This window comes from Vipera berus, assembly GCF_964194415.1.
Source record: "Vipera berus genome assembly, chromosome: Z".
In the NCBI taxonomy this organism is placed as follows: Eukaryota; Metazoa; Chordata; class Lepidosauria; order Squamata; family Viperidae; genus Vipera; species Vipera berus.
Window position 1 is genome coordinate 20108475 of NC_138205.1, and position 140858 is coordinate 20249332.

The 140858-nt window shown below is 42.7% G+C and overlaps 4 protein-coding genes across 6 annotated transcripts; all 4 read left to right on the forward strand.

Moving 5' to 3' along the window:
• The first annotated feature begins 3229 nt into the window (after positions 1–3229).
• LOC308677528 (sodium-dependent neutral amino acid transporter B(0)AT2-like) lies at positions 3230–51421 on the forward strand. 2 transcript variants are annotated; one of them, XM_081344005.1, is made up of 13 exons: positions 3230–3331; positions 14371–14512; positions 20640–20671; positions 22719–22876; positions 24789–24915; positions 38452–38633; positions 39546–39656; positions 41324–41565; positions 44892–45075; positions 45811–46012; positions 50010–50169; positions 50347–50509; positions 50995–51421. In XM_081344005.1, exons 3-13 carry the CDS (start codon positions 20668–20670, stop codon positions 51259–51261), a joined length of 1800 nt encoding a protein of 599 aa, XP_081200131.1. In that variant the 5' UTR covers positions 3230–3331; positions 14371–14512; positions 20640–20667; the 3' UTR covers positions 51262–51421. The 2 variants fall into 2 exon arrangements, with proteins under 2 accessions (XP_081200131.1, XP_081200130.1); XM_081344004.1 differs by lacking the exons at positions 3230–3331; positions 14371–14512; positions 20640–20671 and adding an exon at positions 20902–21431.
• Positions 51422–60532: 9111 nt separating this feature from the next.
• On the forward strand, positions 60533–78716 carry LOC308679137 (apoptosis regulator BAX-like). Of its 2 annotated transcripts, none has more exons than XM_081346417.1 (6): positions 60533–60659; positions 68973–69021; positions 69985–70152; positions 73919–74054; positions 74168–74272; positions 76362–78716. In XM_081346417.1, the coding sequence occupies exons 1-6, from the start codon at positions 60602–60604 to the stop codon at positions 76461–76463; spliced, it is 618 nt and encodes a 205-aa protein (XP_081202543.1). In that variant the 5' UTR covers positions 60533–60601; the 3' UTR covers positions 76464–78716. The 2 variants fall into 2 exon arrangements, with proteins under 2 accessions (XP_081202543.1, XP_081202544.1); XM_081346418.1 differs by lacking the exon at positions 60533–60659 and adding an exon at positions 66989–67060.
• A 6806-nt stretch (positions 78717–85522) lies between these two features.
• LOC308678689 (uncharacterized protein) lies at positions 85523–111502 on the forward strand (the record flags this gene model as incomplete). The annotated part of the gene is made up of 6 exons (XM_081345926.1): positions 85523–85586; positions 88958–89012; positions 92942–93136; positions 100819–100951; positions 108924–109016; positions 111359–111502. The coding sequence occupies 6 exons, from the start codon at positions 85523–85525 to the stop codon at positions 111500–111502; spliced, it is 684 nt and encodes a 227-aa protein (XP_081202052.1).
• A 9780-nt stretch (positions 111503–121282) lies between these two features.
• LOC308677193 (ferritin, higher subunit-like) lies at positions 121283–127109 on the forward strand. Its single transcript, XM_081343375.1, has 4 exons — positions 121283–121684; positions 122953–123099; positions 125085–125210; positions 126791–127109. The coding sequence occupies exons 1-4, from the start codon at positions 121583–121585 to the stop codon at positions 126950–126952; spliced, it is 537 nt and encodes a 178-aa protein (XP_081199501.1). The 5' UTR covers positions 121283–121582; the 3' UTR covers positions 126953–127109.
• The last annotated feature ends 13749 nt before the right edge of the window (positions 127110–140858 follow it).

The window sequence follows — 140858 nt, forward strand, 5'->3', positions numbered from 1 at the left end:
TTTTTTCAGTGCCATTGTAACTTTGAATGGTCACTAAATGAATGGTTGTAAGTCAAGGACTACCTGTAGCATATTGGATTGATTCTCTCTTGGCTGACAGAAGCACAATCTGCTACATATAGAATAAAGATAACAGGCAAAATGAGTGAGTGAAGTCACTGGATTCAGAGTGGCAAGACCTGCGTTTTCAATCCATCCTCAGTCATTGGGGTGACTTTGGATTCAACATGGCCTACTCATAGGGCTGGTGTACAAAATAGACACCAGATGTTAGCAGAATACATAAAGCTTTCCCCTCAAATTCTTTTCCCATGCTAAAAAGGGATAAAAAGATCTGCACTCTTCCACATTTCCACATTCCAGGTTCACAAATTCATGCCTCATTTAACCTCTTAGCAGGACAGAGAGAGGAATTACAGCTCCCCACCCAGGCAAAAGATTGCATAATCTCTCCTGAATCATAAGGGAATTTACTTGGTTTACAATGCACTGTAACGTTAATCATAAAATGTTTTACTGATTTTATTGTATTTATTGGTGCACTCCCAGCTTGGTGGGTTTCTTGCAGACGTTTCATCACCAACTTAGGTAACTTAATCAGTGCATCATCAGTGATTTTATTGTATATATTTTTAATTTGATTGTTGTGAGCTGCCCAGAATTGTTAAGAGTCAGGTGGCATACAAGTTTAATATTTTTTTTATTTAATTTATTAGTGACAAGATAGATGCTAACAATAATATGTTACAAATTAGAAAAGTTCTCTTTAATCTGTGATTCTTATGTCCAACAGCTCAGGAACTGGGCCACCCATTTTGTAATCATGGTTTTCATTTAGCTACAATTGGCTGTATTCATTATTCTGCTATGATAGACTTCCTACTTTATATACTTTCTTTTTGCAATGATCAAGCTTTTGCGACACATTAACCTAAATATTGTGTCAGGTACAAGAAATCAGGAACCAGGGTTGTTCAAATGAGTACAGGTTTAATCCATGCTAGCTCACTACAAGAATCTGAGCTACTAACAGTCAAAGCAAATTGGCAGTAGATAAGAACCAATGGCATTCAAGGTGGGCTGGACATAAATCTCTTGTGGGCATGAAGGGTTTCCAAACTAATGATGCATTTGACCCCTCCCTGTGGCTTAGCCTGGTCATTTCCAGTATATTGTTAACTATGGCTCAGTTGGGTTGTGTGTACCTAGTTAACTCAGTTAATTTTATAAATGTTCTATTACCAAGAAGTTTGCCTTGTAAACCTAATTCTCTTTATAAGGAGATTTGGGGGGAAAAATTCCTTTCAGGCTTCCTAATGTTCTATTAAAATATATGAATAAAATAATTTTCCTTAATAGTGATGCTACCACAATACATACAATGGCAATTGCATTCCACTGACAGTTTCATACTAGGAAGTGCTGTTCTTTCACTTCATTTCTTTCAAAATAGTATATTTCTTTTCCTCTTTCTTTATTCCTTCCTCTTTCTCATTTTCTTTAATCATGTCCACCTGTTTAAAAAAAAGGTCCAATAAAACAGATACTTGTAGTTGAATGAATTACCTGATTGTGCAGAGGCCGTTAAATACAGTGGTACCTTGGTACTCAACTGCTTTGAAACTCATTGAATTTGGCACTCAATGCATTTTGACATGAAAATTTTGTTCTGGTACTCATCCTTTGTTTGGTACTCAATGCACAAGCTAGAACTTGTTGGTGTCAGCTACCTTGTGATTCACTACATATTTTATGAGAAAAATTTCTTTGTACTCACCATTTTTGCTACTCATCGTGCCTCCTGGAATCAATTTAACAATACCAAGGTACCACTGTATGACCCTTAAAAAATATTGAGACTTCCTTACCTACTGTAACCAACCAAATATGTACTGAATTTCTCATTTATAGCTGACAATGATCATTGAAACAGAGATGATTTAGACTGCAATAGATACTGCCGCTAGGTGGTAGCAAAAAGTTATCTTTATCTCATTGCTGCCCTCTAGTGTTTGTCACATTGTTTGCAGCCCAGATCTGGTAGTGTCAAATTGTCGGCCTGCAGGCCAGATGCATCATAGCTGCACCCACCCTGTTGCCGGCAATGGCAAAAAAGTCACAATATGTCACATGACCTTGCGAGTTTGACACCCTGCCCTAATCTGAAGGACTCCAAGTGGGAGAAGATTGCCAGAGGTTCTCTTAGGTGCAACCACATTTACCCAGAATGAATATAGGAAGGACAGCGGCATAAAAGATGACGACATCCCCGCCATGCTTTTTATCCGATTCACATGTTGTGCTAACCATGGCTAATGAACCAGGTACAGGTTGTCCTCAACTTACAACAATGCACTTAGTGACTGTTCGAAGTTACAACGGGAGTGAAAAAAGTGACTTTTGACCATTTTTCACACTTACAATCGTTGCAGCACCCCGATGGTCACATGATCAAAATTCAGACTCATGGCAACTAACCCACGTTTATGACAGTTGCCGTGTCCCAGACTCATAGGATTCCCCTTTTGCCACCTTCTGACAAGCAACAGTCAGATTCATTTTAAACAACAGCGTTACCATTTGAACAACTGCAGCCGTTTGCTTAACAAGTGTGACAAGAAAAGTCATAAAATAGGGTGAAGCTCCCTTAGCAACTGTCTCGCTTAGCGACAGAAAGCTCGGGCTCAGTTGCCATCGTCAGTGGAAGGCCACCTGTGCACTCTACTCTAAGGGAGGGGGGGATGGCTCAGTGGGTTAGGACGCTGAGCTTGTCGATCAGAAGGTCGACAGTTTGGTGGGTCGAATCCCAAGTGCCGTGTAACAGAGTGAGCGCCTGTTACTCGTCCCAGCTTCTGCCAACCTAGCAGTTCGAAAGCACGTAAAAAGGCAAGTAGAAAAATAGGGACCACTACGGTGGGAAGGTAACAGCGTTCCGTGTGCCTTTGGCATCTAGTCATGCCAGCCACATGACCACGGAGACGTCCTCGGACAAGCGCTGGTGAGCAAGCGAGCAACGTCCCGTGGCGGAAGCCCTTTCTATATACTCACTCTCCCCCCCAATGAAAACTTCAAATTTAGAACCCGGATCGCCTTCCCCCCCCCCACCGCCTCGCCTTTAAAAAAAACACAGGAGCAACATTGATATGACCAGGAAAGGACGCGCCTCCCCATAACGCGAGGCGGGTGCGGCGATTGGGCCTGGTTCCGCCTCGCCCCTTCCCGCCCTGAGGGCTGGCTGATGCAACGTGGCCACGCTTGCAAATAGCCCGCAAGCCAGGATTTGGGCTCCTCGTGCCACGGTAGAGCCGATACGTCGGGATGCAAAAGAACGGTAAGGAGGGCAGAATCAGGGCAAGGTGGGCAGAAGATCCGCGGGGCACACGAGGGAGAAGCAGCGCCGGATCCCGTCGCTGGGGCGGCGGCGGCAGGATTCGAAAGCAGCGAAGGGCTGCAAAGATTAAAAGCGCCTTTCCTTTTCCAGCCCAGCCGGGTGGGCGCGCCAGTATCTCTTTATTGCCGATTTGCTTCCCCTGTTGGAGTTCGGTCTGCTACCTGTCGAAAATGGCTGATGAGAGCTGCAAAGAGAAGAAAACGAATAACGACCCAGGGGTGCCGAGGCAAAGGGCGTTCTGCATAGCTCCCGATTTAGGGGAAAAAAGGGGCGGAGGGGAGGGGGCTCTTATGGCGTAAAATGTCTGGCAGGAGAGGGATTGCAGTATGAACGTATTAAACGGTGTGTACCGTCTAGGCTTTTCGTTCGACTCGGGGTTAAAAGCGTGTTTTATTTATACAATTTCAATGCTAGCTTTCTGCCGATGGAACCCCTTGACACAGGCACTGAAATTCACTTGTTAGAATTCTTCATGGAATAATTAAATCCACAACATCCCATCTGTTTTGGTGCAGAGGTGATCCAGGATGTTAGGCTTTCTGAAGGAATGCTTAAGGAAGGAATAGTTGCTATACCTGTTTTGACACTTGCAGGTTTATTAGTATAGCATTTGGAATTTTGGGGCTGCAAAATTTGCCAACTGCAAATGTTCTCCCCCACCCCCCAACTTCTGAAGGCATACAGAATAAGAGATTGATCTGTCAAACAGTCTTGCCTAAGGTGAAGTGAACTGTTGGCTTTAGGTAGCAGATGGTGGGGAGATCCTTGGGGTTCACAAATTCCGGTGATCTTCGACTTGGGATCACAATTCAGCCAAAAACATCGGTTGCTAAGCAAGACAGTGAAGTGAGTTTTGTCCCATTTTATGACTTTTCTTGCCACAGTATTTAAGTGAATCACTGCAGTTAAGTTAGTAACATGGTTAAGTAAAACTGGCTTCCCTGTCGACTTTGTTTGTCAAAAGGTCATCGCATGTCTCAGGGACACTGCAACCGTCATAAATTTAAACCTTTTGCTAAGCATCCAAAGTTTGATCACACAGCAGTTGTGTGAAAAAGAGTCATAAGTCACATTTTTCAGTGCTGTTGTAACTTTGGTCACTAAATGGATGGTTGTAAGTCAAGGACTTACCTGAATGCATGTGAAGTTGAGGTAAGGTTCGCTCACCTGGACTGAAATGTCCGTTATTGCTGGTGATAAATTTAGTGTACATGATGAAACCAGGATCAAGAAATGCTTTAACTTAAAATGAATTCTATCACCGTTCATCCATGAGAAAAAGCTTTGGGATTGGATTTTTTAAAAAAAATATCCTGGTTTTTTTAGTGACCACTTCAGTGCTTGGGCATCACTAAAATAGAACCTTAGTTAGCCTTCTCAAGTGACAACTCATATAAACACACACCCTGGACATCCTCCACATCTACACCCCGGCCACCGCATCGCATTGGCTCTGTATTAGGAATTGTGCCTTGATATAGGAATTCTCAAATTATGGGTCAGAAAGATTGTCTTTTTATTTTTAAACCCAATTAATTTTGTGCAGATAAAAGAAAAAAACTGCTCTAGGTTTTGCCCCTACCTCTGCAAGTTCTCAGTTGGCAGTTGTACTGTGAAGCTTCAAAACCCCTGTGATATATTAAAACTATTAAAATTTATTTTTAATTTCTCTGTGTGTATATGTATATGTGTGTGTGTGTGTGTGTGTGTGTGTGTGTGTGTATATACTGGTATGTATATGTATATAGAGATATTTCCTGCCAGAACAATCATTGGAGCGGCTGGCTTTCAGAATTTGTGGGTGCTCCTTTAAGATTTTAAGAAGAGATTGGATAGACATTTGCCAGGAATGATAGAGTCTCCAGCTTGGGCAGCAGGTTGGACTATGTCAGGGGTAGGCAACCTCGGCTCTTTTATGACTCGTGGACTTCAACTCCCAGAATTCCTGAGCTGGCTCAGGAATTCTGGAAGTTGAAGTCCACGAGTCATAAAAGAGCCGAGGTTGCCTACCCCTGGACTAGGTAGACCGCCCTGAGTCCTTCGGGAGAAGGGCGGTATACAAATATAATAAATAAAATAAATAAATAAATAAATAGACCTCCAAGGTTCCTTCCAACTCTCTTATTTTGTATTCTACATATTAATAGGTTGGCCTGTAAATATATCCCATACATTATTATAGTACCTATGTGTAGCAGTGGAGCTATATTTGGAATTGGGTGCAAACAATGGTGCTTGGGTGGGAGAATCTAAGTTTGTCAGCCCTTATAAAGGGGATAAGGCTTTGATTGCAATGCCATGTTCACCACCTTGCAGTTTTCAATCATATGTCACAGATTCCCATAGTTTCAAGGATGTGCTGAACCAAGCATGGAAAGATTATCAACAGGTCAAACCAGATGTGTATTAATCTGTGAAAGAAATCTGTTAGTTAGTTTGCCCCACAAGGCAAACTTGTGGGGCTAAGTTTGGATTGTTCCTTCGATGGCAAAGGAATTAATTTACTGTACAGATTTTTCCCTGTCACAAAACTATTAACCACTTGTTTAATGCTAACAGCTGCCAAATATACTTCCTACCTAAAATATGCTATTGAAATGGGGGGCGGAAATCTGGAATAATTTGCTATGGACTTAGCCAGATGGAAATTTGTGTCTAAGGTTGCATTCTCATGATATAACAAATCTTGGTTAGCTTTAACCTTAGAAAAATGAGGTAAGAAATTGATTCAGTTAATCATAGGGACATGTGTTGTGCAAATACAGCCTGGGATATTAGTATATGTGCTTGTGCATGTGTGAGGGAGAAAGTCTGGGAAATAAATGTATGTGGCTAAAGGCAGAGATCAGTTTCCCATGGACTCAACAGTATTTAGACACAAGCAATTGTAGTGTGTGGTTTGGGGTTAAGGGTGGAGTAGTTTTTATTCCAAAGGAGTAACAGATGTGCCCATGATGGTGATAAGAATTTAGGAGGAATTTTTTCCATAGTAAAAAAGCAAATTAGTTTGGAGACACTTCCATTGACAACCCTGGCAAAGGACTCATTCCAGAGTATGCTGTAATAAAACTCAAGCCCAGTCAGGAATTCCCTTGAAGCATCTGTTTCAACAGCGTTATGGTTATGCCACATTCTTATTCATGATGAACATCTGTCTCCTCTGGTGATGTAGTTAGACCCTGGACGTGAGCTCTCAGTAACTGCCTTTGCATAACATAAACAGGTTCCTTGGCTTAGTTTATAGGAGTTTTCAAACTAGGTTAGTTTACCATGAGAACTTGACGGAATTCCATGAGAAACTAAGGGTACAAATAGTTCACTCCAGGGCAGCAAATTTTCTATCACTACTAGAGCTTTGCCTCTTGATCAGGCTTTAGAAATGTTGGCCTTAACCAACAGGTGCTATGGCCTGAAAAAATTTGAAAACCCTGATTTAATTGGTTGAAATCATATGGCACATTAAAACATAACTAAGCATATTGGTTGGGTTTGCACAACAGCCTGCCGATTGAATGTATTCTTGCCTTTTGTATAGGAGCTATGTGTAAACATATAGTGCTACTTCCTCCTTGTCTTTCCCCATAACAATTCTGAGGAAGGTTGGGTTTATTCATTTATTTAGAAAAGTGACCGCTTTTATGACTGCTAATCTTAAGTAAATGCACTTGAGTGGGAATTCAGTCAATATAAAACAACACAGAGTTAGGTTAGGTTAAAAAAAAACCTACTGGCCTGAAATGATTCAGTTACAAAATATCTGAAAGAAGGTCAAAATAACCCAGTTGCTATGTAGTTACTGAACAAAGTTTTTAGGTGCAAACTTTCCCCCATGCCACATAACTGCATTTTTTTGGGAAACATTTCTGGGGTTTCATATATACAGTGTCCTTGTTTACATGTGTCACTAATTTATTTATGGTTGCATACTCTGGACCACAAAGAGATTAATAACCACATTTTAGGTGTGTGTGTGTGGGAACCCTGCTTGTGAGATCAGTTCCTATACAAGGCATTGAGTAAACGATAAAAAAATAAGTTGAATAAACTACATTTCAGTTAACCCTGGGAAATGTTGTTACTTGCGAAGTCGTGTCCGACCCATCACAACCCTATGGACAACGTTCCTCCAGGCCTTCCTGTCCTCTACCATCTTCTGAAGTCCCTTTAAGCTCACGCCTACTGCTTCAGTGACTCCATCCAGCCACCTCATTCTCTGTCGTCCCCTTCTTCTATTGCCCTCAACCTTTCCCAGCATTAGGCTCTTCTCCAGTGAGTCCTTCCTTCTCATTAGGTGGCCAAAGTATATCATATAAATACAGACCAGACTGTTTTTTCCCAATCCTGTCAGTATGCTGAGCATGCAGTTCCCGGTATTCTGTGAACTCCAGCTGTTGTGTTAATTCCATAAATTATGGTTTGTTATATCATATGTTGGTTAGTATTCTCCCTCAAGTCAGACTAATTTGCTAATGAGTCCATAAATGAGTCTGATTCCACAATATGAATTCTTCTTAGGCTTTCTTTTTCCTTCCCTAACTCCAAGAATTTTGGATGGCTTTTCATCTATGTTCTGATCTAGTCCAGGGCTTTTCAACTTTTTCACCCATTGTGCCACTTTTAGGATATGGCAACATCCGAGTACCACCAGTCGCTAGCAAGGTGTCAAAAACTTGATGACAAAAAAAAGGAAAAAAGTGATGAAGTTTGGTAGTCCTCGACTTACAACAGTTTGCTTAGTGACTGTTCGAAGTTACAATGGCACTGAAAAAAGTGCCCCCCAAGCCACAGCCGAGCAAGACACCTGCCTGCCCGCCCAACGGTGCTCTTCCTCCTGATCCTGACGCTTCCGCTGAGCCCTGACAGCCCTGCAGCTCCAGGCATCTCTCACTCAGGTTTGTGCGGTGCTGCCTCTGGTTCAGCTCATTCCCCTTCCCCGCTACCACTTTTCGAGGATGGTCGTGTACCACCTGCCAGGTGCCAGTGTACCAGAGGTGGTACCCGTACCACTGGTTGAAAAGCCCTGACCTAGATAACTGAGAATCTCCATAGACACGTGGGTTGAGAAGGTAGTGCCTTTTTAAAGGTTGTGCTGCCTGATCTAGTCAACCTCTGCTTAGTTTTTCCAGGCTTATCCAAGTCCACCTACTGTGGCACAGACCAAGAGGTCTGGTCAAAGGTACTCAGTCAGTAGCAAACCTGAAGATAATTGCCTGTAAAGTTAAGTTGAGCTAACAGTTAGCTGGTAAAGGAAATAAACTTCAGATAGTACTCACATCACAACCATTTGTTTAGTGACTGTTCAAAGTTACAGCCACACTGAAAAATGTGATTTATGGCCAGTCCTCACATTTGCAACTGTTGCAGCATCTCCCGGTCACGTAATCAAAATTCAGGTGCTTAGTGACCATCATGTATTTCCAATGTTTATATTACATTCCAGGGTTATGTGATCACCATCTGTGATCTTCCCAGATGGTTCCTGAGAAACTAAGTCAGTGGGAGAAGCTGAATTGCTTAATGATCAGGTGATTTACTTAACATCTGCAGTGATTTGTTTAACATCCACAGCAAAAAAAAGGTTTTAAAATTAGGCGTAATGCACTTAACAGCCCACCTTGCTTAGCAATGGAAATTTTGGTCTCAGTTGTGGCTGAAAGTCGAGGATTATCTGCATGTTTCAAAAGGCTTTGCTTAGTTTCAGCCAAGGTGCCTGGACAATCTGTCACCTAATTCTAGAAAATTAGGAGTAGCTGATAAAACTTATGCCTTTTTAATAAAATTTGTTAGTTGGAAAAGGGGCCATCAAAATCCTTCTACTTTTTGACATTATAGAGCAGGGGTGCCCAACCCCCAGTCCGTAGACCAGTACCGGGCTGCGGCATGCCAACAGTCAGTCCACACAAACAAGCAAAGCCCCATCCGTGGGATGCAGGCAGCACACAAAACCAAGCACACCCCGATCCATGGAAAAACCTTTCTCCACGGAAACGGTCCCTGGTGCCCCAAAAGTTGTGGACCTCTCTGTTACTGAGCAAAAGCTCCTGCAGCGTCTGCTGCTAAGCAATCTCTACACCAAATTAAATGGGGCTTCTTGCATTGTGCACCTAGAATTATAGTCTTAGTTGCCTAGTGACCACATCTGTGAAAGTAGGAGGAAAACAAAAGCGATTACGAGAAAGGCCAATCAAAAATTTAAAAGCACTTGAATTTAAAGTACCTTTTTGTGCTTTTCATAATTGTCAAGTTTTTAATATTAGCAATAATAAAATGAACTTGTATCTTTGGTTTTTAACTTGTCTGCCACCCAGGGTCATTTGATTGTGAGATGGGCAGCTATATAAATATGGTGAATAAATAAATTTAGAAGGGGAACAGGAGCAAGGGGAGAGCAATCTGAATTTCTAGTAGTCTCCTAATCTAAGAGAGAAGGTTTAAGTGGCAAATTGATGGCTTGTGTCACTTTCTTTTTAATGAGTTCTTCTAAAGTGACTGAGGGCTTCGGTGCCAAGGCTTGTAGGTCACATTGTAATAATGATTCGAAACTGGGCACAAGAAGGTGGGTGGTACAGAGATTTTGGAACTGGCTGTGGAGACTAGGACTTTGTGCCATTTCAGATTAGAGACTGTCGACATACAGTTTGCTGCAGAAATATATGGGCTTCATTAGATTGAATTCCAAACTCTGGGGCTGGCTGTGTGTAGCACCTTGAACTAGGCTGCCAAGGCATTAACTGGTATTTCACCGAATACCAGTTAATACCACCTGCTACCTTTGCATTAAGACTTTCCTCTCCTACCCCGTCAATTTCCAGCATTCCATATCTGAGCTGCAAAAATCCAGATGACCATTAGATGGCAGCTAAGGGATAATTTTACTACCTCTACTGGTCATCTGAAATTTTGCAGTCCAGATACGACACGTGATCTAGGTCACTTTCCATTGCAGTCCCAGAGAAGAACTTTGAGCCAACAACTCCATTAACTGTTTGTTCATCCACATTTTTTTTCTTTGGAGAAAACAAGCACGGAAGTAAGTTCCAAGGCGCTGCGAGGACTACAGCCGCCAGCGGTGCATCCTCGATTGTGTCGTTTTTCTGTACATGACTGGATTTGCGTGAAAAAAACTCAGCCACAAGCTGGCTGACTGCATTTCGCCCTTGTACGTTGTGTGCACTTGACCCACGTGATCACTCTGTCGTTCACTATCAGGATAACAATAGGAAGGAAGGAAGGAAGGAAGGAAGGAAAGAAGGAAGGAAGGAAGGAAGGAAGGAAGGAAGACAGTTATTTGGAGCAACCAGGGGCCCACGTGTAATACCTGCCTGCCTTCTCTTTAAAGTAGTGGTACTCTGTTTAAAGTAGATGTGTGGATTTCAACTCCCAGAATATTCTAGCCAGCATTGCTAGCTGTCATATTCTGGGAGTTGAAATCCATATAACTTAAAACGGCTCAAGGTTGGGAAACATTGCTTTAAAGAGTTATCCGCACATTGTGGGGCAAAGACGCAGCTGCTTTAAAGGGTTGGGGAGAGGCATTGTATCTATGTGGTTGTCTGCCTTCTCAAACTGGAGCTCAGGGAAGGAGGAAGCCAGCCTACTGAGGGAAGCCCCATTTTCACGAGCAAAAGAAGTAAACAAAGAGAAGTGGTGGGCACACACAACACATTTGAGTTAAAAAAAAGGAATAAACCATGTCACGATGATTGTGCAGAGCGAGACATTATGGATCACCATAAGAGAGATATAATTTTAACAAGGATATCCTTGGTATTGGCGCCTTCATACATAATCAATGTATCAATCTAAAATATTTGAGTGGAATCCAATTAAAGGTTTATCTGGCCAAGGTTTGTTTAAATTATATGAAATAATATCCACCAAATCTGGAATCTCTCCATTTATAAAAATCATTGGATATATTGAGCTTGGGCTGTTGCGAAAAGGATATATATTCCTGAAAAAAGATTATATGCCAGACATTAAACATTACATAAAAGGTTATAGACAAAACTAGACACTATGATTTCACTGGGTCCAGATATAATTTACTGTCCAAAAATTGAATCATAATGATGAAATTAAAAAATGTGATTTGCATACCTCACCATACCTTTTTATTAATGTAATTTCATTATACTCTATTTATTTCGGGGAGATTGAGTTATTTCCTGCAAGCTAGTTTTTCTGCATACGCTGGAAACCTTTGCACTACTAAAGATACAAGGACCGCTGCATCCACTAATATGCAATTAAGTTATCTTACTCAATTGCTTCGGATGGTTGTTTATGCAGTGATATGCAGGTAATCCTTGAATTACAATCATTTGTTTAGTGACCATTCGAAGAAGTTACAACAGTATTGAAAAAAGTGACTTGTGACAGTGTTTCACACTTAAACAGCTATTGCAATATCCCTGTAATCACATGATCAAAATTTGGAGGCCTGGCACTTGCATATATAAATGACAATAGCCGTGGCCTGGGGTCATGTGATCACCTTTTGCGATTTTCTGACAAGCAGAGTCAATGGGGAAGCCAGATTCACTTAACAACGGTGTTACTAACTTAGCAACTGCTGTGATTCACTTAACAACTGTGGCAAGAAAGGTCGTAAAATTGGGCAATACTCACTTAACGGTCTTGCTTAGCAATGGAAATTTTCAGCAGGATTACCTATACTTTCTGTTATAATTCACCTGGAAGAAGACAGCCATTTGTAGGTAGTGGATTGTGTTTGAAGTGTTGGCCACAGTGCGTGGTTCTCTCACCAAAGGTCTACCGTGGAGAGTTGTTTTCTGTTACAAAATGGCTCCAAAACATCCATTTACTGAAAGCCAATGGGTGACCATCTCATCCATGCTGCCCCATTTCAGGCATGGTAGGTGCAAGAGAGGAAGGGCTGATGGTCGTTTTCCACGTTTGTGCACATCACTATCTCATAGGCCAGAGGTCCCCAACCTTTTGGGCACCAGGGACCAGTTCCGTGGAGAGATGTACTGCCTGCATCCCGCGGATGGGGCTTTGCTTGTTTCTGCGGCCCGGTGCTGGTCCACAGACTCGGGGTTGGGGACCCCTGTCATAAGCTATACATGGCCTGAATAGTTCACGGTTTCAGACAGGTCCTATAATTGTTTAATTTCCAATGTCTTTTTCTCAAAAGTGGTATTCTTCCTGGAATGAAATTGCTTTAAAACACTTTTGGTAGTCTATAGTTATGTTTTACTCCTTGGCATATTGTTTTTTTATTGTTTACTAAGTATCTGAAGATTTTAATTAAGGTTAATAATATAATCAGAAAAGAATCAGGAAATGTATAGAAAAAGCAAGTTGTACATAAAAAAGTTTAGAAGCACAATGAAACTAACAAAATATTAAATTGAAATGACATTAATACTAAATATTTTGTTTTGAAAATTGGAATCGGTGTTAAAATAAATCAAATGACAATCAAATCATTGTACAATAATTTACAATAAATCCAGTATAAATGGATTTATAAATTACAACTCAAAGAAGAAAAATAATACGTTCTACAGTATGGAAAATTTTTAACAATTTAGCAAATCACCAAAATTAATGTTTATAGATTAGATGTTATATTTTTATATTAGAAGGAACCCTGAAACTCAGTTAAATTCAATAACAAATTTGTTTTCTAAAGTCACTTTGACATTGTTGCATAATTCCATAACTTAATTTGCCATTTTTCTATAGGAGAAACTATTCATGCTTTTAGTAAGAAAGGGTATTCTAGCATATGATCCCATATATAGTACTATACAAACTCAGTTCAGTATACCGTATATTGTAGGAACATAAGGTTTAATATTTTATAAAAAAATAGCAGACGGAAAGGAAAAATCCATCTTTAACTTCTATTTCATTCTATTATAAATTCTTTTCCAGAATGGTGGAATTGCCTTACAACACTGTTACCAAATGTGGAAGAATGATCCAACATGACTATTGCATTTCTAACTCTTTTTAGAAAAATAAGTGTAATGCTAATAATAAAGATTCTAGAATCTAGATGGTATTTCCAGTGTGGGATATCAATTGTTCTGTTAAACTTCTGCATCCGTTTGAACATATAGTCTAAACTTGTTCATTTTCTGAATCATACTTCAACAGAAACTTGTTGATCTGAGTTTTGTGCGATAGATTTCATATTATATGTTTTTTTTAATTGGTCAAACCTTACTTTGGAATTCCTTTGGGAATATTTATACATATTAAAACCACTGATTTGTCTCTTACCATTTTGAGAGAGAATCTCAGAGGACTTCATTTTTGTTTTATTAATAATTCTTGAAGTCTGTATAAATACACTCTCCATTGTTCAAGTATCTTTGTTCATCCTTCACAAAGTTAAATATTTAATATCAAAACAAGTAGTGATAAATCTGATTTTTTTCTGCATTCATCCCATACTTTTAGCATTCCACCTAATAATCCCTTATAGCTATATTCTTTTTTATTAGCATCAGATCAAACATATTTATAGAAACCATGGTCAGATTGTATCATTTTAAAATGATTGTTTCATTGAAATTGGAGAGAGTGTTGCTGTGTAGTTTTATGTCTCTTGTAAGGCTTTATTTTTTTTATTTTAATTCCATTTATATCCCGCCCTTCTCCGAAGACTCAGGGCGGCTTACAAGCTTATCAGTAGCCTTCATTCTATGTATATGCCTGCTTATTAGGGCTTTCACACACACCCCAAGCGGCATTATTACAAAGTCAGCTTAATTGCCCCCAACAATCTGGGTCCTCATTTTACCTACCTCGGAAGGATGGAAGGCTGAGTCAACCTTGAGCCTGGTGGGATGCGAACCTGCACTAATTGCAGGCAGCTGGTGTTACTTAAGGAGGCATTAGCCCACTGCTCCACCAAGGCTCTAGATGTTTTAATGGCAGGTATACAAATAAATGAATTTCTGGATGAGCACTATTAATTTAAATCTATTACCCTGTTTCAGAGGCCACTGCAGCACAAGGATTTAGTTTGTGAACTAAAAAAAAATCCAGAAGCTGCAAAAACCAAGGAAGTTGGACACACGGCTCTGAAGCACATTTACCCACTGCATTCTTGTGTGATCACATGAAAAGCCTGCTTCATAGGTAAGTTCACAGACCCTGTGTCCTCCTGAGTAAATGGGATTTAATTGGAACCAGGATTATCTTTGTAACCTTTTATAATAAGCAAAACAGAATCAAATGATCAATTAAGTAAACCCAGGATTGTTTGTTCTAACTGCTAGGGACTATTTTAGGCAAAGATAAATATTTCCACAGTCCTTTTAACAGTGCTCGTTTGAACTGGAAACCCTCAGAACTACAGTAAGCCTGAAATTTGGGCATTGCAACATACAAGATTATAGAGCTGTGATAGAGCACCTATGTTGCACACAAAGTTGCACACAGTTCCAATTCTTGACCTTTTTTTGACTGAAATGTCAGGAATCAAATATAGAAACTAATTAGAAATACCTCTGCACACGTTCATAGGTTGGCCTGCTTTTATTAAAAATAAAATACAGCTGAGGGGACTTCGACTAATATATCATCTAACATTCATCTACAGCAACTGCCGACCCACGGGCCGGTTGCATCATGCAGAGGCTTGCGCCCACCCCAGCTCCGGCAATGCAAAAAAAAGTCACGACACGTCATGTGACATAGCAAGTTTAACACTCGTGATCTATGGTTTCCTCTCGTTCCAAATGTCTTCTCATTCCAGATGCTTTATCTGTTCTGATAAAGTTCAGAAGACAGGGTTGGAGTCTGGAGTGATCTGCAAAATACTATAAATTGAAATCTTTTCGGTTCAGCATCAAACTATGATTGTCTTTCCCAGTGCTTTTTTTGAAAAAGAAAAAGGTGCCGGAACTCACACATGTCATACAACCTGCCTTGCCTACCCTACAAGGTTCCATCCAAAAAAGGTGCCAGAACTCCGTTCTGAGCGTTCTATGACAAAAAAAGCCCTGGTCTTTCCCTAGGCTTATCTGTCAGAGAGGCAATTAAATGTACCCTGGACACTTTTGCTTAGGGAACCAACTGCCAAATCACGTGAAAGCTCTTTCGTAATTGAGCACCCACCCAAACACACCAGTCTTGCTTCATAATTTGATGTAAGATAACTGCCTCGAAGAGCCGTCATTTATGTAATTTGCAGAGATAAAGATAGAAAAGTCTCTCCTAATTTGCAGGAGATTAAGGTTAGCAAACAAAGCTGTGGAATATTTGCTGAGGACAACTGGCACTTATAGTCTTGTTCCAGGACTGCCCCTTGGTGGCTGGCACCCATTGCTGCCTTTCATATCTGATTTTGGCTTCCCTTGTTCCATGAAGGTTAGATCAACCTCAGTTTGCTTATTGTGAGGAATAATTCAATTTTTGCATAGATGGTGGAACTGGGGAAAAAAGAGAGCAGAAAACAAAGGATCACCCCTGATACAAAGCCAGGCTTATTGTTGGAAGTAACTTTCCTCTCACACACACAAACGCACACAGAGATATGAACACATACACAATTTTGTTGTTGTTCAGTCAAGCATGTCTTGACTCTTTATGACCCCATGTACATCGCATGCTAGGCTCCCTGCCGTCCACTATCTCCTTGGATTTTCCCAAATTCATATTCATTGCGTGGATAACACTATCTAACCATCTCATCCTCTGCCATCTCCTTCTCCTTCAGTCTTTCCCCATATCAGGGTCTTTTCGATGAGTCCTCTCTTTTCATTAGGTGGCCAAAGTAACTGAGCTTCAGTTTCAGTATCTGTCCTTCCAAAGAATAGTCAGGGATTGACTGATAATGCTTAACTAAATAATCCTGATTTGTAAGGCTTTAGGGACTAATCTCAGCACCATGACTTGGGCTCCGGAAAGCATTTGAAGTATTGGTATTGTAAGGTCTTGCCTCAGCTAGTCCTCCCAAGAAAGCAAAACTCTGGAGACAGGTATCATCTAAAAAGGAACTTTTATTGAGAGCTAGTGATAGCAAGGAAGCAAAGCAAGATCTAGTATTTTCCCACACAAAACGTTACATTAAAGCATCCCTAACAGACCGCACCCCAACGGCCAAATGCCCGGTTTGATTTCATCCAATCCTCAGGTGTGAAATTGTTATGGGGACCAGAGTGATAAGCGTAGTTCCCAGACACCACTCTCAGGGTTTCGATTTTTCCTTGGCCTCTTGATCTCCTCCCTTCAGGGCAGAGATAAGACAGATGGCCCAGGGCACATTCCTTCTCCCGTTGACACCCCGCACCAGCCTTCCCCCTCCCAACAGCAGAACAACAAAGCATCCTCCTACCCCCTCTCGGCAGAATGGCAGATTCAAACACAGAAAGAAAAGCCCTATAATAAATGAGGGTCTGACAGGTATTGTATGGTCCTCTCTGGATATCCCATTTACCAATGGAGTAGTTGCATGCTGCACCGGCTGGAATTTCTCTGTCTTAAAAAGAACATCCCTGTAGACCATGTGACAACAGTTCAGTTATAAGATTATTAGGCCCAGGCCGTGTGCATATTCCTTTAGCACAGGGGTCTTCAAACTTGGCAACTTTAAGATTTGTGGACTTCAATTCCCAGAATTCCTTTCAACTCCCAGCATGGCTGACTGAGGCATTCTGGAAGTTGAAGTCCACAAGTCTTAAAGTTGCCAAGTTTGAAGACCTTTGCTTTAGCAGGAATGACATTTCATTCAGATTAGGCTACCTTCTTTATTCTCAAGCCGAAGAATCATCTGTCCAGAGCATCCATGTGTTTCAGACAGTACCCAGATTAAAAATGTCCAACTTACAGACAGCAGTCGGAAGTAGTAGTATGTGTGTTCACTGCCTTGAATTATTTATAAAGTAATAAACACAGGATAAAAATCTAATAAACAAACTTGTACTTGGGAATGGATCGCCTGTTTCTCAAAATGGTGGACAGCATTCTCCTTCTTCAAGGTGATGAACCACTGAAGCTGCACATTCGTGAACTGCTGAAGCCATCCATTTTTAATGTATAGTTTGCCAGTTCAAGGAAGGAGAACACTGTCTATTGTTTTTAGTAATAGTCCATTCTTAAATACGACATACATACAAATTTGAAAAAGACCTGGGGATGGATCTTGTTTTTAAACTGGAGAAATTCTGTACTGAAGATTCAGTTTCATTTTATTAGCCCTCATTCACTTCAGGCAATTGTGAGACACCTAGATAGCCCTTCCTGTTTTAGGGGAACGTATGCTGAGGAAGTTGACTACCATTTGCACACTGATTACATCAGGTACCTGCATGACCATCTCTTATATAGGAGCAAAACTAGAACTGTAGCACTCTATAGTGCAACCACTGTAAGGATGTAGTAACTTTCCACTTTCACTGTAACTTACTTCCCACTCACAGAGCGCCTCCACTAATACTCCATGATCAGTAATGTCAAAAGATCTACATGAATCTGTGTAATAGCACTTTCTGAGGAAGGAAGCAACCAAACCATTTCAGTGCTCCATTAGATCTGAAACCAAACTACAAAAGGTATCATTTGAGTCCCTGCATCACAATGTATGTTTGACATTGTCTTGTTCAGGAACCTATGGCTCTGGTGCATCCATAAACACAACAGACAAAACGCCACGATCCCAAATCCCTAATCTCTACCCACACTGACACGAAACACCATCAGTTCTATTGGAGCAATACAAGAATCATCAGCCATGCTACCACCCGCCACACTCGCAAGTATATCGAAGCCTGGCATTCCACAAGCAATTCCATCAACAGACACATTGACCCACAACCAGCCTATGAACCCCTCAGAATCCAAATCAATCACACAGCCAACCAGAGACAGCACTGACCCTCAGCCGATCCACGCAACCCTCCCCCAACCAGCACTTCATCTCCCAATGACCCTCACCCGATGTGACCTCCCCATCACAAGACCCACTACAAGACCTTCACTTGACACAACCCACACCTGACACATCACAAGACACTGACCTGATATGATCCTGACCTGACCTAACCTCACCATCACAAGTCCTACTGACCACATGAAGAACACCAACACTGACATTCCCTAAATTCTGCTGAGGATGTTTACCTAGCCTGGTAACTAAACATTCGGAAAACAACCTACAAGCTCGGGAGAACAAACCTCCACCCTCATCCTACACTCGAGCTACAGATATTCTCCACTATCACAAAGACAACAGTTTCTGTTAAGTTGTGATATATAATTTGAAAATAAAATGAGGATGATTTTTATCCTCAAATTGCTTTAAATGCTACTGTAATTGCACAGTGACAGAGATATCAGTCTCATTTTCAGCAGAGAAATTAGGGGTTAGGAAGAACACAAAAGGGAATTCCCAGGAGTCGGGTTGGAGGTGATAGGCGGCATTTTAGAATAGGTGGGGGATGTTTTAAGAATTTAAATTAGAATATGCAGAAGTGAGAAGAAGTGAGAAAGTTTTGTGTAGGATTATAAAGGAGAACAAGAAAGGAGTGAGAAGCAGCTATGTAAATCTCATTGTCAGATTGCTGATTATAAAAAAGGGGTTTGATGTCCCTTAATGAGATTTACATAGCTGCTTCTTGTTTCTTTTGTATCGTCTTCTATACTGTAAAAGACTGAAGAGGAAATAGATTCAGATAATTTATTCTCGTTAAAGTTTTTAGTTCTTATAACCAAAAATTAAATAGATGCAGTGTTTCTGAAAGTTACCAGTCTGTAGAAAACTTTTAACTTTTATTCAGTGTGGTAAATCTAGATTTTCCCTCAAGATAAATCTGCTCCCTGTCGCCCCCTGCCCCCCAAATGGAGAATTTGCTCACTCCTCCCCCCCCCCCAAATCCGGAGCTATTTCATGAGAACTAGCTTTTCTTTCCCAGCCACAAACCACCATTCTGTTTGTTTAGAGAGGGAGAAAAAAAAAGTTTCAAATTTACCAGGACATTTTGGAAAGCATCTAAATTATATGTGCTTATGTCAGTTTGAATAATTCTAGAAAACCACCATTAGGACAAGAAGAATGCACACTTTGAGGCGGCTTGAATCTCCCTGACCAAAATGGAAAAAAATGGGGTTTGAAAAGCACATTGTGCTGGGGAATGTTTGGCTCTAAAGAAGCATTTTTCTCTCTCGGTGGCAATGAATATTTATTAAGTTTCTGAACATGACACCAAAAGTAGTTCCAGAACAGGCAAGGACTTAATCTATCTCCCCTTCTGTTACTTTCCCTTCATTTTCAAGCAAAAATTGTTTCCTCCACCTCCCACTATTATTTCTCCTTCTCCTTCTCCCTCCTCCTCCTCCTCCTTCTTCCTCTTCTTCTCCTTCTTTATCCTCCTGCTTCTTCTCTTCCCCCCCTCTCTCGCACACACACACCATAATTCAGAAATGTAGTGCTCCACAGAATTTACTTTGGTATATCAATTAAAATTGTGCATGGGTCCTATCCTCAAGGTTATCAGCCAAAAGTATAAACGCACAAAAGAAGGGAAGGGAGATCAGTTCGACATTGCCAAAACAAACTGGTAAATTCTTTACAGAACATTCTATCCTGATGAGGCCAGGTTGAATTTTTTCAAAGACTATCCTCTTCAGACGTAGTTGCTGAGGCAATTATTGGTGCCTTGTAACCCTTTCTCCAGTACTATTATCAGTGGTAGTTTTACCTTGGAACAGAAAGTTTTACTTTTGGATTCGGAAAGCAGGTTCCCTTTGTGACCAGTGACCAAGCTGGTTTTCCATTTGCTGTTGCCATTTACTGGGAAGAAAAAGGCCCAATTTCCATTCTTCATCCTGCAAATTACATCCACACTGAGCTGAGGAAATGATCCTTAAACGTCTAACCTGGTTGAACCTACATTTTGAATTAGATGTCAGTCCCTGGTTTGGAGGCACCGCTAGTTTGTCCAGGCAATAAAAAGTAATATATAGAACAATGGTTCTCAAATTTGGCAACTTTAAGAGGTGTGGACTTCAACTCCCAGAATTCCCCAGCCAGTATGCTGGCTTGGAATTCTGGGAATTGAAGTCCACACATCTTAAAAATTGCCATGGTTAAGAAACACTGATACAAAGGGAGGAAGCATCTTGCAATTCTCTGAATTTGTGGAATGTTTCTGTTTTTCCAAATTGGGGTTTTAGAGCCAGGATTGTGCTCCTGAATTAATTTCAACAAATTGTTTTGGGTGGGTTGTCCATTCGTTTAACCTTTTTGTCACTGTTTGTTTTCTAGATTGGCTTCTTGAAGGACATCCTCCAGCATGTGTGTGTACATAAATCATATTATATCTGCAGTTCATTAAGCCAAATAAATAGTATTTTTCTCTCACTTAAAGTTCTGCTATTAATGAATGGTGTATACAGTGACCCAAAACACATTATGACTGAAGATAGATAAGTCCATTGAAATACCTGCTAAATGTATAATCAAAAACATCTTATGTTGTGCTAATACTACACATACACACACATATAACACAAATTTTTGAGAGATATTTAGGACACGCTAATGCCTCTGTAGTTGCATGACAGTGTGAGAGCAAAAAGCTGTTTGTGTATACTAAATACCTGATGTGTGAGCGTACATTTCCTAGCAAACAAGGGACTTATTGTCAATGTGCAAAGATTCCATACATTTAGAACCGTATACTTAAACTTTTTCTAGTACTACACTTGAAAAGAGTTCTAGATCGGGGATCTGCTGTGTACACTTCTAATCAAGCAGAGACTAGTATTGAGGTGTGTGAATTTGCAAAGAGCATAAGTTCCAGATCACAGCGTGTCCCTGTGTACACATTGGTGTGTTTGGGTCTCATACTGTCTCCCTTGATGGAGAAATCCAAAGCAGACTTAGAAATAGCTGGAGACCCTGAGGGTGAATCCCATCAAGATCTTCTGTCTGAGGAATCTGCTACTCGCCCTACCTGGGGATCAAAGGCTCAGTATATTCTTGCCCAGGTTGGCTTTTCTGTTGGACTCGGCAATGTCTGGCGTTTCCCCTACCTGTGTCATCAAAATGGTGGAGGTGAGTTGACTTGGGCAGTTCTGCCAAACTTGGGACTTGGATTCTACTGCAAGATTCTCCCCCTTTTTTCTAAGAAATTGTGGCTTCTCACATGTGACTCTGAAGTAGCAGCTTATAAAGCTGTTCTTTATCATTTGTGTATCTTTATCCTTTTACTACTGTATATGCACGTAATATCTAAAACTTACATACATAGTCCCCTGTAAATGGAAAAGGAATGATTTTCTGAATTAAAGTACACATTTGAGAAATAGCAAACAGATCCCTTTAGCAATTTGGCCGAAAGCACCAACTGAAGTGGTGCATTTATTCCAGAATACATTCTCTACCATTTAGATACTTATTTTTTCTGGCACCAAACAGTATTGTGTGAAGTTGATCCTTTTGAGAGTGAAGAAAATTATCTCCCTCTCTAAAACATTTGGAAATAATATTTTTAAACATTCTCCTTTTGATGGCAACAACCAATCTATCACACACGTGATCCATTTCATCAGGTTTAAAATGGTTCAACACTTTAAGGCAGTGGTCTCCAATTTTTCGGGCTGGGCGGCCTGATGGGGGAGGGGGAGGGAATGGTTCTGTGTGGGCGGCAAGCGCATGCATGCACAGCCCACTGCTCACACAGATGGAGCTTCAGGCACAAGTATTGCTTGCGCGACTCACTTCCGAACAGGCCAGGGCCCGGTAGTGGGCGGCGGCCCAGGAATTGGGGAGCCGTTCTTTAAGGGGTATAAATGTCTGGTTAAATAATCTTGCCAGGTGCTTAAGAAAAAAAAAGTAGCACAGAAAGACAACAGAGACATAAATGCAAGAGACCTTCAGAATGTGATCCATAAGCTATATTCGTCTCTTAAAGAGAAATGAAGGCCGGCAGCTTATTTAAAGTGGAAGATCCATTCTTTAGCAATCAAGGCCAAGATTTGGGGTTTGCTTAACCTGCTTACAGCCAGTTTGGTGTAGTGATTAAGACACTAATCTAGAAAGCAGGAGACCCTGAGTTCTAGTCCCACTTTAGGCACAAAGCCAGCTGGGTGACTCGGGTCATTCACTCTCGTGTCAACCCTGGGAAGAAATCAATGGCAAAAAAAAAAATCCTGCCAAGAAAATTGCAGGGATTTGTCCAGGCGCTCGCCGGGAGTCAAAAACTGACTTAAAAGGACACATACCAAAAAACCAAACTGGCACATCGTCTTTCCCCTTAGTTCAGCCTGATTCAGGAGACTCATTTGTGAAATAATTGCCATAGTGGCTGGAATCCCTAAAATATTGCCTTTTGCTGGACAGGTTCTTTTCTGCTGCTATACCTGCTCCTCCTCGTCGTCATTGGGATCCCTCTCTTCTTCCTGGAGCTGGCAGCTGGGCAGATTATCCGACAGGGCAGCATTGGCGTCTGGAAGCACATCAGCCCCCGCCTAGTAGGCATCGGCTTTGCAAGCTGTGTGGTGAGTGCCATGTCACTGTTCTTCTGAGTCTGATATTTGTTCATATGTCTTGAAAAAATGTGTGTCAGAAAAAAATATTAATTGGCTAATCTTTCCAGCAATCAAAAGGAACTTTTGATTCTTTTAACCTATTTATTTATGAAATTTGTTTGCTGCCCATCTTGCCAGCCTACAGCCTATATGTCTTCCCTTACCTGTGACCCCATTTTCTTTGTTACCTCCTGGGAGGAGACTTCGTAGCATGCGAAGCAGAACGACTAGATTCCCTAATAGCCTTATACCATATAGCCGGGGTGGCAAACCTATGGTACGCGTGCCACAGGTGGCACGCAGAGCCCTCTCTGTGGGCACGCGTCCCGGTGCCCCAGTCCTTCAGCTGGGTTTTATAAAACCTTTTCGCTTTAGGCCTCTGCCGCCATGTGCAAAAAAACCCAGTTTCAATCAATCAACTTCAACTTCTAGAGGGAAAAAAAAGGATCTCGCAAAGTTAGAATTGATTGATTGAACTTTTTAGTCCCACCCACTCTGCCGTTACCACCGCAGCCATGCCCACCCAATGGGCTACGCCCACCCAATGGGCCACGCCCCCCGGCACCTGGCGATACATAAGTGGGTTTTGGGTTGCAGTTTGGGCACTCTGTCTCTAAAAGGTTCGCCATCACTGCCATATAGTATTAATCTTGTTAACTCTTAAGACTCTTTTTTTCTGCTAACGTATTCTAAATGTATTTATATATGTGTGGGGGGGGTGTACATGTGTGTATGATGGACAAGTCAAAGCAGAGAGTTCTGACAAAATGTGATCCACTGGAGAAGGAAATGGCAACCCACTCCAGTATCTTTGCCATGAAAACCACATGGACAGTACCAAAAGGCAAAACGATATGACGCTGGAAGATGAGCCCCTCAGGTCGGAAGGCGTCCAATATGCTACTGGGGAAGAGCAGAGGGCTAGTACTAGTAGCGCCCGAAAGAATGAAGCGACTGGGCCAAAGCCGAAAGCACGCTCAGCTGCGGATGCATCATACATACATACATACATACATACATACATACATACATACATACATACTTTTGAGATCAGACTTCAGAATTTCATTTTTAAATGTGTGCCAGTGTGTTCATAGAAAAAAGTGACAATAAAGGTTATCTTATCTATTGGGCGGAAATGTTTACCCTCTGCCACCTACAAGCATACTCTTATGGTCTAAAAAAGAGACTACAAATAGTTCTCGACTTACAACTGGTTGCTTTGCAACAGTTCAAAATTACAGTGGCCACTCAACCTACTTCTGAAGTTGTAAAAGCCAGGAAGGCTCCCTGTGGTCATTTGAACACATTTTCGGTGTGCTCAGCAGTAAGCCTGCATTTAGAGCCATTTGCAGTGTCCCACGATCACACGACCACAATTTGCAAAGTTTTTTTTTTTTTGCTGAAATCTGACGTTTATTTCCAAATTCTAACAAAAAACAACCCATAGCAAGCAATGGGTTTGCTTTGCGACCGCTGCGTCTTCAAATGTTTTCGGATTGTGATTGTTTGTAATGTAACAGAAGGGAAAGAACGTATGACTGGTGAATTCTTTTATTAAAAATATTTAATATGAATTAATGAAAACATAGATGAAATCAAACCTAATTTAGTTTTTAGTTTGGACGACTCCCTACAGTTTGGAGTGTAATCCTCAACCTGGAAAAGCTTAGAATGGCCACTGCCTCAGTCTGAAAAAAAAGTTGCATGGTCTCTGTTTTGGAGAAAAGGAACATTTCAGAAGGAGTTTACCATGTTCTAAACACATTTCTTTTCAAACGTTTTTGACATCATCTGTAGTTTATGGTTTCTCTTCTTCAAAGCAATTGTATCCATGTCCAGGGACAATATGGAACACTGATTCATTTTGCTTTCTTTTTAGGTGTGTTCTTTTGTTGCCCTATATTATAATGTCATTATGGCATGGAGTCTTTTCTACTTGGGTAATTCTTTCCAGTTTCCCCTTCCGTGGAGTAGTTGCCCAGGAGCAGAAAATGAAACAGGTGCAGGTAAGTCAGAACACAGGAAACAATAGGCATTTGTGGCTTTTTTCGGTTTTTTTTTTTTTTTATAAAATTTTTTATTAATTTTATTATTTAAAAACATTGGACACAGTACCAGCGAGCTGACAAACCTTTTTGTCTACAATGTTTAAATATATATATATACATGTATATATGTACATCAAAAATACACTTAAATACACTTAGATTACAAATCGATAAAATACCACAATATTTAAAACAGTGAGTTAGTCTGTAAAACCTAATAGAGACCTTTCTTTTTATCCATCCAAAGATACAATTTGTTCCAAATTCTATAATAGTCTGATTGGTCTTTATTCTTTAATTCCAAAGTTAATTTGTCCATTTCAGCGCAATCCCAAATTTTCCTAATAACCTCTTTTTGTCCTGGGATCTCATTCTTTTTCCATTTTTGCGCAAATGATAATCTAGCTGCTGTGATAATATGGATCGTTAAGTATAGCACATCTTTAGGATATTTCTCTTTCGTGATTCCCAACAAGAAAAGTTCTGGACTAAACTCCAGATCTTGATTCAATATTTCTTTCAGCCAAATCCAAATCATTCTCCAAAATTTTTGTGTTTTACTGCAAGACCACCACGTGTGGAAGTATGTTCCTATCTCTTCAGAACACTTCCAACATTTGGGAGATGCTGTTGTGTACATTTTTGCTAAGCGAGCTGGGGGAAGATGCCATCGGTAAAACATTTTAAATAAATTTTCTTTATACGATGAGGCCAGTGTTATCCTTTTATTTCTATCCCAAATTGTTTGCCAAGTATCTAGGTCGATGTTATGTCCTAAATTGTTAGCCCAGGTCAACATGGGGTCTTTCACTTGCTCTTCAAACAGCTTATATCCCAAAAGTAATTTATAAAAATTCCTTATTTGTTTAGAGTCCGGTCCCAATAATATTTTGTCCAATGCTGTTTCAGAGGTATATATCCCCCATTCATTTTTATCCTTCCTAAATCTCGATTGGATTTGTAAGTAGGCCCACCAATCGAGTTTTATACCTTGTAATTCTAGTTCATTCCTAAGTTTCAATTCCCCCTCCTCATTCAGAATATCCTTGTATGAGATTATGTTACCCAAATCAAACAGATTTGGGTAAACTATCGCTTCAAGGGTGGATAGCCAGACCGGAATTTTGGTGTAATTGTGAGATCTAATTTTTTTCCAAGTATTAAGTAGCGCTTGCCTGATCCGATGTCTTTGAAAATGCGAGAAAAGACCTTGTTTCTCCGTCCATAGGAAAGCATGCCAGCCATATTGCAAATCGTGACCCTCTAAAGTTAATAGTCTTCTATTTCTCAAGATTACCCATTCTCTAATCCAGCTCAGGGCCGCGGCATGGTAATATAATTCCCAGTCTGGCAATCCAAAACCCCCATTTTCCTTCGTGTCCTGTAAATATTTCAATTTAATTCTTGGTTTTTTCCCCTGCCAAATAAAACTTAGTGATAATTTATCCAAATTTCGAAAAAATTTAGAGTCGAGTTGAATTGGGATATTCTGAAACAGAAACAGGATTTTAGGCAGAATATTCATCTTAATGACAGCGATTCTTCCCAATAATGAGAGTTTTAGGTTTCCCCATCTTTCCAGATCACCTTTTATTTGGTTCACTACATTATCATAATTATCCTTTTTGAGTGAAGTGCATCTAGCCGTAATGTTAATCCCTAGATATTTTATTTTCTTGACTATTTCTATATCCATGATTCCGGCCAGACTACCTTTTTGTTTATTGGTCATATTTTTAACAATCATCTTGGTCTTATTTCTATTTATTCGCAGTCCGGCAACCTCACCATATTTAGATAATTCTTCCAATAGCTTTGGTCCCGTCTGACATGGATCCTCCATAATAAAAACCAGATCGTCCGCGAAAGCTTGCAATTTAAAGGTTTCCTTTTTAATGGTTAATCCTTTTATCTTTGGGTCATTTCTTATAGTTCTCGTTAATACTTCAAGAGTCAATATAAAGAGCAATGGTGATAGGGGGCAGCCTTGCCGTGTTCCCTTTTGAATTTGAAACTTGCTAGATGCTTCCCCATTAATAATTATTTTTGCTTCCTGATTGTCATAAATTGCCCTAATTATATTTATGAATTTTTCACCCATATTCATAAAGCTAAGCTGTTGGCACAAAAAAGACCATTTAACGTTGTCAAATGCCTTTTGGGCGTCTAAGAAAAGTAATGCCATCTGTTGTTCGCTATGTAATTCATAGTACTCCAATGTATCTAATATTATTCTAATGTTGTGCTTAGTGTGTCTCTTAGTGAGAAAACCATTCTGATCTGCATGTATGAAATCATTCAGAAATCGTTTCAATCGTTCCGCTATAATTGATGTAAATATCTTGTAGTCCGAGTTAAGAAGTGATATGGGTCTGTAATTTTGGATTAATGTATGGTCCGTGTTATCTTTCGGGATAAGGGTTATGTTTGCCTCTAGCCAAGATTTAGGCGTCCTTGCGCCTTCTAATACTGCGTTAAATACCTCCACTAGGGGTTGAGCTAGGATATTTTGTAATTCTTTATAAATTTCTGATGGAAGACCGTCGGGTCCCGATGCTTTATTATTCTTTTGTGCATTAATAGCTTTTATCACCTCAGATAGTCGAATTTCCTCATTTAACATATTTCTGGTATCTTCTGTGACCTTGGGTAGTTTGGCTCTTTGAAAATATTCCTCCATTTTCTCCACACTTGCCTGACTATCTTCTTTGTATAAACGTTCATAAAATTCCTGGGCTATAATTTTTTTTTTTTCCTCCTGGTGGAATATTCTCCCTTCCTCATCTCGTAATTCGTGAATCCAGTTTTTCCCCTTTTGTTTTCCCAATTTATATGCTAGCCACCGGCCCGGTTTATTTGCATTTTCAAAAAAATTTTGTTTCGTGTTTCTCAATTGTTGGGCTAATTTCTCTTTGTCTAGAATGTTAAGTTTGTGTTTAATCAGATCCATAGATTGCTTGATATTCTCTTTTTGTGGATCTTGTTGGAGTATAACTTCTAAGCTCTTATATTCCTCTTCTAATCTTTCCCGTTGTTGTCTTTTCCCCTTATTTTTATATACCATATATGCCCTCGCTACCCCTCTCATCATTGCCTTAGCTGTATCCCAATTGTTTTGTACTGAGGTGTCTATAGCTTTATTTTCCTTAAAGAAAAAACTTAGTTCTCTCTCCATCTTAGATTTGAATTCGTCTTCTTTTAAAATTGCTCTTTGGAGCGTCCATCTGGGTATTTTTTTGGAGCCTTTCCAGATAAGTTTAATAGGATTATGATCTGCCCAAGTACCTGTCGCTATATGTACCTCGTCTATTTCTGAACTAATTTCTTTCGTCATCCATACCATGTCTATTCTAGACCATGAGCTATGTCGGTTGGAGTAATATGTATATTGTCTAGCCTTACGATTTCTTTCCCTCCAGACATCTTGGATATTTAGTTCCTCCGCCAAGTTGAGAAAAGATCTCGGTAGAGTTCTTCTCTTCTTTTTCCTAAGCGTCTTTCCCATATAATCCAAATTTGTATCTAGGATAGCATTAAAATCTCCTATTAAACAAATCTCCTCATAATCAATGCTACATATCTTATTGTGAAGTGTTTTGAAAAATTGTTCTTGGCTATGGTTTGGGGCATATATCTCTACCATCATGACCTTCCTGTGATTTATTATAACCTCAACTATCAGTATTCTACCCTCTTTATCGTTATAAATTTGTTTTGCAGTCAATTTTGGGTTTACATATAGTGCCACTCCTCTCTTTTTCTTGTGTCGGTCTAAGGAAACGAATAGGTTCCCTATTCTTGGTTGTACTAACAAATATTTTTGTTGTTCCTTTATATGGACTTCTTGTATTGCCACGATATCCAATTGTTGGTGAATAAGCCTATTAAAAAATTTCCGCCTTTTCACTGGCGAATTCAATCCATTAATATTCACAGACATAATACTACACTCACCTCCCTTCATCTTACTTATTTCTGGTTTTTGTGGATCTCGTGATTCGGGGCTCTCTCTCTTCCTTGTCTCTAGTTCCATGTTTCTCTGTTAACTCACCGGATTTGTTCCTTCTATCCTCTGTAGCTAAGATCTTCCCATCCATTGCCACACGTATTGTATCTCTTTCTCTTACCTCCCTTCCATCTTGATCTTCTAAATCTGCTTCCTCTTGGCTATGGAAGTGACGTTTATAGAAATCTTCTGCCTTCTCTATCGTGTCCAGTCTATGCCTTCTATCCTGCCACGTAACTAGAATACCCTCTGGAGTTAGCCATCTAAAGTTTACATTTTCTCTTATTAATTTAGATGTTAAAAATTGATAGCCGCGTCTCAGATCCCTCATCCTTTTAGGTATCTGTTTAAGGATGGTGATTGGTTGGCCCCGAAATTCTAATGGTTCCTCTCTAGATCTATGCAGAAGCTCATCCCGAATTGATTTTTTAACTAACCTTACATGTACTTCTTTTGGGAGGTTGTGCCTTCTCGCATAATTAGTTTGGACCCTGTATGTTTCATCAATTTCCGCCAGCATTTCCTCCTTCCCTACACCGAGTGCCTTTGCCATCAGTTCTGCCATCATGACCAACAGATCTTCCCCTCTTTTTTCTTGAACGTTTTGGAAGCGTAGATAATGAGCAGCCTTTTCTGCTTCCAGAAAAATAACTGTTGTTTCTAACTCCTTATTAGCCTGAAGGAGTGTTTCATTTAAATCATCTACTCTCTTTTCCTCTTTTTCCATTCTAGCTTCCATATCTTGAAGTCTTTGTTCATTTTTGACTAATTGTTGTTGAATCCCTTCAAATTTATCATCTATCGCTTGGATCTTCCCCTTTAATTCACCAGTGTCGTTTCTTATTTGGCCTATTTCTCTCTTCATCTCCTCGTGATTTTTGGCCATTGCCTCGTGTAGGTTTTGCAAAAGGGCATGTAAATCTTTAAAGGAATTCGAGTTAGATCTTTCCCTTTGCAGCATATCCTCTATAGATTTCTGATTGGAGGGACTTGAGGCCATCCCCTGTCCCTGTGCTGCCGCCTTTTTGCCAGCGCTAGGCTTAGTTGCTCCCGAAATGCTTGTCATGTTTCCCCAATTATAGCAGCGTTTTATCAATGTGTAATACCCTGAGTGTTATATAAACCTTTTAACTCTATGACAAAAGATATATAAAACAGTTACCACCAGATACTTATTACCAACTAAGCAATTTATATAATAGAATTCTATAGTATGAATATATTCAAAGTCACGTTCTTCTTCTTTTTTTTTTCCCCGTTTCCGGCGCAGAAATTGGCACCTTTTCCGTCTTCCTCTGCTGTCAAAGACCAGTAGGTGTCCCACTAAGCAAACCTCCAGTTACTAAATTGCTAAATCAAATGGCCGCCCGTGACAAGTAGAATAGAGTTTCAAAAGTTTCAAAAGTTCACGAATTCAAAATTTACCAGAATAGACCAGACTAGACCAAGCTGATCGCTTTCCACGCCCGACAATCCAGAGTTCAGTCTCTAAGGCTCCAAAGCTCAGACTTTGACCTGTTGTAGTTTATCTCCAGCTAAAATGCAGTCATATAGTCTTCGGCTTTCTTTCCCTTGCTGTTTTTGCCAAACGCCTCCCTCAAGACTTCTATCGCCGCTTATTCCCTCTCCATGAGGCACCCACTTCGAACCAGTACCTCTTTCACAAGCGCTTCCTATTTAATATTCGGATACACTCTCCGTCAGCTCCGCTCTACCGTTGTCCCGCTGCTTACGTGCTAGCTCCGTCCCTCTGTCAGATCTTCATGTCGGCCATTACTGGCCTCCTTCTCCCCGGTTCGCTCGCATCAGACTTTCTCCGGATCTTCAACACGAACCGCCGCTCATGAAGGTTCTCCGGGCTGCCTGCAACTTCGGATGTCCCTACAGGACCTCCTGAAGCTCCGAAAAGCCCCCGCGAACACTGGGTGAGAGGTTGTGCGTGGAGAGAGCTCCGTTCACACAGCCGCCCGCTCTGACAGTTGGCTCCGCCCCCGCTTTTTTTCGGTTTTGTGGCCTCTTTGTATCACAGAATTATGCTGCTTTTAACAAGGATTCCTGCACACAGTTCCCAACCATGAACGGTGTGGTGGAACAATGGTTTAACCAGCTCTTTCCCTCCCAACGTATGGCAAGTTTCAACTTCTCCTAAGGCTCTTTAAAATACTAATATCAAAATATCAGGAGTTGGTTGTGTGGTAGATAAACCCCAACTATGGTTTGATCATTATAGGTTGACTGTAACTCAGATGTATCTAGTCCATTGGCCAGATGTGGCCCTGGACAGCTAGTAATGCATTCCCACAAGCTTGTAATTTTTTTTACATTATTATGTGATTTATATACATTAATTATATTACATACTTTATATGTGGCCTAAGACAATTTCTCTTTATTCAGTGTGTGTAGCTAAAAGGTTGGACACCATGCTTTAGCTCAAAGGGAAAGCATATGTTTTTGACACAAAATTTCTAGATAGGCCTGAGAAAAAACACTTTTGAATCACAGAGAGCTGCTATAAAAAAGAGACAGACTCCTGGTCTGGTATAAGGTAGCCATATACAGTATAATCTTGCTAATCTACTATGAAAGAATATAGGAATGAAAAATTGTAAATAAACCAGTAGACTGAGCTGGGACACAGCAGTCTTTTGAATTCTTAAAAGATAATCAGGTATTAAAATTCGTCTCTTTAAAAGTTTATTCACCCAATTGCATGAAATGTCATCTCCTGGATGAAAGAAGGAGTTAAATAAGAATAGTTTCTACACTATATATCCTCCTTTACAAATTGTCTAAATAAATTAACAGTGATTCCCCAGAAGGACTGTGATACTTGGACTGCAAAAATCTAGGCAACCATTAGAATAATATTTCTCAATCATGGCAACTTTAAAATGAATGGACTTCAACTCTCAGAATATTCTCACCAACATGCTGGCTACAGGGAATTCTGGGAAATGAAGTTCACACTTGGCACTAGTCTAGTGAGAAACTGTATTACAGTATTGAAGATGCAAGTGACACAAAACTACAATTGCTGCCATCTAGTGGTCATGCAGATCTTTGTCGTTCAGATACATACAGTAAACACATTGCTATGTTATTCAGCACTCTTTTCCATGAACCAAGCTCTTTCAACAATGTTTAGTCATGAGCTGTTGTGTATTTACTAATTGTTATTACATTAAGTTAAACAGAAGTTACAGAGCTGAGGTAAAACCGCGGCAGCTTTTGACAGCTGTCAAAAGCTGCCGGGCGAAACCGCGCAAGCGCCAACCATTGACAGCTCAACACGCGCTACAGATGACAGCTCCGAGCTGTCAAAACCAAACGAACCCGATTGGCGGCGACCACGGCGCGGGAGCAGACTCACCCCGGATTGGTCGATCCGCCGGCAGCTGTCAGTATAAATAGATGTCATGTTCCCTTGTTCTTTGCCTGGTTCAGAATAAAAAGTTAAACTGTTAACTAGCTGTCTCGCCTGCTTCTTAGACAAAGCACTGGCGACGAGGATGGGATGCTGCTTGCTTAGCTGAAGTCACTACCTAAGGGGAGAAGAGATTTTTTCCCTTAGCTGAGCTGGTCACTTGCTGAAGTCACTGGAAGTCAAACTTCCATTCAACGCAAGCAGCGGCACCTCAATTACAGACAGCATGACGAACCACGGCCACATTCGAGAATTCGATACCCGCCACCCAGAAGGCTGGGAATCGCATCTGGGCCAGGTAGAAGGGTACCTGGTAGTTAAGAAGATCACAGATGACCGGGCCAAGGCGGCCGCCCTCCTCTGGCTCAGCGGCCCTGCTGTTTATGATGCCGCTGTGGGGATCTTCACCCCGGAGCCGGTCGCCACCATCTCCTATGCAGACCTCACTGAGGGGCTGAGTAAATACTTCATGCCCCTCAAGTCAGAACTCTACTGGAGAGTGAACTTCGCTCGGAAACTCCAGCTTCCTGACGAGCCAGCAAATGACTTCATAACCAGGGTCAGGCATGCCGCACGTCGGTGCCGGTTCCCGGATTTGGAAGACCGAATCCGGGACCAGATTGTCATAGGGCTCAAGGACGAACGGCTGAGGAAGAAGCTGATCGCCAAGCCTGAAATGACAATGACCGATGTGGCTAGAGAAGTCATCGCATACGAAGACTGCCACGGAGACGACCGACGGGTACCGGACAGCGGACCACGGGGGTCCGTGCACCAGGAAGACGGCAGGTTCAGCGGTTCTGAGGACGACGACGGTCCCACAGATATAGACGCGGTGCAACGGCGGTTCGAGAAACTGAGGATGCAACGCAACTACAAGGGGGGCCCTGCCAACAATCAGAGGGGGGCCAACTTCCCGACTAACAGGGCGAAGTGTGCCAGCTGCGGGGGAAGCCACCCTAGGGCAACGTGCCGGTTCCGCAGTGCCAAATGCCACGGGTGCGGGAAGACAGGCCACCTCAAAGCAGTGTGCCGCAGCCGGAGCCGGGAAAACCTGCACGACCTGGAGGTGACAGCCGAAGGTATGGCCCCATATACACTCAGAGCTAGGCACAGCCCCAGAACCCCAGTGTCCAATGTAAGGGGGAGGGCGGAGAAACATACAGTCCACAGCATTCTTAAGCCCAAAATCAAGGTGGACGTACGGATTCAGGGAATTCCCTGTGAGATGGAGGTGGACTCTGGGTCCTCCGTCTCACTAATTTCATGGCAAACGTACAGGGACATTTGTAACCGAAGTAGGAAAGGGCCCGCCCTTAGACCCACCAAACTCCGCCTAGCCGACTTCCAGAAAACGCCCATTAAACTCCGGGGAAAAGCTTCCGTCCCCGTAGAGTTCAAAAAATTTAAAGGATCCCTTCCTATTTTGGTGACCCAAGAAAACAGAATAAGCCTGCTAGGATTAGACTGGTTCGAGGCACTAGGAATAGCGTTGACAGGTGTCAACGCCATTCAGCTGTCAAAATTGGAATCCGTCTGCCGACAATTCGCGGACGTTTTTGACAGCTCACTAGGGAAATACACGGGACCGCCCGTATCACTTAAACTGAACCCAAATGTGGTGCCTGTCAGAATCAAGGCCAGAAGGGTTCCCTTCGCCTTGAGGGAAAAAATAGAAGCGGAGCTTGACAGATTAACAAACTTAGGGGTCCTCGAACCGGTAGAAGGGGCCGAGTGGGAGACTCCCATAGTGACCCCAGTTAAACCAAACGGCCAAATTAGATTATGTGCCGATTATAAAGCGACCCTCAACCTCGCTTTAAACGCACATGCCTACCCGGTCCCGGCTGTCAAAGACATCCTCGCGGCCATTAAGTCAGGCGCCATATTTGCCAAGTTAGACTTGGCGCAGGCGTATTTACAGTTGCCTGTCACCCCTGACACCGCTTTGGCTCAAACAATAGTCACCCACAAGGGAGCATTCAAAATTAACCGCCTTCAATTTGGCATCTCTGCAGCCCCGGGAATCTTCCAGGAAATCATGGAGAAAACACTTAAGGGAATTCCCGGGGTCTGCCCATATTTTGACGACGTCCTAATTGCAGGGGAATCAGAAAATGACCTGGCTGGCAAACTAACCAAGGTACTCCTAAGGTTCAGGAAGGCCGGTCTCAAATTAAAAAGAGACAAATGCTCCATCGGGGTGCCCTCAACAGAGTTCTTAGGGTTTAAAATAGACGCTAAGGGAATTCACCCCACGGACACAAAAATTAAAGCTATCAAAGCAGCACCGACCCCCAAAAACAAACAAGAACTTCAGGCTTTCTTAGGGTTAGTCAACTTTTACCACACCTTCCTACCGCATAAAGCCTCCATTGCAGAACCCTTACATAGATTATTAGACAAGGGCAAACCCTGGACGTGGACCCCTGAGCATGATAAAAGTTTTAACCTCCTAAAAAACTTACTCTCCAGCAACGCAACGATAGCCCTGTTTAACGATCAGCTGCCCGTATGTCTCGCCTGCGATGCCTCCCCGTACGGCATCGGAGCGGTCCTAAGCCATTTAACTAAAGAAGGAATACAGACCCCTGTAGCGTTCTATTCGAGAACGCTGTCAAAACCTGAGCGGAATTACGCTCAAATCGATAAAGAGGCTCTAGCTATAGTAGCCAGCGTAAAAAAATTTCATGATTACCTGTATGGCCGACCATTTACTATTTATACTGATCATAAGCCCCTGTTAGGACTCTTTACAGTAAACAGGCTAACACCACAAATATTGTCTCCCCGCATCCTAAGATGGTCTACATTTCTATCAGCCTATTCATACAAACTAGAATACAGACCAGGGAAAACCATGGGCCATGCAGACGGCCTGAGCAGACTGCCGCAACCAATTGTGGACCCAGACCCAGCACCAGCTGGAAGAATACTGGCTATCTCAGAGCTGCCAGAATGCCCCTTATCTGTCAAAGATATCTCCGCAGCTACCACGGCAGACAAAATCCTAGGCAGAGTCCTAGGCTATGTCACAACGGGCTGGCAATATTCACCCCGGGAACCACAATTCCAACCTTACTTCTTAAAACAAAAAGAATTATCCACCCATCAGGGATGTCTCTTATGGGGCAGCAGAGTAATCATCCCTGACAAACACAGACTTAAAGTACTAGAGAGCCTCCACGAAGGGCACCCGGGCACCGTCAAAATGAAGGCTCTGGCCAGGAGCTATGTTTGGTGGCCGGGTATAGACAAACACATTGAGGCACACGTAGCTGGCTGCTATTCCTGCCAGCTAGTTAGAGCAGCCCAGCCACAGGCGTCCATACATAGATGGGAAACGACAAAGTCACCTTGGTCTCGCATTCATATAGATTATGCAGGTTCCAGGGACAATCATTCCTAATTGTCGTAGACAGCTTTTCAAAATGGCTAGAAGTGGCGCCAGTAGCCAATACAACTTCCTCGGCCACTATACAAGTTTTAAGGGGATTATTCGCCACACATGGCCTCCCTGATGTTATAGTTTCCGATAACGGGCCCCAATTTACCTCCTACGAATTCCAGAGTTTCACAACGGCGAACTCTATTAGGCACACCACCTCGGCTCCCTTTCACCCATCGTCGAACGGCTTGGCAGAGGTGATGGTAAAATCAACCAAGGAGGCACTACGCAAGATCATCTCCGGCAACTGGCACCAAAGACTGGCACAATTTCTTCTCTCCCAACACACCACGCCTTGCACAACTACCGGAAAGTCCCCAGCAGAGCTTCGCTGGGGCAAAAGATTGACCACCAGACTGGACCGTCTCCACCCAGACAGATCCCCTCCAGACCCAGAACTGCCCCTCCATCATAGAACTCTCAACACTGGGCAAGCTGTCTGGGCTAGAAACTATGGGGGAGGGAACAAATGGACACAAGGGGTGGTCATCGAACAAACAGGCCCCTTGTCATACATCATTGACATTGGACAAAATATACATATCCGCAGACACATAGACCAATTACGCCAACGCAGTCCTCAAAATATAGGGGGAAGGGGTGACGACGAAATACCAACAGAAGCACCGGCGCAAAGACTGGCACGACAAGACTCCCCTGATCGGAACATACCATTTCAACACCCCACTCCAATCAACGCAGATCCAGCAGAGCCAAACCCCCCACCCCCGGAGCCAACCCAAGAAGCGCCAAGAGAACCAGAACATACTACCGAGGCTACCCCCCGGCGCTCCGAGAGATTAAGGAAACCTCCCACATACCTGAAAGACTATGAATGGGGAAAACCAAAAAAGAAACAGTTGGGGTAAAATCAACTCAATCAGAGGGAGGGGGAAGGGGTGTTGTGTATTTACTAATTGTTATTACATTAAGTTAAACAGAAGTTACAGAGCTGAGGTAAAACCGCGGCAGCTTTTGACAGCTGTCAAAAGCTGCCGGGCGAAACCGCGCAAGCGCCAACCATTGACAGCTCAACACGCGCTACAGATGACAGCTCCGAGCTGTCAAAACCAAACGAACCCGATTGGCGGCGACCACGGCGCGGGAGCAGACTCACCCCGGATTGGTCGATCCGCCGGCAGCTGTCAGTATAAATAGATGTCATGTTCCCTTGTTCTTTGCCTGGTTCAGAATAAAAAGTTAAACTGTTAACTAGCTGTCTCGCCTGCTTCTTAGACAAAGCATGAGCAAGTCCTATTTAAAAAAGATCTCCTGCAGTGTTATTTATGGGTTCTCTTTTATTATTACTATTTCATTATTACTAAGCTTTCCCTTCTTAAGGCAGCCAAACTATTACTCTGTAATAATAATATAGGCTACTGGCTTTCAACCTACAACTGCCGTACATTAAATAAATAAAATAAATTGTCTGTTTTGGGTACTTGGGAAGTGGGAGGAATTTAGTTTAATTGGGGGTTACTAGCTAGCTGCTGTCTGAAAAAGGAAGAAGACTTTACAATATTCCATATAATATTTTCTCTGCTTTCTTTATAACAAACTATATTTCCTTTGAAAGACATAAAAGTAGAAACTTTCACGCTTACAGGCATTAGAACAGGCATATACATAGAATGAAGGCTATTGCTAAGCACATTTGATTTGTGCTTAGATTGTAAGCCGCCCTGAGTCTTCGGAGAAGGGCGGGATATAAATGGGATTAAAATAAATAAATAAACAATTTATCATTAACACTTCTCAGTGATTCTGAAAAGCAGTAATAAGAGCAAACATTGGAAGAGAAATTTTGATTATAGTTGATTACTTTTGTGAAAACGTTCAGCATATTTTATCTGTTCACCCTGGAAAGCTGACACAGCACTTGAATTGTTTAGGGGGAAAATTGCAAGAACTTGAGACACATCGGAAGCTACCTTAGGCCAAATAGGCAGTTGGCCCATCCAGTGTCTTACACCCAAATAGTATCAGTCTTTGCAGATTTCCAGAGAAGAATCTTTCCCAACCCTACTTACTGTCAAGAGATATATTATAATATGAAATTTAGACTTTCCGCATGCAGAAAGACACTCTATGCCTGCAGTTTGGGAAAATACATTTAAATGCATCAAACTATAGAACATTTCAAGAGAAAACAGTTAGTGCTGGAACTGAAGACTGGAGGATACAAGCCTCAAAGTGGAAAAAAAACACTCATGGTCTTTTCTGAAAATGCTTCTGCGGTAATATATTTGGTTGGCCAGAGTTAGTGAAAGAAAAAAAAATGGCTGTGCAAATAAACCTGCCCTTTGCTCATACTTGCTGTACTGTGCTAAAATCAGTTTTGTAATATTTGCTCTTCTAAAATAACATGGAACTGCCATGAAATGAGGAAAAAAACTCATCCATTTGGGTAAGAAGCATTCTGGAAATCAGTATATTTTAGATGCACTCGACAAACATAAACTTTATCCACAATATTCCAAAATAAATGTTCTGTTTTTGTTATTACAGCATCATCAGAAAAAGAAAAGCTGGTCATTTACCCTAACCCTAACACGCAGACACACTCTTTTTTTTTCTCTCTCTCTTTCTTTCTCTTCTTCCCTTTCTCTCCAGTCATGGAGTCCGAATGCATGGACAGTTCTTCCACTATCTATTTCTGGAATCGAAAGGCCTTGCACATTACCAACTCCATAGAGGAGAGTGGGGGTCTTGACCCAGCCCTTACCGGCTGCCTCTTTGCTGCTTGGATGCTGGTTTGTCTCGCCATGATCAAAGGCATTAAATCATCAGGCAAGGTGGGTTGCGTCCACTCTTCTGTCTTTACACAAAAACATTCCGTCAGAGACTTCATACAGGTCGTCCTCAATTTACAACCGTAATTCAGCCCAGAATTGTGACCATTAGCCATGCTGCCAGTCCTTAACTGGGTCACCATGTGACCAGGCCTGATTTTACGATTTGATTTGTGACAGTTAAGTGTTCATTAAGTCAACGCAGTGGTCATGAAGTGAATCCATGGTTCGCGACGGGTGCAAACGAAGTAAATGCTGGTTTCCAGCAAAAAAAGCTGCAAATCATGATTATATGATCTCAGGACCCTGCAAACTGCTGTAAAGTAGACCAGTTGCCGAGCATCCAATATATGACCACATGATTACCAGGGGGTGGGGGGGATCAATGCTTCAAATCCAGGCTAGGTATCCTTGGGGAGGTCTGTTGTAATTTGAAATGGTCTCTAAATGATGGTGTAAGTCGAGGACAACCTGTAATTGACATCCCAGCCGTTACCTTGGATACAGTTGTCTTTTCCTCAGCCTAGCAGCCTCCAGATATGGTGGACCAAACTTTCATCTCCACAAGTTGATCTTTGGGCTGAGGAAATTTGCATATACTGTGGGATTTCAGGGACAATGGGAGTTGGGGAAGAGGAGGCAAAACAAGGGAAGCAAATAATTTGGATTATAGACTGAATGAGGGGAATTGTGCATTTTCAGCGTGGATTTTTAATGTTGTGCACTGCCCAGAGTCACTGTGTATTAAGTTGGGCAGCTATCTAAGTTTCATAAATAAATACATTTGTGGGAAAGAAGCTACAGAAACATGAAAGGCAAATGTTCCCCTTGTGTACCAATAACGTCTGCCAGCATGATTCTCAGCACGCCTTGATTTTTTCTATTCATTTCCATCATATCTTCCCTCCATCCCAGGTTTTGTATTTCAGTTCACTGTTCCCTTACGTGGTTCTCTTGTGCTTCCTTGTGCGTGCTTTGCTGCTAGAAGGGGCAGCTGATGGAATCAAGATCATGTTCACCCCTAAGGTAAGAGACTCCCGCTTTGGGCTCCATCCTGATTTTGAAGTATCGGTAGTCCTCAATTTACATTCATATTTGGGACCACAATTTCTGTGGTTTAGCAAAGTAGTTGTTAAGTGAGTCACACTTGATTTTATAACCTTTGTTGCCATGGATGTTAAGCCAATCACTGCAGTTGTGATTGGCTTATGGTCCGCGGCCCGGTACCAGGCTGTGGCCTGTTGGCCACTGGACTGTGGGAATAGCTGGCGAGCCCCCCACACACACTCGCCACTAGCAGGCGCTAGTGGCCCCATCTGCACATACGCGGAGGCGCTAGCAGCCTGTTTGCATGGGTGCCAGCAACCCATTTGCGTATGCTCCTCCCTTCCAGGCTGCCAAGCCGGAAAGGTTGGGGAGCTCTGTTTTAAGGGAATCACGGAATCCTTAAGTCAGTTGGCTTCCCCGTTGATATTGCTTGTCAGAGGTCAGCTGTGAAGGTTGCAAACGGTGATCAAATGACTTCTAGAACTGCTGTAAATACATACCGGTTGCAGCAGCAAGGACTAGTTGTAAGTCACTTTTTTCAGTGCCATTGCTATGCAGAAAAACAAAAGGAAGTCCAGAAAAGAAAACATCCCCCAAGGGATTCAACACCCATTCTAACCTAAGACCTCAGGACCGAGTCAGGGTTTAAAGGTTCACTTAAACAGTTCCAAGGTAAAGGTAAAGGTTCCCCCGCACATGCGTGCTAGTCGTTTCTGACTCTAGGGGCTGGTACTCATCTCCGTTTCAAAGCCGAAGAGCCAGCACTTGTCCAAGGATGTCTCCGTGGTCATGTGGCCGGCATGACTAGACGCCAAAGGCGCACGGAACGCTGTTACCTTCCCACCATAGTGGTCCCTATTTTTCTACTTGCATTTTTACGTGCTTTCGAACTGCTAGGTTGGCAGAAGCTGGGATGAGTAACAGGCGCTCACTCTGTTACGCAGCACTCGGAATTCGACCCGCCAAACTGCAGACCTTCTGATCAACAAGCTCAGCATCCTAACCCACTGAGCCACCGTGTCCCTCATCAGTTCCAAGGTGGTGGTCAAATAAACCTAGGTTGGGATGGTATTCTGTAGCGCAGGTCTCATATCAAGAGATGGATCCCATCAAATGACATTGTTTAATTGATGGGACTTGGAGTATGCTGGCTCTGTCAGGCTGTATGGAATGGGCAGAAATTATAAGAAATAGGTAATCCCTCAAAGATCCAGCCCCTATCCCTTATAGCAGTGTTTTTCAACCTTGGCACCTTGAAGATGCGTGGCCTTCAACTCTCGGAATTCCCCAGCCATCTGCCTTATAGGATTTTATAAATGATAACCAGCACCTTGAACTGCATTCAGAACTGCATTCAGAGGCCTACTGGCTTGCAGTGCACCTCACAAAGCAGAGGTATTACATGGGCCTGTCCATAACTGTCCATGCTGCCACATTCTGGACTATCTGTAGCTTCCAAATAGTCTTCAAGGACAATCCTGTGTGGAATGCACTGCAGTAGTGCAAGCGTGAGGTGGCCAAAGCATCTTGAGCTTTTTACGCCTTTCAGCAAACGAGAAAAGATCTAGCAGGGCCAGAGGTGCAGAAACGTGAAATGATGCCTTCTGTCCCTTTCTCACAATTTCTTATCTTTCTCCATCCCCAAGCTGTCCATTTGGGGAGATATGCAGGTCTGGCGTCAAGCTGCCACTCAGGTATTCTTTGCCCTGGGTCTGGGCTTCGGCACCATCATTGCTTACTCCAGCTACAATCCTCAGCATAACAACTGCCACATTGATGGGTTGCTTGTGTCTGGCATCAATTTCCTTACCTCGGTGCTGGCCACACTGGTGGTTTTTGCCGTGCTGGGTTTCCGAGCCAATATGTTGGCACACGACTGTGTTGCAAGGTTAGTGTCCGTCAGACTGTTGGTAAAAGGGCAACAAGTACGATCAAGAGCCCTGGTGGCGTAGTGGTTAGAATGCAGTATTGCAGGCTAATTCTGCTGACTGCCAGGAGTTCGATCCTGACCGGCTCAAGGTTGACTCAGCCTTCCATCCTTCCGAGGTCGGTGAAATGAGGACCCAGATTGTTGGGAGCAATAGGCTGACTCTGTAAACCGCTTAGAGAGGGCTGTAAAGCACTATGAAGCGGTATATAAGTCTTAAGTGCTATGGCTATTGCTATCATGAGTTCAAACAGTAAGTCCTACAAGAAAGGATTAAGTGGGGATATGATACCCCTTTTCAAGTACCGAAGGGGGATGTAACAGCAAAAGGTAGGTCCTAGGTTGGCTGGGCCACCTGGCTGCGCCTGTACCAGTCTCGTTCTTTGCTCCAAGAAAAATCTGTCATCGGCATCTTTCAGCCATCACTCCTCCTCGTGGCATCTACCTATCTTGCAGTTAAAATGACTCGACTGAATTTGTCCCCTTCGTGCTGCTTGTGAGGGAGGCAGGGCGCTTCACAGTTTGAGATGCCTGGATATTATTAGGTATTATTCCCAGTTATGCCTGGGAATAATTGGGTTGTTGTTGTTATCGTTGTTGTTGTTGTTGTTATTGTTATTGTTATTGTTGTTATTATTATTATTATTATTATTATTATCATCATCATCATCATCATCATCATCATTATGGTTCATTGCACAGTCAACCAGATGTTTAGACCATATTTGGCATTTTTATCCACCTATTGAAACTTCCCAAGGATTTGGGATAGGCTGATGGTGTTTGATGCTGTTAAAAAGGTATTGTTGCAGGATATACCTGTAAGATCTAAGCTGTTTTGAGTAAAGCTGTTTTTTGCAATGGACTGGATTTTTTAAAATTCCAATGGTGTTCAAGCACTGTTCCAGATGTTTGGGGATTGCACCCGAGGTGCCTATCACTATTGGTACTATCTTTGCTTCCTTTTGCCACAGTCATTCTACTTTTATTTGCAGATCTTTGTATTTTATGATTTTTCCCCCCAGTTCTTTCTGTTCCAGTTTCTGCCATGTCCACTCTTCAGACTTTTTTTTGTCATTCTTATCAACAATTGTCACATCTGGAGTGTTTACCCAACCTTCTTTTCTGGTTGAGTTCAAACGTCCCAGAGTACTTTAGCTTCTTCATTTTCTATTACATTGTCTATTTTGGGGTCCCCCCCAGGTCTTGTTTGCAGGCAAATGATATTTCTTGCAGATACTCCAATGTACTCTCATTGCTACTTTGTCATGCCATTGTTGGTAATCAGTCTGTGCAATCTTGCAGCAGCTAACTAGGTTGCTTACTGTTTCTTCAGCTTCTTTACAGAGGCAGCACTTCCTGTCTGTTGCTGTCTTCTCAATTCTGGTTTTGTATGCTTGTGTTCTTCAGGCTTGATCTTGTATAGCTAGAATTAGCCTCTCTGCCCAGTTCTTCAACTTTCCTGCTCTTAAGTCATTGCCAGGTCTTGTTATCTCCTTTGCCTGCTGTGTTTTTTGTCTACTGGCCATGTAATACTTTGCCGTTCAAAGTCTCTTTTCTATTCTTCATCTGGTCTTTCTTATAGGCCAGTTTGATCTTCGGTATTCATGGTGTACTAGCTGCAGTGTATCTTCTTCACTGTCCTTCAAATACTCTTGCCTTTTTCTCTTCTTCAGTTGTCTGGTGACAGTTGCTCCTAGCAAAGTAGTCAACATCACTGTGAGGATGAAGGGCACGATTCATTGTTATTGTTCTTCCTATCCAGAACTTTTAGTTCTGCTTGAGTCCAATCGATTATTACAGCTGTGTATCTGATGACTGGAGCTGCCCAGGTATTGATTGCCTTGATGGTATTTTCTCCTCTGAATTTAAGATCTTCACTCTCGTGATGTCTTCATGTCTAATCTTCTTCTTGACTCCAATGTGCTTGATGGTATCAGCTAACCAGATGTACTGATCTTCATCCAGATTCTTGGTGTTAATTCCATAGAGCTTCTTGATTCTTTCCTTTTTCACTATTTTTCCTTGCTGATGGTAAGAGTGACGCATGTGTTCAGTCCAAACTCCATTGCACCATCTTGACAGTTTATGCAAACTGTTGAGCAGCAATTCTATATCAGATGGTGTTTTTCCATACAGCTTCAAATCATCCATGTAAAGGAGGTGAGATAGCCTGGCAGATTATTATTATTATGGTTAAAGGTAAGGGTAAAGGTTCCCCTGCACATGCGTGCTAGTCGTTTCCGACTAGGGGCCGGTGCTCATCTCCGTTTCAAAGCCGAAGAGCAAGCGCTTGTCTGAGGACGTCTCCGTGGTCATGTGGCCGGCATGACTAGACGCCAAAGGCGCACGGAACGCTGTTACCTTCCCACCGTAGTGGTCCCTATTTTTCTACTTGCATTTTTACGTGCTTTCGAATGGCTAGGTTGGCAGAAGCTGGGATGAGTTACAGGCGCTCACTCTGCTACGTGGCACTCGGGATTTGACCCGCCAAACTGCCGACCTTCTGATCAACAAGCTCAGCGTCCTAACCCACTGAGCCACTGCGTCTCTTGTATTATTATGGTTACTTCTAACCATACTTTTTCATTCCTTATTGGACATTCCTTAATAGAGTCAGTGACTAGTCCATAAAACACATTAGTGTATGTTAATTGTTTATTGTATGTAAGCATATGGTCATAAAAATAGCACTTGGACCAGGGATCTTCAAACTTGACCCTTTTATGACTTTTATCACTTCTGGACTTCAACTCCCAGAATTCATCATCCAGCGTGCCTGGCTGAGGAATTCTAGGAGTTGAAGTCCACAAGTCATAAAAGGGCCAAGTTTGAAGACCCCTGACTTAGACTTATATACAGTACCGCTCCATAGTGCTTTACAGCCCTCTCTAAGCGGTTTTACAGAGTCAGCCTATTGCCCCCAACAATCTGGGTCCTCATTTTACCAACCTCGGAAGGACGGAAGGCTGAGTCAACGAGCCAGTCAGGATCGAACTCCTGGCTGTGGGCAGATTTAGCCTGCAATACTGCATTCTAACCACTCCACTACCAATTCACTTGCAACAGTTTAAGCTCTACCTGGAACCCTCCAGATGTGTTGGACATCAAATTCCAGTATTGTTACCCAACCTATTCTTGAAATTCCAATGTTGCCTCCGAGCCTTGGTTGCCCAACCTTTGTCTAATCGTGTCTTCCAGGTCACTGAGTTCAGGTTTTTATGTTCTGTTTGGGAGTTCAGATGTTTTCTAATCTTTCTACATGTGCTATATGTCTTGTTTGGCAGAAATGCAAGACTTTTGACCGAGCTAGTGAAGAATGGTTCCCTTTCAGCTGTACTTCCTGCAAACCTGTCTGAATTTTCACCTGCTCAATACAGCAGGTGGTATCAGGATGAATGGAATGAAACAAAGAAGCAATTGCAGGAGTGGAAACTTGGTGACTGTCGTGTAGAAGATGAAATGAATAAGGTGAATGGATGGGCAAGGGCTGGATTCACAAATCCAGCTAACTATAGATCATTCAAGAGCAGGCCAAACCGTTAACAAGGGTCTATAAAACCCAGTGGCTGAGTTCACCAAAGCCAAAATAGCAAGGTTATGGATTAGAATGATGTGTGTGGACCCAGTCAGGGGCTGAAATCCATCCCAAGAAGCAAACAGCTGCATTTGGGGTAAAAAGAAGTCAAGCTATTGAGCAGACGTGGCCCTGCATATATTATGACTTGCCAGTTAAAACATAACCTTTCGGCTTAGTGCAGTGTTTCTCAACCTTAGCAACTTTAAGATCTGTGCACTTCAACTCCCAGAATTCCACAGACACCCTATTGCAGGGGTCTTCAAACTTGGCCCTTTTATGACTTGTGGAATTCTGGGCGTTGAAGTCCACAAGACATAAAAGGACCAGGTTTGAAGACCCCTGCCCTATTGGCTGTCTTCTGGATGTGTAAGTAGGGGAATGCTGGCTGGGGAAGTCTTAAAATTGAAGTCCTCACATCTGGAAGAGATCCAGATTGGTGAAGACTCTGGCAGTGGTTTGCTCTCCAAGCTTGTTTCAGTAGAGTTTCTGAGCGTTTAGTTACCGAACTAGGTAACATCATCAGCAGGATTTGGGGAACGGCTCTATTAAAAGTTTTCCATCTGCTTTAACATTTGACATTTGCTACAGCTCCTACTGTCAATGTTTTTTCTCTCTTTCTCCCTCAGGGCGTGGAAGGGACAGGCCTGGCCTTCATCACCTTCACAGAAGCTATGACCCTGTTTCCAACAGCCCCTTTCTGGTCTATGATGTTTTTTTTTATGCTGCTCAATTTAGGGCTAAGCACCATGTTAGGGAACATGCAAGGAATCATCACTCCTTTACTGGACAACTTCCACAGTCTCAACCGTCGCCGGATGCTGTTCACAGGTACCAGAAATGGGCAGTCTGTCTTTCTTCACCTGGGGCAAGACCAGAATTCATGGCCGCATTAATATATAATATATATAATATACAGGTGAAACTCGAAAAATTAGAATCTCGTGCAAAAGTTCATTTATTTCAGTAATGCAACTTAAAAGGGGAAACTAATATATGAGATAGACTCATTACATGCAAAGCAAGATAGTTCAAGCCGTGATTTGTCATAATTGTGATGATTATGGCGTACAGCTCATGAAAACCCCAAATCCACAATCTCAGAAAATTAGAATATTGCGAAAAGCTGCAATATTCTAGGCTCAAAGTGTCCCACTCTAATCAGCTAATTAAGCCATAACACCTGCAAAGGGTTCCTGAGCCTTTCAATGGTCTCTCAGTCTGGTTCAGTAGGAAGACTGCTGACCTGACAGTTGTGCAGAAAATCATCATTGACACCCTCCATAAGGAGGGAAAGCCTCAAAAGGTAATTGCAAAAGAAGTTGGATGTTCCCCAAGTGCTGTATCAAAGCACATTAATAGAAAGTTATGTGGAAGGGAAGTGTGTGGAAGAAAAAGGTGCACAAGCAGCAGGGATGACCGCAGCCTGGAGAGGATTGTCAGGAAAAGGCCATTCAAAAGTGTTGGGGACTTTCACAAGGAGTGGATTGAGGCTGGAGTCAGTGCATCAAGAGCCACCACACACAGACGGATCCTGGACATAGGCTTCAAATGTCGTATTCCTCTTGTCAAGCCGCTCCTGAACAACAACGTCAGAAGCGTCTTACCTGGGCTAAAGAAAAACAGACCTGGTCTGTTGCTCAGTGGTCCAAAGTCCTCTTTTCTGATGAGAGCAACTTTTGCATCTCATTTGGAAACCAAGGACCCAGAGTCTGGAGGAAGAATGGAGAGGCACGCACTGCAAGATGCTTGAAGTCCAGTGTGAAGTTTCCACAGTCTCTGTTGATTTGGGGAGCCATGACATCTGCTGGAGTTGGTCCACTGTGCTTCATTAAGTCCAGGGTCAACGCAGCTGTCTACCAGGAGATTTTGGAGCACTTCATGCTTCCTTCTGCAGACGAGCTTTATGGGGATGCTGTCTTCATTTTCCAGCAGGACTTGGCACCTGCCCACACTGCCAAAAGCACCAAAACCTGGTTCAATGACCGTGGGATTACTGTGCTTGATTGGCCAGCAAACTCGCCTGACCTGAACCCCATAGAGAATCTATGGGGCATTGCCAAGAGAAAAATGAGAGATATGAGACCGAACAATGCAGAAGAGCTGAAGGCCCTTCTGCAATAGCGATTGAAGCATCCTGGTCTTCCATAACACCTCAGCAGTGCCACAGGCTGATAGCTTCCATGCCACGCCGCATTGAGGCAGTAATTGCTGCAAAAGGGGCCCAAACCAAGTACTGAGTACATATGCATGCTTATACTTTTCAGAGGTCCGATATTGTTCTATGTACACTCCTTGTTTTATTGATTGCATGTAATATTCTAATTTTCTGAGATTGTGGATTTGGGGTTTTCATGAGCTGTACGCCATAATCATCACAATTATGACAAATCACGGCTTGAACTATCTTGCTTTGCATGTAATGAGTATCTCATATATTAGTTTCCCCTTTTAAGTTACATTACTGAAATAAATGAATTTTTGCACGATATTCTAATTTTTTGAATTTCACCTGTATAATACAAGGGCTGGGATTTTAAATTGCCAGCGCTTTGGACTCTGCAAGGCCCCCTGGGTGATCTGCGGCGCACCGTGGAGGCAGTAGGTGGCCCTGCAGCCGGGGGGGGCGGAGCGGGGGCACGCAGGGCGGTTTTGGGGCACTTAGTATCTAAAAGGTTCGCCATCCCTGTGATAGGATTTCAGATTCCAGGAAGAAGAGGCTGCATTTAAAATGGGATGCCAATGGTGTTGATTGTTGATGGGGCCACTTCAGATGGCCGGGTCAGAATTTGGTTGCTACTACTTCCCAACGTCAAGAGTGCAGAGGAGAATGAATGCATTTTAAAATCAATCTGGTGCTCTGCTCTGCAAGACACCATAGAAGGTTGGTGCATCCACACCTACGCAGATCCCTGTTACTGAAGGAGCAAAAGATGACATGCAAATTCCACATCACAATGAAGCAAAAAACAAAGCCTTGTTCCTGTCAATGCTGCAAACATTGGATGTTTTTGCTTTGACAATATAAGAGGCGGCCTTTTCCTTTAAATTGTTTTGCTGTGAGAATTAGATGAAGCTGGAGGGAGGAGAATGCTACCCCGGTTGTTTTTAATAAGATAAGAAATGGCCCGTAATAGAACTGAAGCGAAGCTTTGCCTAACAAACTGATTGGAGAATGTGATTTATGACTGCTAATTTGGAGGTGGGAACTGTGCCAGATGTTAGGTGCTGAAGGGAAGGGAATTCAGATTTTGGCAACCATCCACGCCGTGCCGACGCTTTGTTCTCATTATTATAGGCTTTTTAGAATAAAACAATGCCTGAAGATTCTTTGAAGTGTTTCATTAGTTGGAACCATGACAGTTCCTTTTACAGCAAACGCTTCAAGTAGATTTCATATTAAATCCATGAAATTGGAATTTTCCCTTTAAAATATTTCAGGAAAAAGAACCATCATTTGGGGCTTTTTTTCCATTGTTAACATACAGGTAATCCTCAGGTTATGATCATATTTGGGATCAGAATTTCTGTTGCTAAGCAAGGCACTCCTTGTGAGTCGTACCCAATTTTAGGATCTTCCCCCCCCCCCCCACTATTTGTTAAGCAAATCACTGCGGTTCTTCAGTGAATCACACAGCTGTTAAGCAGATCTGACTTTGCTAGTCAGAAGGTGCGAGTAGGAAGGTTGCAAATGGCGATCCTGTGACCGTGGGACACCGCAGCTGTCATCAATGCATGCTGGTTGCCAAGTGCCCAAATTTGAATCATATGACTGTGGGGACGCTACCATGGTCGTAAGTAAAAGGAGGGCCGGTCATAAGGCACTTTTTTTCAAAGCTGTTGAAACTTCAAATAGTTGCTAAACAAATGTAAGTTAAGGATTGTCTGTACACAATTGCGGAGCTCCTAGTCTGGCCTCCAGTTCCATATGGACTGCTTCCATGTTTTGTGGGTCTTGGACAAGAGATCTCAAAGGGTCTTCTCCATTCCAGCTTATGGTGCCAGCAGCTGTCCCACACCTGGGCCTAAACCAGGGGTAGGCAACCTCGGCTCTTTTATGACTCATGGACTTCAACTCCCAGAATTCCTGAGCCAGCATGGCTCAGCTTGGAAACCTCTCCCTTTCCCCTCAGCATGGCTGGCTCAGGAATTCTGGGAGTTGAAGTCCATGAGTCATAAAAGAGCCGAGGTTGCCTACCTGTGGCCTAAACAAACAAGCAACTGCATCTTCTCCCTAAATGTCAACCTCATCCAGGTCTCATAGCTCTTTTGGACTGCAGTTCTTCTGCCATCATGCTGTAACAGCAGAGAAACGGCTGCAGAAGAGTGCAGCAAAGTAACTGAGCTCGGCCAACTTGCATTTTGCTCACATCTCTGTTTGAAACAGGGACCCCGATGGAGATATACTGGCTGTAGATATCTGATAGGCCAACCTTTTGAGCACCAGGGACCAGTGCACAGAGAAAAGTTTTTTCCACGGACCGGAGAGTGCGTGGTTTTGTGTGCTGCCTGCATCCCATCGATGGGGCTTTGCCTGTTTGTGCGGACCGGTTGCTGGCATGCCGCGGCCCAGGGGTTGGGGACCACTGTGATAGGCCATTAAAACAAGGGTTACATTCCTACATTACTCTGATCGAGATGGCACCTCCTATTTTTAAAAACGCTGCCACCTGTATCTTATGCTGCTCGTTGGCATCTAGAGGCCTCTGTTAGTCTTCTGATCAGGCCAAATAAAAATATCGATGGCATTTCTCATTGAGTGTATTGATCCAGAAGTTCTGACTGGTATCCATTCATGCCGCTGTGTTTTCTGTTTCTCTCCCTACAGTTGTGTGCTGTATTATTGGATTCCTGTTGGGCTTGGTTTTCGTTCAGGGATCAGGCAACTATTTTGTGACTATGTTTGACGACTATTCAGCCACTCTGCCCCTGCTTATTGTTGTAGCCAGCGAAGCTTTTGCCATAGCCTGGATCTATGGAGCGGACAGGTAATTCTCTTACTTTCCCTCCTAACTCTACCTGTTTCCAGATTGTTTGTGTCTTGGGAAGTTGAAGAAAGGTAGGTAGGGTTTAATCGTAATTTTTGCGTAACCTTTGCGCAAACAGTCTTGTTCCCGCCATCCAGCTATCTACTACTTTTGCCTCCCATGTTTTTCTTCCTGCAGGTTCTTGGATGACATAGAAAACATGCTGGGCTGGCGGCCGTGGAAAATCTACAGCTACATGTGGCGCTTTGTGAGTCTGGCAGCAATGTTGTGCCTGTTGCTAGCGAGTTTGGTATACTTGCTCATGAAGCGCCCCACTTACACCGCCTGGAACAGAGAAAAGGTAAGAATTTTATCTACTCTCGTTTTTCACGCATTGCAGTTGGCCTGCTTGTCTTGTTTGAAAAGAAAACAAAAGAATGAAATCTAGGGACATGTGTACATGTGGCATCTAGGCATGTGTGCCCGCTGCTTGTACAAATGGAGCTGTGGGCATGCACGCACCTGTCATTTCCACGGACCGCTTCCAAACGGCCCATGGCCCGGCACTCAGTCGCGGCCCAGGGGTTGGGGACCCCTTGATTTAAAGTGTTGGTTCACACAATACGTTTAGCCTTAACCCTGGGTTAGAATTTTTTAAAATGCAAGTGTTCAGATTGTTAAGCCCAAACAAATGCATCGTATTATGGCTTACCTCTGGAGCAGCATGTGGAGAAGAGCTTTTTTTCCCACTGAATTCTCTTCCTGAGGCAACCCGTGAATGTATAGAAGAGGCCTGATGTAAAAGTGAGAAGCATCTAAAATTTCCTCTCTCCCTTTCCTTTCCAGGCGGAGGAGGAGCAGCTGGAATACCCACCATGGGCCTTGGGCCTTCTCATTAGCCTGATTGTTGTGGCTGCTCTACCCATTCCAGTCATGTTTCTTAGACAGCTCTTTCTGGAAAGGTTTTCCCAACACAGCCACAACTCTGGCCAGATACCTGTACCCACCGAAGAGGAAGACAGGGTGCAAGAAAAAGAAAGTCCGGCTGATCTTGAACTCAATTCCCCAGGCAATGGTTACTTTCTTGTGCCAGCAGAAGAAGGGCAGGAATAGAATGGGTGATGTACAGGTAGTCCTCAACTTACAAACACAGTGGAGCCCAGAATTTTGGTCATAAGTCATTGCAGTCATAAGCCGAGGCACCAGGTGACCGAACTTGCTATTGCTTTTTTACAACAGTCATAAAGTGAGTCAGCCACAATTATTAAGTGAATCAGGGAGTCATTGTGCAAATCCAGCATTGCCAACAGGCATTTTTTGCCATTTTCTGCTGGAAAATGGCAAAAAATGCTGCAAATTGTGGTCATGTGACCACGGGACTCTCCAACTGGCTGTAAAAGCGAGCCAGTTGCTGAGCACCCAAAATGCAATCATGTGACCCCAGTAGGGTGCGGCAGTGCTCATGTCCGTTTCAAAGCCGAAGAGCCAGCGCTTGTCCAAGGACATCTCCGTGGTCATGTGGCCAGCATGACTAGACGCCAAAGGCGCACGGAACGCTGTTACCTTCCCACCATAGTGGTCCCTATTTTTCTACTTGCATTTTTTACGTGCTTTCGAACTGCTAGGTTGGCAGAAGCTGGGATGAGTAACAGGCACTCACTCTGTTACGCGGCACTTGGGATTCGACCTGCCAAACTGCCGACCTTCTGATCGACAAGCTCAGCGTCCTAACCCACTGAGCCACCGTGTCCCTAGCTTTTCTGAAGCCCCATCATAATTTTGAGCAGTGGTTAAGCAGCTATTTTGAAGTCCATCGTAACTCTGAATGGTTGTTAAGTGGCCAGTCGTTAAAACGAGAACTACCTGTATAAAATGTGCAATTCTCCACCCGATTGCTGCTGCATTTGCAGCCTTTGATAGCCTTAATAAGCAAAGAATATTTCTTTGGCCTCGCAGTTCTGTCCCTAGAACAAGAGGAAGGTTACTCGGGTCTAAAAGCAGAGACTCACAATAGTGACTTTAGAGGCTGACGCCAAGTCCAAGGCTTCTGGAGCTAAACCATCATGGCTCTTCCGCTGGAAGCTACAAGCTTCTTAATTTTCAACACTCATGCTTGTCCAAACCAATTCCACTCATAATAGTGGGGTGGAACCTGAGCGGCTATTGCAGGGGTAGGCCACCTTGGCCCTTTTATGACTCGTGGACTTCAACTCCCAGAATTCCTGAGCCAGCCATGCTGAGGGGAAAGAGAGAGGTTTCCAAGCGGAGCCATGCTGGCTCAGGAATTCTGGGAGTTGAAGTCCATGAGTCATAAAAGAGCTGAGGTTTGCCTACCCCTGGGCTATTGGTAGGAAGGGAATTCCAAGCAAAACAAAACCCAAGTATTTAATGCTAAGTGCTTATTTGTTACAGCCTGGTTACCCATTCCTAAGTGTATAGGATCTATATGATCACAGTGTACAGTATATTTTTTTAAGGTTAAGATGGGAGTGAGAGGGGGAAAATAATTTAAAATGGAAACTAGACTGCTTTAATGTTCTCACTTCAGCAGCGTGGTTCGCTAGTGCTTATTTTTAAACCAAGTAGGAAAAGCATGAGAAAAGGGTTTCCAGAATTCTTTTTTTAGCTCTTCTGTGGGTCATGTGACTAAGAGGAAACGGCTTAGATCAGCGGGCAACATTCCAAGCTACTGTCCAGATACCTCTCATAGAGATACATAGAGGGGATTTTTCTGACAATTTTTTTTTTAAATCCTGGCCTGATCTGGATCGTTTCAGATTTGACCTTTCTTTTATGGACAACTTCTCCCACACCAAATTTGGTCCTATTCTGCTGATGAACAGACCTATAAAGCCCCCGAGTCCCTTTACGTAATTTCTTTGCAGGATTCCTTTGGGCTGGAATCAAAGAATCAAAAAAGTAAATGGCAACACAGTCGGTGCTTTTAAAAATTAACAGGGCACTAAACAGTTGTAACTTCAAACATTATTGCAGGATTGAGCTCGGATAAATTAACCTGCCCGACATATCGGGGACTGCATCTCATTTTTTAAAAAATACAAAAGGAAGACTGCGTTATTATTCCGTTCTTTTTTAAAAAAGATCTACCCTTTGATAAGGAAAAAGGACAGAAAAGACATTTGGAAAATATAGCCCATCTTCCAGTTGGATAGTTTGTCATAAGAGCCTGCTTTTCCAATAAATGTGAATGAACGACACACAACGATTCCATATCATCTTGAAAGACACATGCTGGAGGACAGTAAAACTGTAAATGGAATGATAAAGGACCTGTGAATAAAATATATTTAAGTGGACTCTTTTCACTTTGGTGAGCCACCTTATAGTTTGACCAACTTTCAAAGAACCTTATTCTGTTCCCCATGAAGGCATCTTTATAACTGTTGGTCGGACAAACTCTTGACTGGAGAGCTACAGTTATTGGATTTCAAGGCACCACGTTCTGCAGTGAATTGTGGTGAAAGGAAATGAGGCCACCCAAAAACATGGTGGCTAAATACCATTAAAGTCAACATCAGCCAGAGCGCAGAACAACTGAAAGAAGCCATACAAGTTTGGAAAATGTAGAGACAGCTGGGAATTCCTGAGAATTGCCGGAGAGGATAGAGCAGATAGCATCCTCGTTGTGGTCATGCTCTGCAAAGAATGAATGAGATCCAGGAAGAAAAGGTGCATTTGACTCTGCTAGAGCATCTGTGTCTCACACTGTTGTGTGTTCCTCCCTATTCCCCCAAATCCATTTTAGACTAAGCTCCTCAAGAGCAAGGACCCACCCACTGACATCTGATGGCACCATGTTCTTTCATGTTCCTTTCATCTAAGCAGTGTTTCTCAACCTGGGCAGTGTTAAGAATTCTCCAGCCAGCCATGCTGATTGGGGACTCCTGGGAGTTGAAGTCCACACCTCTTAAAAGTTGTTGAGGTTGAGAAAGACTGTTTTAAAAACTTAACTGTTATACTGGTGACTGGGAGGGATACCTTCCTCAGTCTGGAGGATCTCTGGCTATGCAATGCGACCTCTTAGGCGGGTTGTCACAAATATTTAAAAATAATTGGAAAAGCAAAGTGGTCAAAACACATTGGAGGTTTTGCTCCTTGTTTAACCTGCATAAGGACTGCGTAAAGCAGTGGTGATGGTGCCGTTTGAAAACTAGTGATAACTAAAATACTGCTAGTGGTATGTTTATTCCTTGCATAACCCTAGGATCCCCTGGGGTTGGTGGATGGGTGGATCACAGTACCAACAAGAATGCGAACTGCAGTCTTACTTCAGTAAGATTCTACTTCAGTGAGAAATAAAGGGGAGGATGGACTTTTCCAGTACTTAGTCAGAGATTATAGCTCAAAGAGCTAAAAACTTTGGAGAAGTAGTCAATGGACTGCTTATTTTTATGATATTCTCTATGGGGAATTACTGGACTTTTTCAATAGTTCAATAAATGAACTGTATGTTGGCGTTTAAATTTTGTTTTGAGGACTTCCCTAATGCAGGGCAGAACAAAGCAAGTAATTAAAACTCCACTGTTCTGGTGATGGGTGTCAGTTTCTTGCGAGGGAACGGAACCTGAGGTCTACAAATGAGCCTTAAAGAAGAAAGCAAACCTCTAATTGTTTCCCCCTTTCTCTTCAATAAAAGGTGTTTAGCACAAATAGTTGCATTGTATTAAATTCTAGGGTGGGAAACTGATTTCTGTCTTGGTTCATTTAAACTTCTTTATCATGCGATAAAAGAAGTACAGTGGCAATGAAGATAAGTTCTCAGGTTCAAATTGGGGAAGTTTTCCTTGCTCAAATTAGGGCACTTCAAAACATAGATACAGCTGTCACGATTTATTTCATTTTGATTGGGCAGCTTAAGGACATCTCAGTCACTCTTTGTGCTATAGCTAGGGCTGTATAAAAAAACAACATTCCAAAATGTGAAATAGGTGGTTTCAAGGATTTTGGAATTCACCAATTCCTCATTCAAAATCAGATTTCATGAAATTTGTACCCCAAATGGTTCAAAATATAATATTTTCCGTATTGTGTCTGTTGCCTTGAAACTCAGTTGCCCAAGTTCAGCATGGAACTAACAAGAACTTGATCCCTGAATTTGAGAAAGACAATTTTACCTTTGCAAAGGGCTTTCTTTGCCCATTTGAAAGTATGAATCACCCAAAATTCAAATCACCAAGTAATATTTTCAATCTCTCATTGCAGCAGGCAGTGGTCCCATCGTATTTTAAGGTGGCCATAATTTTGCCTGTGCCGAAAAAAGTCCACAATTACAGACCTCAATGATTACTGTCCGGTTGCACTGACATCTATCATTATGTAATGCTTTGAGAAGCTGATAAATGACATTATTGTATCCAGGCTCCCACCAGGATTTGGCCCGCTTCAGTTTGCCTACTGACCAAATCGCTCTACAGAGGATGCTATTTCTTCTGTTCTCCATCTGAGCTTGGAGCAGTTAGAGGAAAGAAATACTCTTGTCTGTTTGTTGTTTGTCGAATTCAGTTCAGCATTCAACACAATCACTCCTCAGCATCTAGTAGATAAACCGGGCCCTTTAGGCTTAAACATTCTTTTGTGCAACTGGATTCTTGATTTTCTTACTAACAGGCCCCAGTATGTGCGAGCTGGAACAAACATTTCTAACACCATTTTCTTGAGCACAGGTTCTCCTTAGGGCTGCATCCTAAGTCCGCTGCTGCTCACCCTGTTGATCCATGACTGTTGTGCTAGGTTTGCCACCAACCCTACTGTGAAATTTGCAGATTATACAACAGTAGTGGGCCTTACTCAAGATGACAGTGAGGGTGCTTACCGCAAGGAGTTTGAGGGTTTGGTGAACTGGTGTACGGAAAACAGTCTAGTTTTAAACATTGGAAAAAACTGAAGAGATCATTGTCGATTTCAGAAAAGGCAGGCACAGCCACACTCCTCTGTGCATTAACGATTCACCTGTGGAGATGGTTACCGGCATCAAATTCCTGGGTGTGCAGTTAATAAATAGGCTGGCTTGGTCGCTAAACAGCGAGACACTAGTGAGCAGCGCCTGCATTTTCTGTGTCGCATGAGAAAAGCATGTTTTTCTTTCTACAGTGGGACGATTGAGAGCATCCTGTCATACAGCATCACAGTCTGGTTTGGAAGCATCACTGCTTCAGACAGGAAGGCGGTGCAGAGAGTGGTGACGATGGCCGAAAAGATTATTGGCAGTTCCCTCCCTTCCATCCAGGACATAGCACATAAACGTTGTTTGAGCAGGGTCCGCAAGATTGTCTGGGACACGACACATCCTCTTCACAATGTATTTTCTTTGTTACCTTCTGGGAGGAGGGGGCTCCGTGGTATCCGAAGCAGAACATCCAGATTCAGTCACAGTTTTGTTCCATACAGTATTAACCTGAACTCTAAAGCTTCCTCCTTCCATTATGTATTCAACATGGACAGTGATAAATATTTATATGTTACTTACAGTAATGGCCAAAATTGTGGAAATCTTTTGGGAAAAATGTATTTTTGAGGTTTGATGGCTAATAACACCACTTTTTTTGGAGTAGTACCATAAAATTATATATCAGTGGAAAGATAATTTAGTCAAGAATGTAATGCAACAAAGTTTGTTTAATTATCTGTACTGTATTCTATGAAAAGTTATAGCCAAATAACCAGAAAAAGGAAGCACAACTTGCTTAGGTTGATATCAGGTGGCTTTCCTTCATCTGATTGTAACCAATCAGGTGTCATCTTGTTTTGGCAATGAGATCACAGTAGGATTCAGTTATTGATGTCATGTATTGAAGCTGAGAGGAGGACATTTGTCAGTGTGTTATTTGATCGCTATCAAGTTGGTTGGGTTTTTTTTCTTTCATTTAGTGAGCTTGTAAAACATAATAAAATTAAAGTAATGGTGCAAAGAGTTGACTAGTTGCCCAGAAAGCGATGTAAAATAGTATTATTAAGTGAACAAGGCTACAGTTTTAAAGAAATTAGAAGAAAAAATGGTGGAAACTTAACCAAAGATGGTATTTCTACTGTACACTTTTTCCAAAAGGTTTCCACAATTTTGGCCACTGCTGTATATGTAAGGATGTAGGTCTATACATATGTTGTATATAGTATGTTTAAATGTGTGTTATGTATGCGTACACTTTGAGAACAAGCAGCTAAATTTCATTTTTAATGTGTGCCATTGTGCCCACAGTAAAAAATGACAATAAAGGTATCTCATCTTATCTATCTATCATCTATCTATCTATCTATCTATCTATCTATATCTAATTCAGGCAAAGCAAAAAGCATTTATTAAAGGATGGTCAAGTCTTTTTATGGGGTACAGAAACAAATGACAAGTGCATTTTAGATATGTGACACTCTAGAGCAGGGGTCCCCAACCTGAGGGCTGCGGCTCACTAACGGGCCGTGGCTTATTTCCAACCGGGCCACGTGAGTGGTGGGCGCTGGTGCTCACAGTCCTACTCACGCACAAATGAAGATGTGTGCGTGTGTACCTGCCGCTCACACAGAACCATCCTCTCTCCCCCGCGCTGAGCCACGAACCTTTAGAAAGCAAGTGATCAAACAATAAAAAAAACCTTTATACTTAAAAGTTTCAAGAAAGGTAAAACCCAGCTGGATTTATGGGTTACTCTTTTCTCAGCTGGATTTCTATTTTTCTTAAAACTATTCTGTGAGACTTGAAGAGAAAACATCAATTCTAGACAAACAGATACCAAAAGTGGTAAATGTATGGGTGTCAGGACCCACCCCAAACCACGTCTTAGGAAGACAAAAACTCTGGGAGTCAGTTCTAGTCCAAAAGGAATCTTTACTAGGACATGCTTGGTTGTGGGAATACAAGACAGGACTTGGTATTGTTTTACAAATTGAAATTTTATAAAGGGTACGCAGTTCAACCGCCCCTTCCCTCAACCCCATTTGGTCAGCCCCCATCCTTCTACTTCATGTCAACCCTTTCGTGGGGGGGGGGGAAGGAACTTTGAATCTTTATGGTTATTGCCTTCTTCCTCTCCCCCTCCCTTTTGATCCCCCTAGTTCAAAAGGTTTACTTGGTCTTTGAAATAATCTAAGGCAGGCTGAATCCACATATACTCCTCCTTCCTCGGGAGATGGCAGAATCCGTATGGGGGGGGATAATGTTTTAAACATACATTTATGAATGTGATATAAATGGATTCTGACAATGGGTTTCATTTCTCTTAGCTGAGTTTGTATCATTCTTAAAACTAGCAAGTGTATTCAGGAACTTTCAGAATAAGTTGTCTTGTTTAACATCAAAAACACAGGATTGTTGAATATCAAATGGCTTGGCTAAGAAGAGGGAAAAATGTTTTCCTGAAATGAACAAAAAAAAAGGTCTAAACTGCCATGTTAAAAGTACTAGTATCACCTTTAAAAAATGCTAATGCTGAAGCCTAAAATGTCAGGTAACTAACACATGATTTGAGTTCCACGTAGCTAAACTTACATCTCTGAGTATTTGAAAATGGTCAACATAAAATGGCAGTGCCTTAACAGGAGCTGATTTGACTGCATTTTCTGATCTTTTTTTTTTTTTTAAAAAAAAGACCAGCTGCCTATTCCAGTTGTGTAAACTCCTAATGCTGTATGCATGGAGGAAGAACGAAAACTGCATTTGATTTAATGTAATTGAAATTAAAACGTAGTTGATATGTACTGATAGAAGAAAATAGTTGTAGCTCAGGGTTGAACTTGTTCTCTGAGTTTGGTGGTTTTCTTGTAGATATTTCATTACCAAACTAGGTGACATCATCAGCACTATAAGAGAGTGGGGTTTGCATTGGTGTTGTTATACCTAGTACAGTAATGAAACATCTTCAAGCAACCACCAAGCTCAGAAATCACCACGAACCCCATAGTAGTTGATATGCCTCCATATGTTAGAATGTTTACTATCAATTTAAAACTACACAATTTTAATATTTGGAGAACTCTGCAAACTATTAAGAATCATCTAAAGCCCTAGAACCTTAGGGTGTATATCTTGGATAACACGGGATGCCCTAGTTAGGGTAACAAAGTATTCAACTTTAGGGTACCTAAAACTGAAAAAAGAGAATCTTTGGCTTTATCCGGTGCTTTATTATTTATTTATTTATTTATTTAACTTTTGAGTATTACTTCATTCTGATGGAGAAAAGTTATCTACGTGGTCGCTAAGGGCACATAATAGCACTTGATGGCACATAATAGCAATAGCACTTAGACTTACATACCTCTTTGCAGTGCATTACAGCCCTCTCTAAGCGGTTTACAGAATCAAATCTATTTTTTTTCCAAACGCTAAATAACTCGAGCAATTTGGCTGTCATTGCCATTTGTTTCTTTCTTATTAAATTCATATGCAACCCATTTCATTGTCTTCTGGGACTGCTTAGGATAGAATAAAAGCATAAGTATAAAAAAACATTTAAAAGCATTAAGATTAAAATTAGCAAGAGTTAAGTACAAGATTAGAAGGCGAATTTATGTTTTAAAAATAATCAATGTAGGGTAAAACAAAGTTTCCCATTCCTGCATTTGAAATTATACCCAGTTTTTTAATTATGTTTTATTATTGAATTATCCCCAGTTTCACTAAGGCTTCTCCCTGCCTTCTTTTTTTTTTTGTTCGTCGAAGAATTCTTAAAACTCAGCACTTCACGCAACCATTAAGCTACTAGTCCACTCTATTTCGACGGGGTGTACAGTAGCGTGCGAACCAAATTCCACGTGATTAGCTTTTTAGCGATCTTAGCGCAAGCCGGCACGTTTACGCAGAAGCAAATCCCAATTGAAGTTCATTTTGCTGCCCCCTACTGGCGGTGCCGGGGGAACCAAAGTCTGTCTTCGAACTGGGCGGGGTCACCTTGCCTCCTCCGCATCACACGATCCCTTACTTCGCATCGCACGATCGCTTTAACTTTCGCCCCTTCCTTGAGAGAGAGAGAGAAAGAGAGAGAGAAAAGAGCGACGGTAGCGAGGGTCACGTGACCCACGAAGCCCCGCCCCCGAGAGGGAAGATTTTGCCCTTATATATGCCTTGGCTACAAAACAAGTTCTGCGCATGAGCCGACGGAAGTTTGCGCGGTTACATTTCCCCCACCACCACCCCCCGCCCTCCCTCCACATTCCCTCCGGCTCTTTCAAGCCGGGCAACCAAGAAAAGAGGATGTCGCGGCTTCAGCCCGCCTCCCTCTCTCGGCTGCCCGCTGCTTCGTCGTCACGTGACCGGCAATGACCCTCTCCCATTCTCCGCGCTGCTTTTTTTTTTTCTTTCCTTTCCTTTCCTCCCTCCCGCCCCCCTCTCTCACTTTTTTTTCCCGCCTGTTCCCCCCCCTTTTGCCGGCCGCTGGATCACGTGACTCTATAAAAGCGGGTTGCCGCCTGGAGTCGGGGCACAGCTGAGTAGAGGGGAGCGATGGCGGCGGCAGCGGCGGGTCCCGGGAGAGAGCGGGAGCTCCCGCCTCGCAAGGAGGGTGAGCGTGGCCGGGGCTCGGGGAGCAAGGGAAGGCGGGGCACGGCAGCCGGGCGAGCGAGCCAGCCAGTTTGTCGGAGGCTGAACGCCAAGGCACGCGCGAGCTGCCTCTCCGAAGACGAGGGCATGCCCGGGCATGAAGATTTCCATGGCTCCCTTCGCCCTTTTTTTAGCCTGAGCGCCTTGATGCTGCTCCTCTCCAACCTAGCGCCTTCCCGAGGAGACCGACTCCCGACAGTCGCCGTCCCCACCCAGCCGGGTCCATTTGCCTCTGCTGGCTGAGGGTTGTAGACTTGCCGGGCTGAGGAAGGGCAGGGCCGTGGGGCATGTTTTGTTTTTTTGTCCGTGCGACAACCCTGCCAGGTAGGTTCAAGTGGCGGGCGAAACAACAAAAAAAAAACAAAAAAAACCCCCACCACTCGGCTGCCTTTTTGTAGCTTCTGTTGCTCTTCCTCCTCGAGAATCTTTGGGTCTGCTTTTCATTTATGGAGGCTTTTATCCTTGGAAGCAGTGCTTTTTTTGTAAAAGAAAAAGGTGCCGGAACCTGCTTTGCCTACCCTACAAGGTTCCATCCAAAAAAGGTGCTGGAACTCCGTTCTGAGCCTTCTATGAGAAAAAAAGCCCTGCTTGGAAGTGATGCCTTGCCTCGGGGTGACTAAATCAGTTCAGGATTTTTGAAACGACAATAGGGGTGTGTGTGAATCTTATCGTTGGCAGGAGAGTTTTATTTAGCGCTCCAAAGATGCCCAGCGGGATTCCGATGAGGATCATCTGGTCATTGATGATTTAGATTTCTAAAGCCGCCCGACTCCAGAGCAACTCTTGATTCAAATTAAAAACAAAACCACCGTACAGTCCCCCCACCCCACCCCACCCCATGGAGGATGACAAGGATGAAGAACTAGGAATAGATTGTACATCAATCTATTGTATGCAACGAAATTTCATTTTGATGTATGCCGATTGGTGTACATTCAAAGTGACAATAAAGTTATCATCATCATCAGGGACAAATCCAGATTATTGCAAGACTGAGGAAAAAAAGCCCCTTTCGGACCTCTGGGTGGGAGTGGGCAATGCCAAGGCAGATGTCAGGTGCTGCAACCCAGTTGGAAATGTTTGAAAAAGGTTCTTCGCATAGTCTTTTTCTTGTCAAGATTGTTGTAGTCGCTCGATTCCGAGTGGCTGGTGCGCAAAGGAATAGAATAAGCTCCCGAAAATCAAAGCCACGACAAAAGATTGAGAAACGTGAGATGGCGATGGGATGCCAGCATCGAATTAGAAACTGAAAATCTAGTATAAGGGCAGTGTCTTCAGGAAGTTAATTAAAATGTCACAAAATCAGCAGGGAAACTTTGGAATTCTTAACAAATGGAATGAGGGAAAGCAAAACAAATTGTACTGTAATGAAGCTGTGGAGTCAGGGGTTTCTAGATGAGGATTTTATACTGCTCAGCTTCCTGTTTCTTAAATGGAATATGCAAATGCTCCAAATGTATTCCAACTGTAATACATCCATTTTTTAAAACTGTTATTTGCGTCCCTCCCTCCCTCTCTCTCTCTCACACACACACACAGACATCCAGTAATAAAGAAAAAGATGGAGTAGCTGTGCAATGCTTTTTTAATAGTAATGGGACTTTGCTCTTGATAAGACTCTTGTCTCATAATCATAAGTTACATACATCCACATTCAGTTTTGCTTTTGGAGTGAAGATTTAATATGTTTAAAGGATGATAGATTTGATTTAAATCGCTAGTTGGGTTCTGTTAGTCATTACTTTCTTGTACTTTGACATAGAAATACATTTTTCAGCACTCTTTGATTCAGTTTCTGAAAAATGGAATTTCTATGGCATTTGATACACATCTTATCTGGAGATTCAAAAATTAGTCTCAAGTGATTCTGTATGGTGTGCTGTCTCAATAGGATTTAATTCCTACATTTTCTCTAGCAGAACTCAGAAATTTATTTTAAGAAACTGTGTACGCCCACCACTCCTTTCTCCCGTCCAAGTCTCTTCCATTTCTTCTCCCTCCATCTTTGTCTTCCCAGTTTTACAAAGAGATAAGAACTTAATGGTGTGTCTGGTCAAAGTGCCCTAACTGCAAGATCAATCAATTGGTTACCATTAACCAATATGCCCATAAAATAGAATTCAAAGTTCAAATGAATACATTGATGTGTTTGAATTAGATAAGATCTAAGATAAGATCTCAATAACATTTTAAAATGTGATCTAAATAAGTTCCTCACTTTTTTAAAAGAAAAACAATTTTATGCATCTTGATTGCCTATTAACATGGTTTGGTAATGTACTTTGGTAGTTCTGTTTAGATCTTATAGTCTAATACTTGAACTACATTTGTTTATTCCCACCTAACATTTCCAAATTTGAAAAAACGAGAAAAAATATTCTCCATTTTTAGGCAAAAATATCCTTTTGGTAGGCAGAAATCAAAACTAGCAAAATGAAATTATTTAACAATATTGAAGTTTATCTGAGCTACTAAATTTTAGAAATGTATCTAATAATTTGCCACTGTACTTTTTGACAATAAAATTCATTTCTTCAACAAAACTAATATATGAATTGGATTTGTTTTTCCCTAGCCATTATGATGCGTGTTGTAGTTCTTGCTATTGCCGTATGTGGCCCTTTGTGTATTTTTGTGTATTCTGTTTATTTTTATTATAACCTTTATTGGATTTGTTACTGGTTTGTTTTTATTGAGTTGTAATACTGTTAGCCACCCAGAATCTCTGTTGAGAGGTGGGCAGCCATACTAAATAAATGAATGGTCCTTGCTACAGATATTAGTGCTAATGTGTATGAAGCACCTAGTTATTTTTTTTTAAAAAAATGGCCATGCTTAATCAGGTTAAATAGCAATATTTCTAATTCATCATTTTTTGGCCACAACAGAAATCTAAAATTTCTTAGAAGCCAGAGGGAATGTTCCCTGGAGAATTCTTTGAATTAAAGTCCACACATCTTAAAAGTTATCAAGGCTGAGAAACATTGGGTTAGATTATTATTCAGGGGAATGCTGCCTCTGAAAATAGTTCTGTTTGGCTGTCTAGTTGATCACTGTCTCTAGAAACAATGTAAATCTCTCATTACTTTTATCAAAATCAAGTTGGTGATCATTACGTAAAGGACAAGTCCCCGCTTGTTAGCAACTTATAATCTAAATTTAGATCAGGAAGGTTGAAAAAGGCACAAGGTATAAATGTGAGGAAAACAGGAAGACATAACTTGGGGCATGTTGTATGTGGATCCAGGCGCTAGAGATGGTATTGAAATTTCAGGAAAATACAGTTTTATTCTGGTGTGAAAACAAACGTTTTTAATTGGCACATTCTCTGGAGTGAATGAGAGACAAGGATGTATTTATTCTGTTAGGCAAAGATTTTAGATCACATTCTTTGCTGATGATGAGAAAGATGTGACAGAATAGAAAACATGGGAGGTAGGAATTTGTATGTGCAAAGATTCTCCAGAATACAGGCAAATATTAAGGGGAAAAATGGCTAAGTACTGAACCTTTTGCGAACTAAATCTACTTTAGCCATGCCGAGCATAGTTTAAAAGCAGGTTTCGGTTTCACATTGCTCTAACATCAGGTGAACCAAAGGTATTTTCTCTTATTTTCTCAAATATGTGTACAGGTAGGCCTCAACTTACAACTGGCTGCTTAGTGACTATTCCAAATTACGACAGACCTCCCCAGGGTTACTTACATCTGTTTGCAGTGTTCTGTAGTCACAAGACTACAATTTAATACATTTTTTTTGCCAGAAACCAGCATTTACTTTCAATTTTCCACCCATTGAGGAGAACAGATTCACTTAACAACTATGACAATTCACTTAATGACTGCTGCAAAAAAAAAGGTTGTAAAATTGGGCATGGTTACCAGGTGACCCATTTTAACTAACAACCAGCAATGACTTGCAACCATAATTCCAGGCTGAATTACAGTCATAAGTCAAGGACTACCTGCATAAGCTCGGTAAGAAACCGTAAGTCAAACTATTTTTATGTTATGGCTGTAAGGCAGCTTTGCCATCTTCAGGTCCCTTGTATACAATTGGATCCCAGTTTCAATGGTGCTGCTGGCGGCTATGATTCTTGGGAATTGTGCTTTTGACATCTGTGTGAGCCAGGTAGAAGAATGTTGAAGTTAGAGATACATTATTTCTGGCTGGATGGTTTCTTTATTAGTTCTATGGAGACAACAAAAATAATGAACTGATACTTGAAGCAATCACATGAAATGACAGCTAAATAGGCGGCTAGGTAAATAATTAGTCATGATAAGACCGTCTTGAAATGAGTGGCACAGTCAAGGAAATGAAAAAAAAAGGAAATGGGTTTATTTGCTAGAACTGGTGAAGGAAGAACTTGCTGAGAGCTTTTCTTTCTCTTTTATTGACATTTGCAACGGGTAACTTCTAAACTGAGGGAAAGGGGTTTCCTGGTTAAAAGGGTTACAAAGTGAGTCAACCATGTAAGAGAGTGCAAACACTCACCTGCTGCTGTGTAAGTTTGCTTCTTAGTTTCTGTTCATCATTGTTGTAGTTTCAATTCATCAGTCATCAAGTTCCAACCTCTCGGACACTGCAAGGCTCCCTACACTATCTCTAGTGGATGAAAACCTCCACGAAAGGTGAAGAAACCACTCTGTGCAATGCACAACCTGCTCCATTGACCAGCAGCTCTGACTCTCAGGTTCTTCCTAATGTCTAATTCGTATCAACATCCCGGACGTTTCATCCCATTTGCTTTTTTTTACCCTTCGGAGCAAGGAAAAATAGTCTTTAACCCTCTACAAGCAGGGGTGTCAAACTGCCGGCCCGCGGGCCGGATGCATCATAGCGAAACTGCACCCACCCCGTTGCTGGCAATGGCAAAAAAAAAAAGTTGCGATACGTCGCAACACGTCACGTGACGTTGCGGGTTTGACATCCCTGCTCTACAGTGTGACAACCCTTCATATATTTAAAGATAGCTATCATGCCGCTCCCCCACTACTTCTCCAACCTAAACATACCTAGTTCTTTAAACCATTCCTCACAGGATTTGTTTTCAAGTCCTTTCACCATCTGGGTAGTTCTTCCCTAGCCCTGCTCCTGTTTTTACCAAGTGCAGGCCTCAGCGCAATGCTCTGAGGCCTGACCAAGGCGGAGTAGAAAAGAACAATTACAGTAAAACCTCTGAAAGTTGACCACCCATGGGACTGAACGAAAGTGGTCCAACATACGGAACAACTGTACTGATGTGTACACGTGCCTCATTTTATTGTGCGGCTTTTATTAGAGAATGTCATACAGAAACACACGTCGTGAAAACACAGGAAAATCATTCATACAATACTGTATCATACAAAACCCTACATTTACGCGTGTATTGTCTTCTCATGGTTTGATCGTTCATTCCAGGCGGGGGGGGGAGTCAATTTTAGTCTGTTCCTTATTTTTTTTATGAAGGTAAGCGGAGATAGCACTCTCAATGCTGACTATATCACTCAGCATACCTGGGCATTTTTCCATGGCAAATGATTTTAACTGCATTATCAAATGACTGACATCCTCTTCTTTCGGAATATCTGCAATTTCTGTGCCCTCCTCACTCAATTCACCTAACTTAGGGTTAGGGTTAGAATTTTGCTTCCGCAAACGGACCAGCGTTTTAGCCATGACCCCACAGCATAAGCTCGGCTTGGTAGTAAAATTCGAATGTTTTGATTGTGCCTTGGTCGAGAGATTAAATTTTTGATGTAGTATTTGGAGGTAAAAATTTCAGTTTCACCTTTGCAAGATGTTTCACTTGGGGATGGCTAGGACAATTGTCCACTACAAGGAGAATGGACCGTTTCTTCTTCATTTCTCAGTCAATACCTCTTATCCACTTCTCAAATAGGGCACCAGTCATCCATGCAGATTTGTTAGATTTCCAGGTGACGGGAAGATTTTTGGGCTGCAGGCTCTTGAATGAGTGTGGCTTTGCAATTTACCAATCACCAAAGGTTTTAACTTCTCTCCGGTTCAAGCTAGCGTACACCAGAACTGTGAAACATTCTTTAGAAAGTTTTCCACTCTTACATTTGTCACCCCTCATAACTAGGCTTCTGTAAAGGCATCGCCTTGAAAAAGAGTCCATGCTTGTCAGTGTTAAAAGATTTCATCATCTTTTACTGCTGAATCAAAGTCAAAAATATTGTATTCTTTGATATTCTTCTTGAAAGAAATTCATTGCTACCAATTCTGCCTTTCACTTTTTCTTGCTCTTGATGCAGACTGGACTCAACTGGTCAAGTTATAGAGAGTAAATGAACACTGTGCGTCAAGGTCCAGATGGTCAAGATACAACTTACAGAGATGGTCAATAGAGAGAGGTTGGCTTTCTATTGTGTACATATAGTGTATGTCCGGTCCACAAAAATTAGGTCACCTTAGGGAAGTGGTCAGTGTAAGGAGTGCTCAACTATGGAGGTTTTACTGTACTTCCTGTGATCTGGACACTACGCTCCTCCTCTTGATGCTCTTCAGCAGGTTCTTTTCAGCTACATTACACTATTGGAAGGGACGCGGTGGCTCAGTGGGTTAGGACGCTGAGCTTGTCGATCAGAAGGTTGGCAGTTTGGCGGGTCGAATCCCGAGTGCCGCGTAACAGTGAGCGCCTGTTACTCGTCCCAGCTTCTGCCAACCTAGTTGTTCGAAAGCACGTAAAAATGCAAGTAGAAAAATAGGGACCACTCCGGTGGGAAGGTAACAGCGTTCCGTGCGCCTTTGGCGTCTAGTCATGCCGGCCACACGACCACGGAGACGTCCTTGGACAAGCGCTGGCTCTTCAGCTTTGAAACGGAGATGAGCACCGGCCCCTAGAGTCGGAAACGACTAGCACGCATGTGCGGGGGAACGAACCTTTACCTTTTTACACTATTGGAATAGGTTGAACTTGTGATTCAAGAGGACATCTGAGTATTTCTTCTTGAGCCAGATTTACCGTGTCCTGTACATACTTCTTTCGTCTTCCTTATCTAGTTGGAATGCTCTTAACGTTTCTCCCTACAGACAGTCCACGGCTTACCACAGTTCGTTTAGTGACCATCCAAAGTTACAAGGGCACTGAAAAAAAGTGGTCTATGACCATTTCTCATACTTAATGATCATTGCCGCATCCCCATGGTCATGTGGTCAAAATTCAGACGCTTGGCAGCTGCCTCATATTTATGAGAGTTGGTAGTGTCCCAGTGTCGTGTGATCCTCTTTTGCGACCTTCTGACAAGCAAAGTCAGTTGGGGAAGCCGGATTCATTTAACAACCGTATCACTAACTTAACAACTGCAGTGATTCACTTAATAACTCTGGTCGTAAAATGGGGCAAAACTCGCTTAACAACTGTCTCACTTAGCAACAGAAATTTGGGGCTCAAATGTGCTCGTAAGTTGAAAATTACCTGTACTTATTTTTAATCTTACTTGTTCCTGCCTGCTATTCTAGCCAAAGTCTTTGGATTTTTTCCCGTCCACCCTAATATTAGCTACCCCTCCTAGCTTTGTTTTGGCTTACCGTGTTAAACAATTCAAGCTGTTGCCATTTATTAGGCTTGTCATAACAAAACATGTAAACTATGCCACTTGTAATAATGGCACATGCCCCAAAAGGCAGCATTTCATAGTGCTATTGTGCCAGTCAATTAATTTCCGCCATTCACTGAGCAAGATGTGACGGCAGACCGTCATAGGGATTAAATGAGTATTAGAGAATGAAAACTCTTCATATCCTGAGTGTGGGATCCCAGTGCAGGTACTCCTCGACGTACGACCACAGTTGAGCCCAGAACTTCCATTACTAAGTAAACGCAGTTGCTAAGTGAGTTGTGTCATGAGCTTTTTGCCCTGGTTGTTAAGCGAAACGCTATAGTTGTTACGTGAGTTATGTAGTCATTAAGCGAATATGGCTTCCCCCATTGACTTTGCTGGTCAGAAGTTGCCTAGGAAGGTAGCAGATGACCATCCCAGGACACCGCAACCATCGTAAATGTATAGCGGTGGCCAAGTCCCTGAAGTTTGATCACCTGACTCTGAGGTTTGCGGCAATGGTGAGAAGTGCGAGAACTGATCACGAGTCAGTTTTTTCAGTGCCATTGTAACTTTGAATAATCATTAAACAAACAGCTATAAATCGAGGACTACCTGTAGTTCAATGGTGTGAAGCAGGATGTTGGACTGGGCGGAGCTTGTTACTGTTTTTGATCCTGGAGACATGCCTTCACATTCTCATGCTGCTTTTTTTACCTTTCAGGCACAAGTTCAGATCAAATCCTTCAGACGGGAACCATTCTTCTCAAAAGGTGAGTACTGTATTTTCAGCAAATATCTCGACCAGGGTTTCTCAACCTTGATGTGTGGAATTCTGGTTGTTGAACTCAACACATCTTCAAGTTGCTAAGGTTGAGACGCACTACAGGTGGTCCTTGACTTTCCACAGTTCATTTAATGACCGCTTGAAGTTACAATGGCAGTGAAAAAAGCGACTTACGGCTGTTTTTCACACTTGCAACTGTTGCACTTAGCAAATGTGGCGAGAAAAGTCATAACATGGGGCAAAACTCACCGAACTTCTCACTTAACAACATAGATTTTGGAGTCAATTGTGGTCGTAAGTTGAGGACTACCTGGACTCTAGAGCAGAATTCCCCAATCTTTCCGGGTTGGTGGCCCGAAGGAGGGAGGGGGAAAAGAGGATGGTTTTGTGGGAAGGGCAGGTGTGCACACAAGCACCCATTGCTCACGCAAGGGAGACATGAGCACCTGCGACACACAAGTGGGGCCATGAGCACCCGCAATACTCATGCGAGGGGCTGTGGGCGCCCGCAACACTCATGCGAGGGGCTGTGAGCACTTGCGACACTCACGCAAGTGGGGCTGTGGACGCTTGCGCAAATGGGCCACGAGTGCCCACAATGCTCATGGCGACACGAGCACATTCTCATGGAGCCGCAAACGCCTGCGATGCTTGCAGCGACGATCATGCGAGTGGGGCAGTGCGTGCATGCACGCACGCATGCATCGGCCAGCCACTCACACAGCCCAGTAGCCAACTGGCCACGATCCGGTAGCGGGCTGCAGCCTACAGGTTGGAGACCGACCCCTGCTCTAGAGGCATATATTTCCCCTCTTGGAGGGACTAGCAATAAAGCTGTGACTTTGAGCTGCTGATTCTTCTGCAAAGACCTACAAGGACAAAGCTGGTTGAGATCTCAGGCTGAAAATGTTTGTATGATTTATTTTATTACATTTGGACCCCGTTTCAGCTTTATCAGGGACCGAGTCCAGTGCTGCGGAGATTCGGAACGCATTGAGGTGACGATGGCAGAGCTGGACGATTCAGAGGCTCAGGCTTGTAATCCCAACACCAAATCACTAAGCGAGTGCCTGCGCCGGATTGGAGATGAGCTGGATGGAAACACAGAGCTGCAGAGGTACGTTTTGGTGGCAGCGACTGCGGTGCCACCACTGCTGCCATTATTTCTTCAAAAGATCTAAATCAGGGGTCTTCAAACTTGGCCCTTTGATGACTTGTGGACTTCAACTCCCAGAATTCCTCAGCCAGCCTGCCTGGCTGAGGAATTCTGGGAGTTGAAGTCCACAAGTCATCAAAGGGCCGAGTTTGAAGACCCCTGATCTAAATTGTTATTTGCAGTCCCATTATTCAAGAACACTTCTGAACAACATTAACGGTTGGGGGAGGGGGGAGAGAACTCTAGGTAGATCTTGACTTAAATGCAGTGGATCCCAGAATTTCCATCATATGCCATGACGGTCATAATTTGAGGCACCCATCAGACCTGACCTAATTTTATGATGTATTTATATTGTCATAGTTATAAAGCGAGCCCATTGTCCTTAATGGGGGCGGATTTTGTCAGAAGCTGGAAGTAAACACCAGTTTCCAGCGAAAAACACACCACACAGGGTACTTCATGGTCATGTAACCTTGGAAGCTACAGATGACCATAAATGTGGGCCAGTTACCAGGCACCCAGAATGTAATCACATGACTGCTGGAGGCTGGTGCTGCCATTGGAACTTTGAAATCCAGGTCATAAGTACCTTTTGACGGGCATGGTAGTTTTGAACAGTTGCTAAAATCCCCGGAGTTCAAATATATATCAGCTATTCGTCTTCTGCCTGACAGAAGTAAGCTTTGCATTCATATAGTTATTGCTTTTCTGTCTTCTGTTAATCCCTTTGACACCTCTGTGTAATCTTGAATTGATTAAATCAATCAATTAGTTTTATTTATATTTAAGTAGTGCAGTGTGCAGAGCATTGTACAATAAAAATTAAATTAAAGCCTATATAATTGGCTAGATTAGTTGATCAAATGCCATTTAAATTGTTACAGAAGACTGTAGTCTAACAAATCCTATACAGAGTACAGATACACTTGGACAATTTTTAAAATAATTATATGAATAATTTTTGGTAGGAGCCCCCAAGCCAAAACTAATGCCACGTGAATTGCTCTGGATTGAGTGTTGCAAGGCAGGGGTACCAGGACTAGGAATATTATGCATTTATTTGATATTGCCAGTTTGATGCTAATTGAGCCTGGGAGTCTCTTAGAGGAAATTTGACTTAATTGGATAATGCAATTTTTAATCTACCTGGTTCTTCACACACAAAAGTTTTATCAGCAGGGAATTGTAGTCCCAGCACCTTTAGGAAGGTGTCTGGATGGCAAAAGCGAGAGGGCAAAAGAGAGCCAGTTTGATCTACTGGTTAAGGCACCAAGGTAGAAAGTGGGAGACGGTGAGTTCAAGAACCGCTTTAGCCATTAATCCAGAATTATTTTTGTTAAGCATAATTGTAGGAAATTATGAGAAACAGTTTAGATAGCTAGTTTTACATGTATCAACTGCAGCGAGAATTGTATTCGCTCAAAATTGGAAAAATGAAGATTTACCAATGGAGGAAGAGTTAATTTAAAAAAATTAGATTGTGCAGAAATGGATAGATTGGCATTGAAAATGAAAGAGAGAGAAGAGTCAGTATATTTTAGAACATGGGATAACTTTTATCAATGGCTAGAAAAACGAGGTAGAGAGAAAGGAATTTAACATGTATTAATAAGTTAAATATCCCAGTTCCAATGTATGGCTGTGAAACTTGGACCATAAGAAAGGCTGAGCACCAAAGAATTGAGGCCTTTGAACTATGGTGCTGGAGAAGACTCCTGCGAGTCCCTTGGACTGCAAGGCGATCAAACCGGTCAGTCCTAGAGGAGGTCAACCCTGACTGCTCTTTAGAAGGCCAGATCCTGAAACTAAAACTCAAATACTTTGGCCACCTAATGAGAAGGAAGGACTCACTGGAGAAGAGCCTAATTGAGGGCAAGAGAAGAAGGGGACGACAGAGAATGAGGTGGCTGGATGGAGTCCCTGAAGCAATAGGTGTGAGCCTAAATGGACTCCAGAAGATGGTAGAGGACAGGAAGGCCTGGAGGAACGTTGTCCATGGGGTCGCAATGGGTCGGACACAACTTTGCAACTAACAACATACATACATACATACATACATACATACATACATACAGAGGCATCGTGGGTGAAGGAGGTGGATAATGCACCTCGTTTGGTTCAGGCGACTGAGGACTAGGGTGTATGAACACAAGCTCGCTATTAGAAGACAAGAACAACATTCACAGGTGTGGGCACACATGGCTACGCATAACCACGTCTTTAATCTAATGGACCGAGGCAATTGCCAGTGACAACTCTAAAGGCGGCCGCTTGTTTAAGGAAGCTTGGTTTTCAAACCACTCCTCTCAACCGGCACATAGACCTCCCCCCCTGCATACCAGGCACTAAGGAATTGGGAAGAGGAACGACGTGCGCGATATGAAGACAAACAGCGCAAGCATTCACAGAGCACCTCATTGTATCAAAATCAAGATTGCACCAACACACAACCACCCTGCAATGTAGAACACAGGGAAGAGCAACAACCATTTAGGACCTCTGGTATGAGAACACGGGCAATGACTAGAGCTATGGCTACAACACATGGAACTATCAGCAGTTCACTCTTGACAACAGATACCCAGAGACAACTAAATCCCCCAAAAACGGATGCGCGACAACTCAAAGAAATATGGCCGACCTCAACAAACAGACCGGTGACGCGCTCCATGAGCGGAGTGCAGACACCAACAGTATAAACGCGATCTCCCCACCCCAGCGTTTCCATCCTGACGACGACGTTGGCAGCTAGCCAATGAAAGCTTGATCTTTTAGCAAAAACTGTTTTAGTTTTTCTTATTTCATCCCAGTGTTCACTTAGTTTGTTAATTTTAACATGCCTGGGATTTGCATTTTTAATCTTATCAAGGAATACATACATACATACATACATATATACATATAAATAAATAAATAAATTTGGATTGCTAACAAAGAATTAAAGGGAGACTGGTATGGCTATTTCAAGCTGCTTTGCTCTCATCAGCCAGCCACACCCTTCTGAGATTGGAACCTGGGCTGTTTGCATGTTAGGCAGCTGTGTTGACCTCTAGGCCACGGGCTCTTTCTCACTTTGTCAGCTGTATCAGGGAGGGAAGAGACCAGGGGAGGAGAAATGTCTTGAGTATTATTATTTTTTTGATACACCCTGTCAACCCAAATACGGGGAGAAATATCTTTTGCCTGTATCAGCCCAAACTAGGGCCATCCACAGGCCATCCATTGTCGCTATTGTGACAATCATTTTTTTATTAAATTTGGATTGCTAACAAAGAATTAAAGGGAGACTGCTATAGCTATTTCAAGCTTCTTTGCTCTCATATATATTTGTGTATGTATGTATGTATGTATGTATATATGTATATATATATATAGGCCCAACCCACCTCACAGGGTTGTTGTTGTAGAGGAAGGTGTGTTGGATATGTTCGCTGCCTGGAGTTATTTGCGAAAATAATGAAGGCAGGATCCAAATGAATGAATGAATGAATAAAAAGCTTCCTATTTCTGTTCAACTTGACAACCCTCTCACTCTCTGCTTCCAGGTCTGGTGAATTTCCTACAAATGACTTCGAAGAGCTTAGTTTTACAGAGGCCAAAATTTAATTCTGCTTGGGTCATTTTTTTTTAAAAAAAAAACCCGCGCTGTATTAGGCTCACGGAGCTTCTCCCAATATTCAACTGAGACTATCTAACTTAGGCTGTTTTTTGCTGCACCCTACAGGATGATAGAACAGGTTCAGATGTACCCCCCCAAGGAAGTTTTCTTTCGAGTGGCTGCTGAGATGTTCTCGGATGGTGCTTTTAACTGGGGCCGTGTGGTGGCATTGTTTTATTTTGCATGCAAGTTGATCCTAAAGGTAAGTATGTCATTTCTAGTCATCCCATTTTTTGAGACACCTTTCCCAGTTGCTGTCCATTCTTGGCTTCCTTTTTCATGGACTTACTTGGCAGTTTTGTCATTTTTCAATAGGTAGTGTGCAGTAAATTACCAGAGCTCCTAAGGACTGTTATCAGCTGGACTATGGAATATATCCAGGAACATGTCCTGTCCTGGATCCAAGCCCAAGGAGGATGGGTGAGTTTACTTATTAGACTTTTTTATGCCAGCTTTATAGGGACGCGGTGGCTCAGTGGGTTAGGACGCTGAGCTTTTGTCGATCAGAAGGTCAGCAGTTTGGCGGGTCGAATCCCGAGTGCTGCGTAACAGAGTGAGCGCCTTTTACTTGTCCCAGCTTCTGCCAACCTAGCAGTTCGAAAGCATGTAAAAATGCAAGTAGAAAAATAGGGACCACTACGGTGGGAAGGTAACAGCGTTCCATGCACCTTTGGCGTCTCGTCATGCCGGCCACATGACCACGGAGACGTCCTCGGACAAGCGCTGACTCTTCAACTTTGAAACCGAGATGAGCACCGGCCCCTAGAGTCGGAAACGACTAGCACGCAAGTGCGGGGGAACCTTTACCTTTACCTTATGCCAGCTTTAGTACTTTATAAGTAACTCAAGGAGGCAAACGTGCATAATCCTTCCTCCTCCTATTTTCCCCACAACCATCTTTTTGAGATGGGTTGGGCTGAGAGAAAGTGATTGCACAAATTCACCCAGTCAGATTTCATGCCTAAAACAGGACAACTCACAGTCTCCTGGGCTGTGAGTCACCCAGCCAGCTTTCATGCCTAAGGTGGGACTAGAACTCACAGACTCCTGGTTTCTAGGCCAGCACCTTAACCACTACATCAAGCTGGCTCTCATTTACAGTTCAAATGTCATTTAGAATAGGGGTCTCAACCTTGGCAACTTTAAGACTTGTGGACTTCAACTTCCAGAATTCTGGGAGTTGAAGTCCATAAGTCTTAAAGTTGCCATGGTTGAGGACCCCCGATTTAGAGTTTACAGGGGCTTTACGTTGACTTCCTTCAGATAAGAAAACTTTTGTCAAAGATTTGAGCAGATTTCAGTTTTTTAATACCAAAAACTCCAGGGCCCACGAACTGAAGCTTTGTGCAGTATAGTTAATTCTCAACACAAGCATACTGTACATAGAGATGGGTTTGCATGGCGCACTAAGCTAAGATTTACTTAACCATATGGTATAGTAATCCACAGTTCTGAGTGTGTACAGCACAACTAAGCCATATACTATGGCTTTAAAAATTGCTGAATTCATACAGACTGAGTCAAAGCCAGGCAAATCACATGGTGGTTTTAGCATGTGGTGAGAACTGGTCACATTGATCTTAGTAGTTCACTTGAGAGCAGAGGCTATCAAATAATTAAAATTCCTGTTTATATTTAACAACAAAAAGAGGGGAGATGTGAACTGCGAAGTGTTCTTAAAAAGCTCCTGTCTCCTCACTCCCTCCTTGTATGTGTTTTCTCCCAGCTGAACAATTCCTCTATCAACATTCTGGAGAACCTGAACATTTCTTGAGTTTGTGCCATCTCAAAATTTTTGAGGCATCATGGATTTTTGTTTAAAAAATTTCTTTCCCCATAACCATAACTGGGAAACAAAGACTGCCTGTGTGGGTTCAGGGGTTGACCCTGGTGGGGTTGGGGGGAGTAGACAGATCGAAATCACCATTGCTGGATGTTTCAGAGGTGCTGGGTCTCAGCCCGGTCTCCTTCACAAGATTGCTATGAAGATAGAAATGCAGAAAGAGATGGGCTTTCATGGGACAACTGTAAACATGACATTCTTACCTTGAGGCTTGTACAGGTAGTCCTCAGCTTATGACTGTAATGGAACCTGACCTTACAATCATAACTCAAGGCAGTCGTAAAGAGGCCAATCCAATTGTTTGGCCTTTTTTTTCTTTTGCACAGTCATTAAGTGAATGCCACGGTCATTAAGTGAACCAGTTGTTTGCTATGGGGCCTTTTTACCCCAAAGTGGAAGTAAAAGGGAATTTTCGGCATTGCAGTCACATGCCAGTAGGACACGTCAAATGGCCATAAAGGTGAGCCAGTTGCCTAGCCCCTGAAATGCAGTCCCGTGACTTGCGGCTGTCAGAACTTCAAAACCAGGCTGTCAGTACCTTTTGCAGGGTCCGTCGTAAGCCACAGGTCATAAGATGAGGATTACCTGTATTGCTGTAAATGTGTCTTTGTTTTACCGTAAGACGTCTTTTCTTTTCTCCCTCCTTTTGTTGTTTGTCCCTTCCAGGATGGCCTGCTCTCATTTTTCGGCACCCCCACTTGGCAAACCATTGCTGTCTTTGCTGCGGGGGTCTTGACTGCCTCACTGACCTTCTGGAAGATGTCTTAATCCTCAGCCCCCTCCACAGGGAGGACCTCTTCATTACAAGAACAAGTGGGGGAGGGGCAGGTTCCCCCCACCCCCATTTCCTAAGCAAGAAAGAAAAAAACCGTTCCAGGATTCCTTTTCAGACCTGTGTTGGGGAGCTTTTTTTAAAACAAATGCTGTTGCTCATATTTGGTGCCTTTTTTTTTCTTCAAAAAAAGGTGCACACTTTTTTTCTTTTGATGAGGTGTGTACTTCTCGCTTTGCTTTCTCCAATCAATCAGCCTCTTGGACTTACGAGGTCCGAAGACGTTAAGATTCTCTAGTTTTGAAACAATGACGGGGAACAAGGTGAACGATGCCGGTGGCTTGTTCTCTCTGCCAGCGGCTTGTGAATAACTTGCTGGATGTTTATACTGTTTTTTGGAAGATTAATCCCAGATTTCTTCTGCCAACAATCATAGCAATGCATTTGTTTCAGCATTCCTCAGATTAGATGTTTTCTAAGGGATCCGTGCAAACAAGTTTTGATATTTTATATTTTCCTTTCCTTGAACAGAAGCTGAATTTTGGCAATATCCTGATAGAAAACCAAGTTTTTTCCCCCTTACTAAACTTTGCATAGTAGAATAAATTACACTTCTGCTGGTACATCTACTTTTTTTTATAAAAGAAACTCAGATCACTGATCTGGTCACAATCAAAGTAGAGGAGACCTTTACGAGTCTTTAGCAACTATTTAGCAACAGGACTTTTAGGGCTGACTTTCTACAAAGGAACTGCATTGCTGGAAAATGAGAATTTGGAAGCCATCTTTCGTTCTGCCAGATCTGTGTTTCTCCATAGACATTCTCTGAGGGAACGCTAAACAGAAACATGTTCTAATCTAAATGGGTCCGTCCCCAGTCCAAAAAAACCACAAAAGGTTAGAAAAATGCTTTATAAAAGCAACATGCCTCCAAGTGGAACACAGAAGACATTGCAAGACTGAGACTAAATGACTGGAAGATTCATTTCCCTTGACTGCTTCATTCTGTCCTCATAGAAATTAACTTTTCACTTTGCCTTGGAGATTTGAGTCCAGAAATGAAGAAGAGAGAATGCAAACGGCTTCTGATCTATTTATTCTACAAGAGAGATTTTTTTTTCCATTGCTCGCTTCTCCATTACTGTATTTTACCTCAGCTTTCCCCAACCTTGTGACTTCTGGAAGTTTCTCAGATAATATGCTGGTTGGGAATTCTGGAAGTTGCAGTCTTAATCCATTTGGAGGGGGCCAAGTTGAGGGAACTTGTTGAGTTGAATCACCCGTGGGGTTTCTTAGTCTTTAGACTCAGCCAAATAAAAAAGAAATCTCCAGAAATTCCATCAAATCACACTCTCTTCTACCATGTCCTAGTACTTTGTATCTCATTATAGCTGTGATAACGGTTGAGACATTTGGCTGCATGTGACTATTGTGGGTTTTTTTGTTTTGTTTTTTGTTTTTTTTTTTTGCTTTTTCGGCTCTTAATGTTCGCCTGTGCAATGCTAAACATTGTGACTGCAGATCTGTGTGCTAAAGATGGAGCATCTGCATATATGCCCCCAAAAGTATGCCCACATATTGATACCCATTTTGGATTATGGACTTCACGTTGATATTTATTGGTGTGCAGGAACTATTTTACCATTCTCTGATCTGGAATAGGGATTTACAATCCTCCAGATCAATGTTTTGCAAACTCAGCAACTTAAAAGACACCTGGATTTCAACTTCCAGAATTCCCCAACCAGAATTCTGAGAATTGAAGTCTGCACATCTTCCAGTTGCCAAGGTTGAGAAACACTGAACTGGAGGATATTGCTGAATTAAAAATCCCAACTGCCTCAGCTGCCATGGTGGGTGTTGCTGGGAATTGTACTTCAGCAGCCTCTAATGAGGAGGCCACAGATTCCCACCCCTGCTTTGAATTTTCCCCCAAAAGTGTTTACATTCTTTTTTCCTTTATCTTCCTGTCAATCAACGGATAATCAAAATGTGTCTTTATACTTCTTTACAGCATTTGCCTTGGAATTCCAGTTGAAACTAGAGTGGGCGGGCCAAATAATACATTGTTGAACTATTTGATCAAGAGCTCGGGTACTGAAGTTGTTTGATTTATCAAGCGAAGTGAGAGGCAAAATTTTTTTTTTAATAATAATCAGCAATCCCAGTTCTATTGTTTATTAGGTGATTTTTGGTCATCAGTTTTCCCTGTTGCTGTCACAACATCTTTGTTGTTTTAGCTGCCAGGAATGGAAGACGGCGTGGTTAGTAGCTGTGCTATTCTACATTGGGTTTACCAGGGATGGGAAACTACGGCCCTTTTATGACTTGCGGACTTCAACTCCAAGAATTACTGAGCCAGCCAGGCTGGCCCAGGAGTTCTGGGAGTTGAAGTCCACAAGTCATAAAGGGGCCATATATTCCCCACCTCTGGGTTAGACTATTGGTGTCTTTCACATAGCTTAGTCCAAGCCCTGTTCATGTGATGCACTGAGCAAGTAATCTCTGCTAGTGACGAAGCATGTATGCCAGTTTGAACCCTCTACGTTCTCCCCCCCCCCCACAATAAGGTTGCCATCTAGGATTCTTTTCGCCCGATGCTGTACCTTCAAATGGCAGATGCTTCCAGGTCAAAGAGCTAAGATAACAACCATTGAGAATTCAGATGATCCCATCCATCAGAGATTTGAGTAAAAAAAAAAAAGCTGGCACATGGGGTTTAAACTGCCCCCCTCCCTGCCACTTGTGGCTTCCTTCTCCTCACGTTTTGTGAACCAAGCCAACATAAGCTATCATTTGATAATGCTAGGACTGCCAAATCTGACAGACATTGATAGGTGGCAACCCTCAAGTAGAAGTCAAGGAATTCTTTCAGATCATTCTCAGTGTTGCAAAGAAATGGTTATGGCCAAGCCAGTGGCAGAAGATTTTTAAGGGTACCTGCTTTATTCTCCATCCTCTTGCTAATTCTAAGTGAGGTATATTTTTTGGTAGTGCATCAAGCTAGGCTAACCTCTGGGATCTCTTTTAGTCATCCTTTCCAGATTTAGCCAGCTAATGGCCCTTCTACTCATCCAAACACACTGGTTCAGCCGGACGTTACAAGTTGTGGCTGGAGAAATGAAATGAGACATAAGCTTTGGGGGCAGTGAATGCAATGGAGGCAGGATGGGGTCAATATTAATTAACTGTACTTGAATAATTATATTGGGGAGGGGTTTGTTACCTCAGGGGCTGGGCTAGGGAGGGAATGAATTGCCATTAAGGGTTGGGCTTAGATAGATTGGGCAAATTCAATTTTTTTTCAGAAGGGCCAGAAGCAGAACAATACATAACAACATGGGTTTGTGAACGCTGAGGCTTCTGTTGCCGTTCTTTAAAGTATTTTGGGGTGCTGTGGATTTTCATAATATAATAATTTTGGAATTGTGAAGTAAAAGAGTCCAGGAGTGTGAATTTACTGGACCGGGGTGGTGGTGGGGGGGGAGAGGGGGTTGGATTGGGTTTATCTTTGGATTATTTTTTGTAGTGCTTTGATATTTCAAGCTGTGAGGGTTTGTTTTCTTTCTTTCAAGGTCTCTGAGGAAGTGTGGCGTATAGAGTTAAGATAGCATGGCTCTGTTTTATGGCATTAGTTTGGGATTAGCAGGCAATGATGCTGTGGAGTTTTGTTTGTTTGTTTTGCCAGTTGGCTATTGTCAGTTGAGGTTCAGTTATACCTAAATCTGTGCGTGTGTCACCCTGGATTTGTACCTTCACGTGGATGATGCTTTGTTTTTCTTCAGATGCTTGTTTTGCATCAGGCTTCCCTTCCCCAAATGTATGGGGGACCCTTCTCGTTGCACCAGCACATTCAACTATTCTTTCGCCACCCAATGGTAAAAGAACACGCACCTTGCACATTGGCAAGTAGCCAGTATGAGGCAAGTAGCTGTAACAAATAATGCTGGGTGGATTGCCTCTGGACGTCCACCTTTCTTAGCCAATAGTCTTCATGGATGGGCAAGTTCCATGGGGCCAGAGGAACTGTTCACAGGATGCCCTCCTGCTCCATATCCCCTCACCTCACCACAGGACCCCTGTGCTACATCAGTAGACTGCTGAGATGAAGAGTAGGTCTTGCCCCAAAGTTCCTGTTCCAAGGCTCCCAAGATTAGCCAGACGTAGTTTTGATGGTTGCTCAGCCAAGTTAAGTTTTTCACCCTTGCCATCAGGTGCACTTCAGGAAACCTTTATTTGTTCAGAAGGCAGTGAAGGAAGGAAACCATGTTTGAAGCTGTCAGCCGTGTGAACACTATTCTTTTAACTGGCCTCAGCCTGGTATCTTTGCCTGCTTAATCATACATCCTAACGAGCTGTCACGTTTTTAATCAGGAATTAAATTCTTGAATTATGTATATTTCTGGGGTTTGACATTCCCGCAAGAGGTCTGCGGGCCTGAGGCACAGTGGCTGACATTGGCGTTAGCTGTGCCTCTTAGGTTGGCATCCAGTCACATCTGATTGTAAAGCCAACATTATCATGTACCCAGGTTAGCTGTTCTACTGTTCCAAGTTTATTCATGTCTGTATTTTCTATGCAATTGACCCTTCCCTTACTTAGGCAATAGTTTCTACACTTTTTTTAACAACAAAAGAAATTTTGAAATCTACCTTCCCATTTTATATTTTTTTTTTTAAAAAAATGTTTGGTTCATCTTTAATCTGTCAACTGAAGTTACAACGGATTTTTTTTTTGTTAGTGTGGAAATTAAAAATGAAAAAAAAAATTCTAATGTGCACGTTCCAGAGTCGTCTGTATAGAAATGATGATGGTGTAAGAAACTATAACTGACAACAAGGGTATTACTTCAGTAGATTTCAGAAAATATATGTGATTTTTTGTGTCTTCAGCCATATATAGGTTACTCAGCACAATGTACTTCAGTTTTTTAGGACTAAAAACTTAGTTATACTGTACGTCTCTAGGCCTATTGTTGCCAAGCTAGGTGGAAGAAACGCCCAGTCAGTCCCATCCATACCTTCCTTGTGTTCACTGAGGGAGGTTACACATCCAATATTGGTGAATTCAATAAAACACTGCTGACTGCGGGGGATTCTGGGAACTGAAATACACACCTGTTCAAGGTTGCTCAGGTTGAGAAACGTTGCACTAAGCCAGGGGTAGGCAACCTTGGCTCTTTTATGACTTGTGGACTTCAACTCTCGGAATTCCTGAGCCAGCATTCCTGCACTAAGCCATAAGACATGGTTTGCTAATCATAGTTCCTGGGCTTACACTAAACAGGCAGTCCTCAACATACAACCACAATTGGGACCAGAATTGCCATCGGTAAGCAAGGAGGCTGTTAAGTGACTTGCATCCAATTTTGTGACTTTTTGCCAAAGTTAAGTGAATCACTGCCATTGTTAAGCAAATCATGTGGTCCTTAAGTGACTCTGGCTTCCCTGCTGACCTGGCTTGTTGGAAGCCGGCTGGGGAAGGTTGCAAATGATGACATGACCCTGGGATACTGCAGCCGTCATACATACATGCCAGTTGCCACGCGCCTGAACATGTAATGCACGGATGTTGCAAGAATTGTTCAAGTGTGAGGACCAGTTGCATGCCACTTTTTTCAGAGCTACTGTAACTTCAACTGGTCACTAAACAAATGGTTGTAAGTTGAGGATCATCTGCATTTGGTCCCGCTGCTCAGGTATATATAACGCTGGTCTCCCCAAAAAAACTCCCAGCAGTTTATAAGGTAAAAACGACAGAAAATTAATACCTACATAGTAAAAAAAATTCCATAAACGATTCACCCATCATGGCACCCGTTCACTAGTGAGAGCGGTAGTTAAAATTACACTTTGTAAAAGTTTTGAAGCAGCTGGTTCTCCACTGCTTTCCCAAATGTCATCAGGGAGGGTGTGGTCTACAGCTTTGGGGATAAACTGTTGCAGGGGTCTCCAAACTTGGCAACTTTCAAGACTTGAGGACTTCAGCCAGTCATGTTGGTTGGGGAATTCTAGGAGTTGAAGTCTTAAAAGTCTTAAAAGTTGCCAAGTTTGGAGTACCCTGAACGATTCTCCAGAGGTGGAGGCATAACAGTAAAACATTGTCTTCTGTCCCCTAATCTCTCATTAAGGGAAGTCTGTCAACATCTTCCTTGGGAGAAGTGAATTAAACAGGCCAGTTCTCACAGGGCAGTCCTGGGATTACTTGGGTGCTGAGCAATGAATGGGCTGTACGGATTGATTCCAGCACTCTGGATTGTGCTAAGAAGCCGATTAGTAGCCACGGCAGTACTTGACATGGGTGTGAATGCAGTTGTAATGGATGTCCTCTATCAGCAAGTGGGCTGCTGTTCTACATCAAGTGAAGCTCCCAAATATTTTTTCAAAGGTAAGAGTTTACTGAAATGCATTGCAACCTAGAGATCATTGGTCCACCTTCCAGATCTAGAAAGGACCATAGCATGCATCAGCTGGAACTGATCAAAAGTTCCCCAAGTGGAGCTGCCACTTGTTTATCAGCAGTAGCCATGAGCTATTAACTATTTTCCAGCCAGATTATTTATAATATTTTGCACAGCATAGAATTAGCAAGGAGGTACTCCACTCAAACATTAATCACCAACTTGATGGACCCATTGATGGATATTTGTTGAGTACAATTGTCAACCAGCTCTATACAGTATCCACCTAATTATAGCATAGCCCTATTTTTTTCTACCAGAGTATCAGGAAATCAAGGTAAATGTATTCATGTGGTCAACTAAATGACAACAAAGAGGATTGGGTTGGGTTCATTTGCGCTACGGTATACATTATTAGAAGGGACGCGGTGGCTCAGTGGGTTAGGACGCTGAGCTTGTCGATCAGAAGGTCGGCAGTTTGGCGGGTCGAATCCCGAGTACCGCGTAACAGAGTGAGCGCCTGTTACTCGTCCCAGCTTCTGCCAACGTAGCAGTTCGAAAGCACGTAAAAAATGCAAGTAGAAAAATAGGGACCACTACTGTGGGAAGGTAACAGTGTTCCGTGCGCCTTTGGCGTCTAGTCATGCCGGCCACGTGACCACGGAGACGTCCTCGGACAAGCACTGGCTCTTCGGCTTTGAAACGGAGATGAGCACCGGCCCCTAGAGTTGGAAACGACTAGCACTCATGTGCGGGGGAACCATTACCTTTACCTTTATACATTATTAACATACAGCACATTATTTCCTAATTTTGATTATAAGGTAAAATGCAAATAGTAACAAAAGATAGAAAAAAGATGCAAAGATTTTTAAAAGATGACTTCTAACTTTTTTCAAAGCAGTAAAGAGTACAGGAAAAGTTACAACCTCAACTTTTTGCTTCTCGTTTCTACTTCATTCAAGCCATTTCTATAACAACTAAGTCAACCAATAAAAACCCAAAATCATTTTTTTCCCATTCAGAATTCAGAAGCAATTGCCAGGTGGAAACAAAACTAGATAATTTGTCTTTAAAACAGTCAGTTTTGCCATCTCCCCCAACTTCACCCTCTACCATTCCTGTTTCCATTATGGGAACTGATGTGTCTATCCATTTTTGTGCATGTAAAACCTATTGCTGCTGTCTACATATATAGTAAAACAATTCCAAATTTTCTTTCAAGTTCTTTATCCATCAAACATGAAAGAAAGAGTTTATGGTATGGAGCTTCTCAGTCATCCAGGTCATAGCTGTCCAAAGATGCTCTTTCAAAATGCAACGTTTTAAGTCCAGTTGCCTTCTGAAAAACACCTTTGGGACAACCCGGAAAAGACTTCCGGTTTCAATTTTATATTAGGAATCCTCTGAATTCAAATAAAGATCTGGTCTCAATATTTCTTGGCTTGGATACAAATTCCGAGGTGATAAAAAGTATCCCCTTTACATTTACTTTTTCAAAATAGGTATGAAATTCCTTTATACAACTTTGAAACACTTTCTTTTTTAAATGCTCACCAGCTTCCTGCTTGATAACACCTTCCAGAACTTTGTCACTGTGGAGCTCCCCTGTCTTTAGTCAGCCAGGTCAGGCCTCCTACATAGCTGTATCTAGCATAAATGGGGCATTCCCGTGAAGGATGAGGTCATGGGATAGGGCAGGCCTATCTGAAGGAATTATTACATAGGGGTGTGGTGGGCAAGGCACGTCCAGGAGAAATGCATTCATGGCCTGAGTGATGCAGGTGAACCTGACACGCTAATCCACATTTTCCTCATCCTGATTTATTTATTTATTTATTTTATTTTAATTCCATTTATATCCCGCCCTTCTCCGAAGACTCAGGGCGGCTTACAAGCTTAGCAGTAGCCTTCATTCTATGTATATGCCTGCTTATTAGGGCTTTCACACACACCCCAAGTGGCATTATTACAAAGTCAGCTTAATTGCCCCCAACAATCTGGGTCCTCATTTTACCTACCTCGGAAGGATGGAAGGCTGAGTCAACCTTACCAACTGCAGCATAGCAGTTAAGATTCAGACAACATAATAAGCCCAAATGTGAAGAATGCCCATTAACAGTATGTTACAGTATGAGAATTTGGCCAAGCGCCCATGGGATTGATTGTTCTTGGGCTGAGTTCACAAACCTCAGTTTGCCGTAAAGGAAGCGCAACGCGAAAAGTTGGGAACTTCCAACTCCCAGAATTCCCCAGCCAGGAGAGAAATTCTGGGAGTCGTAATCCACACCTCTTAAAGGTTGCCGAGGTCGAGAAGCATTGCCATAAATAAAATAACCGCTGGACCCGCTTCTCACTGTGGGCGTTTGGAGGGCACTTAACTACAACTGTAGCTTCCACAAACCACAACTAAGCCTACGATGTGTGATCCGCGCGGGATCCAGGCTTCACGGGGCAAACCTCGCGCCTCCTTCGGAAGTTATGTGCAGAGTGGGCTTATGTCACGAACCCGCATCCGTCATTTTGCAATTCTCCCACGTTTCGGGGACGGAGTGGAAAATCCCCTTCAGGAACGCCTTTAAGTTGGGAATTTCTCTTTCATTTTCCCCGGGACAGGAAGTTGCTTCGTAAGGGAGCCGATCGTCCTCGCCTGATATGGCTGAGGAGGGAAGCGGGAGGAACCGGCCGACGGCCTCAGCTGCGATTCCCGGGGAATCGAGTAAGAAAGTTGTGCAAAAGAGCGGCCGATTTATTCTCCCATGGGGAGAATGGGAGGGAAGGAAGGGAGAAGTTGGAAGTTCCGGCTTCCCAGGCTGTTTCAGCCAGCCGCACCCCCTCGGCACAGGCGGAGGCCGGTTCGAGCGCCCGCGGTCCGTGCCGCTGCTTCAGAGTTTACGGTGCCGCCCTCGGATTAATTGAGAAAACTAGTTAAATTTAGCCAGGGGTCTGCGTATCGGACAACCACAGTCAGCCTATACATCAGGGGTCTTCAAACTTGGCCCTTTTATAACTTGTGGACTGAAGTCCACAAGTCATAAAAGGGCCAAGTTTGAAGACCCCTGCAAATCCGGGGCTATAGGATACCACTGGGGCTACATAAAGAGAGCTTGCAGCATGTACAGATAGTCCTCAATTTACAACAGTTCGTTTAGTGACCGTTCGCAGTTAACAAGGGTACTGGGGAAAAAGTGATTTATGACCATTTCCCCCCCCCACTTGGTGATCTTTGAAGCATCCCCATGGTCATGTGATCAAAATTCGGACGCTTGGCAACCGGTTCGTAATTATGAGCGGTGCAGCATCCCCTTTGCAACCTTCTGACAAGCAAAGTCCATGGGGAAGCCAGATTCACTTAACTGTGCTACCAACTGAACAACTGCAGTGATTCAAGTTAACAACTGTGGCAGGAAAGTTTGTGAAATGGGGCAAAACTCAACAAATGGCTCACTTAACAGCAGAAATGTTGGGCCTAATTGCGGTTGTAAGTTGAGGACTATCTGTACTTTAAACAGGATATATGAACGGTTCAGCAAGTTAAATGTGTAATCCATGAAGCATTATTCAAAGAGAGAGAAGACTGCTTACTAGATTCTTTAGTCAATCAGTCCAAATGCTTTTGTGGTTTCCTAAAATAAGGACTAAATAATTCCTTGGCTAAATTCACACAACAGCTAAAACCTAAACTTGGACTAAGAAATCTTAATTGCTGTGCTCATGTAACCTGTTATGCCCAATCAAATTAGTATAGATCAGTGATGGCGAACCTTTTAGAGACCGAGTGCCCAAACTGCAACTCAAAACCCACTTATGTATCATCATGTGCCGGGTGGGCGGGGCCCATTGGGTGGGTGTTGCCCATTGGGTGGGTGTGGGCAACTGGGTGGGTGTGCTGCTGTGGTAATGGCAGATTGGGTGGGACTAAAAAGTTCAAACAATCGATTCCAAATTTGTAAGACCTCCCCCCCCAGAAGTTGAAATTGATTGATTGAACCTTTTTTTATTTTTCACCTGGCAGCAGAGGCCTAAAGGGAAAAGGTTTTAGAAAACCCAGCTGAAGGCTTAGGACTGGGGCGACAGCGCGTGTGCCGACAGGGAGGGCTCTGCGTGCCACCTGTGGCATGCGTGCCATAGGTTCACCACTACGGGTATAGATAGTCCTCAACTTATGGCCACAATTGAGCCCAAAATTTATGTTGGTAAGTGAGATGTTTGTTAAGTGAGTTTTATGTACTTTCTTGCCACAGCTGTTGAGTGAATTGCTGCAAATGAGAAATTAGTAACCCGGTTGTTGGTTAGGGTTAGGGACACAGAAACGGTCATAAGTAGGAGTCAGCTGCCAAGCATCTGAATTTTGATTACATGACAGTGGGGATACTGCAAAGGTCATAAGGTGAAAAATGGTCAGTGCCATTGTAACTTTGAACAGTCACTAAATGAAATATTGTGTAAGTCGAGGACTACCTGTATAGAATTGTGCCAAAAAAAAGTATTGGCTCCTGCTTTTCACTAACATTGTCAGTGAGAGGAGAAACACTGGAGTCTGTGGTTACCTGCTTTAGTTTTTAGCTTATTCTAAATAAGATTTTTTTTAAAATTCCATTTATATCCTGCCCTTCTCCGAAGACTCAGTGCGGCTTACAAGCTTAGCAGTAGCTTGTTGAGGGACGTGGTGGCACAGTGGGTTAGGATGCTGAGCTTGTCGATCAGAAGGTTGGCAGTTTGGCGGGTCGAATCCCGAGTGCTAGTCATGCCGGCCACATGACCACAGAGACATCCTCGGACAAGCGCTGGCTCTTCGGCTTTGAAACGGAGATGAGCACCGGCCCCTAGAGTTGGAAACGACTAGCACGCATGTGCGGGGAAACCTTTACCTTTACCTTAAATAAGATATTATTCAAAAGAAGAATTATTCATATCTGTTAAAATATTAGTTTTTACAAACTGCATTTGAACATGAGACTGAACTAGGGGTAGTTTGCTCTGTCCTGACTGAGTTCCTACAACGTGCCAAGCCAAACAAATCACCCATCTTACGGGTTAATGTAGGGGTAAGCAGTTGCCTTCTTGTAGACAAGGAATGACTATTCCTAGCATTTGAGTAGGGCACAGCTTTTTCCCAGGAATTTTCTTTGTCTTTTTAAATGGCGATGCAGTATACAGGTAGCCCTTGACTTATGACCACAACAGAGTCCAAAATTTCTGTTGCCAAGCGAGACAGCTGTTAAATGAATTTTATCACATTTTACAACCTTGCTTGCCAGAGTTGTTAAGTGAATCACTCCGGTTGTTAAGTTAGTAACACGGTTGTTAAGTGAATCTGGCTTCCCCATTGACTTTGCTTGGCAAAAATCTGCCAAAAGTGATCGATCGCATGACCCTGGGAGACTGCAACCATCATAAATATGAGTCAGTGACAAAGTGTCTGAATTTTGATCACATGACCATGGAGATGCTGCAATGATCGTAAATGTGAAAAATGGTCATAAGTCACTTTTTTCAGTGCTGTTGTAACTTTGAATGGTCACTAAACGACCTGTTGTAAGTTGAGGACTACCTATATGTATTGCAAGACTTATACTAAAGTTCTGCATCTCTTTCCCACCTCAAAATGACAAGAAATCATACCATAGATTTTCCATATTCGTGATCAGAAGAGCCTCCTAGAGGCCACAGAAGGGAATCTGACCCCTGCTTAGTCTTGATGGTGAGCCCAACCCATTTCTTGGCAACTGGCTCATATTTATGGTGGTCACAATGTCCCGGGGTCATGGGATCCCCTTTTGTGACCTTCTGACAAGCAAAGTCAATGGGGAAGCGGAAGCCAGATTCCCTTAACAACCATATGACTAACTTAACAAATGTAGTGTTAACAACAGCGGCAAGGAAGGTTGTAAAATGGGGCAAAATTCACTTAACAAATGTCTCGCGGCTCATTTGTGCTCGTAAGTCGAGGACTACCTGTAGTCCACTTTCCTTAAATATCAGGAAATCGGAAGCCAACTTAGCAAGTTTGTAGAAAAATGAGTTAGAGATCGGTTCGATACAATTGCAAGGTAAAAGACTGAAATCTTTTCTCTCTTTCTTGCCAAGGACTTTCTGACAGCATCTCATGCATCCTTCGAATTGGGAAAGCTTTGTTGTTGGGGTAGGCAAGATTTATTTTATTTATTTATTTAAAATGTTTATATAAACGGACTTCTGGTTTTGCGCCATAATGCACAGCTGAGGGATTGCGGAGCTCTGCACCCTACAGCTAGTTTCACCCTGCCAGGGGACCCTAAATGGGTCTAAAGTCACCCCGGAGAGATGCTGAAGAAAGAGGGGCACCCCGATGATCGCAGAATGACGGCAATTGTCCTGCTTGATCCAGGTGAAGCCCTCTAACCCGACAGGAGAAAGGCTGGCCACACTTCAGTGACCAGCCCAAGCTACTTGCAGCCAAAGTCCAAAGGCACTAACCAGAACAATGTGAACAGCGTGCTTGAAACTGGGTGAGGAATTCGATCTTCTGTCTCCTATTTTGTATCTGACTTCCTGGAAAAGATTCCCAAGAAGCAAAAATCCTCCCAAAGTGAGAAGGGAGGGGACTACACCGCACCCTTCCATAGACGGAAATGGCGAATTAAAATGGGGAACAGAAATATATTGAAATGAAGTTAAAAATACTACAGTCTGGATAAATTTGAAAACTAAGAAAACTGTTAAAATTCCATACCTGAAAAAGTATTGATATAATATAACAACAACAACAACAACAACAACAAACAACAACAACAACATAATAATAATAATAATAATAATAATAATAATAATAATAATAATAATAATAATAAGAAGAAGAAGAAGAAGAAGAAGAAGAAGAAGAAGAATGAGCAGCTACTGCCACCTAGTGGAGGATTAGAGAAAACTATAGCTGCATTGACTCAGAATTTGGAAAGATGCCCAGAAATAGCAAAAAACAGCTAGGAACAAAGCATTGAGCTATCTACTACAGAGTGAAATTATATATGTTTAGAAACTGCTGACCTGGGGTTATAAACACATTGAGCTGCATTTTTAAGTTAAAAACTGTTTACGGAGAAACAGTTGGCCTTTGGTTAATCTTCTAAAAGGGAAGTTACTGGAAAGCTTTCAGGTGGTTAAACACTTTGGATTGAAATCTTGGCTGGTTGATAATCATAAGACCCCTGAAAAGAAGAACTGTTACAAAATACTGTTTTCAGTGGTGCTTTGATAATTGGAAACATACTGAAAATTACAAAAACCATATATAAAGATAAGAACTACAGAAGTTTTGGTTGTTTGGATTTTAAGATAGGCTGGTTTGATAAAGCTAACTAAAGAGACTATGGTACCGGTGAAAAACTACTTAGTGCAGACATGTCAAACTTGCAACGTCACATGACATCGCACGACATATCGGGATGATTTTGCCATTGCCAGCAATGGGGTGGGCACAGCTTCTGCATGACACATCCTGCCCGCGGGCCAGCAATTTGACACCCCTGACTTAGAGGATGGATGTTGTATATTTATCTAAAAGTGACAGAAAACCACACCTAACACCTCCTGCCGAAGACCCCTGTGCGGAACATCAGAGTTCTGCAGGAACAACGACTCAAGACAAAGCAAATACATTCCAGGAGAAAATATATGCAATGCTGCAAGAGAATCAAATGACTATTGTCTTAAATCATGATGAGATTAAAAACAACTTTGATAACATAAATGATCATATCTTTAACTTAAAGTCACAAACAACTCTCAAAAAATGATGATAAAGAATGAACAAATAAATCAGACAATAGAATACAAGTCAGAGGAAAATGACTTAAATATGAAAGCTACAAATGAAGAGAACTACAACTTAATACAAACAAAAGAAAATCTGAAAAAATTTGCTACAACAAAGGAAATAAAAAAGATGTTTTACCTTCCAGGACTTCAAAACAAACTTGAGGACAAAAAAGGAAGATTTAATAAAATGGATTAAAGAGCTGTCAGGAGAATCATTAAAGTGTGGGAGACAAAAAATGAATATTCTACTTAATTTGCCTTTTTTATCCCCAACAATATCTACAAAAATACAACCTGGCAAGCTAAACCTACTGATTTGGAAGGCGACCTGGCAAAAGAAGATTATAATTAGATTTAAGAGATGTGATTCAACTTACCAGATGGAATACTATATGACTAAACACTTGTTTGAATACGGTTAAAAAATATAAAGTTTGGATATAAAGAGGCCCTATAGATGTTGCTAGATGATGTACTACAGTATATGATTAAATACTTGTTTGAACATGGTTAAAAGAATAGATAAAGCTTGAACATAAATGGGCCCTATAGTAAGAAGGATTAGATATATAAGTAATATAATAGTTTTATAATATATGAAATGTAAACATATTGAGACAGTATATTTGAATGAAAAGTTTGGATATTCAAAGGCAATGAATTTTGAGAAAATTATGACTGATAACAGTGGTTTCAATACTGAGGAGAAATTGTATTGATGTGATATTTGTATTGCTTGTAGTCACTTTATAAGAGCTAAAGTGCGATAGACTTAATAGTTCATTGATGTTAGCATATGGTTGTTTATGATTGTTTTTACTTTTATACCTTGTATTTAGCTCTGGGAAGTCGGGGAAGGGGAGGGGGGAAGGGGAGGGGGGAGGGGAGGGGGGGAGGGTTGGGTGGGGCTGGGAAGGGGGTGGGTGGGGAGGGGTTGTTAAAGATAAAATGTATTGAAAAACTTTTCAATAAAAAAAATACTGAGGAGAAATTAAGCTTAAATAAGAACTTTGAAAACAGGACATATAATAACTTAATAAGATGACTTCTATAAATACAATCGAAAAATAAGCTGATTAGAAAAAGATGCTATATGCTGATGTTATATGTACAAATACTAGAAAAATGTTTATACCCAACTCTGTATGTATTGAAAGTATTAAGAATTATATTTGTTTAATGTAGACAAAAGAAGAATATTACTGGAAGAAGAGAGGATCAAGGAAATATGTTATTAATTAACATATTGATCAGCTATAGAAATTAATTATTATTGTTTTTAAATATATCAACTCAGACAACACACTATTCACTAAACACTAAAGATTGTCATTGTAAAAAAATTAATAAGATATATTAAAAAAATGTTTATATAGATACCCATTTGATAATGAAGTCTAATGACCCTTATGACCCTACAAGTGATACGATGGGTATATTTTGAGCATAAATGAATGCTCTCCAAGAGCTGAGAGCTGAAGAAGCTTCTTAGATAAGAAGCAAAACATCTTGAAAGAAAAACAAGAAAGTCCAGTTGCCTCTTGAAAAAAGCACCTTTGGGACAATGCTCTCCAAGCTTTCTCTAGTTGCTTGAATAGATCAGAATCCAGATGTGCTGAATTTGGGCCTCCCAGAAAGGGGTGGGGGTGAGTCAAAGAATTTTCACAGGGGTTCTTGTTGTGAGGAAAAGAGGAGAAGGGAGTATTGTGTATTTTCACCACCCCCTTGAGTTACTTATGAAGTAATAAAGGGAGAATAAAAACAAATGATCTCATTCAAGAGCATCACTTTGTCAAAGGCTGCTCTGTGCTTTTCAAGGAGTCTTTTCACTGCTCCTCTTTAGCATCTCTGCCCACGGTGCAGAATCTCCCATCCAGAGCCCAGTGATGGAAAGCGGTGTAGGACAGTGCTAACTCCACCTGGTTCAAGTTGGCACAAAGAAGAGGCAGTCAAGCTATTCTCCAAAGCGCCCGAAGGCAGGACAAGAAGCAACGGATGGAAAATAGTCAAGTAGAGAAGCAACCTAGAACTAAGGAGAAACTTCCTGACAGTTAGAACAATTAACCAGTGGAACAACCTGCCTCCAGAAGCTGTGAATGCTCCAACACTGGAAGTTTTTAAGAAGAGACTGAACAGCCATTTGTCTGAAATGGTATAAGGTTTCCTGCCTGAGCAGGGGGTTGGACTAGATGACCTCCAAGGTTCCTTCCAACTTTGTTGTTGTTATTGTTTGCTGGGCTCACACGCCTTATCTGTTCATGCCTTTTTCTCTGGTAGGTTCATCAAGACTCTGTGGCAGCAATATGCAGCTTGCTTTCGCTACCCGGCCTCCTTGGAGCAGTTTGACAGAGACAACATGCCAGGGGAGCAAGCAAATGGAGAAGACGAGCCAGATGCTGCCCAGATCTATTCACTGAAAGAACACATGTTCCGCATATTCCAAGAACTCAGAAATAATGCAGAAGTCACCAGGTAGGAAGAATGGGATCCATCCAGTCCATGTCTGTAGGCCACTGTGATTCTCCCTTTGAGGAGAAGGCCGGTTTCTAATGGACCTCTGATTGGTTGTATTTTACTTTTTGTTGTTTTTGTTTATTAAATTTATATGCTCCCATGTCACTATCGAGGGACTCTGAGCAACTTACATCATAAAGAAGACCAACAAAGATAATTAGGGGACTGGAGGCTAAAACATAAAGGATGGTTGCTGGAATTGGGTATGTGTAGTTTAATGAAGAGAAGGGTGAGGGGTGACATGATAGCAGTGTTCCAATATCTCAGGGGCCGCCACAAAGAAGAGGGAGTCAAGCTATTCTCCAAAGCGCCTGAAAGCAGGACAAGAAGCAACGGATGGAAACTAATCAAGGAGAGAAGCAACCTAGAACTAAGGAGAAACTTCCTGACAGTTAGAACAATTAATCAATGGAATAACCTGCCTCCAGAAGTTGTGAATGCTCCAACACTGGAAGATTTTAAGAAGAGACTGGACAGCCATTTGTCTGAAACGGTATAAGGTTTCCTGCCTGAGCAGGGTGTTGGACTAGATGACCTCCAAGGTTCCTTCCAAAATCATCATCATCATCATCATCATCATCATCATCATTATTATTATTATTATTATTATTATTAATGATGATGATGTTGGAAGGAACCTTGGAGGTCATCTAGTCCAACACCCTGCTCAGGCAGGAAACCTTATACTGTTTCAGACAAATGGCTGAATAACAACAACAACAACAACAACAACAGCTAAGGGAACTAGGTATAAAGTTTAGCCTAACGGAGAGAAGGTGTAGGGGTAACATGATAGCTGTCTTCAGATACATGAAGGGCTGCCACATGGAAGAGGGGGTTGATTTATTTTCCATAGCACCTGATGGCAAGATTAGAAGCAACTAGTCAAGAGGGTGATCCAACCTGGAGCTAAGGAGAAACTTCCTGACAGTGAGAATGTTTGCTTGCTTCCTGGAGTTGTGGGAGCTCCATTGTTGGTGGTTTTCAAGAAAAGATTGGACAACCGTTTGGGATGGAATAAGGACTCCTGCTTTGGGCAGTAAGTTGGACTAAAAGATCTCCAAGGTCCTTTCAGTCTTTTTTTTTATTGAAAAGTTTTAAAATACATTTTATCTTTAACAATCCCCCCTCCCCCCCTACCTATCCCTCCCTACCCCTCCCCCCCCTTTCCCCCCTCCCCCCCCCGACTTCCCAGAGCTAAGTACAGGGTATAAAAACAAAAAAAAAACAATCATAAGCATCCATTTGCTACCAATAATAAATTCTTAAATCTATCACTCTCTAGCTCATATAAGATAACTACAAGCAATACTAATATTTCATATAAAAAAAAAAGAAAATAGAAAGGAAGACTTATTCAAATGCTAAATGAAACTTTTTAGTCCCATATTTGTTCTGGATATATTCAATCCATTTCTTCCACTCCATAATATAACGTTCTTGCGAATGATCTTTCAAATAAGCCGAGATCTTTGCCATTTCTGCCAGGTCAGAAACCTTTAAGGTCCATTCTTCTATAGTCGGCAGTTCCTCCTTCTTCCAATATTGACCTATTAAGAGTCTTGCTGCTGTAATTAAATTCAGCATCAACTTAGTGTCCACAACAGTAGCATCTGCAATTATACCCAACAAAAAGAATTGCGGACAAAACTTTATCCTTTGCTTGAAGATCTTCTGCATATTCCACCAAATTTTTATCCAAAAAGCCTTGACCTTTTTGCAGGTCCACCATATGTGAAAATATGTTGCATCTTCGCCACCACACCTCCAGCATTTTGGCTGATAATTCGGATACATACTTGCAAGCTTTTTAGGATCTAAATGCCATCTATAAAACATTTTATAAAAGTTCTCTCTTAGATTTTGAGCTTGTGTAAATTTTACGTTCCTCACCCAGATCTTTTCCCACGTGTCCATTGTAATAACTTCTTGGATATTCTGGGCCCATTTTATCATACAATCTTTAACAAGTTCTGTTTCTGAGTCAATTTCTATCAATGCAAGATATATCCGTTTGATATGTGCTGGACCCTGATTTCTAATTTGCTTTATCAAATTTTCATCAGTCATTGCAAAACCAATTTTCTGATCTTCTTTCCACCTGGCCCGTAACTGAGTATATTGAAACCAAGTTTGAACAATCTTCTCATCTCGCAAGAGGTTGTACGGCTTCAAACACCAAACATTTCTTTCCAAGCTTAAAATCTCCTTATATGTAGTCACATCGTGTTTGAATCCAACATTTATGTTTTCTATTGCGTGCTTTGGGATTGCCCACAACGGCATCTTGTAATCTAACTTATGTCTATACTTCTTCCAAACTCTCAACAATGCCTGTCTTAAAATATGCACTTTAAACACATTATCTACCTTCTTATCATACAACAAATATGCATGCCAGCCAAATAACAAGTCATGGCCCTCAAGATTTAATAATCTCTCTTGTGTCAAATTAATCCAGTCACTTATTCCTGCTAACGCAGCAGCTTCATAATATAATTTAAGATTGGGCATTTTAAGACCTCCTCTTTCACGAGTATCCTGCATAATCTTAAATTTAACTCGTGGCCTTTTCCCTGCCCAAACAAATTTATTGATACCCCGTTGCCATTCTTCCAAATTAGAATCTTTCTTAAGAACCGGTATCATTTGAAATAAGAATAAAAATTTAGGCAGGACATTCATTTTCACTGCTGCGATTCTTCCCAGCAAAGACAATTGCAATTTTTCCCAACTCTCCATTTCTTTTTGAATTTTTCCCCATAATTTTTCATAGTTATTTTTATATAACTTAGTATTAGAGGGTGACAAAAACACCCCCAAATATTTGACCCTTTTAGCAATCTCAAATCCAGTTAATCCTTCTAAAAGAGCCTTTTGCGATACTGTCATATTTTTGGCCAGAATTTTAGTTTTTTGTGCATTAACTTTAAATCCAGAAACCCTCCCATATTGCATTATTATCTCCATCAGGTCCACAACAGAGTTTTCTGGCTGGGTCACTGTAACAACCAGATCGTCTGCAAACGCCCTCAATCTATAATCCTGATCTCTAATTTGTATACCCTTAATTCTTTCCAAATTCCGTATTTTAACTAGTAATATCTCCAATAGTAAAGGCGATAACGGACACCCTTGCCTTGTGCCCTTCTCAATATTACATGCTTCAGTCAAACTATTGTTGACTATTATTCGGGCAGTTTGTTTTTGATATAATGCCCTAATTGGTTGCAAAAATTTATCCCCAAAATTCATTTTATCTAAAACTTTCATCAAAAATTGCCAATTCAACTGATCAAAAGCTTTTTCAGCATCTAAAAAAATTAGCGCCGCAGAAATCTGGTTGTTCCTTTCCAAAAACTCTAACACATCAACTATATGCCTCACATTATTTTTCATTTGCCTACCACTAATAAACCCTGTTTGATCCCCATGAATCACCTGTTGCAGAACCCTCATCAATCTGTTAGCCAACACCTTAGCAAATATCTTATAATCTGTATTTAAAAGTGATATCGGTCTATAGTTTTTTACTTGAGTAACATCTTGATCTTCCTTCGGAATCAAAGAGATAAAAGCAGTTCTCCAAGATGGAGGCACCTTTCCCCCTCTCTGAATTGTCTGAAACAGTTCCTTTAACGGCTTTATCAACTCCATTTGTAGATTTTTGTAGTAAACCGCAGTCAAACCATCCGTACCTGGCGCCTTATCCATCTTCAATTCCTTAATTACTATAAGAATTTCTTCTTCTGTTATCAATTGATTAATCTCCTCTTTTTGTGCTTGCGTAAGAACCGGGATGCTAGCATTCTCCAAATATACATCAATGTCTTTTTCATTAATCTTCTCCTTAGCATATAATTTAGAATAAAAATCCACAAAGGCTTCCTTAATAAGATCCTGTTGAAACACAACCTTTCCCTTATGTTCAATTTTGTATATATTAGAAGCCCTTTGCTTTTTCCTTAGTCTGTAAGCTAGCCATCTGCCTGGCTTGTTAGCATTGCAAAAAGTATTATGCCTGGCAAACCGCAAGTTGGTTGCCACTTGATCAGCCATCAATTTATCAAATTGTCCTCTTAATAGCTTAATAACCTCCTTAGTCTTCACATCCAATGGGTTCAAAATTAAGGCCTTTTCTTTTTCCCTAATTTCATTCTCCAATTCTTTCCTTCTGGCTTCCAAAGTATGTCTGTATTTATTATTCATATATATCAACACCCCTCTCATGTAGGCCTTGCTAGCATCCCAAACCATGTCCATAGAGGTACCCTTATTCATATTAATTTCAAAAAAATCCTTCATCCGCTGTTTACATTCTTCCACATTTCTCTGATTTCTAAACAAATTCTCATTTACGCGCCACGAGCGCCTATCCCTATTGTCCTTATTAATCTCTAACCAAACTGGACTATGGTCCGAAATAGTTCTTGCACAGATCTTTACCTTCTTAATCTAGAAAAAAAATCATTAGTCAGCAAAATAAAATCAATCCTAGAAAAAGATTGATGTCTGTCAGAAAAAAAAGTATAATCCTTTTCATATAAGTGAGTGTCACGCCAGATATCTCGCAGTTCCAAATCATCCTTCATTTCAAAAAAAGATTTAGGCAATCTGGCATGAATCGGAACACGCTTAAAAGAACCAGCCTTATCCATCTGTGCATCCAAAACACCATTCCAGTCCCCCATAAAAATAAACGATTTGTAATCCAATTGAGTAAGCTTTGTATGAAGTGAACTAAAAAAATCAGCTTGTTGTTGATTAGGAGCGTACAGTCCAACTAGAAGCGTTTTTTTACCTTCTAACAACAAATCTATCATAACATATCTTCCTTGCTTATCTGCTTCAATTAATTCCGCTGTTAGAGTACTTTTAACGTAGACAACCACTCCATTTTTCTTATTCATCGCAGAAGCAACAAATTGCGTGCCCAACCTTGAGTTCGATAAATACTTTTGGTCCATAACCCTAATATGCGTTTCTTGCAAACATATAACATCAATCTTAAATTGTTTTAAATATTGAAAAACTTTCTTTCTCTTCTGTGGTGAGTTTAGTCCATTAACATTCCAAGTTAGAAATTTAGTCACCATGCGTGGCGCCCAGAAGCTTTTGGAGCACGTCTTCAATAGCCCCTATATTTTCTTTGGGCCGCGCTCCTCCCACAGCTTTACTATAAGTACGCTTTGAAATTTCCATAAACTTCTGCTGGTCTTGCTCTTGTACTTGTCTTGCTCATTTTAAAGCGGCACGCGTCAACCTCTGCTCTCCAGCAGCAGCCGATGAAGCTATAATTTGATCCCCTCCAGCACCATTCTCCTCTGTCTGTCCACCTTCAGCCTCTTGAGGTTTCCCCTCTCCAGATCCCTTTGCAGCTTCCAGGAGTGATAGAGGGGTTGCTTTTAAAACATTGCTGTAGAAGTCACGCGCCTGAGTCACAGTAACCAGACGATATCTTTTACCTTCGTGCATCACCACCAATCCGACTGGAATCTCCCATCTGAACTTAATATCACGTTGCTTAAGTTCCTGTACAAGAAATGCAAAATCTTTCCTTCTCCTTAAAATCTTTGGAGGAATCTCTTTTAGAACCAGAACTTCTTGCTCAGCAACCACAACTTTAGTATCATAAACAGCTTGAATAACTTCATCTCTAGTTGCTCTCTTTGTAAAATAGACCACCACATCTCTAGGTAGCTTCCTCTGCCTTGCAATCCATGAATTTACACGAAAAACTTTATCCATACATCCCTCTATCTCAGATGCTGGCTGGCCCAATACTGCTTCCAGAGCCTCAGAAATCAGCTGCTTTAAGTCTTCTTTAGGATTCTCTTTTAAGCCCCTGATTCTAATAGCATACTGCATCTGATGGAACTGGACAAGACTCAATTCTCCGTCCATTTTATCCCTTAAATTTTCATTCTCCAGTACCTTTACTTCTAAAATAGAGTTCTTTTGACTAAGATCCTCCACTTTTTCGTCCAAACGTTGCACACATTCAGCCACGCTTTCCACTGTAGACAAAATGTCTACCCTCATTGCACTAAACTTCTCTTCCATCCTCTCCTCCAATTTCTCCAATTTCTCCTCCAACTTTGCCATCTTATCACCCAGCATTTCTGACATTACCTGGGATTGCTTTGCAAAGGCATCTTGTAAGTCCTTAAGCGTCAATGCCACAGGAGGTGCAGGAGGAAGCAAAGCTTGCAACGATGTCTGTTGCACCGGAGAAGTTCCCGCACTCCGAAGAACTTTAGAGGAAGATTTAGCCGCCATCTTTCCTCACTTTCACTTGTTGCGCACTTTCACTTTAAGTTTATAAAGTCCATTGAACTAGGGAGTAAGAATAAAAGTCCTCTTCACCTTAACCTCCTGTACCGCTCTGCCTGCTCCTTTTTACTCCAAAGTCTCTCCTTCTGGCAGGGGTGGTCGCAAACGCCTGGCTCTGCTCAAAAAATCCCGGAACAGAGACGCTAAGCAGCTCGGAGCAACCCAGGCTTCGGGGGAGCTCAATCCTTCAGCCGCCCAAGCTTTCAGCTCAGGCGGCCCCGGAGAACTCAACCCCTACCTGGGGCCTCACCCCCTCCTCTTCTCCCGAGGAGGGGGCTTCAATTCCACCTAAACAGCTGATCGGCGCTGTTTTAGGTGGAAAAAACTCAGCTGCGAAGCGGACAGCCCGAAACGGCTATCTTCGGCGCTGTGCCGCCACCGGAAGTCCCCCAAGGTCCTTTCAGTCTTATGATTCTACTAATCATTCCCACTGTGGAATGCCCCTATCAGAGCTGCAAAGTCAGTTGAGAGAGCTAAGTTTTCAGGCCCTTTTCAGAAGGCCAAGACAGTAGAGGTAGATCTCATCTCAGGGGTCACATTCAGTGGTGGGATTCAGCCGGTTCTGCCCAGGCCCAGAATGGATAGAGAGAACCAATTGTTCACATATTTGAATCCCACCACTGGTCACATTGTTCCACGGGATAAGAACCACAGCAAAAAAAGGCTTTTCTGGATCCTGAATGATCAAATTCCTTGGCCAACAGGATCCAGAGCATGCTCTTTCTGCCGGACAGATGGGATGGGCCAATCCCATTGGGATGAGATGGTAGCTTAGATAATAAGTGTTTGTTACTGCTCCTGCCTGAGAAGGCACATTCTGGATTATTAACACAGATGAATACTATCCTACCTATTAAAGCACCCCATGAGTACATTTTCAATTGTATTTGATGATAGAGTTCCTAATAATAAGAAAAAAAATTGTGACTGTATTGAATATGATGGGACAGCCCACCAGTTCTGATATAAGATGCACCAGCTACTTCTGGTGAAAGCTGGTAAGATCCAAATAATAATAATAATAATAATAATAATAATAATAATAATAATAACAACAACAACAACAACAACAATAACAACAACAATAACTACTACTACTTCTTCTTCTTCCTCCTCCTCCTCCTCCTCCCATTCTCCTTTCCTGGGCTTCAAATGATATGCGAGGTGCATAAGAGCTTTTCTTTTAAACAAAACAAAACATGCTGATTCTATCGGTTGGATTTGCCACTTTTTATGTGATTTTGATTTGTTTTCCAGAATTACGTTTTTTGTGGTTATTGGACTGAGATGTCCCTCTCCCCTTACAGAATGGCAGAAAGCATCACCGGTGAAAATCTACTCCGGGCTCTGGCCGAAATATCAGAGGAGATGTTTGCCACTGGAATCAACTGGGGACGGATCATTGTCTTCTTCTACTTTACATACGAAGTTGTCCGACAGGTAAAAAAACCCTGAAAGCATAATGTCTGTTGTATCAACATCCTTAAGGAGTGGACAGGAAAAGCAAGATAGGCTGAAATGAGTGGGGTTGTAGTAAGACCCATAGAAACGGTGCCAGTGTAGGCTGGGTTGCTTTGGAGGGGAGGGGCTTTGGGGGGAGGACGGTCTTCATACTTTTGAGTGGGCTGAAGGTCACATGGAGGCAGGGCAGGATTGGGAGAAAGTGAAAATAGAAATTTTTATTTTATTTTAAATGCTTATTTTAAGGAAACAGCATTATTTTCTATTTTTTTTTCCTGCCCTGGAAGGATAGGTTTGATGTAGCTTTTTAGCAGATGTGGTCTGGGGAAGTAACTGTGCTACAGAAAAACAACTTGGCAAATGCGTAAGGCCCTTTTGCCATAAATCACTCTCCCTTCCCTGAAAGAAGAGGATTTATAAGGATGAAGCTTCTCTTAATTAAAATCTTTCATCTCTCCTTACTGGTAATCTTTACTGGCTCCTTCTCATCTTACTTGCATGTCACGCTAAGAGATGGCGTGGTTTTTGTTTATTATATCTGGGTCAGACGTGCTGCTTACCATGTTTGATAGCTATGGTTCGGCTTTGGCTAGTTTGCTTTATTTATGGCATGGTGTGCTGGACAAACCTACATTATTGGCTAATCTTTAATTAAGGAAACATTAGTTTTCCAGGAAAAGGGTAGATGGGAGGGCTCTGTACACTTGGATCCATTCATTACTAGCCATAATGTCAAAATGATGACATGTAAGTCATCAGCATGCAAATGATGCAATTGTAGGCTTGCATCATGATATTTAAAGCTCCCATCTTTTTTTTTCTTTTGATGTCATTTTCCCTTCTAGGAATGCCCACGACTCTGTATATTTCTTTTATAAGGTAAAGGTAAAGGTTCCCCCACACATGCGTGCTAGTCGTTTCCAACTCTAGGGGCTGGTGCGCATCTCCGTTTCAAAGCCGAAGAGCCAGCGCTTGTCTGAGGACGACTCCGTGGTCATGTGGCCGGCATGACTAGACGCCAAAGGCGCACGGAACGCTGTTACCTTCCCACCGGAGTGGTCCCTATTTTTCTACTTGCATTTTTAGGTGCTTTCGAACTGCTAGGTTGGCAGAAGCTGGGACGAGTAACAGGCGCTCACTCTGTTACGCGGCACTCGGGATTCGACCCACCAAACTGCCGACCTTCTGATCGACAAGCTCAGCGTCCTAACCCATACCAACAAGCAAAAAAGAGAGTTACAAAGAAAGAATACAAGGGAAAGGGTGGTTTTTCTATCTCCCACCCACATTGACTGTTATTCTGCTTATGCCATTGCATACCTATTTTAAAGGAAAAACAGACAAAAAGGATACAGGAGTCTTTTGGGGGGGGTTGCCTGGGTGCTTTGTATGTTTGAAGCTTCTACAAGATTTAAGTCCCTGTTTTGTCTTATGGTTTGTGTTCTTTAAATCTTCCAGGGGCAATTCTCCTTTGTCTTCACTCAATCCATTTGATCCTTTACTCTTTCCCCACCTATTGAGGAGAAAAAATGGGCCCCTAAATCACTAAGTAATTCTTCTTTTTGTTTCTTTTGAGTTGCATGCTACCCCATCCTAGCTTTTCAAATACAGAATTGACCATGGCATTTTTTTTCAGAAGGAAGTCATGCACTCAGCTCAGTGCTAAAAGCAGATTTTAAACCTGGGTTTTTATTTATTTATTTTTTATTTTAATTGCATTTATATCCCGCCCTTCTCCAAAGACTCAGGGCGGCTTACAAGCTTAGCAATAGCCTTCATTCTATGTATATGCCTCCTTATTAGGGCTTTCACACACACCCCAAGCGGCATTATTACAAAGTCAGCTTAATTGCCCCCAACAATCTGGGTCCTCATTTTACCTACCTCGGAAGGATGGAAGGCTGAGTCAACATTGAGCCTGGTGGGATGCGAACCTGCACTAATTGCAGGCAGCTGGTGTTACTTAAGGAGGCATTAGCCCACTGCTCCACCAAGGCGATAGACCTCTCTCTTTTTAAGTAGTTAGAGCATCTGTTCTTCTTTAGCTCAATGTGACTTTCCACAGATTACCATCCCTAGTATAAACTGATTGGGGAAAAGGGTGTCCCTTTGCATGCTTATCTCAGAATAAATCTGACTGACTGTTGGATTTACTTCTGAATTAATACAGGCATACAGTTGCTTCCTTTGTCTGAAATGTCCATGATTACTGAAAATTAGGAAGTCCTAATTTACTGGTATAAGGGACGCGCTGGCTCAGTGGGTTAGGACACTGAGCTTGTCAATCAGAAGGTCCGCAATTTGGTGGGTTGAATCCTGAGTGCCGCATAACAGAGTGAGCGCCTGTTACTCGTCCCAGCTTCTGCCAACCTAGCAGTTCGACAGCACGTAAAAATGCAAGTAGAAAAATAGGGACCACTACGGTGGGAAGGTAACAGCGTTCCGTGCGCCTTTGGCGTCTAGTCATGCCAGCCACATGACCACGGAGATGTCCTCAGACAAGCGCTGGCTCTTCGGCTTTGAAACGGAGATGAGCACCGGCCCCTAGAGTCGGAAACGACTACCACGCATGTGCAGGGGAACCTTTATGTATTATATATGATATAACATGATGTAAACATTCCCTTGAGTGTATATGTTAACAGCACAAAAGCATCGTCAAAGCATATATAAGGGAAGCCGCCTGACAGGAATACACGCGGGAACTTTGACAGCTGTCAAAGTTCCCCGTACTGCGCAGGCGCCTCCACTGACAGCTCGCGGCTGTCAAACTCCGGACCGTGAAGAAGACTGAGCTGTCAAAGCGTCCGCCACACTGCGCAGGCGCAGCCACTGACAGCTCGCGGCTGTCAAAACACCACACCACGCGGAAGCCGGAGCTGTCAACAGAAGACGACGCTGATTGGTCCCTGCCTGACACGGCGCCAAAATAAATACATCTGATTGGTCCTCACTACCAGCTGCCGGCTATAAAAGCCGGACAAGTTATTCTCTGTTTTGCCTTGCTCTAAATAAACTTGTTGTTTAACTAGCCTGTCGTCCCGAGCGGTCCTTCGGCTACTTCACTGGCGACGAGGGTGGGATCGCTCCGGAGCTGAAGTCACGGCCGAGGAAGAGAGTTCCCGGCAAGAGCTGACACGGAAGTTTTAACTTCCATCGGAGCAACCCAGGACCGGACGACATGGCAAACTTCGGCCGTGTGAGGGAGTTTGATACCCGCCATCCCGAGAGATGGCAATCACACCTCGGCCAAGTTGAAGGATTTCTCCTCGTCAGTAAAATTACTGACGACCGAGCAAAGGCCGCCGCCCTGCTGTACATCAGCGGGCCCCCGGTGTACGACGCAGCCGTCGGGCTGTTCAGCCCAGTGCCCATCACGGACGTCTCCTACGCGGACCTGGTGGACCAGCTGAACAAGTACTACATGCCGGCTCGCTCGGAACTGTACTGGCGGGTGCAATTCGCACAAAAGAAACAACGGCAGGACGAGCCCGCCAACGAGTTCATCGCCGGGGTCAGACACGCCGCGCGGAACTGCTGCTTCCCCGACCTGGAAGACCGCATCAGGGACCAGGTGGTGATCGGTCTGAGGGACGAGAAACTACAAAAAAAACTGACGTCCAAACCTGACATGAATCTGGCTGAGCTGACCAGGGAGATCATGGCATATGAACACAGCCACAAAAAGAAGCCGACGAACATGACCCCAGAGACCCCGGCGACCGTCTACCAGGAAAGCGCAACCTTCAGCGACAGCGGAGAGTCGGTAGATTTCACCGATGGAGAAGCCCTACAGCGCAGGATGGAGCACCGACAGCCGAGGAGGGGAAAAACGTCGGACCGTCGAGGAGTCAGGGACCCTCCACCGCCACCCCCGCGTTACGTGCAACGAGCCGCCTGTGCCAGCTGCGGGGGCAACCATGCCCGTGGAAGCTGCCGTTTTAGGAACGCAAAATGCCACAACTGCGGGAAGACTGGCCACATCAAGCCGGTGTGCCGCAGCAAGGGCCGGGACAACGTCAATGAGGTGGAGGCAAACCCCCCAGGTAGGCCAGCTGCCCAGGCCAACAGGGAAACCCCACCAGGCAACCGGGTTGAGACAATCGATAGGGTAAACTGCATAAGTTCCAAGGTTAAGGTCTGGGTCAGAATTCAGGGGGTGCCTTGCCACATGGAGGTGGATTCAGGGTCAGCGGTCTCCTTAATTTCGCTAACTACCTATCAGGAGATCTGTCAGAAAGGCCGAAGACAAATTCCCCTGAAACAAACTCAGGTTCACCTTGCAGACTTCCAGAAAACCCCTATTCCGCTGGAAGGGAAAGCCAAGGTCCTTGTACAGTATAAGGGGTTCAAAGGCACCCTGGAGGTTTTAGTTACGCCAGGGAACCGTACCAACTTGATAGGGCTTAACTGGTTCACGCCACTAGGCATCGCCTTATCTGGGGTTAATACCATTCAAACACCCAGCCTGGAAGCCGTTTGCGAAAAGTACGCCGACGTTTTCGAGGGCACTTTAGGGAAATATACTGGTCCCCCCATTTCCCTGCAATTAAATCCAGCAATCCAACCAATTAAAATAAGAGCTAGGAGGGTACCCTTTGCCCTCAAAGAAAAAATTGAAAATGAGCTTGACCGACTCGTGAGTCTAGGGGTGCTGGAGCCAACAGATGGGGGAACCTGGGAGACCCCTATTGTCACCCCAATCAAACCTAATGGCGAAGTGAGAGTATGCGCTGACTATAAGGCGACAGTCAACCTAGCCCTCAGCCCCCATGCTTACCCGGTGCCAGCGGTAAGGGACGTATTTGCTTCCATCCGCTCTGGCACCATTTTCGCCAAGCTCGACCTCTCGCAGGCATATTTACAGCTGCCTGTCACAGACGACACCGCGGAAGCGCAAACTATTGTCACCCACCGCGGTGCTTTTAAAGTTAAGAGGCTTCAGTTCGGCATATCTGCAGCCCCGGGTATCTTCCAGGGTATCATGGAAAAGACCCTGAAAGGAATACCCGGGGTCTGCCCCTATTTTGACGATGTTCTCATCGCCGGAGAAAATGAAGCTAGTTTAGCTGACAGGCTGTCAGCTGTGCTGAGCCGGCTCAGAGAAGCCGGTCTCAAACTTAAGCGGGAAAAGTGCTCCATTGGAGTCACTTCTACAGAATTCCTAGGGTATAAAATCGATAGCCAGGGCATCCACCCCACCTCTGAGAAACTAAGGGCTATTCAAACCGCACCCAGCCCTAGGAATAAGCAAGAGCTTCAATCCTTTTTGGGACTGTTAAACTTTTACCATGCTTTCATTCCCCACAAAGCCACTATTGCAGAGCCTCTCCATAGGCTCCTCGATAAGGGTACAACTTGGTCCTGGACCAAAGAACATGAAAATAGTTTCCAATCGTTAAAAAAAATTATCTGTCAAAGCTCAACCATCACCCTTTTCAGAGAAGACACCCCAATATGCATCGCTTGCGATGCCTCTCCCTACGGAATTGGGGCAGTCTTAAGTCACCTATTCAAGGATGGCACACAACGACCCATAGCCTTCTATTCTCGCACTCTGACCAAAGCAGAAAGAAACTATGCACAAATTGACAGGGAAGCCCTAGCGATAGTAGCAGGGGTCAAAAAATTTCATGATTATCTGTATGGAAGACCATTTACGATATTTACAGATCACAAACCCCTGCTAGGCATATTTACTTGGAATAAAATTACACCACAAATTCTCTCCCCGAGAATCTTAAGATGGTCAACGTTCTTAGCAGCCTATTCTTATCAACTAATACATAAACCAGGTAAGGAATTAGGACATGCTGACTGCCTCAGCAGACTGCCCATACAAACCAGGGACTCAGATCCAGCCCCAGCCAGCCTAATTTTAGCAATCTCTCAGCTTCCAGAATGCCCCCTGACAGCAAACATTATAGCTAATAATTCAGCAAAAGATAAAATACTTGCCAGAGTCCTCAAATGGGCCACAACAGGGTGGCCAGCTCAAAACCCACAACCCCAATTCCAACCTTATTATAACAGGAAAAACGAGATTTCAACACATAGAGGATGCCTACTATGGGGAAATAGGGTCATCATACCAGAGAAAAACATAGACCAAACATTACACATTTTACATGAAGGGCACCCTGGAATTGTAAAAATGAAGGCAATGGCTAGAAGTTATGTATGGTGGCCTGGCATAGATAAACAAATTGAAAAGTATGTGGGTGGGTGTTATACCTGTCAGGAGACCAGGAGTGAACCCCCCCAGGCACCGATCCATAAATGGGAGACTACAAGGAACCCCTGGTCACGTATACATATAGATTTTGCAGGACCTATCCAGGGCCAAAGTTTCTTAATAGCAGTAGACAGCTATTCCAAATGGCTGGAAGTCACGCCCCTTAGGAAAACAACGTCCGCAGCCACTATTCAAGCCTTAAGAAAAATATTCGCAACGCACGGCCTACCTGACACCATAGTTTCCGACAATGGACCTCAATTCACCTCTCGTGAATTTCAGATCTTCGCTACGAAGAATTGTATTAGGCTGGTCACGTCGGCGCCGTTCCACCCGTCGTCGAACGGAATGGCTGAAATTATGGTACGATCCACGAAAGAAGCATTAAAAAAATTCGTTAAAGGGAACTGGCAGAGGCGACTCAGCCAGTTCCTCTTGTCACAACACACAATGCCATGCTCCACAACGGGCAAATCACCAGCGGAATTAAGATGGGGGAGGAGGCTAATAACACGTCTCGACAGACTGCACCCCGACACATACCCAGAAGAAAAACACCACCCCCACCCCGGCCGCACACTCAACCCTGGTCAATTAATATGGGCAAGATCATACACAGATAAAAACAAATGGGTTCAAGGGACAGTAATAAAACAAACAGGGCCCATCTCATACCTCATAGCTACGCAGGCACAGGGCAACATACGCCGCCATATTGACCAGCTCAGACCCAGACAACCGCCACACAATTCCAAGCAACCAACCAACGCCGACTTACAACCCCCACCGGAAATGCTGCCTATCCCAAACCAGGAAGTTGAACACCAAAACGAAGAACCAGAACCAGACCATCCACCACCCCTTCGCCGATCATCCAGGAATCGAAGACCACCCACCTACCTAAAGGACTATCAGTGGGCAGGGTCAAACATCCAAGAGGAAAGAAACGCACCAGGGGAGGGGTAAGGGGTGTATTATATATGATATAACATGATGTAAACATTCCCTTGAGTGTATATGTTAACAGCACAAAAGCATCGTCAAAGCATATATAAGGGAAGCCGCCTGACAGGAATACACGCGGGAACTTTGACAGCTGTCAAAGTTCCCCGTACTGCGCAGGCGCCTCCACTGACAGCTCGCGGCTGTCAAACTCCGGACCGTGAAGAAGACTGAGCTGTCAAAGCGTCCGCCACACTGCGCAGGCGCAGCCACTGACAGCTCGCGGCTGTCAAAACACCACACCACGCGGAAGCCGGAGCTGTCAACAGAAGACGACGCTGATTGGTCCCTGCCTGACACGGCGCCAAAATAAATACATCTGATTGGTCCTCACTACCAGCTGCCGGCTATAAAAGCCGGACAAGTTATTCTCTGTTTTGCCTTGCTCTAAATAAACTTGTTGTTTAACTAGCCTGTCGTCCCGAGCGGTCCTTCGGCTACTTCACTTTACCTTTACCTTTAATTTACTGGTCACCAGGTTGAAGTGAGCTAGTGAATTCACAAACCTTGGAACACATTCTATTGAAGTTTTGACAAGTAGTTTTAATTCATAGCCAAGAAACTCCTAATGTGTAAATCTGATTTTTCTAGCCATTATTTCCCACCTTAAAGGGTGAGCCCTTTAATATTTTGACTAAAAAAGAGCACCGAAGCTTATAAATTCTAGCGTCTTTTTTTAATCATGTTGCTCTTTCTTCTTTTCTACACCCATAGTCTGCCCGCAGTTTCTTTGGGGATGTGATGGACTGGGCCATGAACTTTATAAGGGATCGACTGGCTCTCTGGATTGAACAGCAGGGTGGTTGGGTGAGTATTTCTCTTACAGTCAAGATTTGAGAAGATTTTGTTAAAAATGTAGACCTAGGTCAGCTATAGAACACATGTATAAAAAGCCTGGTTCAGGCATTGGATCTCAAGTTGCATCATCCCCAATCATCATGGATCCTTACTAATAGGAATTATTCTGTAGTAATATCTGGAAAGCCACAGCATCTTTAGAAGATCCGACAACCTGGAAGAGTTTAGCTCTTGATCAGAAAAAGTAGGGCAACCTTAAACTAAGCCATAATGCTGTTTCATTCATTTTATCTTAAATGTGTTGTAGGAGCCCAAGAATTGTGCTTTGTTCACTAAACCATGATGCACAACCTAGCTAGTGTAGCTGATTTGTGCTCATAGGAATCAAATTCTCTTAGCTGATCTTCCTTTTTAACAACTGCATTTGTGTGGGGTTTATTATTATTATTATTATTATTATTATTATTATTATTATTATTATTATTATTATTATTATTCTGTGTTGACTGTCTTGAAGAAATCATAGTTCATGCATTTGTTGTCTTGAAACTGTTTGGGGCAGCTTGTTCCCAAGAAGTCCAACAGGGGGCAGACATACCATGTCATGCTAAACCCAAGTTAAAGATAAAGGTACCTTTGAATAAAACGTGATTCCAAGCAGCTACATGGATGTGTTTGTGGAAACTGTCATCCAGTTCAAAAGAATATAGACAATTTAGGAACATAAATGTTTCCTGGAGAATTTATATTCCATGAAGCCAGTTTGTGCACAACATAGCTGGGTTCAGAAACCTAAAAACTACCAATTGTCTTTTAAAGGGCATGTTTCTAATCCTTAAGACAGCAAAAGCCAGCATGACAAGTGTTTGAGGCCTGTTTAGGTGAATTATCTAAAAGTAGGAATTAACAGTAATATTTTCTGTGGAAGGTCTATATGACTCTATGGCTGCATAGGTAAAGGTAAAGGTTCCCCCGCACATGCGTGCTAGTCATTTCCAACTCTAGGGGCCGGCGCTCATCTCCGTTTCAAAGCCAAAGAGCCAGCGCTCGTCCGAGGACATCTCCGTGGTCATGTGGCCGGCATGACTAGATGTCAAAGGCGCACGGAACGCTGTTACCTTCCCACTGTAGTGGTCCCTATTTTTCTACTTGCATTTTTACGTGCTTTCGAACTGCTAGGTTGGCAGAAGCTGGGACAAGTAACAGGTGCTCACTCTGTTACCCGGCACTCGGGATTCGACCTGCCAAACTGCCGACCTTCTGATTGACAAGCTCAGCGTCCTAACCCACTGAGCCACCGCGTCGCTATGGCTGCATAGGAAAGCAGAAAAAATAAAATAGGCGTATAGTTTAATTTTTCTTTATAATTCATCTTTTTTTAAAAAAAGCTTGATTTTTAAACAAAAATCACTACTTGAATTGCTACTGATCCAAAACACTAATTTTCTCCCAAATAGTACAATGTTAGTGCAGATCCTTAAAGATACTGTTAATTTAACATTTATGCAGTAGATTAATATACTACTTAGACTACATTTCCCCCCCGTTTCACTAGACTAGAGAGTTTGCTGCACAAGGACCCCTGAAAGCCTTGTATGGACACCCAAAACTTGCTATAGAGCTTTTGTTGTGAATGTGACATGGGGAAAAGTGTAAAAAAGTTTTTTTTTCTGGAAAATAATTACATCCAATAAATATATTTTTAACTCATGTTATTACAAATGACCTCAATCTAACATTTTGTTGTTGTTTTTTTCTGGTCTTGTTCACATCTTTTTGGAATGTGACTTTGGACATATACCTCACATCATTAGAAGCTGCGGTGCATTCGTCATTCTGAGATAAATGTTCCTATTCCCCTCCCTACAATACAGATAGTGCACGGCTTACAGCCATTCATTGTTGTAACTGCTCAAAGTTGCCACAAGACTGAAAAAAAGTGACTTAGGACCAGTCCTCGCACTTACGACCGTTGCAGCATCCCCACAGACACATGATCAAAATTAGGGTGCTTGGCAGTCGGCATATATTTCTAACAGTTGTGGTGTCCCGTTATCATGTGATTGCCCATTTGCCACCTTCCCAGCTGGCTGCCGACGAGCAAAGTCAATGGGAGAGGCCAGATTTGCTTAACGACTGCATGATTCACTTTACAACTGCAGTGACTCACATAACGACCATGGCAAAAAGGGTTGTACAATTGGGCCTGGCTCACTTTACAACCACCTTGCTTAGCAATGGAAATTCTGGTCTCAATTGTGGTCGTAAGTCAAGGACTATCTGCATCCCATCAAATATGACTCATTTATATTTCCCCCAAGTGCTTATTGCAGTGATGGTGAACCTGTTAGAGACCGAGTGCCCAAAAACCGTCGCTGCCCCCACCCTGCCCTGCCCGCAAGGCCACCCACCGGTGGCCGCAGATTGCCCAGCAGCACCATGGTGGCCACACCCTCCGCCTATGCCCTGCATCATCTGTGCGCGATGGAGCATGAGGGCGGAGTCTTGTTCCCGCTGCCCAGCTGCCATGTCCTTGGCTGCGCTGCTCTGTGTGGTCCACGCCCAGGGGCAACTCTCCTCTGGGGGGCTGCTGGTGAGGAGGGGGCCGTGGGGGGAGGCGGGGATGGGGCAATGGCATGTGAGCCCATAGAGAGGGCTCTGAGTGCTGTGTTCTGTACCAGCCTGCTACCGGCCTTGCAGAAAAGGCAGGGACAACCCCTTTACAAACGGCAAGAGGCTGGAATAAAGCCTGCCAAATTTATTAACATAAAACAGACACCAACCATGAAACAGGAGCTATGAAACAGGAACTAATCAAGCGGTTGCCTTCAGCAAACCAGCCCTCCCACCCATTCCCCTTATATAGAGTTCAGGGCGTGGCTTCTCTCTGCCTCCTTCCGAGGAGCCCCATTGCCTTCCTCTGTTTACTCCTGATTGACTGCCTCCTGCGTCGGGCGTCCTTGAACAGGGCCAGCTGTGGGTCATCTTCATCCACGCTGTCAGGCTCACACAGCTGGGTCTGCGTTGTGACCAGATGAGAGGGGCCTGGCTGGGGGCTCTCATCAAGCTCTTCAACACCCCCCTCCTCCTCCTCCTCTGAGTCGTCTGACCCAACTGCCGAACCCACAGGCTGACCCTGAATCACAACACGCTGCCTCTGGCACGCGTGCCATAGGTTCGCCACCTCTGGCCTATTGCTTCCCCCGGACAGATCGTGAATGGGGAGCATTTACAGGCCATAGAAACTACACTGATCTGACTGGAGATGCTCTTGAATTAATCTACCACTTGTCAGCATCCTCTCCTCCGCTCTCCTTCACCCTTTCCTTTTCTCCTTACCGTAGCAGGGAGAAAACAGCTCGGTTTCCTGCCTGCTAGCCAGCTGATCATGGGGTCAAAGTGGACTGTGCTCTCTATACTTACAAGAGCTCCACTTTTTGTAGCCTCAAAATTATAGGTTGCCAACCCACAAATTAAGTTAAACGCTACCACAGGCTACATTAAGAGCCACGTCAGGCGTTGCACAAAAGTGTGACTGAACTATTTCAGGCCCAACTTCTTTTCCTTAATTCTATAAAGCAGCATTTTTAAAGGACAGCAGAGATGCAGTTTTTCCTAAACGATTAAGAACGGCTCCCAAACGGGATGATATTTTCTGCTGCGAAAAATTGCAGAGGTGAAGCTGCAAAGGTTACAGAACAAAAACAGAAACTCTGTGGAAATAGAAAGGCAACAAAACGTTGCTTGGGAAACATCTGTTGACTTGCCAGGTTAAATATTTCTGTACCCCTTGCATTCAAAATGATTCCATTCTTGTTTGTTTTTGCTTTGCTTTTTTTCTTTTTAGAGCGGTCTGCTAAATTTTCTCCCGTCATCGGAATAGAAATCTGGAGAGATCGGTATTTCTCATTCCTGCTGTGTGGAAGTTAAGAAAACTATTAATTCCTCCTGCTCAGAAATAATAGTAAAGTGAAACTGTTGCTTGCTTACTTGAGTTGTGAGTCGTTACAAGACAGCATAACTTGTTAGACTTCAGTTGAAAACAAGCTACTCTTAAAACTGTCACGTCAGAAAACTTGCTGGAATATCTGTGGCCTGTAAGTAGTTTTCCTCCTTGTTTTTTATATATAAATTTTTATTAGACAATTTTAAAGAGCACATAAAAACCTAACACTGATGAATAGAGAATAAAAAAAGTAAAGGAGATTTTCCCTGCCTAGTTGTGTCTGAGTCTAGCGGGCGTTGTTTATCTGAGTTTTTTTAGCCAAGGGAATCAGCGTTGACCGAAGACACTTCTAAGGACATGTGGCCAGCGTGATTATATGGTGAGCGCATGAGACGCTGTTACTTTTCACCTATTTATCTACCCGCATTTTGCATGCTTTCGAACTCTAGGTAGGCAGGAGCTGAGGTAATAATGGAAGCTAACCCCGTCACACGGCGCTCGAGTCTCGAACCCGGGCTGCCAGCTTTCTAGGTGATAAGGTCAGCTGAGCCACCATTTCCCATGAATACAGAATAAGGAGAACAAGGAAAGAGAATGTGAAGAAGAAAAATACAGAAAGAAAAAAGAAAGAAATGATAGCAATGGAAAGAAGTAGCTTTTAATTTCATAGAATCATAGAATAATGAGGCTAGGAGTGACGTTGGAGGTCTTCCTCCAGGAGGCAAACTATTGCTTAATAGTTCTTATTATCAGGAAATTCCTCCTTGTTACCCGATTGGCTCTCCTTTTGACAAACCTCCACCCATCGCTTCTTGTCCTGCCCTCAGGTATTATAGAAAATAAATTGACACCTTCTTCCCTCTGGCAGCCCTACAAGTATTGGAAGGCTGACTATTCACTGAGCAACAAAGAAACAATGTTTTTATGTGCATTCTGTCTTTTTAAAACATTACTATTTTGCACATTCTAGGCATTTTATTGTCCTCTGTTCTGAATTGAGCAGCATATCCTAAGATTTAGGTGACAGCATTATTTTACCTCAGTGTGTTTCTTTACAATTAAGACTTGTTGGGAAGACACCTTACTTCAATGTGGCCAACCAGATTAATTTCACAGGCCAGATGCTTCCCACCCTGTATTGGTTAGAGAACCTGAAGACTTCGGGCCCCAAAGCTAACCCTTGATTCCTTGAACCACAGCAACAAGAAGATGTGTCGAGACGGATTGTTTTAATGACGAGTATTCTGGGCGATGCAGAGATCCAGCCCTCCACTCTCATTTGGTTGACCAGGCTGGTAAAACTAATTCTGATCACCATTCCATATCCTGCCATGATTAAATGATGGCTTATGCTCTTCCCTATCTTCTCCATGCTATCTTTCTTAATAGCCTCCAAGAGATTCTACATGCTGGTCTTCAATTGGAAGAGACATCAGCGTTCTGAACGTGAACAACAGGACAATTGGAATTAAAGTGGATCTCACTTGGGAGAACATACAGTAGTGCTACTTCCACAACCCCTTAGCCAACTTACAGCTCCCTGTTTTCTTAGCCACTATTTTGTCTCTGCACGGGTGGGGCAAACCTGGACTTAGGAGGATAAAAATGTGGGCAGATTACAGAAAGCATCCATTATATCTACATTTTGAGCTGTGTGGAACTTCTGCTTGGATGTGATGGGATATGAGTTCCCTGCAGTCCAGGAAACAAATGTGAAAACAGAATTGAAGCAAACCCTTTGATTTGGAAACGGGAAATCTGAGCCCAGCCATTACTTTGTTAGCCATCTTGAGTACTGTCTTGAGTAGAAAGGTAAGGTGAGTATCAAAAACATAAAAATACCAAGAGCTGTGTAAGAAAGGCAAGCCAGCATAATTTCTATGACTTCGACAAGGAGAAATGTTCTCCACCCAGCTACAAAGATCCTTAGAGCAAATGTTCACCTTTCAACAAATTATTAGCAACTAAAACACAAGGTCCACATTGGTAATTGGTTTCCTTTGGCTGAGTTTGCATCTCCTGCTTACACACGATCAATTTACACAAGATTTATTCAGCCATTTTGAATCATGAACGCATGGCACTTAGGTCCTCGCAACACACTAAGCTAAAATGTAGCTTGCTGAGTTGTGATTCAGGATATTCCACGAACGCAGTTTGTCTCCTAAGAACTGGTTTGAGGGGAAAAAAACTGCCTTTATCCTCTGAAGAAGCTGCCTTCTTTCCAGCAGATAGACCTCTGAGATCTTTAGGACATGCAAAGACAGACATAAGGCAGTGGGAAGGCCTGGTGTCTCACTTGAGTGCCACCGATTGGCTCAGCAAATCCACTGGCTGAATGTGCCATTTGCAAACCACTGCAGTCAGCAGTTTTTTTTTCCTTGCCACCCTTAGCAAAATACCTGGTCCTTGGAGATAATACCAAAAGGGTGGGGAGATAACGGGGTTGCAACTCAAAACGATGTCATCGGTTAAGGAGTCTAATTAAGGCCATAGAGGCCTAACCAGGAGAGTGAAAAGCCCTAATTCAGCAAGCTCCAGGCCTATTAGTGGCTTTTAATTAGCAATTAATAACTTCTTTGCCTTGGGCCCAGGTCGTGGCCTTTGCTGACAGAGCAATTTATAAACAGGGTTAATATGTACATGTGTGTGCAGAGGGTGGGAGGAGGAGAAGAAGAAATCACATTCCCTCAAGAGTCACATGTTAAGTTGCCCCGGCCAACTTGCCACACCACCAGCTTGATGCGGGACAACTCGCCACAGGACAAGAGTTGCACTAATATTGAAGAAATAGAAAAGAATCACTAAAGAAAGGATGCCAACGGAGGGACAAAATAAAACGTGAATGACAAAAATTAAAATATTTTTAAAATTATTCTAAATAATTAAATTGAATCGTTCAATTGTCCCACAGCCAGTTGTGCCATGGCGAGTTGACTGTGGCGAGGTGTCTCATTCCATTGTTAAGGGCTCCTCCTCCAGTCTCCTGTAGTTTCCCAGGCTCCGGAAATTCAATGAAGGCTATTGATGGAAAGCAGGCTGATACAGGATCTTAAGGAGAGGCGCTAATTAAATTGGAGCTGGCTGCCTCGAATGTGTTGACGCCAGTTAATCCAGTCCAAACAAGTTTCCTGATTGAATGGGAGGACGGAGAGTTTTGCACGTAGATCTTTTTAGCCCCCCTCCTGCCCCCATTTTACAGCCCTGCTTAATGCTGACTCATGGTGATGAAACACTATAGCTTTATGTCCAGCACAACATGCAAAGCCTATCAGAAAAACAACATGGATTCAAAACAGAACCGTATAAGAAAGGAAAGATAATAAAAATAGTTAAGTGGTGAAAAAAGAAAAGAGAAATATTTAAAGAAGCAACTCCAGATCTTTTGCTGTAGTTATAAACCCATTTATGTTTTGTCCTCTCTCTCTCTAAAGTTACATCATAATTTCCTTCTGTCTTTCCGAATCTTCAAACCCATAAATCACAAATGATTTTTTTCCTCATTTTGTTAAGCAAAATGCAAAAATAAATGTGCTTGAGAAACACTAATCCAGTATTTCTCAAGCTTAGCAACTGCTTAGCAACTTCTGGAAGTTGAAGTCCACATCTCTTTAAGTTTAAGAAACATTGCAACAAGTTAATTTTGTCATCAGAAAAACAACGTGGATTCTGCTGGGGTTTAAATGGACAGAAAATCTGGGAGGTGGAGGGTCTACAAAGAAAGGAGGGTAAGCGAGAAAGTGGGCCTAAATGCAGGTTGGTTACAAGATGCTGGGTCTCATCCTAAATTAGAACAGGGGAAAGGTTTCGTATCAAGGCTAACCTCAAGTAACATGCTACAGTTTGATGAGCAAATCACAGTTGCCTGAAGCTGTGCAACAGTCTAAGCCACAAACCATGGTTTGCAAACCCCAATAGCTGGGTCTAAGCCAGAAACAATACAAAACATATTATGACTTTGCATGATGATTATGACGATGGTGTTATTCATTCAGTTGTGTCCGACTCTTGGTGATTCTATGTGCTTGGTGATTCTGGCGCCAGCCAGTTTTTCTATGCTGGTGTCAGCTTTGATGGTGTCCAGCCACCATGTTTGTTGATGGCCTGGTTTTCTTTTACTGCTAACTCTTCCAAGCACAATTGCTTCCTCCAGTGAATTTCCCTGCATGACGTAGCCAAAATAAGTGAGATGCAGACTTTGCACATAGTTTTAAATACAGGAAGTCTTCCAACTTACAAGCACAATTGGGATGGGAATTTCCATTACTAACCAAGGCAGTTATTAAGTGAGTTACACCCAATTTTATCTCTTTTTATCATAGATGTGAAATGGATCATGCAGTCATAAAGTGAATATGGCTTCCCCCATTGGCTTTTGCTTGTCGGAAACCAATTGAGAAGATTGCAAATGGTGATCATGTGATCCTGGGACACTGCAGCCATTGAAAATATATGCTGGTTGGCCAAGCACCCAAATTCTGATCACATGACGGCAGGGTGCAGAGGTGGGATTCAGCCAGTTCTCACCAGTTCGGCAGAAGCGGTAGCTAATTTTTTTGTTGCCCAGGCCCAGAATGGACTTCCGGAAGCGGCATCCACATAGAGAACCGGTTGTTTGCATATTTGAATCCCACCAGTGGCAGGGGGCTATGACGGTTGTGTAAGTATCTATTAAAAGTCACTTTTTTCAATGTTGTAACTTTGAACAGTTGCTAAACCAATGGTTGTAAGCCACCCTTTTGGTTTAATCTCCAAGGATTGGGTATTTTGCTAAGGGTAGCAACTCTTCAGCTTTACAAGTAGTTTGTCTACTGAGTAGCTAAGTCCTGAAACTGGGGCTTCTGTTCTGTGTTCAAGCCATCGGTCTCGTCTGAGAATACAGTCCAGGAATGTCTGCAGGATGTGGTTAACTTAGTCAAGAAGCTAACTATGAAGGCATCACTCATTAAAAAGCACAGTTTGACTTTTTTGAAAACATCCTGCAGACAACCATTGCAGCCCCTTTCTACGTTCACCCAAAAGTCTTTTCAAACTGAATTCTTCTTCCTGATCAGTAGTCATGGATATTTGCAGTGGGGGGGCCAACACAACATGAATAGTGCCATTAAAGTACATTGCAATGCACTGACTGAGTTGTTTCCTGTACATAAAGACGTCACAGCACGTGTCGTTTTGCAATTACGGCTCAGGCCTTTTGCACTCAAGAAAACAGCAAAGGGGGAGAAGATTCAGGGCCTCTTTCTTGAAATGGCAATGTGTATTATTTAATATAGGCTAACATGTGGCAAATCAACCCCCACTGTATTTGGGGTGGGGACCCAGGCTCTTTAAGATTAAGAAACTGGCATGTTAGAAAAACTTTTTTGTAGCAAGGTAGAGTAACAGCGTTCCGTGCGCCTCTCGCGTCTAGTCATGCCAGCCACATGACCACGGAGACGTCCTCGGACAAGCGCTGGCTCTTCGGCTTTGAAACGGAGATGAGCACCGGCCCCTAGAGTTGGAAACGACTAGCACGCATGTGCGGGGGAACCTTTACCTTTAGAGTAACAAAACCATGAACATTACTTACACCAAACAAAATCAAGACAGTTTTATGTTTCCTTTACTTCTCATACTTTCCACGTTCTCAGCAATGAGCAATCTTTTCTGAAACTCCTTCCTTAATGCTCCATTATTCCTTCCTCATTCCCAAGGGCCAGGCTACACTCTTTCGCAAGAGTGTTAGGTTATTTTTCTTTCTGGAAAAAGGCTTAACATTGTTAAGAATGTTGCCTTAACATCCTGATATAGCCACACCATTCTTTCAATATTATGCTGGAAATAGATAGATTACCGGTAGTCCTCGACTTACAAAAGTTCATTTTAATGACTGTTCAAAGTTACAATGGCAATGAAAAAAGTGACTTATGACCATTTTTCACACAACTGTTGTGGCATCCTGTGATCAAAATTCAGATGCTTGGAAACTGATTCGTAGTTATGACAGTTGCAGTGTCCTGGGGTCATGTGATCAGCTTTGTGACCTTCTGACAAGCATAGGGAATCCAATTCACTTAAGAGCCTTAAGTTACTAACTTAACTGCAGTGATTCACTTAACAGTCGTGACAAGAAAGATCATAAAATGGGGCAAAACTCACTTAAATGTCTCAGCAACAAAGGTTTGGGGCTAAATTGTGGTCGTACGTCAAGGACTACCTATGTCAGGGGTAGGCAACCTGGGCTCTTTTATGACTCGTGGCTGGCTCAGGAATTCTGGGAGTTGAAGTCCACGAGTCATAAAAGAGCCAAGGTTGCCTACCCCTGACCTATGTTAACAAAACAGACAAGCAAAAGATATTGTGGCTTGGTTTACACGCTGCACTTACCTAAAATCAAGCTTGTACATTTGTTTCTTTTCAAGACACGACTTTTCAAGACACAACACATTGTTTCCTAAGTTGGTGCCCTACAAGTTGTAAATTCTTTGTTGGCTTAGGATGGAAGTTGTACCTCCAGCCATCTGGAGCAGGGGTCCTCAACTTTAAGACTTTAAGACTTGTGGACTTCAACTCCCAGAATTCCTCAGCCAGCAAAGCTGGTTGAGGACCCCTGATCTGGAGGATCCCAGTTTAGAAATAGTAAACCTGGAAATAAATGGATGATCACCCATTGATCATCACCACTTGTGAATGTTTCTGGATTAAAAAATGAAAACAAAGCAAATCCCTTCAGCATTGTAGCACACATGTAAATGTAGATATTTTATTTTTAACTCAAGAGAAATAGTGCTGGGCTGAAGGTCTTTTACTGACTGATCCCTTTCTCGTTATATGAAAGACCTGCTTAACTATGCTCTAAAGGCAGCCAACCAAAATTCACAGGATCTTTACCTGCCTCTTAAGAAGAAACGGAGAAATTATTTGGGAACATATTAGTAAGCAAAATTCCATCCCTGATGTGTGTTCTTCATATATTTCCACAGCCTTTTTGAAAGACACCAAGGGAGGCCAACCACACAATTCAAACCCTGTTCTTGCTTTTATGGCATTAGAGGTAGATAAGGTACCTTAATGGCAAGAAGTTGGCCTGATCCCACAGCGGACAGAGATCACCACTTATCATGTCAGTGAGAGAAACCCATTTGGCAATGGGTTAGTCTTCGTGGGATTTCTAAGGGTGGAAGGAGCGTAAGGTAAAAAAAAAATCCCCTCTTATGGGTCACCTGATGAGGCCTCGGTGGCCAACCCAGGCTTTCGAAACAGCCTCCCACCTAAGATCCAAGGAATCATTTCCCTTTTTGCCTTCTGGAGGGTCGTGAAGACTTGGCTCTCCCTCAATTGTTGAACTAGAACGAGGCCTGACCTGGGAGGCCTTTGGCCTGGTGTCTGGGTGACTTCTCTTTTTATCGTTGTTTTTATGGATTGCTGCAAGCTGCCTAGAATTATGCTATGAGATACGCAGCCATAGAAGTCCAGCAAGCAAGCAAGCAAATAAATCCAACTGGTTAAAGTTCTTCGCTTACTATTATTGCACCACAGCAATAAGGATTTTGTTTCTCAACGTCTAGCGGATTTTCGTCTAATTACAGGAAAGTGTCTAGTCTTGAGGATGCCTTAATAGTTGTTTTCATTTGCTCTGTGCAGGCAACTACCCTGTCCAGGTGACAAAGATCCCAGGTTCAATCCAATCAGAATAGAGCCTGAAAGGGACCTTAGAGGTCTTCTAGTCCAACCCCCACCCCGCTCAAGCAGGAGACTCTAGTCTCCACCATTTCAGCCAGTCTTTTCTTAAAAACCTCCAGTACTGAAGGAGGCACCCACAACTACTGAAAGCAAACTTTCCACTGATTAATGGTCCTCCCTGTTAGGAAGTTTCTCCTTAGTTCCAGGTTGCTTCTCTCCTTGATTACTTTCCATCCATTGTTTCTTCTCCTACCTTCTGGCGCTCTGGAAAATAAGTTGAACACCACCACCACCCCCTTCTTTGCGACAACCCTTCAAATACTGGACTACCGCTCTCCTAGCACAGGGGTCTTCAAACTTGGCAGCTTTGAGACTTGTGGACTTCAACTCCCAGGATTCCTCAGCCAACCCTGTCTGGCTGAGGAATCTTGGGAGTTGAAGTCCACAAGTCTCAAAGCTGCCAAGTTTGAAGACCCCTGTCCTAGCAGGTCAAAAGCGAGGAACGAAATTAAACCGCAGGTCTCTTCCCTCCCCACCAACTCCCCCCAGCCTGCGGGAAGGAGACCGTGTGCACGCTGCGTCACGTGAATCGAGGGGAAGCGGGCGCTAGGGCTCCGGAGCTGTCTCCGCCCAGACTCCGCCTTCAGCAAACCTCCGGCCTGAGCTGGCGAGATCGAGTGGGTCGGTGGCGGCTGCGCACGTCTTTCTGGATCGCTCAGCCGCATTATAAAAGGGGCGCGAATCCCTTTGTCCGGCAGAGCTCGGTTCTTGCTTCAACAGTGTTTGAACGGAACTGGTTCCACCGCCTTTGCTTTTCTTTCTTTTTTCCCCCCGCCTTGGATCGCTTCTTTCCTCCTTCCTCGAGTTGAAAACTAGACCAGGGAGCGACTCGCTGCTTGCCGATCCTCCACTTCCAGCAGGATCTCCTTGGGCCGGACGCCGCTGCCTCTTCCAGCCCACCGCAGAAATGGACTCCCAGATCCGCCAGAACTACCACCGCGACTGCGAAGCTGCCATCAACCGCATGGTCAACATGGAGCTGTATGCCAGCTACGTCTACCTCTCCATGGTGGGTATGGGGCAGGGAGACGAAGGCACCGGGCGGTTTGGGTAAAGACAGCTTGGTCTAGTGGTTAACCAGGAACCTGAGTTCTAGTCCCACTTTAGGCTTGCAAGTCAGCTGGGGAGACTTCGGGCCAGTCACTTTCTCTTCGACCTACCTCGCAGGGTTGTTCTGGGGGAAATAGGAGGAGGAAGGAGGTATGGGGTATGTTCGCCGCTTATTTATAAAAAATAAAGGGGCATCTAGGGTGGCAGCCTGCCTCGGCACCCCGCCGTCCCCAGCCAGCATCTCCAGACTAGCTTAGGGTGATGGGAGTTTATCCCCTTCCCCATCTGGAAGTCTGTGGGGAGGCTGATAAAGAGAGAGGCGTAGTCGTGGCTCCGCCGCGGGCAGCTAGTGCAGTAATCCGCTTTCTTAGCTAAGTAACCTAAGGTGGCTTGCTTTCCTGGAGTTTTCTCTAGGAAAACTATAAGAGGAATTGTTCTCTAGGAAAAGAAATGGTGGCGACCGGGGAAAGCTCAAGAGTGGTGAGAAGAGGTAAACAGCACTTGCACACGCACGTGCCCTTTAGCCCCAGGCGCTCTGGAAAGCGGAAGGAAGGCACAAACCAGCCCCCCTTACTCACGTGTAGACCTCTGGCTTAAAGGGTAGGAATTTCAATCCAGGCGGTATCTTGTCAACCTTGCCAATTTTAAGATGTGTGGACTTCAACTCCCGGAATTCTCCAGCCAGCAGTGAAGTCCACACATCTGAAAATTGCCATGGTTGTAGGCCAGTCTTTTAACAACTTTTTAAGATCTGTGGGCTGAGGGATTTTGGGAGTTGAAGCCCAACTTCTCTAAAAGTTGCCAAGGTTGAGAACCGCTGATCTAGACCCACAGCACTCAAACTATGCTGCCTGGAACCTCGAGAGTTCTATGAGAATCCAATGGTTCAACACGACAGTTTATTGTCGTCATAAAACAGTAACGTCTCCATTCCTTCATTTAACTTTGAGAAGTTTTCTTCAGGCATGTCAAATTTGAAGAACATCAGTTTTAGACCATCTCCATGTTGGCTGGGGAATTCTAGGAGGTCCACACATCTTAACGTTGCCAAGTTTGAAAAACACTGGTGTGTAGACCATAAATTTACCATGCTGCTTCTTGTTGCTTTCCTGCTGCCTTTTTTTCATTTTATCTAAGGAACCTCATGTACTCTCTTGGGTGGATCTACACCAGAAATAGAGATAAGCCTACTGGAACACAAATATAAATTTCTGTTTCTTTCTGCAGGCTTCGTATTTTGACCGGGATGATGTTGCTCTTGCGAACGTCTCCAGCTTCTTTCGGTCTCAGTCACATGAGGAGAGGGAGCACGCTGACAAGTTGCTGAAGTTTCAGAGCCAGCGTGGTGGCCGGGTCCTCCTACAAGATATTAAGGTATAATAAGTGTGGCTCAAACTTCTGCCTCTCTTAATAAGAGATATCGAGAAAACTGTTTTCTTCAATCTGGGTGTCCTCCAGATGTTCTGGGCCTAAAATTCCTATCGCTCGATGAAATACAACAAGAAAAACATTAGGGCAAGTTTAGGCTTGGGAGAATATCCCAGAAATGGCAACACTGTCCAGGTGCTGAGAGATTAGGAAAAAGTGCTTCAAAGAGGCTCCACCTTAATTAACTCATGAGAAGTATGGCTGAGAAATTCCTCCTATGTTTTTCAAACATCTGTACAATTAGTTCTTGACTTAGGGTTGAGCCCAAAATTTCTGTTGCTAAGTGAAACAGTTTTAAATGACTTTTGCCCCATTTCACAACTTTTCTTGCCGCAGTTGTTAAGTGAATCACTGCAGTTGCCCCAAAAGTGCTTTTGCAAGAGGCAACTGGACTGTCTTGGATTTTTTTCTTCCTTACCCAAGATGCTTCTTCAGCTCTGACTGGATGGTGGGGAATAGAATGATCATCACCATCGGGTCAGAGCTGAAGAAGCTTCTTGGGTGAGAAGCGAAACATCTTCAAAAACAAAACCAAGTCCAGTGGCTCTTTGAAAAAGCACCTTTGGGACAACCATGACCTGAATGACTGAGAATCTCCATAGACAATCACTGCAGTTGTTAATTTAGTAACACGGTTATTAAGTGAATCTGGCTTTCCAATTGACTGCTTGTCAGAAGCTTGCAAAAGTGACCACATGACCCTGGGACACTGCAACCATCATGAGTCAGTTGCCGAGCATCTGAATTTTGCCATGGGGATGGTGAAATGGTCCTAAATGTGAAAAACAGTCAAAAGTCACTTTTCCCAGTGCCGGTGGGACTTCAAATGGTCACTAAATGAACTGTTGTAAGTTGAGGACTGACTGTACTTACCCTAGCTTAACATTAAATATCCCTTTCTGAATTTAGTGTCATTATTGAATTGCTTGGTCCTGCCAGCTAATTTAAGCCTATAGTCCCTATTCAGTGTGGTTCTGCAGAGTTTGATGGAAGTTCTAGTCGCAGCAAATTTGGAAGGCACCAATTTGGGGAAGGGGGTGTTATAGAATGCCTATAACAAGATTGGGGGGGGCCCTCCCTGAGTCTGGATTTACATATCACACCGAGCCATAATGGCTGTATTCATATAATGCAATCATCCATGAGTTACTTAACTGTGGTGATTGAGTTAACTACTACTGATATCCCCAATGTAAGGGACCTACAAGGATTCTGCAAATCTTTAAAAACATGGTTTTGCTCCAAGCCCTGGACGTTATTTTTGTTTAGGCCCTGGTGATTTTTTGTTGTTGTTGTTAAGGGAATGTGTAATAAGCCTGTTTGGACATGTTCCTTTCTTTTTTTTTATTTGCTTTCTTTTATTTATGTAATCTTTCCAGAGTCATTAGGCAGTCTCACAGTCTTCTAAATTTAATAAACACATTTGATCATAAACTGACTATGCTGTTTGGGCTTGACCAGGTCCTGCGTTAATGTGCATTTAGCTAGTCATGCAAACTCAGCCACTGTAGAGGTCGGCTTAGTATTATTTATGTGTGTCCTGCCTTTATTATTTTTACAAATAACTCAAGGTGATGAACATAGCCAAGCACACCTTCCTCCTATTTTCCTCTTAACAAGAACCTTGTGAGGTGTGTAGAGCTGAGAGTGGGTGACTGGCCAAAGTCACCCAGCTGACTTTCATGGCTAAGGCAAGATCTGAACTCACAGTCTCCCCGTTTCTAGCCTGGTGCCTTAGCCACTAGACCAAACCAGGCATTGTTGTTTATGAACTATGCAACTTTAGCATGTTAACTCTGGCCTAGCATGATAGGTAAACAGCAGCCCTGTGCCAGCCATTAGCCTTGCCAAAGTTTTGATTTTGGGATAAAATGTATCGAGTATTAAAAAGAGCACCCACAAGATCTAAGCAAGCTGCTTTCCCTCCACAGAAGCCTGAGAAAGATTCCTGGGGGAGCACCGTGAACGCCATGGAAGCGGCACTCCAGCTGGAAAAGAGCGTCAACCAGGCCCTTCTGGATTTGCACCGTTTGGCGAGTGACCAGGGAGACCCACATGTGAGTCTTGTGATTGGGGCTATGATCAGGATTCTTCCCCCTCACCCCCAAATTCCCACTGGAGGCCGATTGCTCATGTCACCAGTCTATGTTACAGTAAGGTAAAGGTTCCCCCACACATGCGTGCTAGTCGTTTCCGACTCTAGGGGCCAGTGCTCATCTCCGTTTCAAAGCCGAAGAGCCAGCGCTTGTCCGAGGACGTCTCCGTGGTCATGTGGCCGGCATGACTAGACGCCAAAGGCGCCCGGAACGCTGTTACCTTCCCACCGTAGTGGTCCCTATTTTTCTACTTGCATTTTTACGTGCTTTCGAACTGCTAGGTTGGCAGAAGCTGGGACGAGTAACAGGCGCTCACTCTGTTACGCGGCACTCGACCTACCAAGCTGCCGACCTTCTGATCAACAAGCTCAGCGTCCTAACCCACTGAGCCACCGCGTCCCTTAAGTTACAATAGTGGCCAAAATTGTGAAAACCTTTTGGGAAAAGTGTACAGTAGAAATGCCACCTTTGGTTAAGTTTCCACCAATTTTTCTTCTTATTTCTTTATAACTGTAACCTTGTTCACTTGATAATATTATTTTACATTGCTTTCTGGGCAACCAGTCAATTCTTTGCACCATTACTTTAATTTTATTATGTCTTACAAGCTCACTAAATGAAAGGGGGGAAAAACTCAACCAACTTGATAGCGATCAAATAACAAATGTCCTCCTCTCAGCTTCAATACATGACATCAATAATTGAATCCTACTGTGATCTGATTGGCTCATTGCCAAAATAAGATGACACCTGATTGGCTCTCTAAACACTCATGCTCACTGGCTACAATCAGATGAAGGAAAGCTACCTGATATCAACCTAAGCAAGTTGTGCTTCCTTTTTCTGGTTATTTGGCTATAACGTTTCATAGAATACAGTACAGATAATTGAACAAACTTTGTTGCTTTACATTCTCGATTAAATTACCTTTCCACTGATGTATAATTTTATGGTATTATTCAAAACAAAAGTGGTGTTGTATTAGCCATCAAACCTCAGAAATAAACTTTTTCCAAAAGGTTTCCACAATTTTGGCCACTACTGTAGGTTGCTTTCCACACACACACACAAAAGGTTTGCTGAAATGCTCTTACTTCATGCAGGAAAAAAAATATGAGAGCCACTGTAATAACGTAGCTTTGCGATGGCAGTGGAGATAACAGAGCAAATTAGCAATAAAACTCCCATTCAGTGATTTTAATGGTGATCCACAAAGGTGCCTTCGAAGCAGTAGACCTGAGACTTGGCAACTTCAGCCAATTTGAGCCCTATGCTAGAATAACATGTGCTTTTTTAGAAGTAAATGGTCAAAGTTAATGAACGGATGTGTGGTTAGAATGATGCTGTCTTAGATTCTTACCCTAGATTGAGGTTTTCCAACTGTGGCAACTTAAAAGATGGGTGGATTTCAACTTCCAGGATTCCCCTGACAGCATGGAATTGAAGTCCACATGTCTTAAAGTTGCCAAGGTTGGAAAACCCTGCCTAGACAATGAGACTGCAAGCAGTGTATAACTCTTATCCTTTGTGTCTCTTTCCAGCTTTGTGACTTCTTGGAAACTCATTACCTTGATGAGCAAGTCAAAGCTATCAAAGTCCTGGGCGACTACATTACCAATCTCCGGCGCTTGGGTACAACCCAGGGCGGGCTTGGAGACTATCTCTTTGACAAGCACACCCTAGGAGAGAGCAACAGCAGTTGATTTCACCTTCTCTCCAATTCCTGAGAGTCACTTCCCGTGAACCCACAAAAAACCAGCCCACGTCAATCACTTTTGCTGTGCCCCAGTCAAGGAGGGGCTCCTACCTGCCGTCTCTCATTGGCATGCTTCCAATAAACAAGGGTTCACCTGTTTTACATTTGTGTCTCTGTGTGTGTGTGTGTATCTGTACATAAAAAAGCTGGCTGGGTGTCTTTGGGGCAGCCATTCTCTCGGGGCAACCCACCTCACAGGACTGTTGTGGGGAAAATAGAAGGAGAAACTGTAGGTATATTTGCCACCTTGAGTTACATATAAAGTAACTCAAGGCAGGGGAAAAATCTAATAAATAGAATAGATAAATAAACCAAAATATATGTTATTTTCTGTAGATGGAGTTTCGTGAAGGTTAGCCTCCAGCAATAATGAAGTTGTGCTGCTTGAAATCTTCAGAAGTTAAAATGCTGCTTATAACCTGCTTCTTCAAAATGAAAGATGGGATTTTTTTAGATGGCAGGCAGGGCCTTTTCTTCTGAACTGTATTATACTGAAGCTTTTTATTTCTGCCTGCCAATAGAGCCTTAGGCTTCAGTGATTTCTTGTCTCTTATACAATAGGATGTGTTTGCATAGTAGCTTAATTTATATTGCAGGTGTTAGGTAACAAATCCTATTTTCTAATTCTTTGGGCTAGACTATAAATACATAATGTATGTCTTTGTACCGGATTATATACTTTAGTGGGAGAAAGAAGGAAAACATGTATATAAATCAGATGGTATAATGCTACCTGCCACATTCCTAATGCTGTTCAAATTCTGTTGTCGCAAATACTGGAAGTCTGCTCCACACAATACCATCACAAGTAGATATAAAGACCGCCCAGAAACAAAACATCATATAACCCAATATGCAAATTAAACAAAGTGGAAGATTCCAAACTTCTGAAGCTATTTTGCTGTTCTGTGACTGCCTCACCCCCTCCTCCCATTCTTTTAAAGAATATAGAAGTTCTTAGGACAGCTTGTGTGCCTTTCCTGTGAAAATCACCCACCCACTTTCTGTACATCTAGACCAGGAGTAGGCAACCTTGGCTCTTTTATGACTCGTGGACTTCAATTCCCAGAATTCCTATGCTGAGGAGGAATGGAGAGGTTTCCATACTGAGCCATGCTGGCTCAGGAATTCTGGGAGTTGAAGTCCACAAGTCATAAACAAGCCAAGTTTGCCTACCCCTGATCTATTCTAGACTGAAGGTTAGACTTCAGCTTAATGGGACAGATTTAATAACTGGCCTGAACAAAGGGTTTCTTTAAATTCTCTGTAGCGCTGTAATGATGTTCTTGTTTGTAGCTTAGTTACTGAAATATTGTAATAATTGTGAACAAAAGAAAAGGAATGAACACCCATCAGTAGGGCATGTTAAGACTTTATTATAAATGAAAGTAAGCTTTCATTTGCTTTTTGGAACTTTGGTAATTTAAGAGGGGAGAATAGATTTTATGTAGCACTGATCACATTTTGTGAAATGTTTAACTGTATAGGTAAAGGTAAAGGTTCCCCCACACATGCGTGCTAGCCGGTGCTCATCTCCGTTTCAAAGTTGAAGAGTCAGCGCTTGTCCAAGGACATCTCCGTGGTCATGTGGCCGGCATGACTAGACGCCAAAGGTACATGGAACGCTGTTACCTTCCCACCGTAGTGGTCCCTATTTTTCTACTTGCATTTTTTACATGCTTTCAAACTGCTAGGTTGGCAGAAGCTGGGACGAGTAACAGGCGCTCACTCTGTTACGCGGCACTCAGGATTCAACCCGCCAAACTGCCGACCTTCTGATCGACAGCGTCCTAACCCACTGAGCCACCGCGTCCCATTAACTGTATAGAGAAGGACAATTTTCTCTTATTAAAACATCATCCCTGAAACTGATTGGCAGTAAGTATAGGATCAAAAACATCTCCAAACAATGCACAAATAATTTATCTAGCTATTACCTTTCACAGTTATACAAGGCCTTAAACTAGAAAAATTAATGGGCAATGTAACAGAATGCCACAGACTGAAGACAGCAAGGAAGGCTATTTATTATTTAATTCTTGAATTTCAAAGAGGCTCCTACTACGAGGGCCCCCAAATGCTATCATTTCAGAAGACAAAGGAAGTAGGTTCAGCTAACATTTGAGGAAGTAGGTTCAGCTAACATCAGGCCTACCTAGGCTTTCTATTCAAAAATTAATACTGGACGGTTTTCATATTCTGCTTTTGCTGTTCCAGATAAAGCTGGCTGCAGTCAGAGATAGTATGCTGGATTAGATACGTGTGTGTGTGAAGCTCTGCCTTGTGGGTTAGTTCTCTTCTTTTACTTTCCAACCAAAGCACACTCGCTTTCAGAATACTCCATTGTTTCCTCCTTCTTGTATGGTCGCTTTCATAGATACACCTTGTAAGATGTTCAGACCTTAGGTGGGTGGTTTTGGGGTCCTGCTAGTTTTATTTTTTTAATAGATACAGATACTTCTGTTCTTAAACCACTCTTTCAGTTCCTGAAAATCACTGTCACTTCCTCCTTGTGTGCATTTATGTACAAATGTGCCATTTTGTCTACTTAAGGTTCCCTATTCACCCTGCAGTTGGGAAAGGTTGAAGAGAAAAGGAGAAGGGGACAGCACAGGACGAGATGGTTAGATAGGGTCATTGACACAGTGGGTCTGAGTTTGGGCAAACTCTGACAGATAGTGGAGGACAGGGGGGGGGGCTGGCGTTCTATGGTCCATGGGGTTGCGAAGAGTTGGACACAACTTAGCAACTGAACAACCATAAAATTCACCCCTGAACTCTGGAAATGAAATGTTTGAGACCGTGTTTGCTGGATCAAATGTCATTTTGGAGTCATTTCTCCCTCATTTCTGGCTCTCTGTCTTGACATGGCCTGGTTGCACAATGGCTGCTAATCTAACTGGATTTCAAGTAATATATGGTATTTTCAGAAGGCTTCTTATGCTTAGGAAGAAAGGAGAAAAGATTTAAATTATGCCCCATGGAAAAATGTGAAACGAGCAAAAGGCATGAAAGAAACAACAAACTGCATGAACTTAACAAAAGGCATTGTATTGAATAATCTCAGCTAAGTCAGTGCCAAACGTATCTCTTATCACTAGGCAGCATGGCTGTAAGCCAAAAACAATGGATGCTCAACTCAATCTCTGGAAGACCACAATTACCGTAGTTACTGAAGAAAATCAATTCTATTGGATTGCTGGGGCTTTGGAACTTCCTAAAGTAATGTTTTTCAACCTTGGCCACTTTAAGATGTGTGGGCTTCAATTCCCAGTATTTCCCAGCATAGAGGAATTCTGGGAATTGAAGCCCACACATTTTAAAGCTACCAGGCTTTAGAAACACTGACCTAAATAAAGATTGTGGAGGTTGATGCCAAACCTGGTTTTCAGTTATAAGGAGCAGGACTAGCCAAAGATATTCCTCACCTCATGTGAAAGACCAGATACGCTCACCCTACTCACCCCACCTGCAGAATCTGATAAGCTCATGATTGGTTCATCATTGGTGACTGGATCATATCTGGTACAGAATAGGTTTCAGGAAACGCCTGTGAGCGTGTGCATAAGCACACACACAAGGAGAAACCACTGGTCTTCAAGACAAGGACAATCGGAGAAGGGCTAAGAGGAATCAGTGGCTATTCCCAGATATTTTAGTACAGTGATGGCGAACCTTTTAGAGACCGAGTGCCCAAACTGCAACCCAAAACCCACTTATTTATCATAAAGTGCCAGGGCCGCATCAGCATTGTGGTGCCCTCAGGTGGGGGCAGGGAGGCACCTCTGAGTGCCGCCTCTGGCACGCAAAAACCAAGGGCGCAAAAATGAGCCACTGTGCGGCAAGGTGCAAAAATGGCCGCCGCAGCGCCACAGGGTGCAGATACAAGGTGCTGTACCACACAAGAACAGGGCAGGGCTAGTACCACATAGGCACTAGCCCCACTCCATCTGCAGCACGTGCGTGCTGACGGCCCCGTGCGCACATGCACGCATGTAAAATGCTTCCCCCTCCCTTTTCTTCCAGTCCACCAATCGACAATGGTTGGTGACCTCTGCTCTGCCATCTGTACTCAAGCTTGCTAATCGGCCACTTCGCCTCCTTTGTGCTGGGCGGGACTCCTGCTCCGGGCAGCAGTGGCAGCCTGATGGACCTGCTGCTGGTGGCGGTGGCACGTGTGCCAACAGAGAGGGCTCTGAGTGCCGCCTCTGGCATGGGTGCCATAGGTTCACCACCACTGTTTTAGTATCTGGCCCCAGCTCACTGGGCCTAAAGATGCAGTCCACTGTGCAGGTCAGAGGGCTCCTACATTTCAGGGCTTTTAAGGAGTTGGTCACCGGACCTATTCTGGGGAGTTTATGAAGCCACCCAACAAAAATACAAAAATCCCTACTGGGATTCTCAAAAAGACTGCATCTCCTCCAATTAAAAAACAAACAGATAAGATGTGTTTTGGGGGAAAAATATTTGCCTAAAATCTTTCAACGTAGCTAACCTTCAGAGCTAGACAACACTGAATCTAAAGGAACAAAATTGTAAGGTCGAATGACTTGCAATAGTGGAGACTGACTGACAACTATTTCTCCACAGCAAAACACTCATTCAACTGTATCCTCAGAAACACCCGGTTAAAAGCCTCCCCATAAATGTTGCCCTTTAGACAAGTTGGGTTATCATTCATAGCAAATTCTAGCTTGCATGACAAGAGGTGTGTCAGTGATAAAACAAATCTAGAATTACTCTTCTCTGCACAATGTATCAAGCTTATCTCCTTGGACTTTATCAGCTGGGGAACAATAGATGTATTATGTTGTCGCCTAAACCAATTACAAAACTGTCCCTTCCCCTAGTTTTTATGCTTGTAAAGGAACATGTGAACTCAGAGCTACTGTTTTTTTAGTTTGCTTTGTCAAGGAAATTCATGGAATTTAAGAAGAGCAAAAGGGAAAAAAACATCTTTGCAAATAATCTTTGGACAGTCAGTTCCAGAGTCTGATGTGCAAACTTAGTCAACTCTATAAGAAAACTCCATTAAGCTATACTCTTAAACTTCTTGAACTTCTGTATACTCTTTGAGTGTTTGCAAATGTAATTGCACAAATCAGTACAATGTACAATACAATACAACAGGGCTTTTCAACCAGTGGTACGGGTACCACCTGTGGTACGTTGGCACCTGGCAGGTGGTACATGATCATTCTAGCAAAGTGGTAGCGGGGAGGGGAATGAGCTGAACCGGTGGCAGCACCGCACAAGCCTGAGTGAGAGACGGCTGGAGCTGCAGGGCTGTCAGGGCTCAGCGGAAGTGCCAGGATCAGCGCCTCTTCAGGGCTGTCAAGGCTCAGTGGAAGCGCCAGCTGGAGCCCGGCCTTGATCCTGGCGCTTCTGAGCCCAGAAGAAGCACCAATCAGCTGGAATGTTGCAGCATCTCCAGGGTCTTGTGATTTACATTCAGATGCTTGGCAACTGATTCATATTTATGACAGTCACAGTGTCCCAGGGTTGTGTGAAGTGACCAAAACCTGCTGCAACCACCCAGCAGACGGGGGAATAAAAACCAAACACCCCCACCCCTCCCCCACTGCCAATCCTCAACAGAAATCCTCACAACTATGAAAGTGAACTGTTGTAAGTCGAGGACTACCTGTACTTCATCACTTTTTTTCCTTTTGGGGGGGGTCATCACGTTTTTGACACCTTGCTAGGCAACTGGTGGTACTCTGATGTTGCCATATCCTAAAAGTGGTCCAATGGGTGAAAAGGTTGAAAAGCCCTGCAGTACAACATACATACAATTCATTTAATGACCATTCAAAGTTACAACAGCACTGGAAAAAGTGAGTTATGTCTGTTTTTCACACTTATGACCATTGCAGCATCCCATTGGTCACGTGATCATAATTCAGATGCTTGGCAGCTGACTCATATTTACGACGGTGGCAGTGTCCAGGAGTCATGCAATCACTTTTTGCGTCCTTCTGACAAGCAAAATCAATGGGGAAGCCAGTTTCATCTCACCAACTCAACAGCTGTAGTGATTCACTTAACAGCGGTGGCAAGAAAGGTTGTAAAATGGGACAATATTTACCTAACAAATTTCTCACTTAGCAACAGAAATTTGGGGCTCAGTTTTGATTGTAAATCGAGGGCTATATATATAATCCACTTGCATGGTTACAGTAATTCCTCTTGTAAATTCAAAGCATAAATACCTTTCTAATATGTTGTAAATCATTATGCGTCTGGAACAAACAGATACAGAAGGTTAGATCTGATAATTACTGGTCCTCATATTATAATTGCAGAATCAATATATGTGGTGAATATTAACTATCTAAGTGTTCTTTTACTACAGGTGACATTGCTCAACATTTCCATTAATTATAAATACGTCATATAAAAAGAGTCATTTGGATATTGCCGGATAGCAGCCTTATCCCTTGAGCTAAGTTAAACCTTCTAAAAAGAAATCCAATTTCCAGGATGCTTTATATCTGCACATTTAAAAAAAAAACTTAGTGTGCTGCTCTGAAAATTTCTATGGGTTTTTCTTACACCGAAGATACCGTTGAAAAAGATGCAGTTTTCTGCTGAAGGGGGTGGTGGGGAGGGCTTTGGTGAATTGTGAATTATACCATTATGCTAATTTTGTAGCTGGTGCCAAATTTTGCTTCATATAAATCAATCTTTACATTGAATTTATATTTTAATTTTCAATGTGAAAGATAGAAAAATGTAATACAGGTAGTCTGCGATTTATGGCTGTTTGTTTAGCAACCGTTCAGAGTTAGAATGGTACCGAAAAAACTGGCTTATGACAGAGTCTTATCAGCGATGACAATTGCAGCAACCTTGCAATCACATGATCAAAATCTGGGTGATTGGCAACAGAGGTGTTTACAATTAGTGCGTGGTCATGTGACAGCCATTTGCAACCTTTTAAGCTGGTTTCCAATAAGCAAAGTCAAGAGGGTGTGGGGGATGGGGAGAAACTGGATTCATTTAACACCCACCCCCCACCCCTGTGATTCACGTTACAACCATGGCAAAAAAGGATGTAAAATCAGACGTGACTCCTATGAGAACTGCCTTGCTTAGCATTGGAAATTCTGTCCCAACCATGGTCATAGGGTCAATGCTACCTGTATTAATGTTTTTATATTGCTTTGATGAGAAGAAATCATACAAATTGTATAGGGCTTTTTAAACTTTAAAACCATAATGGTTAGCAAGGCATGAGTTGACATTGTTTGGTCTTACAATATAAGCTAAGTAGGATTTGACCTGGTGATTACTTGAATAGAAGATTCGGTCACAATTTTTATTTATATTTATATTTTATGCCATCCATCTCCCCTATAAGGTGACTCTGGGCAGCTCACAGATTACAGAAAGATAAATAAAGAAGTAATTAAAATATTAAAACTATGAAAATTAAAAGTTTAAAACTAAACAAAAACCCAGGACTAAGAGACAGATAACAGAGGGGTGAAGTCTTATTATCCCATCAACCAACTCCAGTGGTGAGTGTCCCACTCCCCTACAAATCTCAATGCCTGTGATATGTTTTTAGATTGGGAATTCAGAGGAAGCCAGAAAAAAAACCCACAAGTCTATCACATTACCAGTTCAGTTACTTTTTTAAAATTTTATTTCTGGTCGACTAGGCTGGGAAAGAAAGCTACTCCTCACTAATGAAACCTGGTTACAGATGAACTAAAGAAAGAAAAAAAAATACAGTGGTTCTTGTAAATTTGGTAATGCTAATGTGTATACTACATGCAGCGTTCTGTTAAAAACTTTGAAATGATTTCGAAGCATATTTACTATTCACAGTTAAACTGGGCATCTTATTTGGTAGGGAGAAAATTATGACTGGAAGTTACTCATAGAATTTGTGAAACTATATGAAATCATTGTTGGGTTTTCCAAACCTGGATAAATGGACAGTTGGGGAGACAGAATTCCTATCTCTGTTCGGTTTTAACTAGGGCAGGGGTAGGCAACCTTGGCTCTTTTATGACTCGTGGACTTCAACTCCCAGAATTCCTGGGCCAGCATGGCTCAGCTTGGAAACCTCTCCTTTTCCCCCTCAGCGTGGCTTGCTCAGGAATTCTGGGAGTTGAAGTCCACGAGTTATAAAAGAGCCAAGGTTGCCTACCCCTGAACTAGGGCTACCCTCCATACAGCTGCATAGAACTAAAATTCCTCATAACTCTGCCACAAAATCCTTGACTGAATACTTTGTTTCGCCCAAGAAGCTACTTTAGAACTATGTGATCTTTGTCATAAATGTGTGAAGTTTTAACCCTCCAGTTTTCATTCCAGTTCAGAGAAACTGACAAGCCTCATAATCTGTGACCAGGGCATTTCACAAAGTGAAGAGGAATATTAATGATGTGTACTGTATAGGTTAGGACTTGGTGATATTCAAGTGTGTGGTATAAAGGTTCTTATGTCCTCTAGTACAGGTGGTGGTAAGTTACGCATCTTAAAGTCACAGGCTGTATTATGGGTGGATAATGGTCCGCTCTCTGCCCCTTCTCTTGGGCAGATACACTGGCAGTTGGGAGGACTCTGCAAGACACATGACAGAGATGCATTTCTTTCTTTGGGGGAAAACAAAGGAGGCATGGCCAAAGATTTCTGTTAACATCTGTGACATTGCAAACTAAGTGCCTTAAAGTAAAGGTAAAAGTTCCCCCGCACATGCGTGCTAGTTGTTTCCGACTCTAGGGGCCGGTGCTCATCTCCGTTTCAAAGCCGAAGAGCCAGCGCTTGTCCGAGGATGACCCCGTGGTCATGTGGCCAGCATGACTAGATGCCAAAGGCGCACGGAACACGGTGGCTCAGTGGGTTAGGATGCTGAGCTTGTCGATCAGATGGTCGGCAGTTTGGCGGGTCGAATCCCGAGTGCTGCGTAACAGAGTGAGCGCCTGTTACTCGTCCCAGCTTCTGCCAACCTAGCAGTTCGAAAGCACGTAAAAATGCAAGTAGAAAAATAGGGACCACTACGGTGGGAAGGTGAGATAAGTGCCTTAGCACTGGCATTAATGTCTCATGTCCATACAAAAGGGGAAGGGGGCTGGACTGTGTCAATGCCCACCATCTTGCAGATCTTGATTCCACTTCTGAAGGGTGTCCCTGTGATGCAATCTATTTTTATGCCAATTCAGGATCTGACATCTCTTCCTCCTGTGCCACCAGATTCCTCTTCATTTGATTAAGTTCATGTAGCAAGCTAGGCCACCAGCTAGCTTCCTTAGCAAGTTGTTGGCCCATTGGCCATAATAACATTTTCATTTATCCGCATCCTTAGATTTTATGCAAACCCATTTATAAATCTATTTCTTCCTTTCTCCGGCTTCCTGGAAGCAGAAAGACAAAGAGTTCAGCTTCCTCTTTTCATGGCTCCTTTACAGATCTGATTCTTTCACAATAACTCATCATGGGTTTAATGTTGTCATCTTTAAGAAAACAAGTCAGGCTGAGGGGGAGGTTGGAAAGTGCACTGTCAGAAGTGGATAGCTGAGTCACATGAGATTGGGACAGATAGGTTTAAAAGAGAGCAATATATGACAGCTTCCCCACCATGGCTGCCTCCTACAATTTGCAGAATTCTCAACTAACAACTGCAAATTGACTAAGAGGAGAATCGTGAGGAACAACAATCTGTCTTGCTTCTGTATTCCTTTGTTAAAGGACTCTGTGGTTGTGCAACATTTCTGCCAAGGTCATCATCATGTGGCCTGTGCATGACAGCTAGTGGAGAGGTAACTTAGAGATTTTGTATTCAAGAACATGGAAATGTTAGAAGACAAAATCTATACCTATTCTAATGTGAGAAGAGAAACAAACAAACAACCCCTGACTCTTTGGATCATTGTTTCAGAGATATTTCCTTATCCAAACTGAGAGACAAAATGACCACAGGTGGGAAAAATGCAATAGGAATGACTTCTGACTTCTTGCCAGCTCCTCCATTGACTTTCCTTGTGGGAAGCTGGCAGGGAGCATTGGAAAAGACAACATGGCTACAGCTGCTTACGGTGGCGCAGTGGCATTAAATGGACACAGCTTTGCCAAATTTCAATCCCACTAGAGAAATGTGTCCTGATTTGGGCATATTCTTTAAGTTAACCCATTTTAGGTCTGTTGATTCAAAAATTGTTGGCCTATGATGCATTGTTTTGCCTAATAAAAGGTTGAAAACAGATAAACATGAGACTTTTAGTATATACAGATATTTTGGTTTGTCTTCATCACAAACTACTCAAGATTTCTAGGAAGTGCATCGCAATACCCAAAGTCACTAGCAAGTAAATGTAATCAAGAGGCAAACGTTGTTTGGGTAGGATACAATTTAGCAGATACTGGGTTTTTTCCCAGCATAAATTTGCAATTGTCTATAATCATATGTGGTCAAACATTCCAATGTCCTAAAAATGATATTGGGAAAAATTTACCAGACACCTGTCTTTGACTGCGAAGATTCTACAAAGATGGGAAATTCCACTTTCAGTGTATAAGTGGCTGAGCACTCTCATCCCTTTTTATATAATTTTTATTTCTATAATCTACAAAGAAAAATGTAAAAGGCAAATGCAGCAAAACAGAGAGCAAAATGCATAATAAAGTGAAAATATTCGGAAGACAGCAAAAAATAAAAGAACTCAGCTTATAAGGCAAGTCAGCTTTTAAACAATAAATTAAAAGTTTGCCAACACAAAATCCTAATAATCGGCCTTTCCGTTTAATTCATGAAGGGTACATTCGAATTCTTTCTAAATCTTTCACTTGTTAGCTTGCCATCCTGGTTTTAACGGAGTGACATATGTATACCCAGTCATTCCAGTTTACAATCCAGTTTATGATTTACAATTCTGTGGGAATAATGGCTTGTTCAGTAAACTATAGTTAAAGAAATCACAGTTTAAACCTGGGAAACTGCATTTTTAATTTGAGCAGTGTTGAGCTTCAGGGCTTATTGATCATGGCTTACACAGATTTTTTTTTTGATGTTTCACCAGCAATTGTGGGTGTATCTTTAAGATGCAAAGTGGTCTGTTCTACCAGCTGTTGCAGTGGAAATCTGCTGTCCACATCATGCTCAGTAAACCCTCAACTTGAACACTGCCCAACAGATATCAGCTGTGAAAGCCTAGACCAGTATGTGTATATGTGTATCTATAATGCTTGAGGTGCAAAATAATAACCATGTTTTGTTAAAAAAAAGTGTACATAGCATAGTGTCATTATAGCAAAGTACAGGTAGTCCTCAACTTACAACCACAAGTCTGACCAGAATTTTTATTGCTAAGCAAGGTGGTTGTTATATGTGAGTCATGCTGTAGGAGAAGACCAGGTTGAGGGGTCAAATGTATCATCAGTCATGAGTGCCTAGATGCCCACAAGAGATCTAAGTCCAGCCCATCTTGAATTCCTTTCTGTTCTTAACTCCCGCTAATTTCCCTTGACCATCAGTAGTTCAGATTCTTGTAGAGAGTTTAAGCTTACAACAAATCTTTATACACATTTGAACTGCCTGGGTCTCCTGATTTCCCTTGCGCTTGACATTAATCTGGGTGGTGAGTCTAGAATTCTCCTGTTTTTCTTATTTTACCCTTCACAACATTTAGCTCACTTGGGGTTACGTTGATAGATAGCTGCTGGCAGAACTGGTTTATGAAAGAGGGGTAAGCTAGTTTTGCTAAAAATACAAAAAAAAAATGGTTTCCCACCTCGCTGTACTATTCCAGTGAGTTGTCCCCCCGCCCCCTGAGACCAAGGATCAGTGGACAAAACAGCCTTAAGGTTTCAAAAAGCAAAGGAACAAAGTACTTTTTTTGCTGAATCATCCTGAGGTTTCTTCTTGGTGGTCAGATTATGTAGGAACTCTTTTTGCTGAGTCACTTTAATGAGGAAAGTACACAGAGAGGAGGGGTAATATGATACTGCAAGCTGTTGAATTTCCTCTCCAGATAATACTGTGTTTTTTTAAACACATTTTGAGTGGTGCAAGCACTTTTTTTTAATATTATGGATGGACTTCATGATCTTATGGGCTGAATCATTTTGTTTCAAGATAATGTAATATGAATGTTTTAAAAATTAAATAAGCATTTGCATGTGTTGTTGTTAGCTGCGAAGTCGTGTCCAACCCATCGCGACCCTATGGACAACGTTCCTCCAGGCCTTCCTCTCCTCTACCATCTTCTGGAGTCCATTTAAGCTCACGCCTACTGCTTCAGTGACTCCATCCAGCCACCTCATTCTCTGTCGTCCCCTTCTTCTATTGCCCTCGATCTTTCCCAGCATTAGGCTCTTCTCCAGTGAGTCCTTCCTTCTCATTAGGTGGCCAAAGTATTTGAGTTTTAGCTTCAGGATCTGGCCTTCTAAAGAGCAGTCAGGGTTGATCTCCTCTAGGACTGACCGGTTTGATCGCCTTGCAGTCCAAGGGACTCGCAGGAGTCTTCTCCAGCACCATAGTTCAAAGGCCTCAATTCTTTGGCGCTCAGCCTTTTTTATGGTCCAACTTTCACTGCCATACATTGCAACTGGGAAGACCATAGCCTTGACTATACGCACTTTTGTTGACAGGGTGATGTCTCTGCTTTTTAGTGTGCTGTCTAGATTTGCCATGGCTTTCCTCCCCAGGAGCAAGCGTCTTTTAATTTCTTTCCTACAGTCCCCATCTGCAGTGATCTTGGAGCCCAGGAAAATAAAATCTGTCACTACCTCCATTTCTTCCCCATCTATTTGCCAGGAATTGAGAGGGCCGGATGCCATGATCTTGGTTTTCTTAATGTTAAGTTTCAACCCAGGTTTTGCACTCTCCTTCTTCACCCGCAACAAGAGGCTCTTTAGTTCTTCTTCACTTTCTGCCATTAGAGTGGTATCATCTACATTTGCATCTATCTCTTGTTAATTGCATGTTAAAAAAGAAAAAGAAAAAAGAGGAAAAAAGAGAAAAAAATAAAGAAAAAAAGATATTATGAGGAAAAAGATCATAGCCTGGTATACCCTTTGCTGATTCACAACACATTATTGTAATCCTGTAATTGGAGTTAATAAAATGAAAGACTTTAAAGATGCTTCTGAGTCAAATCTGAGTCCTGGTGACAATGGATATGTTCATGTCATTGACTTGGCAACAATTTGCAAGAGGTCTGCCACTATCTTCTTCCAAGAGAACTTTTTCAGCTACCCAGCCTATCCTTCAGCTTCAGATCTCCTCATGGTCTCTCACCTACCATGCAGGCTTCATCCGATTGGCTTCCGCAGGCTCCAGTGCTGCGTACAGAGATCAAAGGTGACCAATGCACAGTGTACCTCAGCCTCTGCCCCTTGAAGATGTGCAGACTTCTACTCCCACAATTCCCCAACTAGCAATGCTGGTTGGGGAATTCTGGGAATTAAAGTCCGGACATCTTCGATGGGCAGAGGTTGAGTAATATTGGCCTAGAGCGCTGTGGTGCAAACTAGCATTTCTAAATTTGTGCCTTCCTAGTTAGGATCAAAGGGATGCGGTGGCTCAGTGGGCTAGGACGCTGAGCTTGTCAATCAGAAGGTCGGCAGTTTGGCGGGTCGAATCCCGAGTGCCGCGTAACAGAGTGAGCGCCTGTTACTCGTCCCAGCTTCTGCCAACCTAGCAGTTCGAAAGCACGTAAAAATGCAAGTAGAAAAATAGGGACCACTGCGGTGGGAAGGTAACAGCGTTCCGTGCGCCTTCGGCGTCTAGTCATGCCGGCCACATGACCACGGAGACGTCCTCGAACAAGCGCTGGCTCTTCGGCTTTGAAACGGAGATGAGCACCGGTCCCTAGAGTTGGAAACGACTAGCACGCATGTGC

Bases quoted from the DNA above. Each gene is read 5' to 3' on its own strand.
- LOC308677528 (XM_081344004.1), top strand. From the start codon at position 21,236: ATGGAGAAATCCAAAGCAGACTTAGAAATAGCTGGAGACCCTGAGGGT. The intron at 21,432-22,718 runs GTGAGTTGACTT...TTTGCTGGACAG, and splicing joins GTGTCATCAAAATGGTGGAG to GTTCTTTTCTGCTGCTATAC. The intron at 45,076-45,810 runs GTGAATGGATGG...TTTCTCCCTCAG, and splicing joins TAGAAGATGAAATGAATAAG to GGCGTGGAAGGGACAGGCCT.
- LOC308679137 (XM_081346417.1), top strand. From the start codon at position 60,602: ATGGCGGCGGCAGCGGCGGGTCCCGGGAGAGAGCGGGAGCTCCCGCCT. The intron at 70,153-73,918 runs GTACGTTTTGGT...TGCACCCTACAG, and splicing joins GGAAACACAGAGCTGCAGAG to GATGATAGAACAGGTTCAGA. The intron at 74,273-76,361 runs GTGAGTTTACTT...TGTCCCTTCCAG, and splicing joins TCCAAGCCCAAGGAGGATGG to GATGGCCTGCTCTCATTTTT.
- LOC308677193 (XM_081343375.1), top strand. From the start codon at position 121,583: ATGGACTCCCAGATCCGCCAGAACTACCACCGCGACTGCGAAGCTGCC. The intron at 121,685-122,952 runs GTGGGTATGGGG...TTCTTTCTGCAG, and splicing joins GCTACGTCTACCTCTCCATG to GCTTCGTATTTTGACCGGGA. The intron at 123,100-125,084 runs GTATAATAAGTG...TTCCCTCCACAG, and splicing joins TCCTCCTACAAGATATTAAG to AAGCCTGAGAAAGATTCCTG.